Source organism: Ranitomeya imitator, chromosome 5 (genome assembly GCF_032444005.1).
Source record: "Ranitomeya imitator isolate aRanImi1 chromosome 5, aRanImi1.pri, whole genome shotgun sequence".
NCBI lineage: Eukaryota > Metazoa > Chordata > Amphibia > Anura > Dendrobatidae > Ranitomeya > Ranitomeya imitator.
The window spans coordinates 34679248-34813154 of NC_091286.1; the positions used below are offsets into that span (position 1 = coordinate 34679248).

The window sequence follows — 133907 nt, forward strand, 5'->3', positions numbered from 1 at the left end:
CCTCCACAGAGAGAGAGAAATTTAGTCTAAGAAGAGGTTTCACAGGTACCCATTCAGATGAAGACGTTTATTCTCAGCGAGGAAAGTGTCGGACCTGGTATACGAGAGATGCCCTAATGTGGCTACCAGGTACACATGAATTGGCCAATTTATGCGCCAAACGCTCTAATTTTTTCATATTTCTAGTGCAGTAATGCAGTTTGACTTTCATGTTTGCATGTTTTAGCGCTACAGTGTGCTGCCTTATTTATTTGACTACACCAGCAGATGACATGGCTCCCCAAACCATCACTGATTGTGGAAACTTTACACTAGACCTCAAGCAGCTTGGATTGTGGCCTCTCCACTCTTCCTCAAGACTCTGGGACCTTGATTTCCAAATGAAATGCAACATTTACTTTCCTTGTGGAGTGTGTCAATGACTGCCTTCTGGACATCTGTCTAGTCAGCAGTCTTCCCCATGATTGTGGAACCTACTGAAACAGACTAAGAAACCTTTTTAAAAGCTTAGGAAGCCTTTGCAGGTGTTTTTGTTAATTATTTTAATCTACTTTTACTTTTGGGTTTTCATTGGTTGTAAGCCATAATCATCAATATTAACCCCTTCAAGTCGCGGCCCTTTTTAATTTTTGCGTTTTCGTTTTTCACTTCCCTCCTTCCCTGAGCCATAACTTTTTTATTTTTCCGTCAATATGGTCATGTGAGGGCTTATTTTTTGCGGGACAAGTTGTACTTTTGAACGACACCATTGGTTTTACCATGTCTTTTACTAGAAAACGGGAAAAAATTTCCAAGTGCGGTGAAATTGCAAAAAAAGTGCAATCCCACACTTGTTTTTTGTTTGGCTTTTTTGCTAGGTTCACTAAATGCTAAAACTAACCTGCCATTATGATTCTCTAGGTCATTACGAGTTCATAGACACCTAACATGACTAGGTTATTTTTTATCTAAGTGGTGAAAAAAAATTCCAAACTTTGCTAAAAAAAAAAAAAGTGCCATTTTCCGATACCCGTAGCGTCTCCATTTTTCGTGATATGGGGTCGGGTGAGGGCTTATTTTTTTGCGTGCCGAGCTGATGTTTTTAATGATACCATTTTTGCACAGATACGTTCTTTTGATCGCCCGTTATTGCATTTTAATGCAATGTCGCGGCGACCAAAAAAACGTAATTCTGGCGTTTCGGATTTTTTTTCTCGCTACGCCGTTTAGCGATCAGGTTAATGCTTTTTTTTAATTGATAGATCGGGCGATTCTGAACACGGCGATACCAAATATGTGTATGTTTGATTTTCTTTTTTATTGTTTTATTTAGGATGGGGCGAAAGGGGGGTGATTTAAACTTTTATATTTTATATATTTTTTTCTTATTTTTAAAAACATTTTTTTTTTTACTTGTGCCATGCTTCAATAGCCTCCATGGGAGGCTAGAAGCTGGCACCACTTGATTGGCTCTGCTACATAGCAGCGATCATCAGATCGCTGCTATGTAGCTGAAATGCAGGTGTGCTGTGAGCGCCGACCACAGGGGGGCGCTCACAGCAGGCCTGCATCAGTAACCATAGAGGTCTCAAGGACCTCTATGGTTACCTTCCTGATGCATCGCCGACCCCCGATCATGTGACGGGGGTCGGCGATGACGTCATTTCCGGCCGCCCGGCCGGATGCGGTAGTTAAATGCCGCTGTCTGTGTTTGACAGCGGCATTTAACAGGTTAATAGCGGCGGGTGAATAGCGATTTCATCCGCCGCTATTGCGCGCACATGTCAGCTGTACAAAACAGCTGACATGTCGCGACTTTGATGTGGGCTCACTGCCGGAGCCCACATCAAAGGGGGATTCACGGCATGCGCAGTAGATGTACGGCGCATGTCGTGAAGGGGTTAAAATAAATAAACACTTGAAATAGATCACTCTGTTTGTAATGACTCTCTATAATATATCAGTTTCACTTTTTGTATTGAAGAACTGAAATAAATTAATTTTTTGATGATATTCTAATTTTGTGAGAAGCACTTTAATCTCAATGCAACAGTCATCTCAGCCATGGTAACATATTGCTGTTTGGTAACAGGGAACCAGGTATAAAAGGGGAAGAAAACATCACATAATTAAAAAATAAGTATTTACAAAGTGACTCGACATTATAAGAAAAGTTTAATTTCACAATTACGGTATGTTGTTTAAGGACATGTTCACATGTGGCAGATATGCTACAGCTATTCCACTCATATCTGTGGCGAGGTCCACTAGGGCGGAGAAACCTGCCGTAAATTTGCTGTTCACAGACGTAAAGGTGTTTTATTATAAGGATAATGTATAAAAAAGAAGATCCTAAAAAAAAGAATTCTAGGAATTTGATTGGTTGATGCAAACAGTTGAGTATATTAACCAATCAGATAACTCCTTTCATTTTATAAGCTGACACAAAAAACAATTTGGTTACTAAGGACAACGGATCCATGTTAGATCATTACAGTTTTTGACGTTCACTTGGGTTTTCACACGATCCCCGTATAATATGGATCAAAGAGCATCTGCTCTATGGACGAATAATAAATAAAGTCACCATGACTGCTGAATTATGAGCTTGCATAAGTGAACCCTTTTAGTCAGCCATATTCTGTGAAAAAGTTCCAAAAAAAGTACTTTTTTTTGCATCCGATATATTACCTCAGGGGAGCAAAAGGCCTTGTTGCTCATAGCAACCAGGCAGATGTCAGCTGCCATTTTCTCGAAACCCTGATCGGTTACTATGGGCAACGTGGCCATTTGCTCCTCTGAGATTTGATATCTAGGTCAAACGGGTATTACAGTCTAGTCTTGTGACAGGTCACAGCTCCATGTGATGCATAGGAAACCACTAAAAGCACAGGCCGGATAAAAAGCAGCCATTTTACTGGGAAAGCATTGGCAGAGAAATGCTCAAAATGGCCGCCGTGGATAGTAAAAATTGTATCAAATACGCCTCATATTATTCCAAGTTATAGCTCTCTTTTAATATACTTAGACAAAGCCGTCCTCCCGACACTGGTACTGCCATAACAACACTTCACTTGGCAACGCCAGTCATCGATGGTTTAAAAAAATTAAGAAAACAACATGGGTCCATCACGACAAATGATGGCTGTAAACTTGCAAATCGTGTCAGATAAAAATCACAGATCGCCTCCAAAAAAGTCCCGGTATGGGTTTTTTTTTTTTTGCAAAAAGCTGGCAAACTCAATATTAAAAAAAGAAAGTGTAAAAATGCAAATTTCTGAATTAAAAGCATAAATAAAAACTCATAATAAATAGTCAATATTCCTTAGAAAAAAAAGTAAAGGGGTAAAGTGCAAATGGAAGCACCAGGGATTCGTGTGGTCTTGTTAAATCCTAATCTGGTAGCCGACATCATTGAGTGTGCTGAGGTCCGCTGGCGTCTTGTCCATCATGGCCGGCCTGGAAACAAAAATGACAGAAAGAGGTTACTGGGTGGAGCAGGCAACAAAAGAGTACACCCAAAATTACCTTTGGAGCTACTTATGGCCACACTTGCCAACCATCCCAAATTTATGTATTTTTATACATATGATGTCATTTTTGGGGCTCTGTTTATAAGGACAAGGCACAAAGAATGCCACGCTATGTGGCAAATTGGCAACGAAATCCACGTTTACATGTAGATTTTAGCAAAGACTCATCATATATTTCACCTGTGCCATGTTCTGGACCACATATTGATATTTAAGACTAGATTTAGTGGTTGTGCAAAAGGGTTCTTCATTGCTACTACGTCCTCGAGGGAGGGGAGGGCACAGGGTGGTTAAAAAAAATATATATATACCTACCACACAGACGTCATAGCACCTTTTTACTGTTAGTTTCACCTGGCTTCCCCTCCCACATGAGTTTCATATTTCTCTCTTTTGAGATTGTCCCTCCCAGTAATATAGGCTGGATATTCGATCAGAGCCAATTAGCGGCCACTGATTGGCTGCAGCCAAGTGGCGGGAATTCTTGCTAGTTGGTCGGTGATCAAATACTTATTTCATGCAATAACATGCAAATTAAGTATGTAAAAATTATAAAATGTGAATTTCTGTTTTTTTTATTTTTAGATTCTGTTTCTCACAGGTGAAGTGTACCTACGATAAAAATGACAGACCTCTCCATTCTTTGTAGGTGGGAAAACTTGCAAAATTGGCAGCGTATCAAATACTTATTTTCCGAACTCTATATATAGTTGAATGTGAGGCCTCTTTCTATCCCATCTTTGTATTACAAAAATGCTGGCGCGCGTTCACACACCACTATGGGGCGGCCATGCTCACTGGGCCCTGGCAAGATTGTAAGAGGGTATACATCTCCTAGCCAAAATTATCTATTTAGTCATCAAATACTCAAACACTGGAAGTGGAAGTACATTTTTCCCGACTGGATAATTCCACTAAAAGCCCTGGATACATTTGACATTGAAAAAATATTTTTTACATGTGTCGGTGGCTACCTTTAGTTAATAAAATTGCTTTAGGTTTCAATCTGCAATTTTCATTCCATCAGTCATTGTCAGGCCCCCTCGCCCCTCAATCTGCAGTTTACAGTTTGATCCAAGTTTTAGATTTTTCTCTTGTGGGAGTGTCCCTCCAAGTAATGAAGGCTCATACTTCAGCACAACTTCTATCCTGCACTTTTTTCCTCCTTGCCTATCACCTATTGTCTCTGTTCTCAAAAAAACTTTAGATACTTTAACCTCTGTCCACTGATTGCAGATCTGTGTACAACCTATTCCAAATACCTCCTTCTATTTCTAGCACTGAAAAAAGGGAAGGGGGAGGAACTGCTTTTTAGAAAGATGGTTAACTTTGCATTTAGTAAGCATCAACAACAAAAAAAATTCTGTGTGATGGTGTACATAGCCTTTAAGATAGTTACAGATGGGCCATGAGCAGCGGCCTTAAAGAGAAGCTGTTCTTGGTGGGCCCCAAGTTGTGCACTGGGACCCCTAACTTAAAAAAGTAACTAGATAAAAATATGTCTATTTTCAACTGAAATGATTTTGCTACTTAATCTGAGAAAAACAATGTATTGTAGAGGCAGAGACCGTGATTCCAGCAATGTGTCACTTACAGGGCTTCTTGCTATAGTTTTTATAAAATCACTGTTTTATCAGCAGGAGATTATCACTAGAGAACTAGTAAACCCAAAAATAGTCCAACCACGCCCCCACCACTGATTGGCTGCCTTCCACCTATGCACAGTGTACACACAAAGCGGCCAATCAGTTGTGTGGGTGGGGTTATACAGAGCTCAGCATTCAGAGAACCGCAAGATCTGCAGCAGAGAAAACCGTTTTTAATCATTTTAATAAAAAAACGTAGTAAGCAGCCCAGTAAGTGACACATCGCTGGAATCAGGGTCTCTTTCCCTACATCATGATTCTCTCAGATAGAATAGCAAAAAGATTCCCTTTAAAAGTTGCTTATAAGCAGGCATATGACTGCCAACTTTCAAATGGTAGTTTTACCCCCTTTTTTTTAATCGGTTGTTTGTCATTATCAGGGGCGTAGCTACATAGGGTGCAGGCACACTTGGGTCTTGGAGCATAGAAGGGCCTAAAAAAGATCCAATTCTATTAAAGACCGCTGGGGACACTGTTGGAGATTTTGCAAAGGGAACCACAAGATTCAGGTTACACCATTGGTCACAATTTGTATCATTTTCTTTTTGGAAAAATAAATAAAAAAAACAAAAAACAAAAAAACATAATAAAAATATATCAATGATAAAATAAAAAAATAATACTGTTGCTGCAGATTTTTCTGTCCTGACATCATGGGAAGAATCCTGACCTTATAGCAATGTCAGATCAATATCAAGAAGTCAGTCTGACCTGGATTCATTGGCGGGTATTCTCTCACCATGGAATGCTGTGACGCAGCTGGCAGCAAAGTGGCATCTTTCCCTCTTGACCTCCCCTTTATACCAGGACGATGATGTAGTGATTCCGGAGATAGACTCCTATATTATTACTAAATCCCACGCTCTAAATATTTTCTAGGCCAGAGGTGAATGGGGGGGGAAGACTGGCGCTGTGATGCAAGTACTATAATTATCAGCACAGCTCAATGGGGCGGCAGCGTCACCCGTGCCACGGCTGTTAATTCATGGGTAAATATAGGCCTTTGTGTCATGGCCTCCTCCCAGCTGCCACGTTTACTGTAGGTTATGTTTGGATACATGTCACTTATTTCTGTCTTTGGCTCTTGTGTAATCCTTAACAACAGTAGTATTTACAGGGGTGAAAGAATTAGGCTCCGCTCAATGGAGAGGGTTGGCATGCCTTGGCGCATCACGGAGGGGGAGTACGGTTACATGAGGCAGCAGAATCTTTAATTATAAGGTTACGTCTAGCTTAACAGCAGCCAACGTCACTCACCAGCCCGCCACCTGTGCGTCACCACAACACTCACGACCATTAACTCCTCCGCAGCGGAGGTCATATTCTATTTTTTTTTCACTACATCCAAATTTATTTTATAAAGGGTTTTTTTTTCATGATGATAAATAAATAAAATTGCTTTTAAAAACAAGCAACTTTGCAATTTTTCTCTTATTAAAAACCATTCCCATTTTAAAGAACAGAAGGCTTTTTAATCGTATAGTTTACCGCTCCTTGTCTAGGTCGCCGGCCACCTCTGCAGTCTTACCAGTGGTGGCCGGTCTCCCAGGCAGAGCGTGCTTTTAAAGGCTCATACTCACTTGCCTGAAATACGGCCGAGTCTCGCATGGTAACACCCGGCTCTGCCGCCGGCACTTGGGAGCGGAGCGTGCAGCTCCGTGTATTGCTATGCGGCCGCGCGCTCCGCTCTGGAGCCGGGTTTTAACATGCGAGACTCGGCCGTATTTCACGCAAGTGAGTATGAGCCCTAAGCGCCTTATTGTGCAGGTTCAGAGCCCCTGTTCTCCTCCAATGGCAATTGCAAAGCTGTCTCTCCATGCAGAATGGCAGAGGACTCTGTGAAAACTGTCATCATCAGGAGTTTACTGCCCCTCGACAGGCAGGAGGCCGGGGAGAGGTGCGCTCCTGAAAGTAGAAGCTCATCCGTTAACTGTGATGATTACACTCATCAATGACATCTTTGTGCTATATACTTTCCTATTATGTATCCTGTAGATCTCAGCAATGTGTGCTGTTACTTACATTAAATTAGTAGATACGGTATATAGAAACTTTGTCACTAGACAGGTAGAATCGCCTGTCAGATTTCTATGTGAACAGAATGATCGGTAATACGGTGGTTCTGTGTGCAGAGAATACAATCAATTGAAGAACAGCCTCTGTTTTCACTGGAAAATGTGATGCCGAGTACGCTGCATGAGTGATTCAAACACATGATCTGCAAGAATTCTGCTGCCATGTATACAAAATAGCGAATGAAAAATGCTCGTCCTAAAGATAGATATAAAAGAGAAAGAGAGATAAAGAGAGAAATAGAAAAAGGAGAGAAAGAAAAGAAGTAAAGAAAGGAGAGAAAGAAATAAAGAAATGAGAGAAAGAAATAAAAAAGAAGGAAAGAAAGGAGAGAAAGAAAGAAATAAAAAAGAAAGAAAGAGAGAAAGAAAGAAAGTGAGACAGAAAGGAGAGAGAAAGAGAAAGAAAGAAATGAGAAAGAGAAAGAAAGGAGAGAAAGAAAGGAAAGAAAGTAAAAAGAGAAAGAGAGAAAGAAAGGAGAAAGAAAGAGAGAGAAAAAAACAAAGAAAGAAAGGAAAGAGACAAAGAAATAAGAGAGATGAAAAAGGAAAGAAAAAAATGAGAGAAAGAAAGAAAGAAAGAAAGAAAGAAAGAAGAAATGAGAGAAGGAAAGGAGCGAAAGAAAGCTAGAAAGAAAGAAAGGATAGATAGAAAGAAAGATAGAAAGAAAGATAGAAAGAAAGAAAGAAAAAAAGAAAGAACGAAAGAAAGAAAGAAAGAAAGAAAGGAGAGAGAGGGAAAGAAAGAAGAAATGAGAGAAGGAAAGGAGAGAAAGAAAGATAGAAAGAAAGAAAGAAAGAAAGAGAAAGAAAGAAAGGAGAGAAAGAAAGAAAGAAAGAAAGAAAGAAAGAAAGAAAGAGAAAAAGAAAGAAAGAAAGAAAGAAAGAAAGAAAGAAAGAAAGAAAGAAAGAAAGAAAGAAAGAAAGAAAGAAAGAAAGAAAGAAAGAAAGAAAGAAAGAAAGAAAGAAAGGAGAGAGAGGGAAAGAAAGAAGAAATGAGAGAAGGAAAGGAGAGAAAGAAAGATAGAAAGAAAGAAAGGAGAGAAAGAAAGATAGAAAGAAAGAAAGAAGGATCAGTGACAGATACAAGAGAGAAATAGATATACAGATTGTACAATAATCTAGCCGGTGTTCCCCACTAGAAGCTGACTCCATAAAGTCATCGCTCACATGGTGCGGCCTTTATGGATGTGTAGATTGGATAGATTTCTCCAGCTCAGGCTGGAGTCACACTCAGTGTAAGACAATACGGTCCGTATATTACGGCCGTAATACGCTGAAAAGTCACCAAAATAGTGGTCCGTATCTCCTCCGTAGGCAGGGTGTTTCAGCGTTTTTTGCGCATGGCATCCTCCGTATGTAATCCGTATGGCATCCGTACTGCGTGTTTTTCTCGCAGGCTTGCAAAACCGACATACGGCTATACAAGGGATCCATGTGTAAAAAAAAAAACATATATACTGTCTATCTACTATATAAAGCTGAATGTGTGTGTGTGTGTGTGTGTGTGTGTGTGTGTGTGTGTGTGTGTATGTCCGGGAATGGCATCTGCACCGTCGCAGCTACAGCCACAAAATTTTGCACAGTCACACGTCTGGACCCCGAGAGCGTCATAGGCTATGTTGTGAGGCGAAATTTTAACCCCGCGCGTTCCAATTCACCAAATAATTTTGCCCCTATCTACATAATGGGGAAAAAAGTGAAAGAAAAAGTTTTGGAAGCGTCGCAGCTACAGCCACAAAATTTAGCACAGTCACACGTCTGGACCCCGAGAGCGTCATAGGCTATATTGTGAGGCGAAATTTTAACCCCGCGCGTTCCAATTCACCAAACAATTTTGCCCCTATCTACATAATGGGGAAAAAGAGAAAGGAAAAGTGTTGGAAGCGTCGCAGCTACAGCAACAAAATTTTGCACAGTCACACGTCTGGACCCCGAGAGCGTCATAGGCTATGTTGTGAGGTGAAATTTTAACCCCGCGCTTTCCAATTCACCAAACAATTTTGCCCCTATCTACATAATGGGAAAAAATGAAAGGAAAAGTGTAGGAGGCAAATTGACAGCTGCCAGATGTGAACAAGGGGGACTTAAAGAATGAGAGCGATGGCGCCAAAGAGCATATACCGTACAGTTGCTAAAGTGGGGCCTCGACACGGGATACTCACCACACACGGGGATATGAACACACACAAAATGCGCCACACTACCACGTGCTTGAACACATATTACCCTCAGCACACATTTCACCACAAATACACCAACCTCGCCACATAAAAGTCAAAACACAAAAGTCGCCACTCAAAACTCGCCACGCGCAGAACTCGCCACATGCAAAAACTAGGCTCTTGCAAAACTCGCCACAAGTGCAAAATTCTCCTCATGAAAAACTCGCCACACGCAAAACTTGCACACGCGGAAAAATTGCCACATGCACAAAAGTTGCAACACATCCAAAAGTTGCCTCACACAAAACTTGCACATACTCAAAAGGCACCACACATAATACTCGCAACGCGCAAAACTCGCCATGCGCAAAACTTGCTGCACACAACTTGCTACACTAACCTGTCACATGTAACTCGACACACAAAAAGTTGCTACACGCATGTTGCTACACAAAACTCATCTCACAAAAGTCGCTACATGCATGTCGCCACACGCAACTCAACACACACAACTTGACAAACGAAACTCGCCCTAAAACACACACAAGTCTGGTATTATCCTTCAAAAATAAAAATCTGATTAATAAGCAGACAAACTACAACAATTGCACCATACAGGAAATACGGCAGCTGTCAGTCACATGACCTGTCTATTATGTGTATGTGTGAGCTAATATATACTGCCAGGGGGAGGGCTTCCTGTTGGCTGGGGATTTATCAGGCTGCCAATTTAGCTTACAAATACTGAGGTAAAAATACTGAGCAAATAACGTGTGAACGAGGTCTAATACAGGAGGAGATGACACACAGGTATATACTATATACAGGGGAGATGACACACAGATATATACTATATACAGGAGAGATGACACACAGGTATATACTATATACAGGAGGAGATGACATATAGGTACATATATATACAGGAGGAGATGACACTCAGATATATACTATACACAGGAGGAGATGACATACAGGTATATGCTATATATAGAAGATGACATGCAGGTATATACTATATACAGTAGGAGATGACACACAGATATATACTATATACAGGGGAGATGACACACAGGTATATACTATATACAGGAGGAGATGACACACAGATATATACTATATACAGGGGAGATGACACACAGGTATATACTATATACAGGAGGAGATGACATACAGGTATATGCTATATATAGAAGATGACATGCAGGTATATACTATATGCAGGAGGAGATGACACTCAGATATATACTATATACAGGGGAGATGACACACAGGTATATACTATATACAGGAGGAGATGACATACAGGTATATACTATATATAGAAGGAGATGACATTCAGGTATATACTATATATAGGGGAGATGACACACGGCAGGTATATACTATATACAGGGGAGATGACATACAGGTATATACTATATACAGGAGATGACATACAGATGTATACTATATATAAGGGAGATGACAAACATGTATATACTGAGGTGATGAGGTGAAAATGAGAGGTGTGAGGTGAAAATGAAAAGGTGTGAGTGCAAAATGAGAGGAGTGAGGAAAAATAGTGGAGTGATCAGAAAATGACAGATGTGAGGTTGAAATGACAAGTGTTAGGGGAGAATGAGAGGAGTGAGGGAGAAAATGAGAGGTGTGAGGGGGAAAATGAAAGATGTGATTGGGAAAATGAGAGGCGTGATGGGAAAATAAGAGAAGTGAGGTGCTATAACTAACCACAGATATTTACTATGCCCAGGCAACGCCGGGCTCTTCAGCTAGTATATATATATATATATATATATATATATATATATATATATATATATATATATATATATGTCAGGGAGACACATATATGTATATATATTATTACTTCATACAGCGCTAGATAGCTTTAAAGCCGGTAATTCAATTACCGGCTTTTGCTATCTCCTTCCTAAAACCCGACATGATATGAGACCTGGTTTACATACAGTAAACCATCTCATATCACCTTTTTTTTTGCATATTCCACACTACTAATGTTAGTAGTGTGTATATGCAAAATTTGGCCGTTATAGCTATTAAATTAAAGGGTTAAATTGCGGAAAAAATTGGCGTGGGCTCCCGCGCACTTTTCTCCGCCAGAGTAGAAAAGCCAGTGACTGAGGGCAGATATAAATAGCCTGGAGAGGGTACACGGTTATTGCCCCCCCCTGGCTAAAAACATCTGCCCCCTGCCACCCCAGAAAAGGCACATCTGGAAGATGCGCCTATTCTGGCACTTGGCCACTCTCTTCCCATTCCCGTGTAGCGGTGGGATATGGGGTAATGAAGGGTTAATGCCACCTTGCTATTGTAAGGTGACATTAAGCCAAATTAATAATGGAGAGGCGTCAATTATGACACCTATCCATTATTAATCCAATAGTAGTAAAGGGTTAAAAAATACACAAACACATTATTATAAAGTATTTTAATGAAAAATTCACAAAGGTTGTTGTAATATTTTATACTACGCTCAATCCACTCACTGAAGACCCTCGATCTGTAACAAAAAAAAAAAAAAAAAACAACAATATCCATACCATCCGCAGATCTGTAACGTCCCACGATGTAAATCCATCTGAAGGGGTTAAAATATTTTGCAGCAAGGAGCTCTGCTAATGCAGCGCTGCTCCTTGCTGCAAAACCCCGGAGAATGAAGGTAAAGTAGGTCAATCACCTATATTTACCTTCATTTGCGGTGAGGCGCCCTCTGCTGGTTGTTCCTATATCGTGGGAACTTTCCTAGAAAGCGACCAGGCTCGAGTTCATAAGAGGCACCCTCTGCTGGTTGTCCTCATATGAACTCGAGCCTGGGAGCTTTCTAGGAAAGTTCCCACGATCTAGGAACAACCAGCAGAGGGCGCCTCACCGCAAATGAAGGTAAATATAGGTCATTGACCTAATTTACCTTCATTCTCCGGGGTTTTGCAGCCAGGAACAACGCTGCATTAGCAGAGTTCGTGGCTGCAAAATATTTTAACCCCTTCAGATGGATTTACATCGTTGGACGTTACAGATCTGCGGAAGGTATGGATATTGTTGGTTTATTATTTTTTTTTTTGTTACAGATCGAGGGTCTTCAGTGATTGGATTGAGTGTAGAATAAAATATTACAACAACCTTTGTTTTTATTTCATTAAAATAATTTTTACTAACGTGTTTGTTTTTTTTTAACCCTTTACTAGTATTGGATTAATAATGGATAGGTATCATAATTGACGCCTCTCCATTATTAATTTTGCTTAATGTCACCTTACAATAGCAAGGTGGCATTAAGCCTTCATTACCCCATATCCCACCGCTACACGGGAATGGGAAGAGAGTGGCCAAGTTCCAGAATAGGCGCATCTTCCAGATGTGCCTCTTCTGGGGTGGCTGGGGGCAGGTGTTTTTAGCCAGGGGGGGCCAATAACCGTGGACCCTCTCCAGGCTATTAATATCTGCCCTCAGTCACTGGCTTTACCACTCTGGCGGAGAAAATTGCGCGGGAGCCCACGCCAATTTTTTCCGCCATTTAACCCTTTAATTTAATAGCTAGAACGGCCAAATTTTGCACATACACACTACTAACATTAGTAGTGTGGAATATGCAAAAAAATGGTGATAACCATGTCTCATATCATGTCGGGTTTAGGAAGGAGATAGCAAAAGCCGGTAATTGAATTACCGGCTTTAAAGCTATCTAGCGCTGTATGAAGTAATAATATATATACATATATGTGTCTCACTGACATATATATATTATATATATTTATATATACCTATTCTATGTGTACACATTTATTCTACCTATTCTACTGGAAGCTGTCAGTGTGATTTTACTGTTCACCGCACTGAATTGCCGGCTTTTCTCTCTAACACCGCTGCGTATTTTTCGCAAGTCACACTGCTGGTCCGTGTGTGATCCGTATTTTTCTGGCTTCCATACACTTTCATTGGCGTTTTTTTTGCGCAATACGGTGACAAACGCAGCATGCTACGATTTTCTACGGCCGTAGAAAGCCGTATAATACTGATCAGTAAAATACGGCAGATAGGAGCAGGGGCATAGAGAATAATTGTGCCGTTTGTTTGGCGAGTTTTACGGACTTATTTTCTGCGCTCTTACATCCGTAAAACTCGCTAGTGTGACTCCAGCCTCAATGCGAGTTTCTCAGGGTGAGGCCGGAGTCACACTGCTGTATTACATGGCCGAGTGTTATGAGGTAAAACACGGCCCAGCTCTCTGCCAGTGTTATTCTACGGGGAAGCTCAGATCTGTGATTATTATCTCATACCGATTCGGCATGACAGAACAGTCACACCACGCTGCGACTGGCAGACAGACTCCTCTCACACCTATATAAGTCTATGGGTGCGAGTGAAACATCGCACTGCACTCTGATATCACCGGAGTGCAGAACGATTCCCGCCCACACCGGAAGCAGAGGAGATGGAGAAATTAGTTTTTCCACACCTGTGCTCCGATTCCATCATGCGGGAGTATCGGACCACGCTCGCAGCAGAGCGGAGGGTCATGAGCACATCGCACTGAATGCTATACAATAGTGCGACTCTGGCCTTAGGGTTAATCTCATGTTACTTACGATTTATCTCTCCGGCACGCGCGTCTATGGGGGCTGATACGGACTCTTGGAGGAGAAACGGACTTCCCTCGTCTTTCTTTCACAGGAGACTGAGCACTTGAAGACTTCAGGATCTAAGAGAATAAAAAACAGCAAATCAGTGAGGAGAGGAGTTTATTTCCTACACTACATCATATAGCAACTATTCCAAGAAGTTAATTCAAATCAGCGACCCAGTGTTGTGTCACCTTCCATTATTTCTCCCCACAGTTTACATACTCCTCTTTAACACTATTTTATCATTTTTTTATCAATCGCATATAAACCTGCGTGATGCGTCAGCAATGCTTCTGTCCACAGATGAGAGTGATGCACATGCGCCGTGAGATGCACATGCGCCATGAGATGCACATGCGCTGCGAATACATGCTGCATGCATGAGATTGTGCAGGTGATAGGGAAATCTCCTCTTATATGGAATCATGTCTCTGGACCCCCCAAGCGACGGCTGATTTTGTGAAGTGACGCTAAGGCCAGACATTAACCCATTGGGAAATGTAGTATCACATCTACGGACAGCTGAAATCCTCCATAGTGAGAGCCGCTACCGGTCACATCTAAATGCTGCAGTCTCAGCGCTCGATTATTTTTTTTTTTTTACAATAGGATTTAAATTGCAAAGAAAAATTAATCCTGCAGCCGTATCTGGGGAATGCAGTTCTGCCACGGTCAGTAACACACATTACAGGCTTATATACAGATGTAGGCGACCAAGATTAAATTAAATTCATACATTCTATAAAATGGAATAATTGCACTTTTTAAGCACATGATGTTCTTGACTCTAAGAAGCCAAGTCTTCATGAAAGTAAAAGAGGAAAAGAAAAATCTGTTTCCATGGCAACAGATCAAAAGCGTTCTAATCTGAAAGGAATGAAATAAAAGGGCGACTCCACATCAAGCTGCCGCCTCCCGCCAAGATTAAAGAAAGCAGAACGAACTCAAAAAGCTGCCTGTAGTTAATACACGGCAATGGAAAAGTATTCAGAAACTTTATTACCTGTCAAATATTATTAAATAATATGTCCGTAATTCTAATTTATATTCAGGATTAGTAATAATTAATATTACGATTCATTGTCTTATGCTAAAAAAAAAATCACAGGCAACTTTCCCCTTAAAGGGATGATCTAATCTAAAAAAAAAGTGTTCAGTTGTGATCCGCGGGGAAACTTATCAATTCATGTACCATTTTCCTACAGCGCCTCCACAGGAGAAAGTAAATATTACACAGTGAGCTGTCTGGGTAATTCACCAGAGAGAGACGCTCTTCTGTAGTCTGTTCCCAATCTGGCCCAGAGATGAGAAAGGTGCAGTAGGCATAAAAATCGGTTTTCAAAATCAGGCAACCACTTCAAGGGTCTTTTCGCATTGCGTGGGCTCCTGGTTCCCATAGTAAACAGATCCATACAATCCCCATTTACCGGACAAATGCCAAACGAGTGTCCGTTCGGCCTCTGTTCGGTAGTATACAGGAGCTTCTAGCAAAATTAAAATATCATCAAAAAGTTAATTTATTTCAGTTCTTCAATACAAAAAGTGAAACTCATATATTCTATAGAGTCATTACAAACAGAGTGATGTATTTCATGTGGTTATTTCTGTTAATGTTGATGATTATGGCTTACAGCCAATGAAAACTCAAAAGTCATTATCTCAGTAAATTAGAATACTTTATAACATCAGCTTGAAAAATGATTTTAAAATCCGAAATGTTGGCCTACTAAAATGTATGTTCAGTAATTGCACTCAATACTTGGTCGGGGCTGCTTTTGCATCAAGTATTGCATCAATGGGGCGTGGCATGGAGGCGATCAGCCTGTGGCGCTGCTGAGGGGTTATGGAAGCCCAGGTTGCTTTGATAGGAGCCTTCAGCTCATCTGCATTGTTGGGTGTGGTGTCTCTCATCTGTCTCTTGACAATACTCCATAGATTCTCTATGGGGTTAAGGTCAGGCGAGTTTGCTGCCAATCAAGCACAGTGATACTGTTGTATATAAACCAGGTATTGGTACTTTTGGCAGTGTGGACAGGTGCCAAGTCCTGCTGGAGAATGAAATTTTCATCTCCAAAAATCTTGTCGGCAGAGGGAAGCATGAAGTGCTCTACAATGTCCTGGCAGACGGCTGCGCTGACTTTGGTCTTGATAAAACACAGTGGACCTACACCAGCAGATGACATGGCTCCCCAAACCATCACTGATTGCTGAAACTTCACACTATACCTCCAGCAGCTTGGATTGTGGCCTCCACTCTTCCTCCACATTCTGGGACCTTGATTTCCAAATGTAATGCAAAATTTACATTCATCTGAAAACAACACCTTGGACCACTGACAACAGTCCAGTTCTTTTCCTCCTTGGCCCAGGTAAGACGCTTCTGGCGTTGTCTATTGGTCATGAGTGGCTTGTCTCAAGGAATGTGACACTTGTAGCCCATGTCCTGGATACGTCTGTGTGAGGTGGCTCTTGAAGCAATGTCTTCAGCAGCAGTCCACTCCTTGTGAATCTCCCCAAAACTTCTGAATGGCCTTTTCTTAACAATCCTTTCAAGGCTGCGGTTATCCCGGTTGCTTGTGCACCTTTTTCTACCACACTTTTTCCTTCCACTCAACTTTCCATTAATATGCTTGGATACAGCACTGTGTGAACAGCCAGCTTCTTTAGCAATGACCTTTTGTGGCTTACCCTCCTTGTGGAGTGTGTCAATGATGGCCTTCTGGACATCTGTCAAGTCAGCAGTCTTCCCCATGATTGTGGAGCTACTGAAAGAGACTAAGGGACCTTTATAAATGCTTAGGAAGCCTTTGCAGGTGTTTTTTTGTTAATTTTTCTAATTTACCGAGATAATGACTTTTGGGTTTTCATTGGCTGTAAGCCATAATCATAAACATTAACAGAAATAAACAATTGAAATAGATCACTCTGTTTGTAATGACTCTATATATATGAGTTTTACTTTTTGTATTGAAGAACTGAAATAAATTAACTTTTTGATGATATTCTAATTTTGTGAGAAGCACCTGTAACTCAAGTGTTTTTGCTTTTTGGTTACTTTATAGTTGTGCTATTCTATACAGAGGCACACAGGAAAAAAAATATACACCACATGTTATACCATTTATTTGTTTCATTTTTTTTTTAAACAGAAGTCTTCAGGCCTGATTCATTATTTCCAGGGTTTTTTCAATCGTTTTTTTTGTCTAGTGACTCTCATTGGCATTTTTTGCTTCAAATTCTTCAAAAAGTAGTATTTGGTTTATGAATTTTGCTCCAAATCAAAAATACTGTTTATTTTTGTCATGGACAAAAAAAAATGGAATGTTTCAATAAATGGCGCAGATGGGGTAGATGCGATCAGGGCCGCCATCAGGGCATGACAGCCGTGACTGGCGTATGGGGCCCGGTGAGCAGAGGGGGCCCGCATCGGGCCCCGTCTCATCTGGTCACCGGGCCCCCCCTGCAGGCGCTGCGGCACACTATTGACGTGCGGGCCCGCGCCCGAACGTCAATAGTTAACAGCCGCCAGCCAGTCTGAGGCTGGCGGCTGAATAGGGCCGCAGTGCGCACTCGCCGGCGTCGCCGGCGTCTGACGTCATTGTCAGCCGCCGGGCCCGGCGGCGAGTGCGTCTGTGTGGAGCCTGGAGAGGGAGCTTCACCCGGCGCTGGAGCTTGGCCAGGTAAGAAGTTGTGTTTTTTTTTTCTTTGAGAGCTGCTGCGATCCGGGGGGCAGGATGATGGACACACAGGGGCAGAAATGCTGGACACACAGGGGCAGAATGGTGGACACAGTGGGGCAGAATGCTGGACACACAGGGGCAGAAATGCCGGACACAGTGGGGCAGAAATGCCGGACACAGTGGGGCAGAATGGTAGACACAGTGGGGCAGAATGGTGGACACACAGGGGCAGAAATGCTGGACACAGTGGGGCAGAAATGCTGGACACAGTGGGGCAGAAATGCTGGACACAGTGGGGCAGAATGGCGGACACACAGGGGCAGAATGGTGGACACACAGGGGCAGAATGGTGGACACACAGGGGCAGAAATGCCGGACACAGTGGGGCAGAATGGTGGATACAGTGGGGCAGAATGCTGGACACAGTGGGGCAGAAATGCTGGACACAGTGGGGCAGAAATGCTGGACACAGTGGGGCAGAAATGCTGGACACAGTGGGGCAGAATGCTGGACACAGTGACACAGGGGCAGAAATGCCGGACACAGTGGGGCAGAATGGTGAACACAGTGGGGCAGAATGGTGGACACAGTGGGGCAGAAATGTGGACACACAGGGGCAGAAATGCTGGACACAGTGGGGCAGAAATGCTGGACACAGTGGGGCAGAAATGCTGGACACAGTGGGGCAGAAATGCTGGACACAGTGGGGCAGAAATGCTGGACACAGTGGGGCAGAAATGCTGGACACAGTGGGGCAGAAATGCTGGACACAGTGGGGCAGAAATGCTGGACACAGTGGGGCAGAAATGCTGGACACAGTGGGGCAGAAATGCTGGACACAGTGGGGCAGAAATGCTGGACACAGTGGGACAGAATGGTGGACACGCAGGGGCAGAATGGTGGACACACAGGGGCAGAAATGCTGGACACACAGTGGGGCAGAATGCTGGACACAGTGGGGCAGAATGCTGGACACACAGGGGCAGAAATGCTGGACACAGGGGCAGAAATGCTGGACACAGGGGCAGAAATGCTGGACACAGGGGCAGAAATGCTGGACACAGTGGGGCAGAATGCTGGACACAGTGGGGCAGAATGCTGGACACAGTGGGGCAGAATGCTGGACACAGTGGGGCAGAATGCTGGACACAGTGGGGCAGAATGCTGGACACACAGTGGGGCAGAATGTTGGACACAGTGGGGCAGAATGCTGGACACAGTGGGGCAGAATGCTGGACACAGTGGGGCAGAAATGCTGGACACAGTGACAGGGGCAGAATGCTGGACACAGTGACAGGTGCAGAATGCTGGACACAGGGGCAGACTGTGAGACCCAGGGGCAGAATGCGAGACACGGGGCAGAATGGAGATACGGGGCATGATTGGAGACACGGGGCAGGATGAAAGACATGGGGGCATGACTGGAGACAGATGGGGCAGGATTGGAGACAGATGGGGCAGAATGGAGACACAGGGGGCATGATTGGAGACAAGTGTCAGGATTGCAGACATGGGGGCATGGTTGGAGACATAGGGGGCAGAATGGAGACATGGGGCATGATTGGAGACACTGGGGGCAGAATTGGAGACAGATCGTGCAGGATCATGGGGCAGGATGGATATGATGGAGACAGATGGGGCAGGATGGAGAGATCACATGGGGCGATCATATGGGGCAGGATAAGGAGATCATATGGGGCAGAATGGATACTCATGAGGGCAGGATGGGAGAATATCTGGCTGACGCCAGGAATGAGACACACGGGGCCAGGCTGGGTGATATTATTAATACCATAGGGGCTAATTTAGGGATATTATTACTGCAGTGATGTATTTATTTGATTTTTTGAGTATACTGTTTTAAATGGGGGGCGGTCCTGTTACTGTATAGAGTGATACTATGTCGCCTTCTTCATGTGGTGTAATGTAGAAGTTGTGAAAAATTAAGTAATGTGTTCTGCAAGCGGAGCTCGAGATAACTGTGTTATTTCCTGCAGAGAGAAGTCCTGGCTGGATGAAATGATGGCGGTCTGTGCTGGATGAAAGATGAAGGACTTCACCTAGAGACGTCACTGGTGAGTCAGTGTGTTACCTATACACTGACACTATACACTGTATACAGAGCTCCTGTGTATAATTTCACTAGTGATCACTATATTATCTGTACACAGACACTGCATACTAAGTACAGATCTCCTGTGTATAATGGCACTTATGGTGATAGTATGGTGCTTTTTTAAAAATTACTGATCAGAATTGTAGTATTCAGTCACTATGTGGTGGTAATATGTGGTCTGGTCATGGTTTTGTGGTATTTGTTCCTTGTATGTGATATTATTCGATCACTGTGGTGGTAATATGTCATCTGGTCATGGTGTTGTGGTATTTGTTCCTTGTATGTGATATTATTCGATCACTGTGGTGGTAATATGTCATCTGGTCATGGTGTTGTGGTATTTGTTCCTTGTATTTGATATTATTCGATCACTGTGGTGGTAATATGTCATCTGGTCATAGTGTTGTGGTATTTGTTCCTTCTATGTGATATTATTGGGCATTTTAAAAATTGAAAAATAAATAAAAATATACCTAAATTGTATTGCATATTTTAACAAATATTTAATAGGTTACAGCAGAGTAGGGCCCGGCCAAAAGTGTCTACCGTGTTATGGTGGCGGCTTAAAAAATCTTTTGGCCAAAACAAAAGCTGCCGGCTATATGTGTGATCTGGTGATGGGAACTGTTAATGTGTGATTGGTGAGAAGTGGAGTTTTTCCAAGAGAGAGCGGTGGGACTCTGGACAGTTCGAGGGGTGGAGCCTGGAGGCGGGGCTGGGGTGGAGCCTGGGCGGAGTCTCAAGGGGGCCCCGAAAATTTTGCCAGTATTGGGCCCCGAAATTTCTAGTGGCAGCCCTGGATGCGATGTTTTGATTGCATTTTATTGCAATGTTGCTGTGACCAAAAAAAACTAATTCTGGTGTTTTGATTTTTTTTTCTCATTACGCTGTCTTCCGATCAGATAAATTATTTTTATATATTAATAAATCGGGAGTTTTTGAAAGCAGCGATACCAAATATGTATATTTTATTTTTTTATTCTTTTATTTTGAATAGGGCAAAAAGGGGGGTGATTTGAACTTTTATATTATTTTAATTTTTTTATATTTTCACAAACATTTTATTTCTGCTTTTTACTTGCTTCAATAATCTCCTTAGGAGACTTGAAGCTGCGATCATCCGATTGCTTGTGCTACATATAGCGGGGCTGCAGAAATGTGTAGTAAAAATCATCATCTGCTATAAACGTTGTCCACGGGGCGGTGTCCATAGCAAATTAGTAATGACAAGCACGGGGTTCTTCTTCAGACTTTCAGTTGTCATACAAACCCATTGGGGCTCCGCGATCATGTGACAGGGGCGCCGATGGGCGGGACGTATGATGCACTTCCAGTAAACGCAAGTTAAATGCTGATGTCAGAGATTGACAGCGGCATTTAACTAGTTAACAGCCGCGGGTGGATCGCCATTCCAACAACGGCTGTTAGGTGCACATGACAGCTGATTAAATCAGCTCTCGTGCCGGAGCCCGCATCAAAGGGGGAGACGTAACATACGACGTACCTTTACCTCTTGGGTCATTAAATGGTTAAGAAATTAAGTGTTTATCAAAAGAAGAATAAGGAGCAAATGAAAAACAGTAACGACTAGACATAAAAAAGGCGCAAATTCAATAATGAATTGGACCCCAAAGATGTATGACCACAATGAGGTTTTGGTGCGTTTTTGACACTACGTATTTGTGCAAGTCAAATCCACACACGACTGTAATAATGTTAATGTAATACCTCTTTTCTCCTGTGGAGGCACTACAACGAAACCTCACACTTGGAACGTATAGTGATAAGCAGCAGAAAAAACGTAATGGTCTTATTGTCACAGGAATGTTCTTCCTGGCACTTTCCATATACACCTGTTCAGACACAGAAGCATTTTATAGGGATTGTCCAGGAATTGGGGTGTTTCAAGACAACCCCAGGAACCTAATTTGCTTAATGTCTAAACTGATGCCATGACAAGGCGGAAGTGATATCTGGATCCCATTTCAACACTTCATTACCATCTATGATGTATCAGTAGGACACAAGTGTTTAATACGTGAAGGTCCCAACAGGCCTTAAAATGACCATAGATGGTAATTGAGGGCAACAAACCTTCTTGGCGGCCATCAGCCATCTTTAATCACGAGGCTGGTCATTAAGATGTCATAAATGTCTATGGTTAAAGTGTTATTTTAAAAAAGTGGTGAGGTCAGATGTTCCAACCACATTGGACCACAGAGTCACCTCTCAACCCACCTTCATCCTCATGTCCCGGGCATGTTTCTCCAGTTCCTTCTTGATGTCTGCCCGCACCATCTTCCCCATGTTGATGACTAGATACCTCCACTCGATGGGCTGGAACGTGTGGGCATCATGGGGGACGTATAAACCAATTTTGACCTTCTTCACGGTGTGAGAATACTTTTTGTAAGAGTCTTCAAAGTCAAAGATGAGCTCGCTCAGAGTCTTAAAGGTCATAGGTTTATCCATGAGATCCGATCTCCGGCTCATGCCCAGTGTTCCGTAGCGTCCATTATGGTGGATCCCCAGCACTACGTGGTGGAAGAAGTTCCCTGAGAACTGGGTTTTAAAGCTGATGGGGAACCGCTCCACGCTGGTCTGACCGTTTGTAAGATATCTGTAGTACTTAGTTAAGGAATTTATAGCATTAAGAAAATACTTTGGTATCAAGAATTATGAAAGCGGTATCCTGGCACAGTATCCTGTCCTGGCACCATCATTATACTGCACGGTATAGCGGTATCCTGGCACCATCATTATACTGCACGGTATAGCGGTATCCTGGCACCGTCATTATACTGCACGGTATAGCGGTATCCTGGCACAGTCATTATACTGCACGGTATAGCGGTATCCTGGCAGTCATTATACTGCACGGTATAGCGGTATCCTGGCACCATCATTATACTGAACGGTATAGCGGTATCCTGGCACAGTCATTATACTGCACGGTATAGCGGTATCCTGGCACCGTCATTATACTGCACGGTATAGCGGTTTCCTGGCACAGTCATTATACTGCACGGTATAGCGGTATCCTGGCACAGTCATTATACTGCACGGTATAGCGGTATCCTGGCACCGTCATTATACTGCACGGTATAGCGGTATCCTGGCACAGTCATTATACTGCACGGTATAGCGGTATCCTGGCAGTCATTATACTGCACGGTATAGCGGTATCCTGGCACCATCATTATACTGCACAGTATAGCGGTATCCTGGCACAGTCATTATACTGCACAGTATAGCGGTATCATGGCACAGTCATTATCCCTCCTTCACATACAATATTCGGACTAACGAGTTCACATACAATGTGCCTGTCAGGCGCCTGCTGGAAAAATACCTAGAATATCTAATGTTTGCAATTTCAGTGCTCTAAAAGTGATCAGTGACCTTCATAGGGATGTAATAAAAGAGACTACACATAATCAGTTGCAAAAAAAACCATTTACTTAACATAAAACTAATAACTATGAAATACAAACTTTTCAAAACTCCCGCCAAATAGTCCCCAGTTCGACTCTCTCAAAAAAATGTACAAAGAAAATTTTTGAACACAAACTTAATTTTAAGGTACCTTAAGTACTATTAAAAACATATTCAATCAGAAGTAGATGCTGAGGTTTCCCCAGAAAAGTCACATTTGCAGAGAAAATAGCAAGAATTACACACCATTTTTGCATGTGTCAGGCAAATCGCTTTATGACATTTGAGACATTCATAATTTGAAAGCCTTCTGGTTCCGCTCTCCGTTTGGCAGGTGGTGCATCTCCTTCTTTTGTGAGGTGGTGCAGATGGTGACTTTTCACCATCATCTTCTGGGCGGAACCTTTTGAGCTGAACTTGAAGGCGAGAGGGGATACCGATTGTTTTCACGCTTCTCCTGCGTAGCTCTCCAAGTACTAGTTCATGGGCCAATTTTTTCAGATACAATCGTCTACGGAGTGGTTCAAGCTTGTTTTCAAGATAAATTACTTGTGAATTTATACCACCCAAATTCAACATAGCAAAAAATATGACCATTGGCCAGCGTTTGATGTTTCTGCTGACGTTGAAAGTGGAGCACATCTGATCTGCTGTATCCACACCCCCTTTGGTGGCATTGTAAAATGTAATTATCTCCGTTTTTTTTTCTGCCCCAGTCCCAGGATCGATAGCAGCATCATCATGAAGTGTTGATAGAAGAAGTACGATTTTTTTGGCATGTGGTACATAGGAAACTAAAGCCTTTCCATTATGGAATGCAAACATACTGCTGTACTGTTGTCTCTCTTTCACACTTACAAACTGTGGCGGCAATTCCCTTTTGTTTTTTCTTACAGTTCCCACATATGACAGCTTCTGAATTTTCAGATAATCAATCAGATCACAACTTGTAAACCAATTGTCAGCTGTAATATTGCGACCCGATCCAAATAAGGGTTCAGCCAGTCTTTTTACAACATCAATGGGTTTGTTGCTCACACAGTAAGGACCTTCTGGTTGTTTTCCTGCATAAACTTCCAGGTTGTAAGTGTAGGTCTTACTGGCATCAACAAGGGCATACATTTTTATTTCATATTTGTTTGGCTTTGATGGAATATATTGACGAAAGGCACATCTACCACGAAAACCAGGGAGCATTTCGTCAATAGTGAGATTCTCTCCAGGGTAATAACTTTGTTTACAGTTTACAACAAATCTTTGAAATATATCACGAATTGGAGCAAGTCGCTCATGTGTTTTGCGTTCGGTTCGGGTAGTTCTGTCGTCAAACCGAAGGCAACGAATTAAAATCTTGAATCTGTTTATGGACATAACAAGGCTAAATTTTTCAACTCCATCCCCATCTTTACCCCAAAGTTCCTCCAAACTTTGTCTATTTGCCCTATAAGCTCCTGCAAGGTACAGTAATCCAAAAAAAGCACGCAGTTCTATTTCATCTGTGGGTTTGATGGTTCTGTTGCAGATGTACTTGTCCTTTATAATGTCTATATATTGGTTGGTATATGTGACAATAGAGTCCAGAATGTCATCTGTAAATATACTGTTCCAGCATTCAACTGCAGTTTTTGCATTACGTGCAGTTCCTATTACTGCAGGAAGGTGAGTAATAATGTTTAAAGGTTCCCTACGTTTTTTCTGGAATGGCTTCTTGTTCCATTTAGTATTTTTATCTTTTCCAATATAATATGATCCAACTTCTTCATCCTCACCACTGTCACCATCTTGCTCTGTTTCAGAATCCAGGACACATTCTTCCACCTCATCATGAGAATCAATCTCACTTTCCTCTCCTAAATCCTCATTCAGTGTGAGGTCTCTATCATCTAACAGCATGTTTCTTACTTCCTCAACATCAAGTTGTTTGGATAAATTGTACATTTTCCTCTCCATTTCAGCAGATAATCTGAAGCAAGAGAAGGAATATGTTAGGGAACTACTGTATATGCCTGAGCAGCACACTTTCTTTTATAAAATCTCCCTTATTTCTATGAAATATCCTCACATTTTGTGCTATACATTCATAAAACAAGCTAAATAAACTATTGTGATGAATAAAAACATAAAATACCAACCTTACTGAATGTGATGTATTCACATACAATGAGCCTGAGAGATCTGTGCAGCTATATCCTCTCCCCTGAAGCTCTGAAATCCAACTGTGATATCAGGTTTCACAGACCTTCAAGAGACAGGAGACTACCTGGAGGGAGGGGGTTTCCTCACAATCTGGTGAGGAAGGAGAAATGAAAGTAAAAGAGAAGCGCCTGTCAGATCAGTTGTATGTGACGGAGGGTTATACTGCATGGTATAGCGGTATCCTGGCACCATCATTATACTGCACAGTATAGCGGTATCCTGGCACCATCATTATACTGCATGGTATAGCGGAATCCTGGCACAGTCATTATACTGCACGCTATAGCGGTATCCTGGCACCATGATTATACTGCACGGTATAGCGGTATCCTGGCACAGTCATTATACTGCACGGTATAGCGGTATCCTGGCACAGTCATTATACTGCACGGTATAGCGGTATCCTGGCACAGTCATTATACTGCACGGTATAGCGGTATCCTGGCACAGTCATTATACTGCACGGTATAGCGGTATCCTGGCACAGTCATACTGCACAGTATAGCGGTATCCTGGCACAGTCATTATACTGCACGGTATAGCGGTATCCTGGCACCGTCATTATACTGCACCATATAGCGGTATCCTGGCAGTCATTATACTGCATGGTATAGCGGTATCCTGGCACCGTCATTATACTGCACCATATAGCGGTATCCTGGCACAGTCATTATACTGTGAGGTATAGTCATTTTGTAGTGCACTCAGTACAGTAATAACCTGGCACATGCCCTATACTGACCCACCGATGTGCCCCGACACGCCACCTCAATACACAACAAAAGAAATGATCATCAATTCACCAACGCTGAACGAAAAGCTGGATCCGAGAAGCATCGCACGCCCGCGGGCTGAATGTAACATTTCAGGAGAGCGCTGATGTCACTTCCAGTTTTATCACAATGACCTTTACCTTTTATTACCTTATTCAGCTATTACAAGGCGGCACATCAACATACAAAATCAAGAGGAAATCCACTGCGGAAGCTGCCAGAAGGAAAAACAGGTGTAAAACACAAAACAAACAATACAGATATCTTCGTTCACACCTCATAAAGATGCAAGGCTGGCCAAGGATGCATACTATAAAAGGTGACAACTGGCACCCCATATGTCTCTGGTCCATATATGAACAGACTTATTAACATCCAAAAATTTGGAATTGTCAAATATTTTATTTTCATGGCAAGATTTATCACAATTTTATTTTGCCAATTTGTGGTCCTAGGTATGTGGCCATTTATATGTGGCCCAAAAATGTAAAACTTACCTGCCACATTGGGTGACTTTTCATATGTGTACATGACAAATAACACTACTTTTTACTATATGACTTGTATCCTGTATTTTACATCAGTTTCCCCCTCTTCAGGTTCTTTTTCTAATTTTCAGTTGCCTCTGAGCTAGTGTGAGGAGATTAGTTGCTCTGATATCTCTCATGTACTGCACACAGAAAGAGATTACTGCTCTCCTGGGTAGCTGTGAATCCAGCACAGGGATGAGATAAACACTTACTAGAAAGCAGCAGCAAAATCTCCCTTTTACCGTCTCTCAAGATTCCAATAGGCTTCCGTAATCTGATCCCTCAGTGAGCTGGCAGCCAGCATTCTCAATACACAGCAATGTGGATTTTTTTTAGTTGTTTTTTCAGAGTGAATGATGAGTTCAAGAAGTGGGGGGAAGGAAGAAGTGGCTCATAGAAAGAAGCAGATTTATCTGATATTTTACAAAGTTTCTTATATTTGATTTGTACTACTAACTAATGCAAAGTGACATTTTACTTTTTTGATTCTTTAGAAAATTTCTGGTTATGTTCTGATCCAAGTAGTAAGAAATAGATCACATGAACTGTACTAAATATTTAAATATTGGAGAAGAATGGAAATACAGAAAGGCCTATTATAGGGCCATCCTCTTGCAAAAATAATTACCGTACTTTATTAATAATCTCTTGCTCCCTCATATGATAGTTAACTTAATATATTGTCACAAATTGAAGGAAAGAGAACTTAGTGCTATTATTCCATTTTTACAATTTAATAGGTTGTAATACTTGCTTCCACAACTAGAGGGCAGTACAACGTAAGATAAAAAAAAAATGAATCTGTCTTCCTTAAAGGAGAAGTGTCATTTTTTGATAGTTGAATATTTTTTATTCAAACTTATTGCCCTGCAGTCCTCCACTGGAGAAAACCGTCTTGCTTGCCGCTCTTTGCTTTATATACTGTATAAGCTCTATGGCAGCAATTTTTATTATCTTGCTTTCTAGCTGTTGCAAAGTAACAACTTTATTGGAAGATGCAGTTTTGCAACTATAATGAACCGCATAAAGTCAAAAGAGTATACGAATGACAGCAGCCATTATTAATGCTACAAAGCACATGAAGTAAATAAACAAAGTCAACTTTTTATGTCTACTGCTCTTATATGGACAGAACTATGTGACTCCATGGTTTCTGCAGTCCTGCTCCTGTTTACCCCCATCTTCTATTGTCTGTACGTAAAATGTAGAATATTAAGAGGTTGCCCACAGTCTCATTATTTTAACAGACGTGTTGGGGACACAATTTTGTGGCACTTACTAATATATAAGCATCACAGGTTCTCCTTCTCCTTCCTTACAGACTGCACAGTTCTCCTATTCTCATAATAGTCACTGATGTACCTCCAGGTGACCAGATCTGTGATTCAATCTCCCTCCTGCAAATGAAAACCAATCCACATGGGAAAGCTGTTTTTTCCAATTGCTAGGGGCTGATGGAAAGGTCGGGTGACATGCTCCTCCATCAGAAGCCATTATGAGAAAAGGTGAGCTGTGTATATCATGAGCAATGTCGTGGCGATATTTCTGGAGCTGCATTCACGTAACGGCGTTGTTTTTGATGCTGCATTGATGTACTGACTGTGTTTAAGGTGCTGCATTAAAGGGCCACTGTCACCCCCTCCAGCCGTTATAAACTAAAAGAGCCACCTTGTGCAGCAGTAATGCTGCATTCTAACAAGGTGGCTCTTTTAGTTTTGTGTTCATGTATTACTAAAATAAAGCGCTTTGAAACTTTTCAAAAATACCTATCTTTGTCCATGGAGGCGGGTCTGAAGCCTCCTCTGTGAAGCGCCCAACTGCCGTCACTCATCTCTTCTGGGGCGATGGTCGCCGCCCCCTGCACGCTGTTCTTCTTAAATCCGGCGCCTGCGCTGTGCGTGCCTGCCTGGGGCAGGCGCATTGAGAATTGGCCGTCATAGCTCAGATGCCGGGTTCCTGACGGCGCCTGTGCGGGCAGTGCGGCAACCCTGTTGCTGAATCCCCGCCCCGCACTGTGTTATGCATTATGCACAGTGCGGGGCTGGGATTCCTGGGCAGATTCCTGCACAGACCGACGCTGGAAGGCGGGGAACCTGGGGGAGCGTCTGACAAGCGCAGTGCGCATGCCCAGGAATCCCAGCCCCGCACTGTGCATAATGCATAACACAGTGCAGGGCGGGGATTCAGTAACAGGGTGGCCGCACTGCCCACACAGGCGCAGACCGGAACCCGGCATCTGAGCTATGACTGCCAATTCTCAATGCGCCTGCCCCAGGCAGGCACGCACAGCGCAGGTGCCGGATTTAAGAAGAACAGTGCGCAGGGGGCGGCGACCATCGCCCCAGAAGAGATGAGTGACGGCAGTTGGGCGCTTCACAGAGGAGGCTTCAGACCCGCCTCCATGGACAAAGACAGGTATTTTTGAAAAGTTTCAAAGCGCTTTATTTTAGTAATACATGAACACAAAACTAAAAGAGCCACCTTGTTAGAATGCAGCATTACTGCTACACAAGGTGGCTCTTTTAGTTTATAACGGCTGGAGGGGGTGACAGTGGCCCTTTAATGTACTGATGGTATTTCTGGTGCTGCATTCATGTACTGATGGTGTTTCTGGTGCTGCATTCATGTACTGATGGTGTTTCTGGTGCTACATTCATGTACTGATGGTGGTTCTGGTGCTACATTGATGTACTGATGGTGTTTCTGGTGCTGCATTCATGTACTGATGGTTGTTCTGACACAGCATTCGTGTACTGCCGGACTTGAGATGTCATATGACTGGAATACAACCTCTACCTTATGAGTGGCTCATGACATGAAGCCTATGTTTCTATAGTGCTATTATTGATTGCTTAGAGACCAGTTTGATTCCATTCATTCATTTTTATTTCATTTTCATACATTCTCATTTTTTGTTGATTATTTTATTCACAGTATACTATTTTGATATATTTTTTAGTTATATGTCATCCACAATATATTTAACAGAATTCCTTCAATGTTTCCATACAATTTATTCCTTTTGAGCCACAAGTTGTATTCCGCTCACATGACATCTTTAGTCCTTTTTTATGCACTTTTTGGCAGTATTCAACACTGTGCTTAGTCCTGATGAAGAAGTTTGACACTTTGAAACGTGTTGACCAATAAACCGCATTCCTGGATCTCTGACTTCCATCATCATTCGCCGGCTGCGGATATTTAACCCATTTTATTCTAGTTTCTGGTTATTCTTTTATATAAATTTGGTTGGAGAGGGTTAAAGAACTTTTAATATGTAAACTATCCCTTTAGTTCTGAAAACAAGTCTGGTGTGATATGAACAAAACAAATTCTTTTTGGTCACTTTCTCCTCCCCTAAGCAACTTATTAGATAAATCATTGGTTTAATAAAACCTTTAATCTCAACTTCAATGAATATGTTTTATTAGATTAATTAAAACACTATAAATTATGTGACAAAAACAGCTCAAAATCCTTCAAGTGGAAAATTCTATATTCTATTGAGGTTCGCAGAGCAAAAAGCAACACCCTGTGTTTGACAGAGGCACTCACCCATGATGAAGACTGTTTGTCAGCCATCATTGTCTTTCCTTACGGAGTGGTCGCAGCTTTCTGCATGACGTTCGCTCAATAAGGATACAGGATCTCTACGCTGACGACAGAAACATAAACCTAGACATGTTTGCTATGTGGACAGCTATAAGGCCATTCACACCTATCTAAGCGGGAACATGAACAGGTATTTCTGGATCTCTTTACCCACATGTCAAGAAAGAAAACCCTGCGGACCAAACAGTATATGATAGATATTCATACAAAAGGTACCACCTTGTATTCGCTCTAAAACCTTATTCGCGTGCTGGTTTCCAATTTAGAAATACATTGGGAAAAAATGGCAGCACCTACAGGCATAGCTGCCCTCTGAATCATATTGTTGTTTACTCCTAGTGAACACCTAAACTACATATTCTTCCCCAAAAAATCTTTCATACATTCATGGCAAAACTGTTGGCACCCTCCTTAAAATTGATCCAGAAAATTAAGTATTTCTCCTAGAAAATGATTGAAATTACATATATTTTGTTATACACGTGTTTATTTCCTTTGTGTGTTTTGGAACAACACAAAAAAAGACAAAAAAGGCAAATTAGACACAATTTTACACAAAACCCCAAAGTGGGCCGGACAAAATTGTTGACACCCTCAACTTAATATTTGGTTGCACACCTTTTGGAATAAATAACTGCAATCAATCACTTCTTTTAACCACCAACAACTCAACTGGAATTTTGGACAAACTGCTCCAGGTCTCTCATCTGTGAAGGCGCCTTCTCCCAAGAGCAATATTAAGATCCCTTCACAGGTGTGAATGGGATTTAGACAAAGACTCATTGCTGCCACTTAAGAACTCTCCAGCCATTTCTTTCAATCTATTTCTGGGTGCTTCTTGAAGTATGATTGGGGTCATTGTCCCGCTGGAAGACCCAAGAGGCAAACTCTGCCTTCTAACACTAGGTACTACATTATGACCCAAAATCCTTGGGTAATCTTCAGATTTCGGGATGCCTTGCACACAATCAAGGCACCCAGTACCAGAGGCAGCAAAACAACTCCAAAACATCTTTGAAACTCCACTATGCTTGACTGTGGTACTGTGTTCTTTTCTTTGCAGGCCTCATTCCATTTTCGGGCAGCAGTTAAATGATGTGCTTTACCAAAAAGCTCTATCTTGGTCTCATCTCTCCACAAGAAACTTTCCCAGAAGGGTTTTGGCTCACTCAAGTATATTTTGGCAAACTGAAGTCTAGCTTTTTTTAAGTCTTGGTGTGAGCAGTGGGGTCCTCCCGGGCCTCCTGTCATAGTGTTTCATTTTATTCACATGTCGACAGATAGCTTGTGCCGACACTGATGTACCCTGAGCCTGCAGGACAGCTTGAATTTCTTTGGAACTTGATTGGGGCTAATTATCCACCATCCGGATTATAATGCGTTGCAACCTTTCATTAATTTTTCTCTGCCGTCCACATCCAGGGAGATTAGCTACAGAGCCATGGGTTGTAAACTTATTATGTTGCGCACCGTGTACAAAGGAACATCAAGATCCCTGGAAATGGACTTGTGACCTTGAGATTATTGATATTGCTCAACAATTTTGGCTCTCAAGTCCTCAGACCGTTCTCTTCTCCTCTTTCTGTTCTCCATGTTTAGTGTGGCACACACAGACGCACAATGCAAAGACTGAGTCAACTTCTCTCCTTTTTATCTTGGTTTCAGGTGTGATTTCCATATTGCCCATACCTGTTACTCGCCCCAGGTGACTGTGAACGAGCATCACATGGTTGAAACAAAGTTGTTTACCCACAATTTTGGAAAAGTTCAAAGAATTTTGTCCGGCCCATTTTGAGGGCATTGTGTGACATTAGGTCCAATTTGCCCTTTTTTCTGTTATTTTCTTGTATTGTTCCAATATACACAAAGGAAATAAACATGTGTATAACAAAACATGTGTAATTGCAATAATTTTCCGGAAGAAATACTTCATTTTCTGGAACAATTTCAAAAGGTGCCAACACTTTGGCCATAACTGGATAATACACATATTCATACAAAAATAACAAACTGCCCCAGGTAGTCTAGAAGTAGGTTAAGAATATCCAGTTCTTAAGAAGTCTTTCAACCATGAATGTAGAAACTGTGCATGAAATGTGTTATATAAAGAGACAGGCTGAGAAGGCTGACTTTGAGATAAGTTTGTCTCTTCCAGTCTCTGTTTTACATCCTAACGGAAGGGTCCTCTGGGAACACGTCTGGACATTTCCACTATAGTCTGTTGAGATTGTTCCTATTTTCATTATTGATATCTCTATTGTATGTATGAATCCAGTATTGCCTATATTTAAAAGGGCGACGTAGTTATAGGAAGGGGCCAGGATAGGACATTATTACAGGAAGTTGCTCAGAATGGAGGGCATTATTATAGGAAAGAGCCCTGGATGGAGGATATTATTATATGATGGGGAACATTATACCAGGAAGGGGTCCAGGATAGGTGATATTATTACTGGAAGGGGCCAGGATGGGACATTATTACGGGAAGTTGCCCATAATGTAGGACATTATTTTAGAAAGGAACACAAGATGGGGGACATTATTATATGATGGGGAACATTATACCAGGAAGGGGTCCAGGATAGGTGATCTTATTACTGGAAGGGGCCAGGATGGGACATTATTACGGGAAGTTGACCAGAATGTAGGACATTATTATAGGAAAGAGCCCAGGATGGGGAACATTATTATATGATGGGGGACATTATACCAGGAAGGAGTCCAGGATGGGGGACATTATTACTGGAAGGAGCCAGGATGGGACATTATTATGGGAAGTTGCCCATAATGTAGGACATTATTATAGGAAGGAGCCCAGGATGGGGGACATTATTATATGATGGGGAACATTATACCAGGAAGATGTCCAGGATAGGTGACAATATTACTGGAAGGGGCCAGGATGGGACATTATTACGGGAAGTTTCCCAGAATGTAGGACATTATTATGGGAAATAGCAGAGGATGGGGGACATTATTATATGATGGGGAACATTATACCAGGAAGGGGTCCAGGATTGGTGACATTATTACAGGAAATAGCCAGGACATAGGACATTATTACAGGAAGGGGCTAGAATGGAGATTATTACGGGAAAGAGCCAGGACAGGGTACATTACATGGGGGGTGAACACACATGTCTTTATAGGATCTAGAACACAACATGGCCCAAACATTTGACCAACTTGCAGGAGGTGGAGGTCCCGGACCAAAATCTGCGTAGGGGTCCATCGGATTCTAGTTACGCCACTGAATTTTAGATTTACCATTGGATACATCTAACACTACACTCTATGGATCTATTGGATATATTTTACTTAGGACAGATCCTGCATGGATACATGTAACACAGGATAGATGTAGCATTGCACAGACTTAACCAGGGCTCTGGAGTCGGAACTCATTTTGGGTGGAGTCGGAGTCGGTGTCACGGAAATTGAGGAAAGGCAAGTTTAGGACCTGGTATAAGAGAGATGCCCTAATGTGGCTACCAGGTACACATAAAATTGGCCATTTTTATGCGCTAAACGCTCTCATTTTTCATATTTCTAGTGCAGTAATGCAGTTCAATTTTCGTGTTTCATGTTTCCATGTTTTAGCGCTGCAGTGTGCTGCCTTATTTATTTGGAGTCAGAGGTTTGGCTTACCGACTCCACAGCCCTGGATCTAACATTAGGCACATCTAGGAGTGGACAAATTATGCATTGGACACAGCTGGCATTTTATGGACCTTGCACTGGATAAGTTTAACAGAAGACAGAGCTAGAGAACTGAAATGTGCAGATCTGGCAGAGCATATGTAAGATTGGATCTAATGCCTCGACAATCAGATTTTATGTTATGACAATATAATAATAACAGATTAACAGTTGTACATACAAGGAGCACTAGCTGAATATTAGGGGTCTCTGTCTGAGATCTGCGTGCTTTCCATAATACGTCTGTTCTTGGCAATAACATATGATTTTTCTAGAGGCTGAATCTCCATCTGTTAGTCAACACAAAGACTTCACAGTCACCTCCTCCCACATCTTCACAGCCGACTCAGCACCCAAGTCATCTGAAGGGAATAGCAAGCAGCGAAGCAGATGGCTGAAGAGACAAGTCTTCAGCGAAATACCTCAACACGTGGGACGGCGTATTTACACCGCATCTTATATTTCATATGGTTTATATTTGACCATACTGAAAAGTTCTGACATAACGGAGCTCAAAAACACAAATCCTTAGAATATAATATAGTAATCAATATATTATACTAAGGGTATGTTTCCACTGTCCGGAATCCCTGCGCTTTGGACGCAGCAGATACCCCCGCTCCGCCCAAAGCGCCGCCCCTGTTGTAGGTGCAGTGATTCCGGATGTGTTCATTGAACACATGCGGAATCACCGCATCGTATTCATAGACTGGGTTATTTATCTTGTGGAGAACAGAGCGTCTCCACAAGATAAATAGACGTGCTGCAGTCTGGAAAGACGCGCCGCATGTACGGTTACGCAGAGCCACCGGAAGCGGCCGTACGCACATAGTGGAGACGGGATTTCATAAAATCCACTCCACTATGCTGTAACATCTGGATGCTCCGGATTGGACGCTGCGGCTGTACGTAGCGTCCAATCCGCAGCGAATACTGAAGGGTTTCTGACCGTGGAAACATACCCTAACAGATATAAATGTATCTGAACGTTCTAAACACTAAACAAAAGTCATTGTGGGAGACGAAAATTCTTTACAGATTTCTCATAAAAAAAAATATAAATCTCTAGCCTATTTAACTAAAGACACAAAATTTCAGTTTTCTGTACATACAGAATTAATCGTGTCCCAATGCAACCTTTCTACATCTGCACGGATCTGTAGTTATCACCTTCAAAAGATGAACCCCTCAGAGTCCTCTTTTACCCTCTGTTACCACTGGATCCATCTTCCAGAAGTTCTAATACTGTCGGTGGAGCATGTTCAGTTCACCTGATTACCCTTTGTATAAAAAACATTTTACAGCCAGGTTGTAGCACAGCTCAGCTATGCTCAGCTCCGAAGATCTCACTGATTACAGCTACATTTGCCTATAATGGCCCTGTCTAATAAAAAAGAAAAAACAGTTGCACCCCCTGACCCTGTTTAATAAAATATCCCCCATACTCTTTCACAGCATCCACATTGTCCTGACAGCTGCGTTGTAGCACAGCTCAGCTATGCTACACTAAGCTCTGCTATGCAGTGTGTGTACACTCAATTTGGAATTTGTAAATAGTAATGAATATTGGTCGATTAGTGAGTAACAGTCACTACATTCAAAAGTATCAAAAACTGCCCATGTTGAGATCTATCCATCTCCATCAGGAGGCACACAAGAGAGTAGAGAGAGGGACCCGCAGCACTAAGAATAAGCAGGGTGCTTCTGAAAAATGTAGCTTTTGCAGTGTAAGAATAGGACCTTTCAATTAGATGTGAAGCTGGATGCACAGAGGAGCAGAAGGAGATGAAAATAAAAGAAACAAATGTATAATAAAGTTTAAGCTGGGCTTGCACTATACTAAAAATAGTTATGTAGATCCTGTGCTTTGCAGAAAACAATATTGCCATTGTGGGAATATCCCTTTAATTCATAGTCAGTAGCTTCAAAAACAGTGCCATCCACAGTGCTTCCAAAATAGCACCTATAACAAAATACACGGATGAGAGTAATCACATAAGTCACCGTAAAAGCAGAAATAGTCACCCCATAAGATATGAATCACGTTAGCATCCCTCTCCTTATAGCTGAAAGGGGTTTCTCACAAAGTTGATTTTAATCAATAGATCTTGGAATAATAATAACTTTCACAATTGGATGTGATTAAATAAAATGTTAAGGCCCCTTCACATTTAGCGACGCTGCAGCGATACCGACAACGATCCGAATCGCTGCAGCGTCGCTGTTTGGTCGCTGGAGAGCTGTCACACAGACCGCTCTCCAGCGACCAACGATGCCGGTAACCAGGGTAAACATCGGGTAACTAAGCGCAGGGCCGCGCTTAGTAACCCGATGTTTACCCTGGTTACCATGCTAAAAGTAAAAAAAAACAAACACTACATACTTACCTACAGCCGTCTGTCCTCCAGCGCTGCGCTCTGCTTCTCTGCTCTCCTCCTGTACTGTCTGTGAGCCGGAAAGCAGAGCGGTGACGTCACCGCTCTGCTTTCCGGCTCACAGCCAGTACACGAGGAGTGCAGAGCGCAGCGCTGGAGGACAGACAGCGGTAGGTAAGTATGTAGTGTTTGTTTTTTTTTACTTTTAGCATGGTAACCAGGGTAAACATCGGGTTACTAAGCGCGGCCCTGCGCTTAGTTACCCGATGTTTACCCTGGTTACCAGTGAAGACATCGCTGGATCGGTGTCACACACGCCGATCCAGCGATATCTCCAGGGAGTCCAGCGACGAAATAAAGTTCTGGACTTTATTCAGCGACCAACGATCTCCCAGCAGGGGCCTGATCGTTGGTCGCTGTCACACATAACGATTTCATTAACGATATCGTTGCTACGTCACAAATAGCAACGATATCGTTAACAATATCGTTATGTGTGAAGGTACCTTTACTGTGCTGAGATAATCTTATAAATGTGCCCCTGCTGTGTACTGTGTAATGGTCGTGTCTGACCGTACAGGTACATCATCTGATCATACCACAGCTCCTGGGCAGGGGGGAGCAAAAGAGTATACAGACATTACAGCACAGGATCACTGCTGATTTTTTTTTTGTGAGGCAAAACATTTCCCTGCCTGTTTTTTAAGCAATATTTTATCTAAAAGAAAGAATCAGCTGTGATCCCGTGCTGTCCTGTCTGTATACTCTCTTTTGCGTCCTCCCCTACCCAGGAGCTGTGGTATGATCAGACCATGTTCCTGTATGGTCAGACACAGCCATTACACAGTACACAGCAGGGGCACATTTATAGGATTATCTCAGCACAGGAACGTTCTAGCAGCGCGAACATCTCTTCAGGGTTATGTAAGGCTGGTTTCACACTTGCGTTTCAAAACGCAGCGTTTATTTAAAAAACGCATGAGGTGAAAAAACGCATGTAAACGCATGCAAACACTGCGTTTTTTAGACGCATGCGTTTTTGCATGTGGTGAAAAAAAGCGGCGTTTTGACGCGTTTACATGCGTTTTTTCCTGCGTTTGCGTTTTTTAAACGCATGCTTAGAAATGTGTGACAGCTGCCAATCATCAAAATAAAGTAAAAAACCCACTATAAACAGAAATAGCTAGGGTTAGGGTTAGGGTTAGGGGTAGGGATCCTAACCCTAACCCTAAAGGGATCCTAACCCTAACCCTAACGGGATCCTAACCCTAACCCTAAAGGGATCCTAACCCTAACCCTACCCCTAACCCTAAAGGGATCCTAACCCAAACCCTAAAGGGATCCTAACCCTACCCCTAACCCTAAAGGGATCCTAACCCAAACCCTAAAGGGATCCTAACCCTACCCCTAACCCTAAAGGGATTAGGGTTAGGGGTAGGGTTAGGATCTCTTTAGGGTTAGGGTTATGATCCCGTTAGGGTTAGGGTCCCTTTAGGGTTAGGATTAGGGTTAGGATCCCTTTATCACCTTTATGGTGGGGGGTGGCATAACAGTGTGCTTTCTGGGTTTTTTTTTTTTTTAAAACGCATGCGTTTTTAACGCAACCAAACGCATGGGCTTAAAAACGCATGCGTTTACATAGACAGCAATAGGTTTTTTGCCGCAAAAAAAGCCGCTAAAAATTACTACATGTTGCATTTCTGCAACACAACGCATGCATACAAAAGACGCATGTGGCGCCAAAACGCATGCAAAAAAAGCATGCGTTTTTAATGTTAAGTATAGGGGAAAAAATGCGTGCTTTTTTTGCGGAAAAACGCAGCGGCAAAAAACGCAAATGTGAAACCAGCCTTAGTCACATGGATGTAGTACTGGCCGGGCCCGTCTTTCGGGATTGCTCAGACTTGTCCACACACACACACGTGCCGCTCAGATAATAACCCATTAAAAGGGAAGCCCTTCACCAGGACCGGCTGCAATTACACTATGTCACTGCCACGTACAGCACTTCCCCCTGGAAGTTTTCTTAGCGATATAAAACACCACAGCGAGACATCCTTGACGGTAAAAAAAAAGTCTAAAAAGACCCTCTGATGTTGTAATGCTGATCATTTTTTTGTGCTGTTTTTTTGTTGTTTCTTTTTAATTTTTCAGCAATTAAGCTGTTTGACTTTTTTTTGGCATGGGGAGCAAATGCTTTTATTGGGACTATACTAAAATACATACAATATTTTGAATTATTATTATTGCATTTCTTTGTGGGAAGTGTGAAAAAAAAGCAATTCTGTCCTTTGATTTTTTATTTTTTTTTGCTTTACAGGGTCTATCGCATGGGTTAAATAATATATTTTGATAGTTCGGACTATTATGGATTTAACGATATTAAATATGTTTTTTTTCTTTATTTTTATAAAGCAGAAAAAAGGGGGAGAATGATTCAAATTTTAATTTTACTTTATTTTCCCAGTCCCCTTGGGGGGACTTCAACCTGCAATCCTTTGATCACTTTTTTTTCTTTGTACTGTAATAAAGCCCAGGTTGGGGATGAGCTTGAGATGAGTATCAAAGCAGTGACGGAGGGACCTCAGCGGACCCCCAGCTGCCGTTACAGCCCATCGACACCCCACAACCATGACCTAGTGGGCTAACAGCCACCCGCAACAGCGTGCCACTCAGATCACCCGCCTTAAATGCTGATGTCAGAGATTGACATTGGCATTTAAGGAGTTAACAAGAACGATTGGGGCTAGCTCCGGTTGCTGCCATTATAAAGAGGACACTGGCTGTTTAACACAGCTGACATCTATGTGTGGAGCTGACTCAGCTCCTTAGCCCGCTCCATAACATTATGAAATTGTGACAAAAAAATCCATAGTTTCTTTTTTACAAACTTAAAGGGGTATTCTTACTATACAAGAGAGGGGCACTCATTTAATTTGCTGTGATCCATGTGGGAATCTGACTGCAAAGGTTTCACTTTCCCTGCAGCGCCCCCCACAGGGGAAATGAAATGTGAGGGAGCGCCAGGGCCGTAGTCGTGGCGGAGAATATCTGTTCACACGCGCCCTGGCCTCCCGCCACAAGAAAACAATGTCCCCTTTTCAGCTACATCATCTGCACCGTCAGGGTCCCATCTGAGCGGCCAAAGTTCTGCTGCTGGCGTTGTTGCACAAATAGAGACAGAGTCCAAGTTCAACTTAAAACAGATAACTTTACTGTTTTTCTCTCAGCACATCCATGTCTTTTGCAGCATCGACATAGGGTTCCACACAGTTTACATCCTTCGCTTTCCCTGTGCTCTCCCTCATGTCCTTCAGCACGTTCCCGGATCGGACCATCATATCCGGTGTCGCAGCATCATCCTTGTCCAGCTTCACTACTCTTAGACCATCTCCTGTCCGCTTCGCACCAGACAAAAGGGCATCTGCCCACGTAGTAAGCTGCCACATAATAGAGCCACCTGCGTTCCTGTGCTGCTGCAATTCCTGATCTCCTGGCCTTGGATGTCTGGGCTCCTAGCTTCAACCATGACGGGGCCCACAGTGTTGCCCAGGGCTCTAAGGCCCTCCGGGACTGCCTGGGCTCTCTGGCCCTCCTGAGCTGTCTCAGCTCCCTGGCTCCACTCCCTGCAACAAGGAAATGCTCCTATCTTATCCACAGCTGGCCCCTCCTACGTTCACTATTTACACTATCGTGCCCCCATCTAGTGTCATAACTGAGGTACTGCACTTTCCCTAACATCAATGTCCAAATAGCAGCATTAGATACAGAATATTACATATAACCATAAATACACAATTTAACGACATTACAAGGCGGCAATATACATACAATTAACCGGGAGTTGTTTGGGGCACAAGACCACTTTTATGACCCCCTTACAGGAACATTACATGGTGATTATTAACCTCATTGTGCAGTATGTTACTTGCACAGGTCTACAGAGTCCTCCAGAGACGGAAAAAATCATTGCACCCATTTGGCTAATTAAGGAATGGAGTATATAAAAATTGGTTTCTACGCCCGACAGCCCCTTTAGGCTCATCTCTATAAAACCTCAGTTACAATCACACTTCGCAGTAGAATGTCACCGTCCAGTAAGTGACCTGATTGAGATGACATTTCACTAATCTGCTCGTCTCGCATTGATTGCGAACGCTCATTGTCCATCTCCTAGCAGCTAAGCTGCGTACACGTGACGGCGGCGGTGTCCCCGGACTGGATTCCCGGAAGACGACGGGACAAATCAAGGATCTAAAGAAAGTTCTATAGCTCCGTGGAATGTAGTGGAAATAGCAACGAATGAATACAAATGGCTTCCCCCCTCTGTAAAGCTTCTCAGGCTGCACAGGCTAAGGTGACGTCACTTAACTACTTCTCCATATGGCGCAGTAGGTAAAGACTTAAGCTGATCATGGGTACGAGGCTTACCCCCCTATAGGAATGAAAGGCTCCATCCTGAATCTCCAATATTACATAGGGTTATGTAAAATGTTCCATTATATGCTGGAACTAGCAGATTTGCCATGCACATGAGCCCTTAATGAAAAACCATCGTTTTAATTTATTTTTTTTTCATTAAATCAACAGCACATGTGAAAATAAGAAACTTTGTAATTTATCTTATTAGAGAAATCTACTTCTTTCTCCTTCTAGACTGATCATTCATTCTCAATTAACAGGTAAAAATCTGTCTTCAGTGAATACAGCCATTCCCATTACCGAGATAGGACATGACAGTTAGTGCTCATAGAGTTCTATGGAGAACTGTAACTGTTTTTCTCGGGAGAAATGTCTGTCCTCGCCTCTAGCTCCTCCAACTCCATAGAATTTTAAAAGCACCAACTGTCATCTCCTATCTCAGTAATGGACAGATCGGTCTTCACTGAATACAGATTTTACCCATGAATTCAGGATGAAAAATCAGTCTAAGAGGAAAAAGAAGCGGATTTTTTTTGGATAAGATATATTACAAAGTTGCTTATTTTCATGATTTTAAGAAATAAAATACAAGTTCTACGGAATCATTCTGCTCAGTTTCCACAGATCGCACTGCATCAATGTGACAGATTCTGATTTATTACCTATCAAAACCTATAGGTGAATAAAGCGAGATTTTTCTCCTCCGACCCTGCTCCAATGCAGCACTGCAGGGCGGCCATAACATAGAATGTTTCCTGCCCTCGTTCAATAAGTCGCTATTTGCAGTCTCAGCAGATGCGCCCCCTCTTCCCCCACCGGGTTCAGTCCCGGACACGCAATGGTCGTCCTTGTGAATAGGACACGTTCCCTTGTTATGTCGGACTTAGTCGAGTCATCATATTCTTAATACTCGGTAAGATTACCTCCTTACAGGTTAATGGAAGGTGAACGAGACCGTAAACGTCAAAACCAGAACGGCATCGAAAAGGAGCTACACCCAACACATTAGTAACTGCCTGCACAAGTCATCCATCCTTATGTGCATAACAACAGGATAACCCAAATATCTGACATTTCCAGCGGTGAGAATAAAAAAGGTGAATGTGGTCATATACGTATTCATTCTCCACATCAAATCATGTCAAAATTATCCTAATAGCATCATATCTGACATTCATAGCACTCTCACCCACAGTTCTGCACCGCTCTATATCTCCTCCCTCGTCTCTGTCTTCCTCCCTTCCCGTGCCCTCCGTTCCCCTAATGACCTAAGACTAACATCCTCCATTATCCGAACCTCCTGCTCCCATTTCCAAGACTTCTCTCGTGCTGCACCAATGCTCTGGAATGCTCTACCCCAGACAATCAGGTTATAAGCGTCCTCTAAAAAAAAACATCTCTTTAGACTGGCCTATCAGCTCACCAATCTATTCCCTGCTCTCCCTTCCTGACTCTTCCTCACAATCTGATTCCTTTTGTCATCCACATCCTCCATGCACTCAGTAAAACTTCATATTTTGTCATATACAAGTACAGGATAATGACCGGCTCATGCAGCGTTATTTGAAAACCTCTATGGTCCTTATTGTTGCACTCACACAACCGTATTTTACAGGTTTGTGCGCTGTCAGCGAAAAAACGGACCTCCCATGGGGTTTTGTTGTGCAAATTATATCTGGAAACAATCAACAAGCAGGCTAAGTGGTTTTTAATAATTTTGGGATGCTCAACTGGATCACCATCTGATATTTCCTGTGTGGCCAGAAACAAGTTTCAAGGAGTGTATTACCCAGGGATATTTATCACCTATAATGTACAAAGCTGTGATTTCCCTAATGCCTGATGCCGCTCCATTCAAAGCCTGTAGGATGGGAAGAACAAGCTAAATGCTTTCTCCATCACAGATGGTCAATATCATAGAAAGGAAGAAACATTATTCGGCAGTAACGAGCAGTGTAGCTGTGAATCCAGCACAGGGGGTGAACGGAAACACTTATGGTTTTTCTGCTTTCTAATCTCTGTGTGTCACTCTACTTCTTTCCCACTCTGCTCCTCCTATTTCCCCCTCCATAGATTTATATGGGCAGCTGTAATCTGATCCCTCAATTCTCAACAGGCATTTTTACTGCATTTCTGAGTGACATAAATAATTTGCAACAATGCATACTTTTTTGCTAAGACACATAGCCGAATTTTTTAAATTCATATTTACTACTGATTCGTGCAAAAAATTGTAGAAAAGTCAGCAATTCTACAAATGTCTTGTTACATTTCCTACAGGCTGGAATAACAGCATGAGCCTTTAAAAATGTTCCAGTGACCAAGTAAGGAATAGGAGAGATTCCCTCCGCAGATCTCTGCTTGATCCCATGTGCAGACCTGACTCCTGCATATGGCGGTGACCTTAAATGACTGTCGCAGGAGGCTGATCCTTGTTTAATACATTGCTGCAGCGGCTTTACAAAATGCCTCATTACTGAGGGACATCACATCCCGATGCTGGAAAATTCACTGCAGAATATGGGTCTAACAGAGCAAGGAAAGTAGAGGAGAATTTCTGACTGCAACTTCCTTAGATCTAAGCCCAACTGTTCCGAAAAGTATTAAAATACTGAAGATGGGGAAGAAAGTGGAAAAAAAAAACACGTAATAAACATGTAATTAAAAAAAACAACACAATCCTGCCATTATTTCTTGGGTTTCGTTTTTACGACGGTTATTGTGCAGTAAAAATTAAACTAGGCAACATGATTCTCAGGGTCAGCATAATTACGGCAATAGAGGAAGAAGAGGAGGAGGAGGAAGAGGAAGAAGAGCAGGAGGAAGAAGAGGAGGAAGAAGAGCAGGAGGAAGAAGAGGAGGAGGAAGAAGAGGAGGGGGAAGAAGAGGAGGGGGAAGAGGAGGAAAAGGAGGAAGAGGTGAAAAAAGACTAAGAGGAAGAAGAGGAGGAGGAAGAAGAGAAGGAAGACGATGGGGAGGAGGAAGAAGAGCTTGAGGAAGAAGAGGAAGAAGAGGAGGAGAAAAAGGAAAAAGAGAAGGAAAAAGAGAAGGAAAAAGAGGAAGAGGAGGAGAAAAGGAAGAGAAGGAAGAAGAGGAGGGGGAAGAGGAGGAGGAAAAGGAAGAAGAGGGGGAAGAAGACTAAGAGGAAGAAGAGGAGGAGGAAGAAGAGAAGGAAGACGATGAGGAGGAGGAAGAAGAGCTTGAGGAAGAAGAGGAAGAAGAGGAGGAGAAAGAAGAGGAGAAAGAAGAGGAGAAGGAAGAAAAGGATGAGGAGGAAGATGAGGAGGAAGAGGAAGAGGAGGAGAAAAAGGAAGAGGAGGAAGAGGAGGACAAAAAGGAAGAAGAGAAGGAAGAAGAGGAGGAGGAGGAAGGAGAGGAGGAGGAGGAAGAAGAGGGGAAGAGGAAGAAGAGGAAGAAGAGGAGGGGAAGAGGAGGAGAAAAAGGAAGAGGAGGAAGAAGACTAAGAGGAAGAGGAGGAATAGGAAGAAGAGAAGGAGGAAGAAAAGGATGAGGAGATTGAGGAAGACGAGGAGGAGGAAGAGGAAAAAAAGGAAGAGGAAAATTTTAGTGAATTTAAAAAATGTTAAACTTTATTTTTAAAAAAATTGTTTGTGTCACCATATACAGAGACCTATAACTAATTAATTTTTCCATCAATGAAGGTAGGAGGGCTGAAAGCTGTAGGGGGTTAAGGTTTTCCTCCATAAGCAATGTGTCATGAATATCTCATAGTTGGGGTCCAACCCATAAAGAGGTCTAGATATACTGATATATATGTAAAAAATATACTGAAATGAGCGTGTAGCAACACAAAGTGAGTGATGAGACGATATTTTGTAGACTGCTGTATAATAAATATGATCCTTATAATAAGGCGATGAGATGATATTTTGTAGACTGTTGTATAATAGTAAATACGATCCTTATAATAAGGCGATGTGATGATATGGATGAAGGGTCCATGAGGACTGGGCTCCGGCACCAAGGGGAAAATGACAAAACAGAACTTTCATTGTGCAATTAAAAATATGGTGAGAAAAAAAACCAAAAAGATAAAAAAGATTAAGGATTCATAACCTTACGTGTTTCGGGTCCGCAAACCTTATTCATAGCTGTGAATAAGAACTGCTAACATGAAACGCGTTATCTAATAATTTTTCTCTTTTTGCTTTTTGTGCTGGAGCCTAGTCCTCATGGACCCTTCTTCCATTTCTGACCCGGATTCCGGCCTGGTGTGTTCCTACACTACTGCTCCACACCACGACCAAACAAGGTCTACCAGGGTTCCTATGTGAATACGCACTGAATTTTCCGCATTGGAAGCTGATATTTTTCCTTTTCAAATGTAATTATATGTTAATCTAAAATTCTGTTGGTAATTCGATCACAACAATGAAGACAGCAGCAGGAGAAGAGTGTGATGATTTTATGGGAGGCAGTGACCTGTCCACTTATGTAACAAGAGGACTGTACATGGAAGAAATAGTGTGTTGATTTTGTGGGAGACAGTGATCTGCTTAGCTGTGTGATTATGTGAGGACTGGGATGCTCATGACCAGGGCAGTATCGTGAATTAGCAGAGATTAAATACCCTATAGCCAATCAGATTTTAAGAATGATGACAGCAGAAGAAGAGTGTGTTAATCTTTTGGGAGGCAGTGACCTGTCCACTCATGTGATTATCTGAGGTCAGGGCTTTGCGTGTTCCAAAAACAATTCCATGAAGTAGCAGAGGTTAGAACACCCGACTGACCATCAGACTTTTCTAAATGATGGCAGCAGAATAAGGGTGTTGTGACCTTGTGGAAGGCAATGACCTGTCCATTCATGCACCTGACCAAAGCAATATCATGACTTAGCAGAGACTAGAAAATCAATTTCCCTTTTGGATATACGGTAAACACTGCAGAATTCTTGTAATAATGACGTCCGAGACTATAATGAAAGGATACATTCCCAGGATCACGGCTTCTAGACACTTAATAGGTAAGGATTCCCGGGTCATCTCCCGAGCCGTCTCCATTAACCTAGAAGAGAGAGTCAGATAGAGATATACACCATCTTCCTGGCAGAGACGACGAGACAGATGGTATCAACATGTGTGACGAGAGGCGTCCAGCACCCATCCACACTCGGGGATTCCCATTATAAGGGAGTCTTTGTATAACTGGGATCTGTGGGATTAGACTGTCAGCTGCCTGCAAACAAGTCACAAGAATCCTCTGCTGACGGAATCCAGACCTGTTCTCCTCACAGCCTCCATCAGTAGTGAATTAAGGAATTGTCAAGGTATATATATATATATTTATTTACTTTACTCGCTTATATAGCGTCATTAATTACACGGCGTTTTACAAACATCATCATCACCGTCCCCATTGGGACTCACAATCTAGATTCCCTATCAGAATGTCTTTGGCGTGTGGAGGGAAACCAGAAAATAATATAACATATATAATAAATATATACATAAATATATATATATATATATATATATATATATATATATATATATATATATATATATATATATGTATATATATATGTATGTATATATATATATATATATATATACGTACATATAAATATAAACTCGTTACATGTCATTTACTAATTCTCACTGATATTTATAAATACATACTCCTACACATCAGCTAATCACTAGTAATGAGCCTTGGAAGCGTCCGAATCCTCTTTTTCCCATGTCTCAGAGCTCTTTTTATGCAGTTAAATGACCCAAACTGATTGCAGAGTGCTCCCTAAAAAACACACTACTGATCGCTGCCTCCATTCTGCAGAAAGTGACGCTTTAATCAAGTATGCCAATCAGGGTGATCGGTGCACCCTGGGTGTGGCCGAGAAGCTTTCGGCACTTGTTTTGCATGCCCCGCCCTCTTCATGGTGATTGAGCAATGAGGGAGGAGGGACATGCAAAATCAGTGGGCGGAGCGGTGCTGAAAGCTTCTTGGCCACACCTAGGGTGCACTGGAAACACTAATTAACATATTTGATTTGATTTCTGTAGAAAGGAGGCAGCGATTCCCTGGAGGTGTCGTTTTTATGAGGGATCCGTGCCTACAAGACCACGTGCTTAGTTTAGGCTGTCAGCTTGGCCTCACAGACTCCCCATAACCCCAAATCTCAGAGCCACTTGTATCCCATAAAGTGTTTGCCAGGCGGCAATTTCATGGAAAAGGAACTTAGATAATTCTATGAGAAACAGGTGTCACATAGGTGAACAGGACTGGAGCGCTCCGCTAGGAATTGGGAAGGCATTTTGGGAACGCTTCAAGCAGATGTTTGATAATAATAAAACATTTCTTACCCACTGATCGGTCGCGTCTTTCTAATTTCAAAGAACTGCGTTCCGGTGTGGTTGTATCTGAGTTTCTGACATTAAGGAGAAATGGAAGAAATGGTAGAAATACAACTCTGCTAAGACCTACATATCAATCGTAGTCAGGTCTGAAGACCCTATGACAACACTTCCTGTCTCAGCTCTGACCTGGTACAGCCTTGCATAGGGGCACAGAGAGCGCACCCCCTGGAGACATAGCCTGTGCCCTCCTGATTGGATGTATCACAGGTTGAGAGATCGGGGTCTGTGCCCCACAACCATGTATACACGTACGGGACCTCAGACACAGAGGAGTGCAATGGTCGGTTATCTCCGACAGTCCCATAAAAACTACATGGAACAGCGGTACAAATGCTTCATTCAGACAGAGCTCCGAGTCTAAGATATTCCGTGGGGCTGTGCACATGTCCGATTTTTTTTTTTTTTTTGGTCCGCAAAAAAAAAAACAAAAGTGTCCGATTTTGAGCCGTGTGCCGGATCAAAGTCGGCAATGCAAGTCTTTGGGTCCATGAAAAAAATTGGGCCGCAGTTGGATGACATCTGAGTGCAGTCTGATTTTCACAGACTGAGAAAATGGAGAATTTTTTTTATCTCCATGTCCGAGAAAAACTGATGACACTCTGATCAAACTCTGATCAAACTCTGATCAAACTCTGATCAAACTCTGATCAAACTCTGATCAAACTCTGATCAAACTCTGATCAAACTCTGATCAAACTCTGATCAAACTCTGATCAAAGTAATCGGACAATTTCTTTGAGATAAGGAGAAAGTGGTCGTGTGACCCTACCCAAAGAGAGGGTCTCATACGAGGGACTTACCTCTTCAGGGTCCATTTCTGCTAACAAGACTTTTGGGCAAAGCTAAAGAAGAATGTGGCCAATTTCCTTTTTGATAAAACAACCTGTTTTGACATCAGAAATCTTCTCCATCAATTAGAACAATTGTATCAAATGCTTTATATATTTCTAAATCTATTTTTTTCGCTTAGAAACAGCGCCACTGTTGTGCACAGGATGTGCCAAGTATTGCAGCTCCATTATATTCTAGCACATAGGGCTGAACTGCCATACCAAACACTGCCTATGGACAAGTAGTGGGGAAGACAAACCCTTTATTTCATCTCATACAATTTCCTTTTTCTGTCTGTCCGGAAAACTTTTTGAATGGATTTTGTATTAAGGAAACAGCTGGTTTCCAGCAGAGAGAAGAGGCAAGAAAAACAGCTGCAGCCTGGCATCTCTGGCAGATGAAGTGACATGCCAAATCATGATGGAGGGTACTGAGCAGGGCGGCTCCTGGCACCAGAGCAAAACTGTCCCAGTGACAAATGAGGTCGAGTACGCAGCAATATGCCGACTGTCCAACAGAGAGGAGCCGCCGTGTCTTCAGAAGGTGCGAGCAGCCCAGGGCTAAAGAGGGAGATATGTGCTACATCACTCACTGCGGGAAACTAAAGGAGCCCAAAACCTAAAGAGAAAAGTCCAACAGCATTATAAGAAGAGGTGCGGTACTCTATATAGGTATAATGTATGGGGAGAAGAGAGAAAAGGCAGCGATCAAGTCATTTCTATAGCTGAGAGAGAGATAGATTAGATAGATAGATAGATAGATAGATAGATAGATAGATAGATAGATAGATAGATAGATAGATAGATAGATAGATAATAGATAGTGTGATGCAGTGACCTCTGCTGTAGCTAGGGGGCGCTGTATGCCCTCTTCAGGATACGCATGGAGGGGTAACTGGGTTTGTGAAGCAGTGTCCGGCATGACTGTAAATGGCCAGTATGTGTCGCAGAGGGAGATACTCTGCTTTGTAAGCCGATAATGTCCTGGGACCTGTAGTTCCACAAGTATTGTTGTGTAGCTTTAAAGGGAGGCTTACAGGGTTAGTTAGAGAGCTGGGTGGGTCTGACTAACCACACACAACTCCCACCTATGGGAGTGGTTAATAGTATATAATGTGACCAGGGTGTGGTCACATGAGAGAATGTATGGACCTGATTGGTCCGTGTGTAAGGTCCTGGAAGGCTGTGTGTTTGACGGCTCCAAGTGGAGATGGACGCCCTGAACAGCACACAGAGAGGCCGTCTGTGCAGAGTCTGTGAGGGCACTGCGTTGGGGAAGCTATCGTCCGTCTGATGATCTGGACTGTCGGGAGTGCACTGGTCACAAGGACGGTGAACCCAGTTTGGCAGCTTCACCAGGAGAGAGCACTGACAGGAGAGAGCAGTGTGGAGCAGGAGCTCCAGGAAGGTAACCCAGAGTTGGGGAACTGTGTGCACTGACAAGGGTCAGTTAATAAACTGTGTGGTCTCCCACGGTAACAGGACGAAGTGAGGTCCGGCGTGTGTAGAGACTGCAACTCAATGTGAAGTGCTGTGGACTAAGTGGAAGGTCTGTAATGTGTAACATGGCCTACAGTGGTTTATACTGAGTGTATAATCAACCACAGGGACTGTTTAAGTAAGAAAACGTGACTGTGTGCCTTCATCCCGTTGTCAAGCAAGTATTCCCCAACCCGCTAGTGATCGCGGCATCACAATAGATAGATAGACTGATAGATAGCCGATCACTCACTCGCTCCTGTCACCGGCATCTTAAAAACATCTCCAGAATCCGACCTTTTCTCACCTTGGAAACTGCTAAGACTCTTACTGTCGCTCTTATTCATTCCCGTCTGGACTACTGCAACTCTCTTCTGATCGGTCTCCCTCTAACCAAACTTTCTCCTCTCCAATCCATCTTGAATGCGGCAGCCAGGGTCATATTTCTATCCAGCCGCTTCACCGGGTCCAGTATAAACTCATCTCTCTCACCCACAAAGCTCTCCACAGTTCTGCACCACCTTATATCTCCTCTCTCATCTCTGTCTATCGCCCTACACGTGCCCTCCATTCTACAAATGACCTAAGACTAACATCCCCCGTAATCCGAACCTCGCACCTCCATCTCCAAGACTTCTCTCGTGCTGCGCCAGCTCTCTGGAATGCACTTCACCAGACGATCAGACTGATACCTAGCCCCGACCTATTCAAGCGCGCTTTAAAAACCCATCTCTTCAAACAAGCCTACCACATCAACTACTCGGAAAACTAAAGGTACCGTCACACTGGACGATATCGCTAGCGATCCGTGACATTGCAGCGTCCTGGATAGCGATATCGTCCAGTGTGACAGGCAGCAGCGATCAGGCCCCTGCTGTGCTGTCGCTGGTCGGGGCAGAAAGGCCAGAACTTTATTTCGTCGCTGGATCACCCGCTGACATCGCTGAATCGGCGTGTGTGACGCCGATTCAGCGATGTCTTCGCTGGTAACCAGGGTAAACATCGGGTTACTAAGCGCAGGGCCGCGCTTAGTAACCCGATGTTTACCCTGGTTACCATCGTTAAAGTAAAAAAAACAAACACTACATACTTACCTACCGCTGTCTGTCCCTGGCGCTGTGCTTCTCTGCTCTGGCTGTGAGCGTCGGGCAGCCGGAAAGCACAGCGGTGACGTCACCGCTCTGCTTTCCGGCCGCTGTGCCCACAGTCAGTGCAGGAAAGCACAGCGCCGGGGACAGACAGCGGAAGGCAAGTATGTAGTGGTTGTTTTTTTTACCTTAACGATGGTAACCAGGGTAAACATCGGGTTACTAAGCGCGGCCCTGCGCTTAGTTACCCGATGTTTACCCTGGTTACCGGCATCGTTGGTCGCTGGAGAGCGGTCTGTGTGACAGCTCTCCAGCGACCAAACAGCGACGCTGCAGCGATCCGGATCGTTGTCGGTATCGCTGCAGCGTCGCTTAGTGTGACGGTACCTTAACTTTGCCCTGTTCCCTCCCTCCAAATATTACTCTGAATCTGCACCCTACTATTCATCTGTCTCCACACCCTCCATGCACACGATAACTGCACTTGATACTTGACTATTGCTCTTAAACACACGGCTGATGACCGGATCATGCAGCTTTATATGAAAATCCCTATTTATTATAATTGCCAGACCTGAAATAACAAGCACTTTTCACCTATTGTGTCCCCACATTCCCTTGTAGATTGTAAGCTTGCGAGCAGGGACCTCACCCCTAATGTCACTGTTTAAATTGCCTTAACTTGTACTGAATTTATTGTTTGTACATGTCCCCGCTTAATTGTAAAGTGCTGCGGAATATGTTGGCGCTATATAAATAAAAATCATTATTATTATAAGTAATAGATAGATATATAGATAGATAAATAGATAGATAGATAGATACAGTAGATAGATAGATAGATATATAGATAGATAAATAGATGATAGATAGATAGATAGATAGATAGATAGATAGATAGATAGATAGATAGATAGATAAATAGATGATAGATAGATAGATGATAGATAATAGATAGATAGATAGATAGATAGATAGATAGATAGATAGATAGATAGATAGATAGATAGATAGATAGATAGATAGATAGATAGATAGATAGATAGATCCATTCAATGACTGAGGCCCTGTTCACACTGTCAGTATTTGGTCAGTATTTCACATCAGTATTTATAAGACAAAATCAGGAGTGGATGATAAATACAGAAGTGGTGACGTGTCTCTATTACACTTTTCCTCTGATTGTTCCTCTCCTGGTTTTGGCTACAAATACTGAACGTGTGACCGTGGCCAGAGAGAAGAAATCCTAAACATAGTGAGGAAATTATACCCAAAGTACATTGGGGAACCGAATAACCTTTCCATAAAGGCAATCCTTTACATTTTAGTCCGGCAGCTTAGAAATGTAATGGCAACTTGAAAGCTTTCCAGCCACTCGCTAACTTTGCAGCAGCACACTTTACAGCAGCTTGACGGATCCTTCCTCTTAAGGTGGTCTGCACGCACTGAAGCCTTACATCTGCTCCCCGCTATCCAGCGCTTGTGTGCGACTTGTAAATACTTCCCAGCTGTTCATACAAATCACCATGAGAAATGTGTAACTTCACCTTAAAGTGACCCTTCTTCTGGATCCTAAAAAGATCACAAAGGAAATCACTGTTTTCAGTAAGTATCAAGGGTAACCTGAACCGGAAAAGCTAGAAAACTTTATAGAAAACTCTGTATACAGCAACGTGCTAAGTGCTCCTAACCCGCCAAGTCTTCCCTCTGCAGCGCCCACTCTCGCCCGTTTTCTCTGCAGCTGCATCCCCCTCCTCCCTCACCTTCCTGTCTTCTATTTAGTAAATGACGCTAATGCCTCTTCTAATCCACTCCAGTGGTGACGCTGGTGGTCCCTGGTGGCTGTTTTTACAATCCGGGATGCATGCGTGCATAGCCTGGTAATGCCATTGAGCACAGGACATGACCAGTGATCGGCTGCTGCGCTCATCTTTCCTGCAGGGGACCACCAGACATGAGAACTGGAGTGGGATTTAAAGGGAACCTATCACTAAAATTTTTATTAGTAAAGTAGAGGTAGTGCAGAGAGAAACAATTCCAATAATATCTATTTAGTCTTCAGCCGGTGTGACAAAATTCACCTTTTATTTGTTCGCAAATGAGACTAGGGGGGAGTATCAATACAGCCACACTCCATGGCGTTTCTTCACGTCTCCACATTCAATGCTGCCTTCTACTTCACGGTTGACAGTGGAGACAGAATCTCTTTTGAGTAACATCCCTTCTGCTCCCTACCGAAATCTTGAGGATTTGGGCAACACAGTACCTGAGAGCTAGCATTAATCAGCATAAGTCTGGATTCACACACCCGAAATTCATAGTCAAAGACTGTCAAGTTTAGGTCAAGAAACCCGCAACTGGTCAGTGTCGCATAGTCCATGCGGGGAAGTGTGCCAAACACAGATGTGTGAATCCAGACTAATTCTGAATAAGCTCTGGACGTGAATGGAGAAGAGAAGTAATTCTGGAGATCGATTCATCATTTTATGCAGATGTGACGTAGTATTCTGCTCATTTGTCGGTGATTTTATCCATCTCATACAGACAATATGAAAGAAAGGATACTGCAGCGTCTTCATGTATCTCTGCACGGTCTGCAGCCATTCCGGGATGGACATGGAAGTCTTGTAGGTTGGTACGGATGGCACTGAAGGCTGAAATAAAAGATGAGAAAAAGAAATGCGACCAGTGACATTTGTTCACATGTTTACATTTACGGCGGAACTCGCGCCGAGCGCTTTCCCATATGGAGCGTAACGTGTTTGTTACAAGATTGCTATCATAATAGTCGCAGGATTTCCTCCGTCAACAGATAATAGATTGTTCCCTTTAACAGATGTCAGATCAAAGATTTGTTATAATGAGCAATTCATTACAACATGGTTTTGCTGGATACAGAGATGTAGCAGAGCTGAGTTTGTCACGTGTATTGTTCTAGTCCGAAGGACTGAAAGTAGAGGCCAATTAACCCAAAAGATCCCAAGGTCCTCCATAGTTAAAGGAGCACGTCAGTAAGTATGGTAACATTATACCATCTGTTTCAGGTCTTATTGCGGAGCTGCAGCCGGGGCGGAGAGACTCTTTAGGTGTTAAAGATAGAGCAGAGATGCAAAATCAACAATACGGGGGTGAGAACATTTACAATTCTATTTGCATGACTTCCTCATTAAAGTCTGTGACAAAGGACGAATTCAGACATATCACATAGGAAACTGATTGAGAGAGGAGAGCAGCTCCTTGTAATGTCTGATCACTGCAAAGCAAGCAGTAGCATTGCATGTAGGGGGATGGGGGTCCATAAGTACATTTGCCCCCATCACCATAGCCTAGGGGGTGCAAACTTTGGTCCCTCCTCACTGTCATATGAGCAAGCGCTGCTCGTTAGCGTGGAGAAGTGAGTGCCCGCTAAGCGCTACTGATGTAGAGCACTGCAGTTGACGACAAACTTATCTCAAATGCTGTGCATAGGCAGCAACTGAGATGACAAGCTGAGCAGCTAATAAATTGAGAAGGTATTGAATAATTGTTTTTCTGCACTTAACTTGATTTAATATTGTCTTCATTCATTCCTAAGAGCTACTTTTATGTGTTTACACTTTTTCTAACTCTAACCATAGTTATTGCAAGGTTTAAATCTTAGGTTTAGGGTTAGATTTAGGGCTAGGGCTGGAGTAATAAAACAAATTACAGAGTTACATAAAAATGTAATAAAAAGTGAACCGTAGAAAAAAAAATATAATAGCAATGTGTAACTTTGAAACAAGAAGAAGGTCAGCTCATCTGACGGCTAAGGATACAATTTGCACAGAATGCTTGTAGTACTGCAAGTCCCAGGAGGAAATTAACAAAATCCAGCAAAAAAAGTCCTAAAAAGTATGAAGGTTTATTTAAAAAAAAATAGTAATGTTTAAAAATATTTAAAAGCCAAAAATACATCCAAGAAAAAAAGCAGGCGAGTTTCAGACACAGTCCTTAATCATTGCATAAACGCGCGTCTGAAATGCAGCGGATTTTTTTCTATGGTGGTTGGGTGGATTTTTGAGGTTCTTAAATAAACGTTAACATCTTTCAGGACTTTTTTTTTCTGGATTTTTTGCTTCTTCCTGGGAATTAAAGGGGTTTTTCACATGAATAAAGTTAATTTTAATCACTAGATCTTGGAATAATAATAATATAATAATGTTTGCCCCCTCCTGGTTGGTTTCCTGAGTCTCTCCTGACCAAAATGTGACCCAGCAGGGAATACTGAGAGCGTCCGTGGTACTGACAACACACTTCTATGAATCACTGATTATAGACGCTGTTCACATTGTTTTCATTCACTCCTGCAGTTTACGACTGATCCGAGCAATGAGTAATAGAAACATGGCTTCCTGTCTGCTGAGAAATGCCGGCAGCAATGAGAACAGTCGGCTTACAAGAAACGTTTGGTCCCTCTCAGACAACATCCCCTGCTAGGAATGTCTTCATTTTTGGGGGGTTTGGATTGTAATGGCCAAATGACAGCTCTGTTGTACTGCTGGAGACTAGATAGGCAGGGTGATACACAGACAATATGGACGTGCGTGCACAAGTAATTGTTGTGAGACTTCTGGCTTCCATTTTCTGGTCTGGTATGTATACAAAAAAATGTATTAGAATCTGGGAATATCCATAGGATCTACTATATAATTGTCTAAGGGTCACTTCCGTCTGTCCTTCTGTCTGTCTGTCATGGATATTCATTCGCTGATTGGTCTCGCCAGCTGCCTGTCATGGCTGCCGCGACCAATCAGTGACGGGCACAGTCCGGAAGAAAATGGCCGCTCCTTACTCCCCGCAGTCAGTGACTGGCCAATATACAACGTGGCTCTGTGCTGTATACTACGTCACTGGGCAATATACTACGTGGCTGCGCAATATACTACATCACTAGGCAATATACTACGTGGCTGGGCAATATACTACGTCACGGGGCAATATACTACGTAACTGGGCAATATACTACGTAACTGGGCAATATACTACGTCACTGGGCAATATACTACGTGGCTGCGCAATATACTACATCACTAGGCAATATACTACGTGGCTGGGCAATATACTACGTCACGGGGCAATATACTACGTAACTGGGCAATATACTACGTGGCTGCGCAATATACTACGTCACTAGGCAATATACTACGTGGCTGGGCAATATACTACGTGGCTGGGCAATATACTATGGCTGGGCAATATACTACGTCACTGGGCAATATACTACGTAGCTGGGCAATATACTACGTGACTGGGCAATATACTACGTGACTGGGAAATATACTACGTCACTGGACAATATACTACGTGGCTGGGCAATATACTACGTCGCTGGGCAATATACTACGTGGCTGGGCAATATACTACGTGACTGGGCAATATACTACGTGGCTGGGCAATATACTACGTGGCTGGGCAATATACTACGTGACTGGGCAATATACTACGTGACTGGGCAATATACTACGTGACTGGGCAATATACTACGTGACTGGGCAATATACTACGTGGCTGGGCAATATACTACGTGACTGGGCAATATACTACGTCGCTGGGCAATATACTACGTCGCTGGGCAATATACTACGTGGCTGGGCAATATACTACGTGACTGGACAATATACTACGTGACTGGACAATATACTACGTGACTGCAATATACTACGTGACTGGGCAATATACTACGTGGAATGCATATTCTAGAATACCCGATGCGTTAGAATCGGGCCACCATCTAGTATGGCATAAATGTCCAATATGTCAAAAATGGAGAGGTGGCTCTCTCTATCAATTTCATTAGGGGCGCTGAAAACCCCTTTATTTCTCTTCTCAATTCCTAAAGACTACAGTAGAGAGAGCGCTGTATAAACATGGCCACCACTCCAATGCTACATCACTGGGCGCTGCTACATCACTGGGCTCTGCTACATCAACAAGTCTTCTCTGCTACATCACTGGCTCTGCTGCATCACTGTGCTCTGCTACATCCCTGGGCCCTGCTACATCCCTGGGCCCTGCTACATCCCTGGGCCCTGCTACATCCCTGGGCCCTGCTACATCCCTGGGCTCTGCTACATCACTGGGCTCTGCTACATCCCTGGGCCCTGCTACATCCCTGGGCCCTGCTACATCCCTGGGCCCTGCTACATCCCTGGGCCCTGCTACATCACTGGGCCCTGCTACATCCCTGGGCTCTGCTACATCCCTGGGCTCTGCTACATCACTGGGCTCTGCTACATCACTGGGCTCTGCTACATCCCTGGGCTCTGCTACATCCCTGGGCCCTGCTACATCCCTGGGCCCTGCTACATCCCTGGGCCCTGCTACATCCCTGGGCTCTGCTACATCCCTGGGCTCTGCTACATCCCTGGGCCCTGCTACATCCCTGGGCCCTGATACATCACTGGGCCCTGCTACATCACTGGGCTCTGCTACATCAAGCCTTCTCTGCTACATCACTGGGCTCTGCTACATCACTGGGCTCTGCTACATGAACAAGTCTTCTCTGCTGTGAACATATCTTGTTTCTCTTTGCTGAGGCTCCATCGTCCGCGTGGTCTACTACTCTACTTCACCAGTTGCTAACCAGCCATTGCAGCCTCCATTGCTCTCTTCCGTCCATCTCACCGCACCAATGTTACCAGTCAGTGTTGCCCAACAACTACTCGATCGAGGTCTTCGAGAATCCACCTTACTAGGTGAGACATAACAGTAGAACCCTCCACCTACTGGGAGAACAGGGGTCCATTGCCCCCCATTCCTCCAGGTGAAATGGATGGTGTTTGCTACATCCACATGCAGAGTGAATGGAGCAGTGGTCATGCCCGTCACCTAATGGTAGCCATTTCTGGGCACCTTACCTGGAAGAATTGGAGTCAGTAGACCCTTGTTCTAACAATAGGTGGGGGATAGGCACAGGAACACCCTCTGAATATAAGAGATGGTCAATACATACAGATGACTCTGAGAGTTCCCCTTTAAGCATCTGCCTCTATGTAAGAGGGACGGCAGGTGCAGGATTTAGTGTCAGAGTCATTACTATATCTGGGCCTCATGTAGTAACCAGACTGGGATGTTGGGGGTTATTGTGACTCTCAGCAGCAGCTGCTGGTTTCAGCTTAACTTCCCGAAACAGCAGAAAATCACATTACACACAAGAACTGGACATGAGGACGTGAAGACATGAATATTTCACGTGCCTGCTGCTCAGATTCTGCATTACTAGATATAACACGTATATATCATTTACATTATTTACTAACACAGAGGATTATCCAAAAATCATCATAAAATACAAATCTGCCAATTAAGAGTAATAACATTTGCAATAAAAAAAAATATTGTTTGAGTCCCTTTAATCGCCTGCAGATCAGTGGGGATCTTTTGAGCGAATAGGGTGGGTCTCAGGACCCGGATCTTCAGGAAATTGAAGGGACAAAAAATATATAAAATATTATAGAGAAGACATTTCTATGTCCGTATTTGTGCACATAGACACATCGGGTGGAGAACTGATCTCAGTAAATGCAGGAAGATGTGTGAGGGGAGCGGAAGGCAGCATTGTGCTGGGCGATGACTCCATATCCTGACCACAATGGAACACGTCATTTATCCGGGGGTTTCCATGTCCAGGATTCCGCTGACTTTTCCTACTCCTGATATACAGAGCGGAGTCCAGTATCTCAGCTCTGTATATGTGAGGTGTTACAGAACCCCCAGCACCAAGAATATGTTATGCAGCATATATTATACATAATATATACTGCATAAAGTGTAACGGGGTCTACCAAGCTGGGGTACCTCTTTCAGTACCACCCCGTGCTTCAGGAGGTCCACTCTGCTTTTGCTGGATTCTGAATGAAGGACGCTGGCTGGAATTCCTTGGTCACGTGAGAGCATATAAAAGCTGACTGCTACCCCATGTATTTCCAGTCTAAAAGAACACACTTTATTTACAGCACACAGAATATATAACACAGATACACAGGGCAGGCTAATAGAAAAAGCAGGCCAGACATACATTACAATAGCCGCAGGGGGCCGGAGCCTGCTGATATTTACTGTGGGAATTACACAGGTGGGGTAGGACAGAAGGGGGATATCTTGTCCTCTCTGCCCAGGGGCGCAGCCTGTGGACTGATGCATTTCACATGGAACCTATTATACATAATATATACTGCATAACATATTCTTGGTGCTGGGGGTTCTGTAACACGAGGGATATCCATCTGTCCTAATGGGCCCCTCCATATTCCACTATAGGAGCTTTTCTCACCTCCCATTCTACATCCATAGACATTAACATGGAGTCGGCCCCTCTGCAGATCTAACGGCTCTCGCTGTGCTGGGAAGAACTTCTATAAGATTTTGGAGGGGTCTGTGGGAATTTTTGTCACTTCATCCAGAAGAGCATTTGTGAGGTCAGACGCTGACATTGGGCCCACAATCTCTGGTCTAGTTCATCCTTGGGTGGGGTTGAGATCCAGACTCTGGGCGGCCGATCATGTTCTCCCCTCCATGTCTGTATAGAGCTTGTGCACTGGGCACAGTCATGGGGAACAGAGAAGAGTCTTCCCCAAACTGGGGAGGCAGGAGGTTATACACCAGGGGCTGAATGAAAACCAATGAGTACGAGGAATGTCCCAATACGTCTTCATTCATACAGTCTATCATCTACCATCTTATATTTTTTCACAGAATTGTAAAGTGCTGTGGAATATGTTGGTGGTATATAAATAAAAAATATCATATGTGCCCTCAAGTGTGTCCCCATAATGCCTCTATATGAGTGTCAGCTAACGTGCCTCAATGATAATGGTGACAGAGCCTCCATAACAGTGACGCTACAATGTCACCTATAAGGCCTTTTCATTTTTGTGGGCCACACTGCTGTTTTCTCCCTAGGTTTGTGGCAGCCACAGAGTACAGAATAATGCCCCTAAATAAGTGCCAGGCACAGTCCCAACACTACAGGTACCAGCCATAGTGCCTCTTCTCTTACCTGGGCCACTGTGATGAAGGCACAGGCTGGTGGTTTAATGATGGTGGCAGGAACCAGGATGGTAGTGATAGTGAGGGAGCTGTATGATGATGGTAGTGATAGTGTGGGAGCTGTATGAGGATGGTGGTGATAGTGTGGGAGCTGTATGAGGATGGTAGTGATAGTGTGGGAGCTGTATGAGGGTGGTAGTGATAGTGTGGGAGCTGTATGAGGATGGTGGTGATAGTGTGGGAGCTGTATGAGGATGGTAGTGATAGTGTGGGAGCTGTATGAGGGTGGTAGTGATAGTGAGGGAGCTGTATGATGATGGTAGTGATAGAGTGGGAGCTGTATGAGGATGGTAGTGATAGAGTGGGAGCTGTATGAGGATGGTAGTGATAGAGTGGGAGCTGTATGAGGATGGTGGTGATAGTGAGGGAGCTGTATGATGATGGTAGTGATAGTGTGGGAGCTGTATGAGGATGGTGGTGATAGTGTGGGAGCTGTATGAGGATGGTGGTGATAGAGTGGGAGCTGTATGAGGATGGTAGTGATAGTGTGGGAGCTGTATGAGGATGGTGGTGATAGTGTGGGAGCTGTATGAGGATGGCGGTGATAGTGTGGGAGCTGTATGAGGATGGCGGTGATAGAGTGGGAGCTGTATGAGGATGGTGGTGATAGTGTGGGAGCTGTATGAGGATGGTAGTGATAGTGTGGGAGCTGTATGAGGATGGTAGTGATAGTGTGGGAGCTGTATGAGGATGGTGGTGATAGTGTGGGAGCTGTATGAGGAGGGTGATGATAGAGTGGGAGCTGTATGAGGATGGTAGTGATAGTGTGGGAGCTGTATGAGGATGGTAGTGATAGTGTGGGAGCTGTATGAGGATGGTAGTGATAGTGTGGGAGCTGTGTGAGGAGGGTGATGATAGAGTGGGAGCTGTATGAGGATGGTGGTGATAGTGTGGGAGCTGTATGAGGATGGTAGTGATAGTGTGGGAGCTGTATGAGGATGGTAGTGATAGTGTGGGAGCTGTATGAGGATGGTGATGATAGTGTGGGAGCTGTATGAGGATGGTGGTGATAGTGTGGGAGCTGTATGAGGATGGTAGTGATAGTGTGGGAGCTGTATGAGGATGGTAGTGATAGTGTGGGAGCTGTGTGAGGAGGGTGATGATAGAGTGGGAGCTGTATGAGGATGGTGGTGATAGTGTGGGAGCTGTATGAGGATGGTAGTGATAGTGTGGGAGCTGTATGAGGATGGTAGTGATAGTGTGGGAGCTGTATGAGGATGGTGATGATAGTGTGGGAGCTGTATGAGGATGGTGGTGATAGTGTGGGAGCTGTATGAGGATGGTAGTGATAGTGTGGGAGCTGTATGAGGATGGTGGTGATAGTGTGGGAGCTGTATGAGGATGGTGGTGATAGTGTGGGAGCTGTATGAGGATGGTAGTGATAGTGTGGGAGCTGTATGAGGATGGTGGTGATAGTGTGGGAGCTGTATGAGGATGGTGGTGATAGTGTGGGAGCTGTATGAGGATGGTGGTGATAGTGTGGGAGCTGTATGAGGATGGTGGTGATAGTGTGGGAGCTGTATGAGGATGGTAGTGATAGTGTGGGAGCTGTATGAGGATGGTAGTGATAGTGTGGGAGCTGTATGAGGATGGTGGTGATAGTGTGGGAGCTGTATGAGGATGGTGGTGATAGTGTGGGAGCTGTATGAGGATGGTGATGATAGTGTGGGAGCTGTATGAGGATGGTGGTGATAGTGTGGGAGCTGTATGAGGATGGTGATGATAGTGTGGGAGCTGTATGAGGATGGTAGTGATAGAGTGGGAGCTGTATGAGGATGGTGATGATAGTGTGGGAGCTGTATGAGGATGGTAGTGATAGAGTGGGAGCTGTATGAGGATGGTGATGATAGTGTGGGAGCTGTATGAGGATGGTAGTGATAGTGTGGGAGCTGTATGAGGATGGTGATGATAGTGTGGGAGCTGTATGAGGATGGTAGTGATAGTGTGGGAGCTGTATGATGATGGTAGTGATAGTGTGGGAGCTGTATGAGGATGGTGATGATAGTGTGGGAGCTGTATGAGGATGGTGGTGATAGTGTGGGAGCTGTATGAGGATGGTGGTGATAGTGTGGGAGCTGTATGAGGATGGTGATGATAGTGTGGGAGCTGTATGAGGATGGTGGTGATAGTGTGGGAGCTGTATGAGGATGGTAGTGATAGTGTGGGAGCTGTATGAGGATGGTGGTGATAGTGTGGGAGCTGTATGAGGATGGTGGTGATAGTGTGGGAGCTGTATGAGGATGGTAGTGATAGTGTGGGAGCTGTATGAGGATGGTGATGATAGTGTGGGAGCTGTATGAGGATGGTGATGATAGTGTGGGAGCTGTATGAGGATGGTGGTGATAGTGTGGGAGCTGTATGAGGATGGTGGTGATAGTGTGGGAGCTGTATGAGGATGGTAGTGATAGTGTGGGAGCTGTATGAGGATGGTGATGATAGTGTGGGAGCTGTATGAGGATGGTGGTGATAGAGTGGGAGCTGTATGACGATGGTAGTGATAGTGTGGGAGCTGTATGAGGATGGTGATGATAGTGTGGGAGCTGTATGAGGATGGTAGTGATAGTGTGGGAGCTGTATGAGGATGGTAGTGATAGTGTGGGAGCTGTATGAGGATGGTGATGATAGTGTGGGAGCTGTATGAGGATGGTAGTGATAGTGTGGGAGCTGTATGAGGATGGTAGTGATAGAGTGGGAGCTGTATGAGGATGGTAGTGATAGTGTGGGAGCTGTATGAGGATGGTAGTGATAGTGTGGGAGCTGTATGAGGATGGTGATGATAGTGTGGGAGCTGTATGAGGATGGTGGTGATAGTGTGGGAGCTGTATGAGGATGGTGGTGATAGTGTGGGAGCTGTATGAGGATGGTGATGATAGTGTGGGAGCTGTATGAGGATGGTGATGATAGTGTGGGAGCTGTATGAGGATGGTAGTGATAGTGTGGGAGCTGTATGAGGATGGTGGTGATAGTGTGGGAGCTGTATGAGGATGGTAGTGATAGAGTGGGAGCTGTATGAGGATGGTAGTGATAGTGTGGGAGCTGTATGAGGATGGTGATGATAGTGTGGGAGCTGTATGAGGATGGTGATGATAGTGTGGGAGCTGTATGAGGATGGTAATGATAGTGTGGGAGCTGTATGAGGATGGTGATGATAGTGTGGGAGCTGTATGAGGATGGTAGTGATAGTGTGGGAGCTGTATGAGGATGGTGGTGATAGTGTGGGAGCTGTATGAGGATGGTAGTGATAGTGTGGGAGCTGTATGAGGATGGTAGTGATAGTGTGGGAGCTGTATGAGGATGGTAGTGATAGTGTGGGAGCTGTATGAGGATGGTAGTGATAGTGTGGGAGCTGTATGAGGATGGTAGTGATAGAGTGGGAGCTGTATGAGGATGGTGGTGATAGTGTGGGAGCTGTATGAGGATGGTAGTGATAGTGTGGGAGCTGTATGAGGATGGTAGTGATAGTGTGGGAGCTGTATGAGGATGGTAGTGATAGTGTGGGAGCTGTATGAGGATGGTAGTGATAGTGTGGGAGCTGTATGAGGATGGTAGTGATAGAGTGGGAGCTGTATGATGATGGTAGTGATAGTGTGGGAGCTGTATGAGGATGGTGGTGATAGTGTGGGAGCTGTATGAGGATGGTAATGATAGTGTGGGAGCTGTATGAGGATGGTAATGATAGAGTGGGAGCTGTATGAGGATGGTAGTGATAGAGTGGGAGCTGTATGAGGATGGTGGTGATAGAGTGGGAGCTGTATGAGGATGGTGGTGATAGTGTGGGAGCTGTATGAGGATGGTGATGATAGTGTGGGAGCTGTATGAGGATGGTAGTGATAGTGTGGGAGCTGTATGAGGATGGTGGTGATAGTGTGGGAGCTGTATGAGGATGGTGGTGATAGTGTGGGAGCTGTATGAGGATGGTAGTGATAGTGTGGGAGCTGTATGAGGATGGTAGTGATAGTGTGGGAGCTGTATGAGGATGGTAGTGATAGTGTGGGAGCTGTATGAGGATGGTAGTGATAGAGTGGGAGCTGTATGATGATGGTAGTGATAGTGTGGGAGCTGTATGAGGATGGTGGTGATAGTGTGGGAGCTGTATGAGGATGGTAATGATAGTGTGGGAGCTGTATGAGGATGGTAATGATAGAGTGGGAGCTGTATGAGGATGGTAGTGATAGAGTGGGAGCTGTATGAGGATGGTGGTGATAGAGTGGGAGCTGTATGAGGATGGTGGTGATAGTGTGGGAGCTGTATGAGGATGGTGATGATAGTGTGGGAGCTGTATGAGGATGGTAGTGATAGTGTGGGAGCTGTATGAGGATGGTGGTGATAGTGTGGGAGCTGTATGAGGATGGTGGTGATAGTGTGGGAGCTGTATGAGGATGGTAGTGATAGTGTGGGAGCTGTATGAGGATGGTGGTGATAGTGTGGGAGCTGTATGAGGATGGTAATGATAGTGTGGGAGCTGTATGAGGATGGTAATGATAGAGTGGGAGCTGTATGAGGGTGGTAGTGATAGTGTGGGAGCTGTATGAGGATGGTGGTGATAGAGTGGGAGCTGTATGAGGATGGTGGTGATAGAGTGGGAGCTGTATGAGGATGGTGGTGATAGAGTGGGAGCTGTATGAGGATGGTGGTGATAGAGTGGGAGCTGTATGAGGATGGTAGTGATAGTGTGGGAGCTGTATGAGGATGGTGGTGATAGTGTGGGAGCTGTATGAGGATGGTAATGATAGAGTGGGAGCTGTATGAGGATGGTGGTGATAGTGTGGGAGCTGTATGAGGATGGTGGTGATAGAGTGGGAGCTGTATGAGGATGGTGGTGATAGAGTGGGAGCTGTATGAGGATGGTGGTGATAGAGTGGGAGCTGTATGAGGATGGTGGTGATAGAGTGGGAGCTGTATGAGGATGGTAGTGATAGTGTGGGAGCTGTATGAGGATGGTGGTGATAGTGTGGGAGCTGTATGAGGATGGTAATGATAGAGTGGGAGCTGTATGAGGATGGTGGTGATAGTGTGGGAGCTGTATGAGGATGGTGGTGATAGTGTGGGAGCTGTATGAGGATGGTGGTGATAGAGTGGGAGCTGTATGAGGATGGTAGTGATAGTGTGGGAGCTGTATGAGGATGGTGATGATAGTGTGGGAGCTGTATGAGGATGGTGATGATAGAGTGGGAGCTGTATGATGATGGTAGTGATAGTGTGGGAGCTGTATGAGGATGGTGGTGATAGTGTGGGAGCTGTATGAGGATGGTGGTGATAGTGTGGGAGCTGTATGAGGATGGTAGTGATAGTGTGGGAGCTGTATGAGGATGGTGATGATAGTGTGGGAGCTGTATGAGGATGGTGATGATAGAGTGGGAGCTGTATGAGGATGGTGGTGATAGTGTGGGAGCTGTATGATGATGGTAGTGATAGTGTGGGAGCTGTATGAGGATGGTGATGATAGTGTGGGAGCTGTATGAGGATGGTGATGATAGAGTGGGAGCTGTATGAGGATGGTGATGATAGTGTGGGAGCTGTATGAGGATGGTGGTGATAGTGTGGGAGCTGTATGAGGATGGTAGTGATAGAGTGGGAGCTGTATGAGGATGGTGATGATAGTGTGGGAGCTGTATGAGGATGGTGATGATAGAGTGGGAGCTGTATGAGGATGGTAGTGATAGAGTGGGAGCTGTATGATGATGGTAGTGATAGTGTGGGAGCTGTATGAGGATGGTGATGATAGTGTGGGAGCTGTATAAGGATGGTGATGATAGTGTGGGAGCTGTGAGCTGATGCCAGTACTCGGGTGATAATTAATTCCTCCACACCTACAAGTGTTGATCTCACGACCGCAGCTTCTAGGTTAAAGACTTTGTTTATAAATAAAAAAAAACATTGATAATAATGAATTTTCCTATAAAATGAGAATGCGACTTGCTTCTACCAAGGAACTTTGGAGTGCCTCAATTGAAACCAGGGGTAACATTTCTCCTTGCGGAGAGTGACATGTCAGGCCTGACATGTCAAGGTGAGGAGACTTTTAAGCTGCAATGCTCCTCTGGGAAATCTGAATATTGCCTCACGAGTCTCCTCACCATGGCATGTCAGGCTTGTCAAGTTACTCTCTGCCAGGAGAAACATTACTTCTTGGATCCCGGTCAGACGCCTCTCACCAAGCCAAACCAGATCTCACACTTTGCACTGATGAGGAGCAATATCCCCAAACACAATGTCTGCAAATTGAGATTTTGGCTTTTATCGTAAGTGATGTGACAAGGCTCGTTAGAGAGTCGATATTGAGTGTTAGGATCGCTACCTCCTATAGGTGGAACTAGAGTTCTAGTCCTCTTCCTCTCTGAAGAGACAATTTGCACATTTATAAAAAGGCATGGCTACACAAACGCGTCGAGCGCCAGTAATTGTCTATTGGACAGTGGTGGCACTTCTGAGCCCTAGTCTCGAGTGTGGTGGGGGTCCCAGCAGTCAGACCCCTCCTATGAACAGGTGATAACTTGGTAAGTTGAGACATCCCAAATGATTTCATAGAATAACGCTGAATCTCTAAAAATCATTCATCTAAATACGAAGCGACAGATGTACAGAAACATTCGGACAGATTCGCCATTGGAAAACTCTTGGAAGGTTGCGTTATGGCCACTTTGGAAACACACAAATGTCAGTGCACCTCACCTTGGGAAGCAGAGTTGCGTTCCGGATCCTGTCCACCATGTCCTTCCCTTCAGGGTGGACTTTTGCCACGTGAGTCCACATTCGTTCCCAGGTCTGACTGTCAATGGGGAACCCGCTCTTGTTGACGTAGAAGAGCGCGCCCACCTCTTTGTCCTCTTCTTCCGAGTAGCCCCCCGAGCTATTCCCAGAGGCGCTGGCTGGGGCTGGTGTAAGAGAGGAGGCCAGGGGACGGTCATGCAGGCTCCGAGAACGGATGGGCTTACTAGTCTTAGTCCCCACATTCTGGTGATGGCAATGCTTACTGTGAGCCCGGAGGAAGGTGGAACTAGAGCCCGTCATGGTGAGAGAATGCTCCAGTCACCACTGGTGGAAGGATTAAAATGTCCCAGGGAGTATAATGTCCGTTTCTGATCTCAAGAACTTATCCACAACACATTAGGAAGGCACGGAGACAACAGTCACATCCGGGAGACCTACAATACAGTAAAAAAAAAGGGGAAAAAATACATATAATTAATGATTATATATATATATATATATATATATATATATATACACACACACACACACATGTATTACTATATTTATAAATCATATTATATATTGCATTTTTGAAATTACTTTCTAATAGTTTCCTGTATAGTAAATGTACTAAACCCAATAAGACCAATATTACATTTTTCCCAAACTCGTGAATGGTGTATTTCCAAATCTGATGCATTCTCCAAATTTAAAAAAAAAAAATAATTAAAAAATTTAAAATAGTATTCCAAATACTAATAATAAAAAAGCAAAGCGTACCTGTCATTTCAAGTGAATTACAATATTTCTGATTATTATACAACTTGCATTTTTCACCAGTTTTCCACTCTGCAGGCTATATTTCTAATGGTCAGTTGTCTCTCAGCTAGTGGGTGGAGACTAACTGTCATGATGTCTCCCATACAAAGCACAGCACACAGAGAGGGGACTCCTGCTCTCCTAGCTCTAGGTAGAACAAGCAGGGGCAGTATCAAGAAAATTATACAGCAGTACTCAGCAGTGTAGCTGTGAATCCAGCAGTGACGTCAGATAAACTCATACTATAAAGCAGCAGGGCCTGTGCGTTTCTCTCCCCCTCTCTTTCAGTCTTCCTTCTCCTTACTGCATAGACTTTAGAAGGCAGCTTTAATCTGACCCCTCAGTGAGCTGACAGTCTGTGCTGTTTTACCCCAAACAGATTTGAGCTGTTTTTTTTTTTCAGAGTGAATTATGAGATTAGGAGGAGGAGAGAAATAGCTCATGCCTGGCATATTTCTCTGACAAGAGATAGCCTTTAACAGCCAATGATGCTGGGTTTCTATCAAAGGCTTTTTGTGCTTTTTTTTGTTGTCCTGCCTTTGTATCCATTAGATTTTTTGTAGGAAAACGCTCATTATCTGTATCTATCTGACACTCGCTCAGTGACTATGCTGGTCTCAAGAAATATCAGAATTGTCAATAATTCTGAGAAGAATTTTTACATCTATGGAAAATGTAACAAATGCAGATTTGCATTTCCAGAACAGCGCCTCCTCTGTCCATGGCTGTGTCTGGTATTGCAGCTATTTAAATTGGATTAGACAAAGTCTATAACACTGTTTTTAGTTTAAATACAGGGTTTTGGTTTTTTTTATAGTCTTGAACAATCCCTTTAAAAATATAAGTTTGCAGGACATGAAAACCTGTCAGCACATTGTGACAGTGCCCTGCTTTCACCATCGCCCTTCAAATTTAGGAATATTATAAAAATTGGAATAAGACAATTACGATATTTAAGAAAACAACGTTTAAGAAAAAATAAAAATAAATGTGGAATCGCAGGATACACCAAGAAAAGAAATCTCTTCTTGTAGCAAATAAAGCGAACCAAGAAGAAAAGAATTTCAAGGCAATGGCTGTAACTAAATAAGACAGAACACTACAGTATTCCAAAAATAAGACCATTGTTACTGAAATAGGAAGACTGCTATTAACCCCGCGACTCCTGGGGCAGCTATTCATACACAGAAGCGGAAGATCTACGCTGGAAAAATAGTCCTGGCATCTAAATAATAAATGTACCGTACTCACACAAATGCAGTCTAATCCCAGAAAATGCTGAACTTCCATTCATATAAAAGAGCTACTTCCCTAGTTCTATAGAGTGCACAAATAATCCCACCAAATACACTGTGGACAAATAATACACCCATCTATACTGCATGCACATAATAGCACCACGTAAACCATACACACATAATACCATCATATGCACAAATAATGCCGTCATCTACCATATATAGTCCACAAATAATACCACCATCTATACTGCATGCACATAATAGCACCATGTAAACCATGCGCACATAATACCATCATATGCACAAATAATGCCGTCATCTACCATATATAGTCCACAAATAATACACCCATCTATACTGCATGCACATAATAGCACCATGTAAACCATGTGCACATAATATCATCATATGCACAAATAATGCCGTCATCTACTGTATATAGTCCACAAATAATGCCGTCATCTACCGTATATAGTCTACAAATAACACCACCATCTATACTGCATGCACATAATAGCACCATGTAAACCATGCGCACATAATACCATCATATGCACAAATAATGCCGTCATCTACCATATATAGTCCACAAATAATACCACCATCTATACTGCATGCACATAATAGCACCATGTAAACCATGCGCACATAATACCATCATATGCACAAATAATGCCGTCATCTACCATATAGTCCACAAATAATGCCGTCATCTACTCTATATAGTCCACAAATAATACCACCATCTATACTGCATGCACATAATAGCACCATGTAAACCATGCGCACATAATACCATCATATGCACAAATAATGCCGTCATCTACCATACATAGTCCACAAATAATGCCGTCATCTACTGTATATAGTCCACAAATAATACCACCATCTATACTGCATGCACATAATAGCACCATGTAAACCATGCGCACATAATACCATCATATGCACAAATAATGCCGTCATCTACCATATATAGTCCACAAATAATGCCGTCATCTACCGTATATAGTCCACAAATAATGCCGTCATCTACAGTACATACGGTAGTCCACAAATAATACACCCATCTATACTGCATGCATACATACTAGCACCATGTGATATTTCAGTTTTTCTTTTTTATTAAATTTGCAAAAAATTCTACATTTCTGTTTTTTCAGTCAAGAATCGGTGCAGAGTGAACATTAATGAAGAAAAAAATGAACTTTTTTGAATTTACCAAATGGCTGCAATGAAACAAAGAGTGAAAAATGTAAAGGGGTCTGAATACTTTCCGTACCCACTGTATATCATGCACAAATAAGAACACTGTATATACCATGAGTAAATATTATCAATGTATGCAAAAATAACAAAAAAACCAATACCATCATCTAGGGTGTCAAACACAAGGTGCCGGAGGCTGCCCTCAGGCACTGTGGACCCCTTGACGATCACGGCCCAGTCCAGGGGCCACTGATGTCAGCGCATTGTTTCAGCTGAATGTTCGTCCTTCAGTTGAAGACAAGCACTCGGGTCAGCAACAGCAATGCCAGCCACCGACCAATCAGAGCCCAGCAGCCGTTATTGGCGCATGACGTCATTGCCATACGCTGGCACGCTGATGTCATATGCTGGCCTCTGATTGGTCGGTGGCTGACATTTGTATTGCTCTGCAGAGAGCTATAAAACTGTACCATAACCCATACGATGAATGCCGATTATAAAAATAAAATAAACACAGCAAAAATGTTCCAAAAAATGATCAAAAGGTGTACGGAGAAAAAAAGGATATCACTAAAAATTTCACTTTTTTCCTAAAAGAAAGTGCCCCCCCCCCCAATAAAAATTTTTTCTTATGTGCCGCCCATATACCCAGCAGAGATTGCGACCCCTGATCTATACTGTGTACAAATAACACCACCATCTATACAGTCCAAAAATAATACCCCAATCTATACTGCAAGAAAATAATACCACCATATATACCATGAACAAATAATAACACCATATATACCATGAACAAATAACACCACTATATAAACCATGCAAAAATAATACAATCATATGGAGCTCTGGCAAAAATTAAGAGACCACCACATCAGAACCCTGTCATAGCGCCTCTCCTGCAATGTCAACTCCGTCTCCGGAAAATAATCTCTGATAGAATAATGAAGGCTGCAGCTGATCAGCAACCACTGATTGGCTGCAGCAGTCACTGGGAGATTAGTATGTGGTTTTATACTTTACGTAAGGGGGGACTATAGTGAGTAAGAAGGGGTTAATCCAGTAGTGGACAACCCCTTTAAAGCTCAATCTTTCCGTTACATAGTCCCAAATCCCCTGCAATGACACAATTGCTTGATAAAATTCTGACAGTCAAAAGTCACCACTAGGGGGAGCTTAAGAGCCGACTGCATACACTGCATGTTTATTTTACCTGCAGTCATAATAATTTAACCCTTCATCTATGCAGGGGGTTTGGAGCTCAGCATCAAAAACTAGAGCTCCAGCCACAACAAGGATATATCAGGAAATAAGAAAAGCTTTATTTCTGGCCAACACCATGGCCCATAGATCACAGGAATATATTGGTGGTCTCGTCGCTATTAAATGCAGTACGATAAGTGACTACTGGCCCAGAAGACTATAGAAAATCATGCAGAATAGTATTCAAAATAATTACGGTAAGCCAAAAGGCCGCTGACATTTTCCATCTTCGCTCCATGATTTCCGGCAATTGGCTTTATGTTATCACGTCTGATTTCTATTTTAACCTTTACAAGATGGCCTCTGAACAATGAATCACACGGCAAGGAGAGCGAAACGCGTCTCAGTTTTTTCTTTCGCCAAAGTGTATATAGTATGAATAGGATTCAATAAATCTGCTCCGGCAGCTGTGCACGGACCGTGGTGGCTGCAAACCTGAAACGGGACGCGTCTGAAGGAAAACAAACCTACACTACCGTTCAAAAGTTTAGGGTCACTTAGAGATTTCCTTATTATTGAAAGAAAGCACAGGTTTTTTTTCCAATGAAGCTAACATTAAATGATTCAGAAGTACACTCTATACATTGTTAATGTGGTAAATGACTATTGTAGCTGCAAACGTCTGGTTTGTAGCGCAATATCTTCATAGGTGTATAGAGGCCCATTTCCAACAACCATCACTCCAGTGTTCTTATGGTACTTTGTGTTTGCTAACTGTGTAAGAAGGATAATGGATGGTTAGAATACCCTTGAAAACCCTTGTGTAAGAATGTTAGCACAGCTGAAAACAGTTTGGCTGATTAGAGAACCTATAAACCTGACCTTCCTTTGAGCTAGTTGAGAATCTGGAACATTACATTTGTTGGTTCCATTAAACTCTCAAAATGGCCAGAAAAAAATAACTTTCATGTGAAACTCGACAGTCTATTCTTGTTCTTAGAAATGAAGGCTATTACATGCGAGAAATTGCCAAGAAACTGAAGATTTCCTACAATGGTGTGTACTACTCCCTTCAGAGGAGAGCACAAACAGGCTATAACCAGTATAGAACGAGAAGTGGTAGGCCGCGCTGCCCAACTGAGCAACAAGACAAGTACATTAGAGCAAGACAAATACATTAGAGTCTGTAGTCTGAGAAATCGACGCCTCACAGGTCCTCAACTGGCAGCTACATTAAATAGTACACGCAAAGGGGGCGTGTCCTAGCTGGCCATGTGAGTGGAAGCAGGGAAGAGTGCTCCTGCTGCCATAAGGACAAAAATCCTGCTTTAACCCCGATTTTCGGGTAAACTCACCTAAATCCGGCTGGCTGAAGGTCCGGAGAGTGCAGCGGTGCAGAGCAGCAGGTCCGGAGTCGGCAGCGATGACCAGGAGGCGGCAGAAAGACGCTGGCACCAGCGGTGCAGGAGCCAGCCAAGATGGCTCCGATGCTAGGAAGGACGCCGAGAAGGAGAACGCCGCATGTCAGCGGCGCATGGAGGTGGCCGCAAAGCTGCAGCAGTATGCCAGAGTGGAGGCTGCTGAGGAGGCAGAACCAGGATCTGGAGCTGACCAGGAGGAGGAGGAAGCAAGCACAGCCGAGCAGCATGAGGTACAGAGGGGGAAGGAGAGAGGCAGCATGGCTGGGGCTAGTGGGGGACCTGGAGGCATATCACAGGGAGAGGAGCCGACTCTTAGAGATGTTATCACACTGATCTCTTCATGTCAGCAATCCCTGAACTCCTTGGCCCAGCAGATGCAGGAAGTTAAAGGGGACACGGCACAGATTAATGCGGCTCTGCAGAAAATGGACAAACGTATAGGAGTGGTGGAGGAGAGGGTGAGCACGGCAGAAGATCACATAGTTAAGCTACAAAAAGCTGAAAAGAAGTTTGCCCAAGCAATAGCCGGGCTCGCTGCCAAAAATGAGGATCTGGAAAATAGATCCAGAAGAAATAATATACGTATAGTGGGGCTGCCTGAAAAGACTGAGGGGAGAAATCCCACAGAGTTTGTGGAGAACTGGCTGCTGGAGAAGATTGGGAGCACAGTGTTGACAAAAGTCTTTGCTGTTGAACGGGCTCATAGGGTCCCGCCGCAGCCCCCTGCCCCAGGAGCAAATCCCCGTACCATGCTTGCTAAAATACTGAACTACAGGGACAGAGACATTATCCTCAGAAAGGCTAGAGAGATGGAGGATCTGACGGCTGGAGGTCAGAAAATCGCCATTTATCCGGATTATTCCGCTGCAGTTCAGAAGCAGCGGATGAAGTTTACTGGAGTCAAGCGGCGACTGAGGGAGCTGGGAGTGCAGTACTCAGTGATGTTTCCCGCCAAGCTGAGACTGGTGGCTTTTAATAAGACCCACTTTTTCCTGACACCGGAGGACGCTACCCAGTGGCTTGATACTCATGAGAAAAAACTTAAGGGAATGGGCGACTGACATTTCGGCGAGATCCAGTTGGGATTTGTTTTCTCTGTCGATGGAGGAGAGTTCTGCGCTCGTTAGCAATGGTTAAAGAGTTGAGCAACTGTTGGGGGTTTTGCTGGGCCATATTGAAGGAATGGCCGGAGGGGACAGTACCAACTACTAAGTACGGGGGAGGAGGGTTATGCTGGGTACTGTGAACTGGTTTGGTACTTTTTCTATATGTTAATATAAGTTGAAATGTTAAGATACAATAAAGTGAAAGTTGGGGGGGAAATTGTGATTGCTATGGCAGCGGGACGCGAATGGAGAGGGTTAAGTAAGGGAGAGTGTTCGCAGTGGGCAGTGGAGCCCCACTCTTGATGAGAGGAAGAATGCGTTATATTGGGGGGGTTAGGAGGGCAAGTTGGGAGGGGGCAGGGGGGGTGGGAGGGTTGGGGCAGCTCATACTTGGGAAATTGGATACTTTAAGAAATGATGAGCCACATGATGGGAGATTGTATTAAAATATTGAGTTGGAATGTGAGAGGTCTGGCGGATAAAACACGGCGGGCGGCAAGTCTGCAGTATGTCCGAGAACAGAAGGTCTCAATGATATGTTTGTTAGAGACACATTTAGTGCGGGAGAGGGTGAACATATTGAATAGGCGCTGGATACAGAGGGCGTATCATTCTACTTTCTCGACGTATTCTAGGGGTGTGTCTGTGTTAATACCTGCGGGGGTGCAGTATGAGGAGGTAATGGTAAAAGAGGATGTCGATGGTCAGTATGTGGTGGTGAAATGTAAAATGAATGGAGTATTGATGTGTATAGTGGCAATGTATATTCCGCCCCCATACTCAAGCAAGAAGATAAGAGAGGTGCTGGAGAGGGTAGAGCGCTGGGGACCGTTACCATTACTAATTATCGGCGACCTTAATAATATATGTGATGACTTTTGGGATAAGAACAAAAACCCCCAGAATAGGACGGCGGGACATACCACTACGTTTGGGACTTATGTCGGGGAAGTGGGCATGGTTGATTTATGGAGAGTTAGGCATATCGGGGAAAGGGCGTATTCATGCTACTCACCAGCTCATGGTACGCTGTCTAGGATTGATCTGGCACTGGGTAACCGATTACTAGATACGATGGTAAGGGACGTGAGATATTTACCTAGGGCTCTCTCAGACCATAGTCCAGTTGAAGTGGAATTTCGATCAGTGGGGACACGGAACGGGAGCAGAAGGGAGTGGAAAATTCACCCTAATTGGCTACACAGTATAGACTTGGAGAAGATTAAGAAGGAATTGGTGGAATTTTTTGAGATAAATGAGGGTAGCGTAGATGTGCTTACTGTGTGGGAAGCCATGAAAGCGTACTTGAGAGGGCTGTTGTTTAGGGATATTAGCAGGTGTAAGCGGAAATCGAGAGAGGCAGAGAGGCTGGCGATAGATGGGCTGAGGGTGGCTGAAGATGAGATGGTAATAATGGGTACTTTGGAGGCTGGGAGGAGGTTAAAGGCAGCTCAAAGCCAGCTAGAGGCGGTCTTGCTGAGTAAGGCTGAAAGGAAGAGGGAATTCATGAATTTGGCCTATTACCAGGAGGGTGAATCAGTGGGTCATTTGCTGTCGCTGGTGGCATCTGCCCAGAGAAATACTTCCTTTGTTCACTCTTTGGTGACTGGGAATGGTGTTGCTGTTTCTGAGACTTCAGAGATTTTGGAGACTTTTGCAGATTTTTACGCAGACTTATACTCCTCTCGGGTAGATGGGTCAATGGAGGACACGGTGGCGTTCCTTGAGGAGTTGGAGCTCCCGAGGCTGAGTGACACAGCTAGGGAGGATTTGGAGGCTCCCATTACGGAGGAGGAACTGGGACGGGCATTGCAGTCGATGGCTAATGGGAAGGCGCCTGGCGTAGACGGATTTCCTGCCGAAATTTATAAAAGCTTGGGGGAAGTGTTGATCCCTAAATTGAAGGCGGTCTTGGAAGAGGCTACGAATGGTGGAAGGCTACCGGCATCTATGCGGGAGGCCACAATAGTGGTGATTCCAAAGGAGGGGAATGACCCGACACAGCCGGATTCATATCGGCCAATTTCTTTGCTTACTATCGACGTTAAACTCCTGGCTAAGGTGTTGGCGATGAGGTTGACAAGTGTTATTTCTGGCCTGATACACTCAGACCAGTCTGGCTTAATGCCTGATAGGTCAACTGCGATTAATCTACGAAGGCTGTATATGAACTTGCAACTCAAAGCCGATAACTGTGGCCAGAGAGTTATTGCATCTTTAGACGCTCACAAGGCGTTCGATAGTGTGGAGTGGGGGTATCTCTGGCAGGTGTTGCGAAGAATGGGGTTTGGACCGCAGTTCATATCATGGATTCAATTAATGTACTCGATGCCGATGGCCAGGGTTAGGGTAAACGGGGAGTTGTCACGGACCATACAATTGGCTAGAGGGACGAGACAGGGGTGTCCGCTTTCCCCCCTTTTGTTTGCTCTGGCGGTGGAACCACTGGCCGCTACGCTTCGACAGTCTGATGAGATGACGGGGTTTAAATATAGGGTGATTGAAGAAAGGGTGGCGTTGTATGCAGATGATATTTTGTTGTTTCTGGCTGACCCGGTTGCATCCTTGGAGGGAGCCATTGGGATTATTGAACGATTCGGATCAGTGTCGGGACTTAGGATAAATTGGAGTAAGTCTATCTTGTTTAAGGTGGACGATGTGGATGGGGAGCCATTGGAGGACGGGCGACTGGAGGTGACGAGTAAATTTAAGTACCTGGGAATATGGGTATCTATGCCGGTCACTGACTATATACATGAGAATCTGACTCCAATCTTGGGTGCCCTCAAGGCAAAAGCGGATGCATGGCTTAAGCTACATTTGTCTGTGGTAGGCAGGGTGAATCTTATCAAAATGATTCTGATGCCGAAAATACTGTATATTCTTCACAATGCGCCGGTTTGGATACCACGTGGGAAATTTAGACAGATCAACTCTCTGTTTAGGAATCTGATTTGGGGGAGGCAGCATCCGCGTATCAAACTGGAGACACTTCAGCGACCCAAGGATGATGGGGGTCTGGCATTGCCTAACCCTGAGTTGTACTTTCTTGCAGCCCAGAGTCAGCATTTAAGGGGCTGGGCGCATGAGGGGTCATCTGGGGCAGTACAGCGGTTGGTGGAGGTGGTGACAAAAAGGCGGCCAGTGGTGCAATGTTTGGAGGATGGATCCTTGGAGAGTTTGGGGAAGCTATATCCGACTTTGCTGTTGATACGCAAGCTGTGGAGTAGATTGAGGCACATACGTGGGATCACGGACTTGACTAGATACTCGCCGCTATGGCATAATAACAATCTGAAAGAATTTGAGGCATTGGGGGTACTGATAGAGTGGTTGGGCAAAGGGATTCAGTATGTGTATCAAATAATTGAACAAGGTGAACTGAAATCATTTTCCCAATTGCAGGCGGAATTTGGTCTTGGGTCTGCAGGGGAGTATCAATATTTGCGGATGAGGCATGCCTTTGGAGCTCAGAGTAGGAACGGAGGTATTAGGATTCAAAGGGATATAGTACTGGAGTATGTGTGTAATGATGGGACGACTGGAGGAGTCATATCCACTCTGTACAGGGATCTGTTGCACACTTTTCTATTGGGGTTTCCAATAATGGCAAGAGCTAAATGGGAAAGGGATTTGGGCCCAATAGATAACGAGACTTGGGAGTCGGTGTTGGAATGGATCCCAAGACTGTCGCTGAGTGAACCGTATAGACTGTCACAGCTCTATGTGATACACAGAGTTTATAGGTCTCCGATGGTGCTATATACGGCAGGATTGCGTAATGACTCTGAATGTCCGAGGTGTAGGTCTACGGATGCAGACATTTTCCATATGATGTGGACATGTCCGAGGTTGGCTGCCTTCTGGGTGGTAGTTTTGAGTCGTATGGAAGGTGCGTATGGATGCACGGTGCCAAGGGATCCAGTTGTCTGTTTGTTGGGATGCGTGGATGAGATTGGAGTAGATAAACACCTAAAGATAGCTATAGCCAGATTGTTGTATATGGCTAGGAAGGTGATAGCTAGAAACTGGATTAGGGAAGAGCCGCCGTCAAGAGGAGAGTTCCTCCAGTATGTGAAACAGGGCCTGACACTAGAAAAAGGGATTTATAAGAAGAAAGGGAAAACTGAAACGTTCAATAAAATGTGGTCTCCATGGATTGCTATGGGATAGTAATGTGAAGTGTGCCTTATACGAATGGTTGAGGGATTAGATACTCTATTGTTTTAATGATGGTAGTAATTAACAAGATGAGCTGCTTTGTGGGGTGGGGGTGGGGGGCTTTGGGATCAAAGGGGGCTGTTTGAAGGGGGAGGGGGGGGAAATACTCTATATTGAAAATGTAAATGTAACATGTTAATTGCCTTGTTATTCTTAATAAAAATTTATTTGAATTAAAAAAAAAAAAAATAGTACACGCAAAACGCCAGTGTCAACATCTACAGTGAAGAGGCGACTCCGGGAAAAAGATTAATTTGGGCAAAACAACAGAGACATTGGATAGAGGAAGATTGAAAAAAAGTGTTACGGACAGGTGAATCCAAGTTTGAAGTGTTTGGATCACACAGAAGAACATTTGTGAGACGCAGAACAACTGAAAAGATGCTGGAAGAGTGCATGACGCCATCAGTCAAGCATGGTGGAGGTAATGTGATGGTCTGGGGTTGCTTTGGTGCTGGTAAAGTGGAAGATTTGTACAAGAGAATAGGGATTTTGAATAAGGAAGGCTATCACTCCATTTTGCAACTCCATGCCATACCGTGTGGACAGCGCGGGATTGGAGCCAATTTCATCCTACAACAGGACAATGACCCAAAGCACACCTCCGAATTATGCAAGAAGTATTTAGGGAAGAAGCCGGCAGCTGGTATTCTATCTGTAATGGAGCAGCCAGCGCAGTCACCAGATCTCAGCCCCATTGAGATGTTGTGGGGGCAGCTTGACCGTATGGTGCAAAAAGTGCCCATTAAGCCAAACCAACATGTGGGAGGGGCTTCTGGAAGCATGGGGGGAAATTTCTCCAGAATACCTCAGCAAATTAACTGCTAGAATGCCAAAGGTCTGCAGTGCTGGAATTGCTGCCAAGGAGCATTCTGTGACGAAAGCAAAGTTTGAAGGAGAAAATTATTATTTCAAATAAAAAAATTTTTTTCGAACCTTGTCAATGTCTGGACTAGATTTTCAATTCATTTGGCAACTCATATGATTAATAAAAGTATGAGTTTTCATGGAAAACACAAAATTGTCTGGGTGACCCTAAGCTTTGGAACGGTAGTGTCTGTTACCCATGGGAATTAACTATTGGGGTCATTTAAAGGGAGATTCTATCGAAATAATTTATCAGCTACACACATAAAGGTACTGGGGTCCAATCTCTGGGGATCATTATGAGAATGTGGGCACCAGAGTCCCCTGTGTGGATGAAGCAGTTGGACACAAGTGCGAGCATCGCTCCATTCACTTCTATGAGACTGATGGGGAAAGAGAATTGATCAGTGGTTGCACTTATGCACTAACACTCCAACTACACAGGAAACTAAGGGGTCCCAAGAAACTGAGCCCCAACCGATCATTCATTTATCATCTGACCTGTGAACAGTTCTATTTTGTGGATTACCCCTTTAAACGGAACCTGTCACTAGTGTCATGCTGCCCGAAACAGGGGCGGCATCAATCAGAGATTAGTTGTGTGATTGCAGCCAGGAACATTTTAGAGAATACATAGAAATCCCGCCCTGCTGCTAATGACTGACAGGTCTGTCCCTATATACACACCAATGGAAGACAACTGGGAGACATGGGAGAGACCTGTCAATCAACCGGAGCAGGAAGGGGCCGGCCGGTAATCACTGGAGTAGTCAGGTCTCCCTATAGTTCCTGTAAAATGTACGCGGAATTGTTCGGCTCTGAACCAGCTGTCTGGTTCCCTTTAAATATCATTCCCCAGTGTGACATCGTCCTCAGGATCTCTCCGTATGGCTCTGACACACAGGGTGGGGTTCCCAGTAACTGATGGGGATACAAGTCTTGTCTGAATACCTTGTAAGGGTTTGTGCATGCAGCGGCTTTTGTAGGCAGATTCTGCTTGGAATCTGCCTGAAGAAGCTGCAAAAAATGGACACAAAGCAAAGTAATGTCAAAACATGTTCTGTGTTATGTCAGTTCAGGGTTCGGTAACCTTGGAGAGAGGAAAATAAGCGACGTTCATTCTCTGGGCGGATTCCGCTGGAGGCCGCCGGCTCTCTGAGCTACAGTATAGAGCGAAAGCTGCAGCAAAAACCACGACAAAACCTCCGGAAAATGACCGCCGGCGTTTACTGAAGATGTCTCACCTGGGGAAGCTGGGCCACCACACCGGGGAATATAATGCCATGGGCTATATCCTGACACCGGAGAATATAATGCCATGGCACATATCCTGACACCGGGGAATATAATGCCATGGGACATATCCTGACACCGGGGAATATAATGCCATGGGCCATATCCTGACACCGGGGAATATAATGCCATGGCAGGGCCATATCCTGACACCAGAGAATATAATGCCATGGGACATATCCTGACACCGGGGAATATAATGCCATGGGACATATCCTGACACCGGGGAATATAATGCCATGGGACATATCCTGACACCGGGGAATATAATGCCATGGGCCATATCCTGACACCGGGGAATATAATGCCATGGGACATATCCTGACACCGGGGAATATAATGCCATGGGACATATCCTGACACCGGGGAATATAATGCCATGGGCCATATCCTGACACCGGGGAATATAATGCCATGGGCCATATCCTGACACCGGGGAATATAATGCCATGGGCCATATCCTGACACCGGGGAATATAATGCCATGGCACATATCCTGACACCGGGGAATATAATGCCATGGGCCATATCCTGACACCGGGGAATATAATGCCATGGGCCATATCCTGACACCGGGGAATATAATGCCATGGGCCATATCCTGACACCGGAGAATATAATGCCATGGGCCATATCCTGACACCGGAGAATATAATGCCATGGGCCATATCCTGACACCGGAGAATATAATGCCATGGGCCATATCCTGACACCGGAGAATATAATGCCATGGGCCATATCCTGACACCGGAGAATATAATGCCATGGGCCATATCCTGACACCGGGGAATATAATGCCATGGGCCATATCCTGACACCGGGGAATATAATGCCATGGGCCATATCCTGACACCGGGGAATATAATGCCATGGGCCATATCCTGACACCGGGGAATATAATGCCATGGGCCATATCCTGACACCAGGGAATATAATGCCATGGGCCATATCCTGACACCGGGGAATATAATGCCATGGGACATATCCTGACACCGGAGAATATAATGCCATGGGACATATCCTGACACCGGGGAATATAATGCCATGGGACATATCCTGACACCGGAGAATATAATGCCATGGCACATATCCTGACACCGGGGAATATAATGCCATGGCACATATCCTGACACCGGGGAATATAATGCCATGGGCCATATCCTGACACCGGGGAATATAATGCCATGGGCCATATCCTGACACCGGGGAATATAATGCCATGGGCCATATCCTGACACCGGAGAATATAATGCCATGGGCCATATCCTGACACCGGAGAATATAATGCCATGGGCCATATCCTGACACCGGAGAATATAATGCCATGGGCCATATCCTGACACCGGAGAATATAATGCCATGGGCCATATCCTGACACCGGAGAATATAATGCCATGGCACATATCCTGACACCGGGGAATATAATGCCATGGGCCATATCCTGACACCGGGGAATATAATGCCATGGGACATATCCTGACACCGGGGAATATAATGCCATGGGACATATCCTGACACCAGAGAATATAATGCCATGGAACATATCCTGACACCAGAGAATATAATGCCATGGGCCATATCCTGACACCAGAGAATATAATGCCATGGACCATATCCTGACACCAGAGAATATAATGCCATGGGCCATATCCTGACACCGGAGAATATAATGCCATGGGCCATATCCTGACACCGGAGAATATAATGCCATGGGCCATATCCTGACACCGGAGAATATAATGCCATGGGCCATATCCTGACACCAGAGGATATAATGCCATGGGCCATATCCTGACACCGGAGAATATAATGCCATGGGCCATATCCTGACACCAGAGAATATAATGCCATGGGCCATATCCTGACACCGGAGAATATAATGCCATGGGACATATCCTGACACCAGAGAATATAATGCCATGGGCCATATCCTGACACCAGAGAATATAATGCCATGGGCCATATCCTGACACCAGAGAATATAATGCCATGGGCCATATCCTGACACCGGAGAATATAATGCCATGGGACATATCCTGACACCGGAGAATATAATGCCATGGGCCATATCCTGACACCGGGGAATAGAATGCCATGGGCCATATCCTGACACCGGGGAATATAATGCCATGGGCCATATCCTGACACCGGGGAATATAATGCCATGGCACATATCCTGACACCAGAGAATATAATGCCATGGGACATATCCTGACACCAGAGAATATAATGCCATGGGACATATCCTGACACCGGGGAATATAATGCCATGGGACATATCCTGACACCGGGGAATATAATGCCATGGCACATATCCTGACACCGGGGAATATAATGCCATGGGCCATATCCTGACACCGGAGAATATAATGCCATGGGCCATATCCTGACACCGGGGAATATAATGCCATGGGCCATATCCTGACACCGGAGAATATAATGCCATGGGCCATATCCTGACACCGGAGAATATAATGCCATGGGCCATATCCTGACACCGGGGAATATAATGCCATGGGCCATATCCTGACACCGGAGAATATAATGCCATGGGCCATATCCTGACACCAGAGAATATAATGCCATGGGCCATATCCTGACACTGGGGAATATAATGCCATGGGCCATATCCTGACACCGGAGAATATAATGCCATGGGCCATATCCTGACACCGGGGAATATAATGCCATGGGCCATATCCTGACACCGGGGAATATAATGCCATGGGCCATATCCTGACACCAGAGAATATAATGCCATGGGCCATATCCTGACACCAGAGAATATAATGCCATGGGCCATATCCTGACACTGGGGAATATAATGCCATGGGCCATATCCTGACACCGGGGAATATAATGCCATGGACCATATCCTGACACCGGGGAATATAATGCCATGGCACATATCCTGACACCGGGGAATATAATGCCATGGGCCATATCCTGACACCAGAGAATATAATGCCATGGGACATATCCTGACACCAGAGGATATAATGCCATGGGACATATCCTGACACCGGAGAATATAATGCCATGGGACATATCCTGACACCGGAGAATATAATGCCATGGGACATATCCTGACACCAGAGAATATAATGCCATGGGCCATATCTTGACACCGGAGAATATAATGCCATGGGCCATATCCTGACACCGGAGAATATAATGCCATGGGACATATCCTGACACCGGGGAATATAATGCCATGGGACATATTCTGACACCGGGGAATATAATGCCATGGGACATATCCTGACACCGGGGAATATAATGCCATGGGCCATATCCTGACACCGGGGAATATAATGCCATGGGACATATCCTGACACCGGGGAATATAATGCCATGGCACATATCCTGACACCGGGGAATATAATGCCATGGGCCATATCCTGACACCGGGGAATATAATGCCATGGGCCATATCCTGACACCGGGGAATATAATGCCATGGGCCATATCCTGACACCGGAGAATATAATGCCATGGGCCATATCCTGACACCGGAGAATATAATGCCATGGGCCATATCCTGACACCGGAGAATATAATGCCATGGGCCATATCCTGACACCGGAGAATATAATGCCATGGGCCATATCCTGACACCGGAGAATATAATGCCATGGCACATATCCTGACACCGGGGAATATAATGCCATGGGCCATATCCTGACACCGGGGAATATAATGCCATGGGACATATCCTGACACCGGGGAATATAATGCCATGGGACATATCCTGACACCAGAGAATATAATGCCATGGGACATATCCTGACACCGGGGAATATAATGCCATGGGACATATCCTGACACCAGAGAATATAATGCCATGGGACATATCCTGACACCGGGGAATATAATGCCATGGGCCATATCCTGACACCGGGGAATATAATGCCATGGCACATATCCTGACACCGGGGAATATAATGCCATGGGCCATATCCTGACACCGGGGAATATAATGCCATGGGACATATCCTGACACCGGGGAATATAATGCCATGGGACATATCCTGACACCAGAGAATATAATGCCATGGGACATATCCTGACACCAGAGAATATAATGCCATGGGACATATCCTGACACCGGGGAATATAATGCCATGGCACATATCCTGACACCAGAGAATATAATGCCATGGGACATATCCTGACACCGGGGAATATAATGCCATGGCACATATCCTGACACTGGAGAATATAATGCCATGGGCTATATCCTGACACCGGAGAATATAATGCCATGGGCCATATCCTGACACCGGGGAATATAATGCCATGGGCCATATCCTGACACCGGAGAATATAATGCCATGGGCCATATCCTGTGGGGTCTCCAGCGACTAGGATTAGATTTACTTTATGAGATCAATTAGACAGGATGCAAAAGAATCATTGGGGAGGAACATCCTGGGCCACCCACTCCAACCAAAAATGAGGGTCTCTAAATCCAGAAAATCTCAGAACAAATGGGGGCAACTGAAAAAGTATCACTTTCCTGACTGGATTCCAGAAACCAGCAGAATAGTGAGTGCAGCTCTGGAGTATAATACAGGATGTAACTCAGGATCAGTAATGTAATGTATGTACACAGTGATTGCACCAGCAGAATAGTGAGTGCAGCTCTGGGGTATAATACAGGATGTAACTCAGGATCAGTAATGTAATGTATGTACACAGTGACTGCAGCAGTAGAATAGTGAGTGCAGCTCTGGGGTATAATACAGGATGTAACTCAGGATCAGTAATGTAATGTATGTACACAGTGACTGCACCAGCAGAATAGTGAGTGCAGCTCTGGAGTATAATACAGGATATAACTCAGTATCAGTAATGTAATGTATGTACACAGTGACTGCACCAGCAGAATAGTGAGTGCAGCTCTGGGGTATAATACAGGATGTAACTCAGTATCAGTAATGTAATGTATGTACACAGTGACTGCACCAGCAGAATAGTGAGGGCAGCTCTGGGGTATAATACAGGATGTAACTCAGGATCAGTAATGTAATGTATGTACACAGTGATTGCACCAGCAGAATAGTGAGTGCAGCTCTGGGGTATAATACAGGATGTAACTCAGGATCAGTAATGTAATGTATGTACACAGTGACTGCACCAGCAGAATAGTGAGTGCAGCTCTGGGGTATAAACCAGGATGTAACTCAGGATCAGTAATGTAATGTATGTACACAGTGACTGCACCAGCAGAATAGTGAGTGCAGCTCTGGAGTATAATACAGGATATAACTCAGGATCAGTAATGTAATGTATGTACACAGTGACTGCACCAGCAGAATAGTGAGTGCAGCTCTGGGGTATAATACAGGATGTAGCTCTGGATCAGTAATGTAATGTATGTATACAGTGACTGCACCAGCAGAATAGTGAGTGCAGCTCTGGAGTATAATACAGGATGTAACTCAGGATCAGTAATGTAATGTATGTATACAGTGACTGCACCAGCAGAATAGGGAGTGCAGCTCTGGAGTATAATACAGGATGTAACTCAGGATCAGTAATGTAATGTATGCATACAGTGACTGCACCAGCAGAATAGTGAGTGCAGCTCTGGAGTATAATACAGGATGTAACTCAGGATCAGTAATGTAATGTATGTATACAGTGACTGCACCAGCAGAATAGTGAGTGCAGCTCTGGAGTATAATACAGGATGTAACTCAGGATCAGTAATTTAATGTATGTACACAGTGACTGCACCAGCAGAATAGTGAGTGCAGCTCTGGGGTATAATACAGGATGTAGCTCTGGATCAGTAATGTAATGTATGTACACAGTGACTGCACCAGCAGAATAGTGAGTGCAGCTCTGGAGGCAGACATATATAATGTTCAACCTGTGCAGCTGTTCAGGAACATGATAAGTTATTGGAGGGCTAATGATCCAGATACAATTCCCGTACAGGGCCGCACCGCTATCTCCCCTCCCCCCTCTCTCTGATACAGGATGTAAGTCCACATCAGTATACGTAATTAGCCTATTTGCTATAATATAGTAAGGAGAAGCTGAGGGTTTGGGGTTTTCGTCTATAGGCAAAAGACCTGATGGTCTGAGGCCAGAAATGTTCTTTGTGGTTATCTTCTAAATTCTCATCATCAGCAAGTCTAGTGGAGTTTTTTTAAAGGGAATCTGTCACCACTTTTTTGGGCTACCAGGTAAAAATACCATTCAATGTAGTGCCCCCTATGCTTTACACAAGTACTTTTGAAATTCACCGCAAGGAATGCGTAGAAGCAAGCGAGGAGGGGGGAGAGACGGACGCAAAGCCACGCGCATCGGACCGGACCGACCATATTAACATACAGCGCGGGAGGAATAAAAAAGGTATTTATGGATCATACGTGGGGAGTCGGGGGGTATCAGGAGTACTTGGGTAATGCATAGGTGGTATTTTTACCTGGTAGCCCAAAAAAGTGGTGACAGATTCCCATTATCCGGCCTTAGTACGATCCACAATAGCTCACACATATACACGCGCGCGGCATTATACAGCGCTGTCAGCAGTGTCCATATCTGTCATTACTGCAGTTAATGGGATCCACATGTGTCTCAGCAATACAATGAGCTGTAGCCTATAGGACACCACAGAAACCTGATCCGTTCCCGTAGATCCGTAACACAACTCCGCTGCTATTCAGGGATTTCATTATGGCCGGATACAGGATCACAGCTGCAGCGGATTAACCCTCGATGCTGACTGCATGAAAATAAGAACCGGCGATGTGGCACAATCCTGCCCCAACCCAACATGGAGCCCATCCACCGACCAGTCCTTCACCTAGCAATAAAGGGAGACCATGGACCAGCACAGCTGATGCAGAACATCTTGTAACGCAGAATTATCAATAATCCAACCATTATATTAAGAATATATTATATATGCATGTGTGCAGGTCACAAGTCAGGAGCAGCTACATATCTGAAAGGCTGCCCACTTTATATGGCACCGGGATGTACGGATGTCCGTCAGGCTCCAGCGACCCCGTACAGTCATCTGTGGTCTGATAATGACACATGTGGATCCCAGTGATCCCACAAATCCATTTGGAAAATCGGGCAACGTAACATAACAGAAAAAATATTAAATTACAAGAGGGGCGTGTAACGTGTCAGTGCCCCCATATAACATGACAGGTCGTAAAGGGGAGGGGGGCACATTGGAAAGACTAAAATGAAGCCAATTCTTGCCTCCCATTAAAAAAAAGGGAAGAAGCCAACCAGGACTGAACCCTTGATATTAAGGACCCCATAATTTATTCTATATATATATATATAATATATTCTGTACGCTGCAGCCCTATAATGGCACGGCCGGCAGTCTGCACTATACGCTGGATGTGTATATACTGTATATTCTGTACGCTGCAGCCCTATAATGGCACGGCCGGCAGTCTGCACTATACACTGGGTGTGTATATACTGTATATTCTGTACGCTGCAGCCCTATAATGGCACGGCCGGCAGTCTGCACTATACACTGGGTGTGTATATACTGTATATTCTGTACGCTGCAGCCCTATAATGGCACGGCCGGCAGTCTGCACTATACGCTGGATGTGTATATACTGTATATTCTGTACGCTGCAGCCCTATAATGGCACGGCCGGCAGTCTGCACTATACGCTGGATGTGTATATACTGTATATTCTGTACGCTGCAGCCCTATAATGGCACGGCCGGCAGTCTGCACTATATGCTGGATGTGTATATACTGTATATTCTGTACGCTGCAGCCCTATAATGGCACGGCCGGCAGTCTGCACTATACGCTGGATGTGTATATACTGTATATTCTGTACGCTGCAGCCCTATAATGGCACGGCCGGCAGTCTGCACTATACGCTGGATGTGTATATACTGTATATTCTGTACGCTGCAGCCCTATAATGGCACGGCCGGCAGTCTGCACTATACGCTGGATGTGTATATACTGTATATTCTGTACGCTGCAGCCCTATAATGGCACGGCCGGCAGTCTGCACTATATGCTGGATGTGTATATACTGTATATTCTGTACGCTGCAGCCCTATAATGGCACGGCCGGCAGTCTGCACTATACGCTGGATGTGTATATACTGTATATTCTGTACGCTGCAGCCCTATAATGGCACGGCCGGCAGTCTGCACTATACGCTGGATGTGTATATACTGTATATTCTGTACGCTGCAGCCCTATAATGGCACGGCCGGCAGTCTGCACTATATGCTGGATGTGTATATACTGTATATTCTGTACGCTGCAGCCCTATAATGGCACGGCCGGCAGTCTGCACTATACGCTGGATGTGTATATACTGTATATTCTGTACGCTGCAGCCCTATAATGGCACGGCCGGCAGTCTACACTATACGCTGGATGTGTATATACTGTATATTCTGTACGCTGCAGCCCTATAATGGCACGGCCGGCAGTCTGCACTATACGCTGGATGTGTATATACTGTATATTCTGTACGCTGCAGCCCTATAATGGCACGGCCGGCAGTCTACACTATACGCTGGATGTGTATATACTGTATATTCTGTACGCTGCAGCCCTATAATGGCACGGCCGGCAGTCTGCACTATACGCTGGATGTGTATATACTGTATATTCTGTACGCTGCAGCCCTATAATGGCACGGCCGGCAGTCTGCACTATACGCTGGATGTGTATATACTGTATATTCTGTACGCTGCAGCCCTATAATGGCACGGCCGGCAGTCTGCACTATATGCTGGATGTGTATATACTGTATATTCTGTACGCTGCAGCCCTATAATGGCACGGCCGGCAGTCTGCACTATATGCTGGATGTGTATATACTGTATATTCTGTACCCTGCAGCCCTATAATGGCACGGCCGGCAGTCTGCACTATACGCTGGATGTGTATATACTGTATATTCTGTACGCTGCAGCCCTATAATGGCACGGCCGGCAGTCTGCACTATATGCTGGATGTGTATATACTGTATATTCTGTACGCTGCAGCCCTATAATGGCACGGCCGGCAGTCTGCACTATACGCTGGATGTGTATATACTGTATATTCTGTACGCTGCAGCCCTATAATGGCACGGCCGGCAGTCTACACTATACGCTGGATGTGTATATACTGTATATTCTGTACGCTGCAGCCCTATAATGGCACGGCCGGCAGTCTGCACTATACGCTGGATGTGTATATACTGTATATTCTGTACGCTGCAGCCCTATAATGGCACGGCCGGCAGTCTGCATTATACGCTGGGTGTGTATATACTGTATATTCTGTACGCTGCAGCCCTATAATGGCACGGCCGGCAGTCTGCACTATACGCTGGATGTGTATATACTGTATATTCTGTACGCTGCAGCCCTATAATGGCACGGCCGGCAGTCTGCATTATACGCTGGGTGTGTATATACTGTATATTCTGTACGCTGCAGCCCTATAATGGCACGGCCGGCAGTCTGCACTATACGCTGGATGTGTATATACTGTATATTCTGTACGCTGCAGCCCTATAATGGCACGGCCGGCAGTCTGCATTATACGCTGGATGTGTATATACTGTATATTCTGTACGCTGCAGCCCTATAATGGCACGGCCGGCAGTCTGCATTATACGCTGGGTGTGTATATACTGTATATTCTGTACGCTGCAGCCCTATAATGGCACGGCCGGCAGTCTGCACTATACGCTGGATGTGTATATACTGTATATTCTGTACGCTGCAGCCCTATAATGGCACGGCCGGCAGTCTGCATTATACGCTGGATGTGTATATACTGTATATTCTGTACGCTGCAGCCCTATAATGGCACGGCCGGCAGTCTGCACTATACGCTGGATGTGTATATACTGTATATTCTGTACGCTGCAGCCCTATAATGGCACGGCCGGCAGTCTGCACTATACGCTGGATGTGTATATACTGTATATTCTGTACGCTGCAGCCCTATAATGGCACGGCCGGCAGTCTGCACTATACGCTGGATGTGTATATACTGTATATTCTGTACGCTGCAGCCCTATAATGGCACGGCCGGCAGTCTGCATTATACGCTGGATGTGTATATACTGTATATTCTGTACGCTGCAGCCCTATAATGGCACGGCGGGCAGTCTGCACTATACGCTGGATGTGTATATACTGTATATTCTGTACGCTGCAGCCCTATGATGGCACGGCCGGCAGTCTGCATTATACGCTGGATGTGTATATACTGTATATTCTGTACGCTGCAGCCCTATGATGGCACGGCGGGCAGTCTGCACTATACGCTGGATGTGTATATACTGTATATTCTGTACGCTGCAGCCCTATAATGGCACGGCCGGCAGTCTGCATTATACGCTGGATGTGTATATACTGTATATTCTGTACGCTGCAGCCCTATAATGGCACGGCCGGCAGTCTGCACTATACGCTGGATGTGTATATACTGTATATTCTGTACGCTGCAGCCCTATAATGGCACGGCCGGCAGTCTGCACTATACGCTGGATGTGTATATACTGTATATTCTGTACGCTGCAGCCCTATAATGGCACGGCCGGCAGTCTGCACTATACGCTGGATGTGTATATACTGTATATTCTGTACGCTGCAGCCCTATAATGGCACGGCCGGCAGTCTGCACTATACGCTGGATGTGTATATACTGTATATTCTGTACGCTGCAGCCCTATAATGGCACGGCCGGCAGTCTGCACTATACGCTGGATGTGTATATACTGTATATTCTGTACGCTGCAGCCCTATAATGGCACGGCCGGCAGTCTGCACTATACGCTGGATGTGTATATACTGTATATTCTGTACGCTGCAGCCCTATGATGGCACGGCCGGCAGTCTGCATTATACGCTGGGTGTGTATATACTGTATATTCTGTACGCTGCAGCCCTATAATGGCACGGCCGGCAGTCTGCACTATACGCTGGATGTGTATATACTGTATATTCTGTACGCTGCAGCCCTATAATGGCACGGCCGGCAGTCTGCACTATACGCTGGATGTGTATATACTGTATATTCTGTACGCTGCAGCCCTATAATGGCACGGCCGGCAGTCTGCACTATACGCTGAATGTGTATATACTGTATATTCTGTACGCTGCAGCCCTATAATGGCACGGCCGGCAGTCTGCACTATACGCTGGATGTGTATATACTGTATATTCTGTACGCTGCAGCCCTATGATGGCACGGCCGGCAGTCTGCATTATACGCTGGGTGTGTATATACTGTATATTCTGTACGCTGCAGCCCTATAATGGCACGGCCGGCAGTCTACACTATACGCTGGATGTGTATATACTGTATATTCTGTACGCTGCAGCCCTATAATGGCACGGCCGGCAGTCTGCATTATACGCTGGGTGTGTATATACTGTATATTCTGTACGCTGCAGCCCTATGATGGCACGGCCGGCAGTCTGCACTATACGCTGGATGTGTATATACTGTATATTCTGTACGCTGCAGCCCTATAATGGCACGGCCGGCAGTCTGCACTATACGCTGGATGTGTATATACTGTATATTCTGTACGCTGCAGCCCTATAATGGCACGGCCGGCAGTCTGCACTATACGCTGGGTGTGTATATACTGTATATTCTGTACGCTGCAGCCCTATGATGGCACGGCCGGCAGTCTGCACTATACGCTGGATGTGTATATACTGTATATTCTGTACGCTGCAGCCCTATGATGGCACGGCCGGCAGTCTGCACTATACGCTGGATGTGTATATACTGTATATTCTGTACGCTGCAGCCCTATAATGGCACGGCCGGCAGTCTGCACTATACGCTGGATGTGTATATACTGTATATTCTGTACGCTGCAGCCCTATAATGGCACGGCCGGCAGTCTGCACTATACGCTGGATGTGTATATACTGTATATTCTGTACGCTGCAGCCCTATAATGGCACGGCCGGCAGTCTGCATTATACGCTGGATGTGTATATACTGTATATTCTGTACGCTGCAGCCCTATAATGGCACGGCCGGCAGTCTGCACTATATGCTGGATGTGTATATACTGTATATTCTGTACGCTGCAGCCCTATAATGGCACGGCCGGCAGTCTGCATTATACGCTGGATGTGTATATACTGTATATTCTGTACGCTGCAGCCCTATAATGGCACGGCGGGCAGTCTGCACTATACGCTGGATGTGTATATACTGTATATTCTGTACGCTGCAGCCCTATGATGGCACGGCCGGCAGTCTGCATTATACGCTGGATGTGTATATACTGTATATTCTGTACGCTGCAGCCCTATGATGGCACGGCGGGCAGTCTGCACTATATGCTGGATGTGTATATACTGTATATTCTGTACGCTGCAGCCCTATAATGGCACGGCCGGCAGTCTGCACTATACGCTGGATGTGTATATACTGTATATTCTGTACGCTGCAGCCCTATAATGGCACGGCCGGCAGTCTGCACTATACGCTGGATGTGTATATACTGTATATTCTGTACGCTGCAGCCCTATAATGGCACGGCCGGCAGTCTGCACTATACGCTGGATGTGTATATACTGTATATTCTGTACGCTGCAGCCCTATAATGGCACGGCCGGCAGTCTGCACTATACGCTGGATGTGTATATACTGTATATTCTGTACGCTGCAGCCCTATAATGGCACGGCCGGCAGTCTACACTATACGCTGGATGTGTATATACTGTATATTCTGTACGCTGCAGCCCTATAATGGCACGGCCGGCAGTCTGCATTATACGCTGGGTGTGTATATACTGTATATTCTGTACGCTGCAGCCCTATGATGGCACGGCCGGCAGTCTGCACTATACGCTGGATGTGTATATACTGTATATTCTGTACGCTGCAGCCCTATAATGGCACGGCCGGCAGTCTGCACTATACGCTGGATGTGTATATACTGTATATTCTGTACGCTGCAGCCCTATAATGGCACGGCCGGCAGTCTGCACTATACGCTGGGTGTGTATATACTGTATATTCTGTACGCTGCAGCCCTATGATGGCACGGCCGGCAGTCTGCACTATACGCTGGATGTGTATATACTGTATATTCTGTACGCTGCAGCCCTATGATGGCACGGCCGGCAGTCTGCACTATACGCTGGATGTGTATATACTGTATATTCTGTACGCTGCAGCCCTATAATGGCACGGCCGGCAGTCTGCACTATACGCTGGATGTGTATATACTGTATATTCTGTACGCTGCAGCCCTATAATGGCACGGCCGGCAGTCTGCATTATACGCTGGATGTGTATATACTGTATATTCTGTACGCTGCAGCCCTATAATGGCACGGCCGGCAGTCTGCACTATATGCTGGATGTGTATATACTGTATATTCTGTACGCTGCAGCCCTATAATGGCACGGCCGGCAGTCTGCACTATACGCTGGATGTGTATATACTGTATATTCTGTACGCTGCAGCCCTATAATGGCACGGCCGGCAGTCTGCATTATACGCTGGATGTGTATATACTGTATATTCTGTACGCTGCAGCCCTATAATGGCACGGCGGGCAGTCTGCACTATACGCTGGATGTGTATATACTGTATATTCTGTACGCTGCAGCCCTATGATGGCACGGCCGGCAGTCTGCATTATACGCTGGATGTGTATATACTGTATATTCTGTACGCTGCAGCCCTATGATGGCACGGCGGGCAGTCTGCACTATACGCTGGATGTGTATATACTGTATATTCTGTACGCTGCAGCCCTATAATGGCACGGCCGGCAGTCTGCACTATACGCTGGATGTGTATATACTGTATATTCTGTACGCTGCAGCCCTATAATGGCACGGCCGGCAGTCTGCACTATACGCTGGATGTGTATATACTGTATATTCTGTACGCTGCAGCCCTATAATGGCACGGCCGGCAGTCTGCACTATACGCTGGATGTGTATATACTGTATATTCTGTACGCTGCAGCCCTATAATGGCACGGCCGGCAGTCTGCACTATACGCTGGATGTGTATATACTGTATATTCTGTACGCTGCAGCCCTATAATGGCACGGCCGGCAGTCTGCACTATACGCTGGATGTGTATATACTGTATATTCTGTACGCTGCAGCCCTATGATGGCACGGCCGGCAGTCTGCATTATACGCTGGGTGTGTATATACTGTATATTCTGTACGCTGCAGCCCTATAATGGCACGGCCGGCAGTCTACACTATACGCTGGATGTGTATATACTGTATATTCTGTACGCTGCAGCCCTATAATGGCACGGCCGGCAGTCTGCATTATACGCTGGGTGTGTATATACTGTATATTCTGTACGCTGCAGCCCTATGATGGCACGGCCGGCAGTCTGCACTATACGCTGGATGTGTATATACTGTATATTCTGTACGCTGCAGCCCTATAATGGCACGGCCGGCAGTCTGCACTATACGCTGGATGTGTATATACTGTATATTCTGTACGCTGCAGCCCTATAATGGCACGGCCGGCAGTCTGCACTATACGCTGGGTGTGTATATACTGTATATTCTGTACGCTGCAGCCCTATGATGGCACGGCCGGCAGTCTGCACTATACGCTGGATGTGTATATACTGTATATTCTGTACGCTGCAGCCCTATGATGGCACGGCCGGCAGTCTGCACTATACGCTGGATGTGTATATACTGTATATTCTGTACGCTGCAGCCCTATAATGGCACGGCCGGCAGTCTGCACTATACGCTGGATGTGTATATACTGTATATTCTGTACGCTGCAGCCCTATAATGGCACGGCCGGCAGTCTGCACTATACGCTGGATGTGTATATACTGTATATTCTGTATGCTGCAGCCCTATAATGGCACGGCCGGCAGTCTGCATTATACGCTGGATGTGTATATACTGTATATTCTGTACGCTGCAGCCCTATAATGGCACGGCCGGCAGTCTGCACTATATGCTGGATGTGTATATACTGTATATTCTGTACGCTGCAGCCCTATAATGGCACGGCCGGCAGTCTGCATTATACGCTGGATGTGTATATACTGTATATTCTGTACGCTGCAGCCCTATAATGGCACGGCGGGCAGTCTGCACTATACGCTGGATGTGTATATACTGTATATTCTGTACGCTGCAGCCCTATGATGGCACGGCCGGCAGTCTGCATTATACGCTGGATGTGTATATACTGTATATTCTGTACGCTGCAGCCCTATGATGGCACGGCGGGCAGTCTGCACTATACGCTGGATGTGTATATACTGTATATTCTGTACGCTGCAGCCCTATAATGGCACGGCCGGCAGTCTGCACTATACGCTGGATGTGTATATACTGTATATTCTGTACGCTGCAGCCCTATAATGGCACGGCCGGCAGTCTGCACTATACGCTGGATGTGTATATACTGTATATTCTGTACGCTGCAGCCCTATAATGGCACGGCCGGCAGTCTGCACTATACGCTGGATGTGTATATACTGTATATTCTGTACGCTGCAGCCCTATAATGGCACGGCCGGCAGTCTACACTATACGCTGGATGTGTATATACTGTATATTCTGTACGCTGCAGCCCTATAATGGCACGGCCGGCAGTCTGCATTATACGCTGGGTGTGTATATACTGTATATTCTGTACGCTGCAGCCCTATGATGGCACGGCCGGCAGTCTGCACTATACGCTGGATGTGTATATACTGTATATTCTGTACGCTGCAGCCCTATAATGGCACGGCCGGCAGTCTGCACTATACGCTGGATGTGTATATACTGTATATTCTGTACGCTGCAGCCCTATAATGGCACGGCCGGCAGTCTGCACTATACGCTGGGTGTGTATATACTGTATATTCTGTACGCTGCAGCCCTATGATGGCACGGCCGGCAGTCTGCACTATACGCTGGATGTGTATATACTGTATATTCTGTACGCTGCAGCCCTATGATGGCACGGCCGGCAGTCTGCACTATACGCTGGATGTGTATATACTGTATATTCTGTACGCTGCAGCCCTATAATGGCACGGCCGGCAGTCTGCACTATACGCTGGATGTGTATATACTGTATATTCTGTACGCTGCAGCCCTATAATGGCACGGCCGGCAGTCTGCACTATACGCTGGGTGTGTATATACTGTATATTCTGTACGCTGCAGCCCTATAATGGCACGGCCGGCAGTCTGCACTATACGCTGGATGTGTATATACTGTATATTCTGTACGCTGCAGCCCTATGATGGCACTTCGGGGCGACATGTGGGATTCCTCACCCACTTTTATAGAGGCCCGCTCATTGTTCAGCACTGACTTGGCTGGCACATGGCATCCAGGCTTGTTAGAAAATAACATTGGCACTGACAGTCTAAATAAAGGGCAGGGCTGCTTGGCAAAGGACTGGGGGAAACCAGAACTGGGCACAGCACAGCACTTTATTGGGCATGCACCGAAATCAATGGGAATACATAGAGGTGCTGGGTGCAAAATGTACAAATATGGACAATTCCTTTAAGAGTAAAATCTGCATTGGGCGCTGGTATTAGCTGTGGGCTGTGAGCGCTGACAGTGCAGAAGGGCAGAGCGCCAGGAGCGGGACTGCGGCAGCCGCACACCGGCCCGGGAGCACCGCCCTGCAGCAGCCTCTTACCTGTACTCAGCGCCTGTGGCTCCGGTTCCCCCGGGAGCAGCCGCGGCCGCCGAGCCCCATCCTCCTCCTCCCGCAGACTGTCGGCTCTCCAGCAGCGGACGTTACATTGTATCACTGTCACCCGGCAGCAACGTTCTACGGCTCAGTGATTGGCTGCTGCAACAAAGAAGGGCGGGGTGAGAGCGGTACTGATGAGCAGAGGGGCGGGGCTTGGAGAAGACAGTGGAGACCGTCAGCATTTACGGATACGAGCTCCGCCTGGCTGAGAGGCTTCTCCCAGTGAAGACATATATGACAGATGTAGCCACAAATCTCTGGGACTCCATTATCTTATTGTGAGAGCAGGGACTGAGGTTCTGCAAGCAGTACGTGGCTGCAACGTTCAGGATGAGAGGACACCGAGTGGCTGCAGCGGTCAGGATGAGCGCACACTGAGTGGCTGCAGCGTTCAGGATGAGAGTACACTGAGTGTCTGCAGAGGTCAGGATGAGAGGACACCGAGTGGCTGCAGCGGTCAGGATGAGCGCACACTGAGTGGCTGCAGCGTTCAGGATGAGCGTACACTGAGTGGCTGCAGCGTTCAGGATGAGCGTACACTGAGTGGCTGCAGCGGTCAGGATGAGAGGACACCGAGTGGCTGCAGCGGTCAGGATGAGCGCACACTGAGTGTTTGCAGAGGTCAGGATGAGCGTACACTGAGTGTCTGCAGCGTTCAGGATGAGCGTACACTGAGTGTCTGCAGCGTTCAGGATGAGCGTACACTGAGTGTCTGCAGCGGTCAGGATGAGCGCACACTGAGTGTCTGCAGCGGTCAGGATGAGCGTACACTGAGTGTCTGCAGCGGTCAGGATGAGCGTACACTGAGTGTCTGCAGCGGTCAGGATGAGCGCACACTGAGTGTCTGCAGCGGTCAGGATGAGCGTACACTGAGTGTGCAGCATTCAGGATGAGCGCACACTGAGTGGCTGCAGCGTTCAGGATGAGCGTACACTGAGTGTCTGCAGCGGTCAGGATGAGCGCACACTGAGTGTCTGCAGCGGTCAGGATGAGCGTACACTGAGTGTGCAGCATTCAGGATGAGCGTACACTGAGTGTCTGCAGCGTTCAGGATGAGCGTACACTGAGTGTCTGCAGCGTTCAGGATGAGCGTACACTGAGTGTCTGCAGTGGTCAGGATGAGCGCACACTGAGTGTCTGCAGCGGTCAGGATGAGCGTACACTGAGTGTCTGCAGCGGTCAGGATGAGCGTACACTGAGTGTCTGCAGCGGTCAGGATGAGCGCACACTGAGTGTCTGCAGCGGTCAGGATGAGCGCACACTGAGTGTCTGCAGCGGTCAGGATGAGCGTACACTGAGTGTGCAGCATTCAGGATGAGCGCACACTGAGTGGCTGCAGCGTTCAGGATGAGCGTACACTGAGTGGCTGCAGCGTTCAGGATGAGCGTACACTGAGTGTGCAGCGGTCAGGATGAGCGTACACTGAGTGTGCAGCATTCAGGATGAGCGTACACTGAGTGTCTGCAGCGGTCAGGATGAGCGTACACTGAGTGGCTGCAGCGTTCAGGATGAGCGTACACTGAGTGTCTGCAGCGTTCAGGATGAGCGTACACTGAGTGGCTGCAGCGTTCAGGATGAGCGTACACTGAGTGTCTGCAGCGTTCAGGATGAGCGTACACTGGCTGCAGCGGTCAGGATGAGTGTACACTGAGTGTCTGCAGCGTTCAGGATGAGCGCACACTGAGTGGCTGCAGCGGTCAGGATGAGCGTACACTGAGTGTCTGCAGCGTTCAGGATGAGCGTACACTGGCTGCAGCGGTCAGGATGAGTGTACACTGAGTGTCTGCAGCGTTCAGGATGAGCGTACACTGAGTGGCTGCAGCGGTCAGGATGAGCGTACACTGAGTGTCTGCAGCGGTCAGGATGAGCGTACACTGAGTGTCTGCAGCGTTCAGGATGAGCGTACACTGAGTGTCTGCAGCGGTCAGGATGAGCGTACACTGAGTGGCTGCAGCGTTCAGGATAAGTGTACACTGAGTGGCAGCAGCGTTCAGGATGAGCGTACACTGAGTGTCTGCAGCGTTCAGGATGAGCGTACACTGAGTGGCTGCAACGTTCAGGATGAGCGTACACTGAGTGTCTGCAGCGGTCAGGATGAGCGCACACTGAGTGTCTGCAGCGTTCAGGATGAGCGTACACTGAGTGTCTGCAGCGGTCAGGATGAGCGTACACTGAGTATGCAGCGTTCAGGATGAGCGTACACTGAGTGCAGCGTTCAGGATGAGCGTACACTGAGTGTGCAGCGGTCAGGATGAGCGTACACTGAGTGGCTGCAACGTTCAGGATGAGCGTACACTGAGTGTCTGCAGCGGTCAGGATGAGCGTACACTGAGTGGCTGCAGCGTTCAGGACCATCTACCACATAGTTTGGGTGCTGGTGCATCATGTATGGCCTAAATGTTGGAGAAGCTGCTGTATTTCTTCACCTTCTTTAAGGCCGGTTTCACACATCAGTGGCTCCGGTACGTGTGGTGACAGTTTCCTCACGTACCGGAGACACTGACTCACGTAGACACATTAAAATCAATGTGTCTCTGCACATGTCAGCGTGTTTTCACAGACCGTGTGTCCGTTTGCAAAATACGGAGACATGTCAGTGTTCGTGGGAGCGCACGGATTACACGGACCCATTAAAGTCAATGGGTCTGTGTAAACATGTACAGAAACACGGATGCTGTCCGTGTGCCATCCGTGTGCTGTCCGTATGCGTTTTTCCTGTCATAGGGTTAAAATTGTAAAAATTGTTGCAATACACGGACACGGACACACGTACAGCACACGGACAGCACACGGACCCTAAAAACGTACTCACGGATCCCACACGGATGGCCTACGTGAGCACACGGACATGGATAACTCCGGTACCGGAATTATCTGGACGTGTGAGACTGGCCTAATGCTCTTTTTTCTCCAAGGTCACAGACATAGTTGCTGCTAAGGGGCTCAACACCTGAGAGACCCCACATCCCTGCCCCTCACATGACGAGTGCAATATATCTGTATGTGGCGGCATTTTACCTGTCAGCAATAACCTTGTGACCTTTTTCATGGGTTATTCTTGTGCTATGATAATCCCTGTAGTATGACATCGCTGTGTGCATCATCCCTGTACTGTGACACAGCTGTGTGCATCATCCTTGTACTGTGAGGGTAAGTGCACACGGTCAGTATTAGGCAACGATTTGGATGTAGCACATGTCCGCTGCCGGCTTATGAATGCAGGCGATTCATTTATCGTGTCTCCGCCAGATAAATAGACATGCTGCGGTCTGGAGAGATGCGCCTCATGTCCGTCTCCGTTGGTGAGCCGCGGGCATCTGTGGACGCATAGTGGACATGGGGTTTCTTGAAATCCCATCCACTATGCTGTAACATGTGGATGCTACAGGCTGGACGCTGTGGATGTACACAGCGTCCAACCCGCGGTGTTTACTGACCGTGGGAACATTCCCTGACACTGCTGTGTGCATTACTTGTGCACTCTTACATCACTGTGTGCATCATCCCCGTCCATTATGGAGATTAAATTAATCATTCACATGTTCTGAGCTGGTTGCTGGTGGTCACAGTGGAGCGGAGTCCCATGATTATTTCTTACACCTTTACTTCAGACTTTTATAAAAATGCAAGAGACTGAAAAGAAAACCAGACGTTTAGATAAGTGCGGACAACATTTTCAGGGATTTTCCACCATCCACCGTCGATTTAGGAGATGCAGAGATCATGTGACAAAACCTAGTTTACTCATCAAATTGCTCTATGACTACGTCACGACTACTGGATGTGAAGTCACTTCTGCTTTTTTTTATACATGTCTGAAACTTAAAAGTTGGACTCCAGGCCATTCCTCTGAATAAAGGGGCTGCAGCATTACTTAAAGAGAATCAGTCAGTAGATTTATGCTATGTAATCTGATAGCAGCATGATGTAGGGACAGAGATCCTGATTCCAGTGATGTGTCACTTAGTTTACTGGGTGCAGTAGTTGTGATAGAATCACTTTTTTTCTCTGCTACAGATCTAGCAGAGCTCGGAATGCTGAGCTGTGTATAACCCCGCCCACACCACTGATTGGCAGCTTTCTGTGTACATTGTATATTGACGAAAAGCTGCCAATCAGGGGTGGGGGTGTGGCTGGACCAGAAGGCGCAAGACACCTAGTCCTGTAGTGATAATCTCCTGCTGATAAAACACTGATTTTATTGAAGCAACAGCACACAACCCAGTAAGTGACACATCGCTGGAATCAGGGTCTCAGTCCCTACATTATGTTGCTCTCAGATTACATAGCAAAAACATGCTGAAAGATTCTCTTTAAAGGGATATTTTCGCCAGTTTACTGCTCTCTAAGATGGGAATGATCTTTTAGGAACAGTCTGCCATAACATTATGGGATCAGAATACCATTTTAGTAAAAAAAAATAAAAAAAAGTTGCATCCTCAGAAAATTCCTTAAATATTACAGAACAGTATGACTGCCCCCTACAGGTAGGAATCAATACAAAACACATAGTAAGAATCATCACTACTAAGGGTAGGTGCCCACGATCAGGAATGGCTGCGCTGCGTCCAAACCGCTGCGTTGTACAGTACAAGCACAATGGATGCAATTTATATATATGTTCCGGGGCGCAGAGATCTGCAGCATCAATCCGTACCAGTGATCGTGGCTGCATGAGAATCTTTTTGGACTTTATTTTTTTTTTAGCTGAACAGATATTGAAAAACAATTGGTGGAAAAAAAAAGTGCATGAAACTTCTTCAAAGCTGATGGAATCAGCTCCAAACTAGCTTGTCACGTAAGAAGACTGTTTTATCTGCTGCAGATCGCCCAGTGTTATGAATACTGAGCTCTGTATAACCCCGCCCACATCTCTGATTGGCAGCTTTCTGCTCAATCACACAGAAAACTGCCAATCAGTGGTGTGGGTGGAGTTGGAATCCCTGGCAGCAGGCCAAGTGGCGATAATCTCCTGCTGATAAAACAGTGATTATATCAAAACTGCACCAAGCAGCCCAGCAAGTGACACATCACTGGATTCGGGGTCTTTGTCTCTACATTATGCTGCTCTCAGATCAGGTAGCGAAAACCTGGTGACAAAAATTAAGAACTGAGCCAGTCTTATTATTCAAACCTTAGAAAAGTGTAGATCACATTCTTTTCGGGTGACACTGGATCTACAGGTGGGCGCCACGCTGAACTGTGTCGGCGTCAACATGAGGTTAATTTATTTGGATCCTCAGCCCTATAGGACACAGCCTACAACATGCCACCGTCCCGGCACAGGTGGTGCAATGCCCACTGTGCTGTCATGTGCCAGGTTGTTTTGTGTGCGGGGAAGATGAGTCGGTCAGTAAGATGAGCGTTATTTTTTTGTGGGAGGTTTATTTCATTATTTTAGAGGACACAATTACTCTCTAAAGTGGGCGCTCAGAGGGCATTGTTTAAGAGGGTACTGAGTGCATTGGGGGGTGCCATGTTTGTCTTGCCCTAGGAGCTGGCAGTCCATGATATGAGCGTGAACTTATTTTCCGCTGGTTAGAAATTCCATCTCCGGTCTATGAAAGGCCAAAAGGATCAGAGTGTTGGGGAAAAGCTTGTGACTTGGTGGTCATCAACAAAGAACAGTCCAGAAGAATCTTACCAACTCCCTACAATGTCATAAAGTCAGAACAATAGTGATTGTCCAACATCTGTGCGAATGCGGCACAAAACCAATTATATCCATCAGAAAGAAAAAAAGTCATAGAAAAGGCGATTACAGGACCCCCACTGCTGGAATAGGAGGAGTCGTTAGAAAAATATATTTCCTTTTTTTTTTCTTGTTTATTTATTTTCTTAATATCACGATCTGCATGTTCCACACTGATATATACAGTGGGGCAAAAAAGTATTTAGTCAGTCAGCAATAATGCAAGTTCCACCACTTAAAAAGATGAGAGGCGTCTGTAATTTACATCATAGGTAGACCTCAACTATGGGAGACAAACTGAGAAAAAAAAATCCAGAAAATCACATTGTCTGTTTTTTTTAACATTTTATTTGCATATTATGGTGGAAAATAAGTATTTGGTCAGAAACAAAATTTCATCTCAATACTTTGTAATATATCCTTTGTTGGCAATGACAGAGGTCAAACGTTTTCTGTAAGTCTTCACAAGGTTGCCACACACTGTTGTTGGTATGTTGGCCCATTCCTCCATGCAGATCTCCTCTAGAGCAGTGATGTTTTTGGTTTTTCGATTGGCAACACAGACTTTCAACTCCCTCCAAAGGTTTTCTATAGGGTTGAGATCTGGAGACTGGCTAGGCCACTCCAGGACCTTGAAATGCTTCTTACGAAGCCACTCCTTCGTTGCCCTGGCGGTGTGCTTTGGATCATTGTCATGTTGAAAGACCCAGCCACGTTTCATCTTCAATGCCCTTGCTGATGGAAGGAGGTTTGCACTCAAAATCTCACGATACATGGCCCCATTCATTCTTTCATGTACCCGGATCAGTCGTCCTGGCCCCTTTGCAGAGAAACAGCCCCAAAGCATGATGTTTCCACCACCATGCTTTACAGTAGGTATGGTGTTTAATGGATGCAACTCAGTATTCTTTTTCCTCCAAACACGACAAGTTGTGTTTCTACCAAACAGTTCCAGTTTGGTTTCATCAGACCATAGGACATTCTCTCAAAACTCCTCTGGATCATCCAAATGCTCTCTAGCAAACTTCAGACGGGCCCGGACATGTACTGGCTTAAGCAGTGGGACACGTCTGGCACTGCAGGATCTGAGTCCATGGTGGCGTAGTGTGTTGCTTATGGTAGGCCTTGTTACATTGGTCCCAGCTCTCTGCAGTTCATTCACTAGATCCCCCCGCATGGTTCTGGGATTTTTGCTCACCGTTCTTGTGATCATTCTGACCCCACGGGGTGGGATTTTGCGTGGAGCCCCAGATCGAGGGAGATTATCAGTGGTCTTGTATGTCTTCCATTTTCTAATTATTGCTCCCACTGTTGATTTCTTCACTCCAAGCTGGTTGGCTATTGCAGATTCAGTCTTCCCAGCCTGGTGCAGGGCTACAATTTTGTTTCTGGTGTCCTTTGACAGCTCTTTGGTCTTCACCATAGTGGAGTTTGGAGTCAGACTGTTTGAGGGTGTGCACAGGTGTCTTTTTATACTGATAACAAGTTTAAACAGGTGCCATTACTACAGGTAATGAGTGGAGGAAAGAGGAGACTCTTAAAGAAGAAGTTACAGGTCTGTGAGAGCCAGAAATCTTGATTGTTTGTTTCTGACCAAATACTTATTTTCCACCATAATATGCAAATAAAATGTTAAAAAAACAGACAATGTGATTTTCTGGATTTTTTTCCTCAGTTTGTCTCCCATAGTTGAGGTCTACCTATGATGTAAATTACAGACGCCTCTCATCTTTTTAAGTGGTGGAACTTGCACTATTGCTGACTGACTAAATACTTTTTTGCCCCACTGTATATATATATATATATATATAATACTTGGGTAGGACTGCAGAGAATATTCACCGTACCCCCGGCGTCTCGCCTGACTCCTCAGATGCAGGAATCCCACTGATGTTACAGTGTGATGTTGTGACATTACTATAGCAACCACTTAAATAGGGAAATTACTACTTCCACATTTGGACACAGTGTCATGAAAGGTTTATTTTCAGTAGATCTTGTCAGGTAGTGTTTGAAAATAAAAGTAATTTTGCAATTTACAGCTCATTAAAATTTTTAGTCGTTCTCGAGATATCAACATTTTTTATTTTCTTTTGCTTTCAGCTCGTTGCCTTAGAGACCGACCACCACTGCTGGACACCAGAACATGTACAATGGTTTTAGGCCGGTTTCACATGTCAGTGGCTCCAGTACGTGAAGTGACAGTTTCCTCACGTACCGGAGCCACTGACACACGTAGACACATAAAAATCAATGCATCTGTGCAGATGTCATTGATTTTTTGCGGACCGTGTCTCCGTGTGCCAAACACGGAGACATGTCAGTGTTCGTGGGAGCGCAAGTATTACACGGACCGATTAAAGTCCATGTGCCGTGCAGGAGACAGCGCTACAGTAAGCGCTGTCCCCCCACTGGTGCTGAAGCCACGATTCGTATCTTCCCTGCAACAGCGTTTGCTGCAGAGAAGATATGAATAATACTGTTTAAAATAAAGATCTATCTGTGCCGCACGTGTGCCACACTGATGCGCCACAGAAACGTAGGGGCACACGGACACAGATAATTCCAGTACCGATTTTTTACGGTACCGGAATTATCTGGACGTGTGAAACCGGCCTTAGGCTGTGTGCACACGCTGCGGATTTTGTTGCGGATCCGCAGCGGATTTGACCGCTGCGGATCTGCAGCAGTTTTCCCAAAGTTTACAGTACCATGTAAACCTATGGGAAAAAAAACCCGCTGTGCACATGCTGCGGAAAAAGCCGCGCGGAAACGCTGCGGATTATTTTCTGCAGCATGTCAATTGTTTGTGCGGATTCCGCAGCGGGTTTCAACCAGCACCAATAGGAAAGTGCTGGTGAAAAACCGCAGAAGAATCCGCAGAAGAAACCGCAAGAAAATCCGCAGTGAAAACCGCAGTGGTTTTGCACTGCGGATTTTCCAAATCCGCTGCGGAAAAATCCGCAGGAAAATCCGCAGCGTGGGCACATACTCTTAAGCTCTTTTCTGCTGCGCTTGTAAACTATATTTTGAAGCTGGCCAGGATCACTGAAGCGCTGTCGCCTCCTAATCTAAACAAGGTTTAGAGAAGCCCTAAGAAACTAAACAGCTGGGGTGGTCGGTCTCTAAGGCAACAAAAGAAAAATGTTAATATTTCAAAAATGGCTGCAAAGTTTAATAAACAGTAAATTGCAAAAGTGCTTGTTTTTATATGATTTACCAGAAAATATTGATCTATGAAGATGGGGATAACTCTTCAAGCAATGTAGAGCAGTATGTACTGTGGAAGGTCTGCGCACTTAGCTGCTCCTTGAGGTAGTCACGGGTACTGCAGCTCAGCTCTTATTCACTTCAGTAGGTTCTGAGCTGCATTACCTGGGAATGGCCACTAGACGGTGCTATTATGGCTCTGTATACTGCTTACATCCTGCTGCAGCTGATAAAAACTAATGGTGGGGGTGCCGGATGTTGGATCTCCATCTCTGGACCACCCCTTTAAGGTAATTTCTCCTCCATGTTGCAAAAATCAATAGTTCTACAAACCACTCGGCATCTCTGAATTAACCTCTTAATTCCCAGTTGATATTTTGTTTTGGGGCGTTAGCTTCTTCTTCAAGTGTCGGGGCCCTAAGCAAGCGGGGGACTCTCTCGCCGTAGGGACACTGGCGCGCTATGGGGCCCCCGTGCTCTAAAGTGTTTGCTATACTTACCTCTCCTCATTTCCCACAAGTTGCAGGTCCTGTCTCTCTTCCTCGTCTTGTGACTCAGTGACGCTTCAGGGCAGAGGGCGCGATGACGTCACTACAGCACGACCCTCTGTATGGGGTCTATTCTGTATGGTGCAATATATGGGGCCCATTATACTGTATGAAGCATTATATGGGGCCTATTATTCTGTATGGAGCATTACATGGGAGCTATTGTGCATGGATCATTACATGGGGTCCATTATTCTGTATGGAGCAATATATTGGGCCTGTTATTCTGTATGGAGCATTATATGGGGCTCATTATACTGTATAGAGCAATTAATGGTGCTCATTATACTGTACGAAGCAATATACGGGGCTTATTATACTGTATAGAGCACTATATGGGGCTCATTATACTGTACGGAGCAATATATGGGGCTCATTATACAGTATGGAGCAATATACTGTATATAGGGAGTTGTGGGCCCATAATACTATGTATAGGGGAGCTGTGGGCCCATCATTCTGTATATAGGGGAGCTGTGGGCTCATAATACTGTATATAGGGGAGCTGTGGACCCATCATACTATATATAGAGGAGCTGTGGGCCCATCATACTGTGTATAGAGGAGCTGTGGGCCCATCATACTATGTATAGGGGAGCTGTGGGCCCATCATACTATATATAGAGGAGCTGTGGGCCCATCATACTGTGTATAGGGGAGCTGTGGGCCCATCATACTATGTATAGGGGAGCTGTGGGCCCATCATACTATGTATAGGGGAGCTGTGGGCCCATCATACTATATATAGAGGAGCTGTGGGCCCATCATACTATATATAGAGGAGCTGTGGGCCCATCATACTGTATATAGAGGAGCTGTGGGCCCATCATACTATATATAGAGGAGCTGTGGGCCCATCATACTATATATAGAGGAGCTGTGGGCCCATCATACTATATATAGAGGAGCTGTGGGCCCATCATACTGTGTATAGGGGAGCTGTGGGCTCATCATACTGTGTATAGGGGAGCTGTGGGCCCATCATACTGTGTATAGGGGAGCTGTGGGCACATCATACTGTGTATAGGGGAGCTGTGGGCCCATCATACTATGTATAGGGGAGCTGTGGGCCCATCATACTATATATAGAGGAGCTGTGGGCCCATCATACTGTGTATAGGGGAGCTGTGGGCCCATCATACTATGTATAGGGGAGCTGTGGGCCCATCATACTATGTATGGGGAGCTGTGGGCCCATCATACTATATATAGAGGAGCTGTGGGCCCATCATACTATATATAGAGGAGCTGTGGGCCCATCATACTGTATCTAGAGGAGCTGTGGGCCCATCATACTATATATAGAGGAGCTGTGGGCCCATCATACTATATATAGAGGAGCTGTGGGCCCATCATACTGTGTATAGGGGAGCTGTGGGCCCATCATACTGTGTATAGGGGAGCTGTGGGCCCATCATACTGTGTATAGGGGAGCTATGGGCACATCATACTGTGTATAGGGGAGCTATGGGCCCATCATACTGTATATAGGGGAGCTGTGGGCCCATCATACTGTGTATAGGGGAGCTATGGGCCCATCATACTGTATATAGGGGAGCTGTGGGCCCATCATACTATATATAGAGGAGCTGTGGGCCCATCATACTGTATATAGGGGAGCTGTGGGCCCATCATACTATATATATAGAGGAGCTGTGGGCCCATCATACTATATATAGAGGAGCTGTGGGCCCATCATACTATATATAGAGGAGCTGTGGGCCCATCATACTATATATAGAGGAGCTGTGGGCCCATCATACTATATATAGAGGAGCTGTGGGCCCATCATACTGTGTATAGAGGAGTTGTGGGCCCATCATACTATATATATAGAGGAGCTGTGGGCCCATCATACTATATATATAGAGGAGCTGTGGGCCCATCATACTATATATAGAGGAGCTGTGGGCCCATCATACTATATATAGAGGAGCTGTGGGCCCATCATACTGTGTATGGGGGAGCTGTGGGCCCATCATACTATATATAGAGGAGCTGTGGGCCCATCATACTGTGTATAGGGGAGCTGTGGGCCCATCATACTGTGTATAGGGGAGCTGTGGGCCCATCATACTGTGTATAGGGGAGCTATGGGCCCATCATACTGTGTATAGGGGAGCTATGGGCACATCAAAATGTAAATAGGGGCAGTAATAGGGGCACATACACCAGCAGTCGCTCAGTATTGGGGTATCAGAAGGATGAGGAGTTTTTGTAGGTTGGGAATAGATGGGGACGGTGCTGGAAATGTGAGAAGTGAAATGTGTCTTTGTTTTATTCTCTGCAGCCGAGTCCTGTGTGGAAGAAGTTGTCACGTCGGTCTGGGCCAGATGGAAAAGACGGGAAAAGTGAATGACTCCACCAGAAAGACCGTCAGCGGTAAGTCACCATCTATAACTGTACTGGGATCACTTGTATATTCTGCAGGACTGGGATCTATCACTGTATGGTCACTATATGGGCAGCACGGTGGCGCAGTGGTTAGCATTGCAGTGTTGCAGCGCTGGGGTCCTGGGTTCTAATCCCACCCAGGAAGGACAACATCTGCAAAGAGTTTGTATGTTCTCTCTGTGTTTGCGTAGGTTTCCTCTGGGTACTCTGGTTCCCAAAGACATACTGATAGGGATTCTAGATTGTGAGCCCCAATGGGGACAGTGATGATAATGTGTGCAAAACTGTAAAGTGCTGTGGAATATGTTAGCGCTATATAAAAATAAAGATTATTATTACTATATGGCCGTAATATCAGTGTTGGTCATTGTGTAGAGATTTATTTTCAGTAACAGCGCAGTCGTCTTCTGAGGTTTCTCTAAAGCCATTATTGGGGTGCGTTACCATAGTTGTAAACCTGGTTCCCTAGATAGGTGACCGCACTGAAGTTTTATCCCTCCCACTCTGCTGAACCCCAAGGCATGCCTCTGTATGAGGGTTTGTTTGTTTTTTCTTTTTTACTATAATGTCAGAGATAAAGTAAAAAAAAATAAAATGGGATGACATAGCAAAAAAAAAAAGTAAATCCGTCAAGGTTTTTATTCACACCACTTTGGTGTACATATGATGTTTTGATCACTTTTCATTACATTTTTGAGGTGTGTAATAAAACAATTGCAATTCTGGCATTTTTTTTCTGCGCGGGTTTAATTACTTTTACATTTTGATCAATCAGTGTCTTAAGTACGGCCATGTTGATTTTTGTATTTATTTATTTTTAGAAAAAGTAGGTTGATTGTGTTTATTTTTTTTTTTACATTTTTTAGATTATTGATTGTTTTTTTTATTTTACCTATTTTTTTAGGGGGGATCTTGAACCTGCAATCCTTTGATTGCTTGTTTTATGTACCTCACTACTACTATATTGCAGTGTACAGTGTAAACGACTGTCTGCTATGAAGCTCAGCTTGTGGCTGAATTTCACAAGAGCATCAATATGACAGGCAAGGGGGCTTTCAGCCATGATATCCCACCGCTGCCCCACAATCTCGTCACGGTGGGGTCAACAGGACGGTGATCGCTCCTTTTAAATGCCGCTGTCAGTAATTGTCAGCTGGTATTTTCTCCCACTCTTCTTCAGGCTGATGGATGTTTGCAGGGTTCTTATTCCCAATGGCAGATTTCAGATCGCCCCAAAGATTTTCAATGGGATTGAGGTGAGGACTCTTTGCTGGACATTTTAAATCAGTCCATTTTTTTCTTTTTTAACCATTCCTGTGTACTTTTGGATGTGTGCTTTGGGTCATTGTCTTCCTGGAGGATCCATGATCTTCAACTCAAACCAAGTTTTCTTACACTTTGTAGGACATTTCACTCTAAAAAATCTCTTGATAATTCTCAGATTTCACGATTCCTGTGATACAATCAAGGCCTCCAGTACCAGATGCAGCAAAACAGCCCCACAGCATTATGGATCCTCCACCATGCTTAACTGTTGGTAGTGTGTTCTTTTCCTTATAATCTTCATTGCGCCATCTGTAAATAAACTGTTGATTTGCATTGCCAAAAAGATCTATTTTTGTTTCATCTGTCCACAGAATATCTTCCCAGAAGGATTGTGGTTTGTCAAAGTACTCTTTGGCAAAGATCAGTAGTTCCTTTTTATATCTTTTCTTCAGTGATGCTTCACCCATAAAGCTCTGCTTGGTTTAGTGTGCGGCGTATGATACTTGCTGAAACTTGTTAATAACATTGCACACTGTTGAAACTATGGTACCAAGGTCCTTGAAGATGGAAGGTCCTTATACCCTTTGTGGTTGCTAATAATAGTCATGATTCATTGGCTAATTCATGTCACATGGGCACCGACAATTAATCATAGGTGATTCACATTTGTGATTTACCGCAGGGGAGTCACAATGCGTTTCCATACTAATTTAATGTAACGTGTGCCAATACCAGTGTCACAGCAAGATTTAGGTTTTTCTATATTCCCCTCCCTTTGTTTTTTTTTGTTTAAAATTATTGTTTATCATTTGCTCTTTTGTATTTATCACTAGTGTTCTTTACAAAAAGTTTCACTTAATTCTTTTTTTTTTTTTTTCAGGAGAAATTCCACTTTATGTTCTTAAACTTCATGGCTGCCAATAACGATGAGCAGGACTGTAAATCAGCTGAGAGGAGCTCAGAAAAAGAAAAAAAATCTCGTTAAACGCTAATATCAGTGCTTCATAGCGGGCTAACTGACAGATCCACAGTTAACTCATTGTGCAGCCAGCAGTAGAAAGTGCCACATAAAAAACAAAATATTTCATCAAGCCCAATTGCAAAATGATATTTAGCCCCAGTTATATACATTTTAAGTTAAAAAAAAAGTGCTCAAAAATGGTCAACCCCTTTAAGTGCAGTGAAGTTAAAAAAAAGTCTTCAAAAGTGGACAAACCCTTTACGTGCAATGAAGTTAAAAAAAAGTCTTCAAAACTGGACAACCCCTTGTAGTTATTTTGAGCACACAGATCAAGTAACTTAAAAAAATTAAAATTTAAAGGGGCAATATTCCCAATTCACATCATTGCCAGCAAAGCCGAATAGAGCAAATACATAAATTAAGTGGGGGCGGGTGATCCAGCCCAATGTATGGGAAAAATAACTTGCAAGAGGAGGACAAGACAAGACTCCGCCATCACCCAGGCTTGCACTAGATTCCAGCAAACGAAATCCTGACGCTCCAGCTGTAATTACTCATATTGTACACAAGGGGGCAGAAGATCATCACTTTACTGTAGATCATAATTTACAGGATATTTGATCTAATTTTGGGGACTTTTCTATGAACATTAAATGTTGAGCTGATTTATTTTGTGAGTGCATATTCATATTCTGTCACCAAGCCGCTCACGTGCAGATGAGATCAATTAGATTATTAGAACATGGATGCACATGATTGTGTAGTATATGGAGGCTAGAGCCACGCTGCTTCAGGAGCGTTATGAAAGGATGTACCGAACGGTGTATAAAGAGGTCAGATATGGCTGCACATAACCTGGTAATTGGGGGACAAGGCCACCCAATATGAATCATGGTACCTTCAGCTTTCTCACACCTCCAACATCTGTCCGAGGCTTCACGGGGTATGCAATGGATGCAGTCAGGAGTCCTATCCCCCTTTCATTTACAATAAGCTCTGGAGGCAGATTCTCAGGGAGATCTATGGCCGGCCCATAGATCTTAACAGCTCAATACAAGTGTATGGCGCGAGGTCGCACCCACTGCCCCTTATGAATCCTCGCGTGCGCTGGGGGGATTCATACAGAGTGACTGCAGACTTATCGGTTTGGACCGGACAACTCCTTTAATGCTCAGATAACTGTTCCAAACTAAGACCGAAGTTGGACCTTTCCCATCTCTAGTCGTTCTCCCCATCCTTCCTCCCTGATGTACGGCCCTTCCTTCCTATTACTTCTTCCCTTACCTTCCTCCTATCTTGTGTTGTCTTACCTGCTTTCTGGGATTGTCTCCCAGTCTGAACTTGGTTTCTAACAAACACTTATAATGATGAGTAATTTTATGTTCTATTCAGTACACGTGTGATAGTAATCCAGCTTGTGCTTCATGTTTTCTATTTCTTTTTCACCATTTTGGAATATTATGCTAAATGTTGTTTGTTATACTTAATATTCAATAAAACCTTAATGAAAGGAGGCATTACCAGTGTGAGACATGTAGATCAGGAGAGCCGACTGTCGGTCGTTACATGTCTCACACTGGTAATGATGTGGATTTCTCGGGAATAAAACATCAGATCGCAGATATCAAGGTATCATTTTATTCAGCTTCCTATGTACGGCTTAGGAGGGCTGATCCCACTGACAGATGCCCTTTAAGAGTAGGGATAATGCTAAAATGGTCAAATATTCAGTGTTGGCTGCTGTATATAAAACTGGTCAACAGATCTTTAGACGAAGAAGAAAATCAACTACTTCTTAAAAGTACAGTAATTTCATTTCTGACGTTAAAAAGGACTTACTGTATTATAAAGAGCTATTATTATCATTAAAAAGTATCACCTCTAGAGGATAAGTGATACATTGTGGATCTGTGAGGGTCCCATCAATAAGACCCCCTATTAATCCTGAGATCAGGCCCTGGTGGATTTATATCCCTGACCTGGTACCATTTATTCCTTCTCTATGGGACTGCGGGAGACATCAGAGCTAAACTCTTTCCACCAGTCCCATAGAGAATGAATAGAGCGGAGGAGCACACCAGTAGCCACAGCTCCATGCCAGCAGGACCCTCCCGGGGATTAGGGGGCTTCCCAGCAGTTGAACCACTAGTGATTTGGTAATTATACATATTTAAGTACTATCATCCAGTAGAAACAACAAGCCGAGTGCTAAAGTCTGCAGATATGACCTTTTATATAATAAATGATGTCGCAATCTGGACGGGACTTATTAAAGGCTCAGAAGAAAGCGATCCTTGTGATAAGTTTTGGCAATCTTGCAAAATCCATTGGGTCACAAGATGTTCTTGCAACACACACATAAGGACACGAAAGACGAAAGAGATTATGCACGACACCGGCTGCTGAGATTGGGGCTGGAATGTGTTGTTCACCTTTTACTGTTCTTATGTTGTTTTACGCATTGTATGTTGCGCCATATTGTATTCCGCGCCCCTTTAAGAGGTGGGAAAAATGCAGGACAGCCTCGGTGGGGAGCAGACAGGACGCAGTCTCCGTGATAAGTGATACTGTACTTGTGACAGCCAGCACCGTGGGTGCAACGGAGGAATCTCATCCTGAGCTCCTGTCTGCAGCTGCCTCCAGCAGACAGGAGCCTGTGATGAGAGCTCGCCTGCACTCCGGCTGTGTGCACTCCACTGGGCACACACTTTTCAGAACTCCCCTCAGCTGCTTTAATGATCATAGACCACGTGAAAGTTATACATTTAGGGAAATAAAGAGGCTGTAAAAGCCAAACATGGGAACATTTTAATACAACCGGATGCAAAAATGAATTTTAGCTACTTATGCATTTAGGTCAAAAATTGTTCTCAATGGCGGACAAGAAGTTTCATTTCTTTGGGTTCAAAGGTGGAATGTAAAGTTTCTATGCCCCGATATAAAATCTGCGCCTCCAACCATCGCTGTTGGGGCAAACTCTGGGACAGTGACCTCTGGGTTGTTATAGTTATGCCCCTGCCTGGAATTTGGACATAAAAAGAAGAAAAAAAAAACATTTTGATGGAATTACTTCTTAATCTTCATGTTTTGACAAAACTATACTGAGAAGTGGAGGAGAAGCGATCCGCGGCTGTCTGTATGACATGACATGGGGTGATACGGCCTTATCTCCGCAGAGCCGCCTCGCTCCTCCATCACTGTCCTCCCCCTCGCTGACCTTCCTCGTGTTATGTCTGAGGGTCGATATCGATGACGTCTCCCCCCGTCTCTTCTAGGTCAATATTCCCATATTCATATTACGGAGACGTCTGCATTCTAGGATTTTTCGTTGTCACATGATTTTGCATTTAGTGTCGTTAAGTAGATGCCTAACAATCAGGCAATCCCCGCATGTGTTGCATCTGTCGAAAAGCCGCAAGACATGCAGCCGCGGGGACTCGGACATATTTTTCGGGCACGCTGAAGACACTCGGTTAGCACCCGAGCATGCTCAGTTAACACCTTATGCAGCACGTTCGCTCATCACTAATACTTACCAGCTTCTGCAATGTCTGCGTTGCGGTTATGTGACGTTGTTACATGACTGCTGCAGCCAATCAGACACCGTCAATCCACTGCAGCGCTCGCAGTTCTGTCAGATGGAAGTATGAAGATTGCAGTCCGCCATCGGCCGCAGCAATCACGTGATAGAACCATATGGGAATTGCAGCGCTGATCGCACACACACTCGATTGCACGTCTACAGCGCTGCAGCCCATCACTGAGCTCAGCGGCTCTGCCAGGGTATATTAGTTTATATGCTATGATGTTGGGGATTTTCAGCGCTCGACAACTCCTTCTAGCCATACACCCTTATCGAGTGAGGCACAAACAACGTAATAAACACATAATCTGTACAATCTGTAGGTGTGAGGAGACTTATAGGCCATAAGTTAAATAGGAAAATTGTCTTTTTCATGAGGAAAGAACTAGTACTCTAGTGCTACCTACAGGAAATAGCAATCCTAAGTAAGACATCCGTATTACTCGCGCAAGGATCGCCTCGCAGTTGTCTGACTGGTTCTCCTGACCTGAACGTGATAACATGTACTTCTATGAAGCCAGGAGAGCCGACGGCCGGTGTGAGGATTGCGATGTGATCCTCGTGCGAGTAATACGGTGCCGTAAAAGTCATTATCGACCCTTTAATGAGCCTTGCCATATAACTTAGCCTCGTTAAAGGGTTGGTGGTGACTTTTACGATTGCTACTTCCAACAGGTGGCGCTATAGTTCCTCTCTGAAGAGACAATTTGCGTATCCTATGCAGCGTGACACAGGTGACAATCTGACACTCACCCTCCAGGATGTATATATGAAGCACGTCATGATACTGTGAGTTCTTCCCATTGTTCTGCACTTTGACTTCATTGCTAATACTCTGATACACGCTGGACTTATTTCGTTACTTCTGCCCTTTGTCCTACATCTCAGTGATGTCACCTCGCCCTTTGTGTGACTTATCGTTATCTTATTTGTGATGAAGTGCCTAAACAGATCATTTTATAAGGGGTTTATTATGGAGTATGATCGCGGCTGCAGAGGTTGAAACCAGGCCCGTGCAGGTGAGGTGCCCGCCGATGCCAGCTCAAACTTCAACTGGATGTGCATCCACCGAAGCACATTCAGATGAAGTGTATTGCGGCCGAGTTTGTGCATTGCCAAGCAATCTGCTTCCCCCCTCTGCAAATCTCTTCACTGGCTCCCATTCCCTCAGCGTATCCAGTTCAAATTGCTAATACTGACCTACAAAGCCATCCACAACCTGTCTCCTCCATATATCTCTGAACTAATCTCTCGATATCTTCCCTCACGTGACCTCCGGTCCTCCCAAGACCTCCTTCTCTCCTCCACACTTATTCGCTCCTCATCCAATCGCCTCCAAGACTTCTCCCGAATATCCCCCATCCTCTGGAACTCTCTGCCCCAACACGTCCGACTATCAACCAGTCGGATCCTTCAGACGGAACCTGAAAACTCATCTCTTCAGGAAAGCCTACAGCCTGCACTGACACCGCTGCTGCCTCATCACCAACGAAGCTACCGCCTCACCAACACCGGAGCTACCGCCTCACCAACACCGGAGCTACCGCCTCACCAACACCGGAGCTCCTGCAACCCTCAACCTACTGTCTCCTTCCCCATAATCCTGTAGAATGTAAGCCCGCAATGGCAGGGTCCTCACCCCTCTGTATCAGTCCGTCATTGTTAGTTTGTTTACTGTATGTGATATTTGTAACTTGTATGTAACCCCTTCTCATGTACAGCACCATGGAATCAATGGTGCTATATAAATAAATAATAATAATAATAATACATGCTGCTGGCCAATCGGAGGCCAGCACCTGAGACCGGCGTGCATGTGACTGGAGGGGCGCATGGCAGTGATGTCATGCCCTAATGTTCCTTGCATGCTGAAGTCAGCTGCTGGCTTCAGAAGAGGACCCCGCTTGACGGGGGAGCAAAGGAAAGATGAGTGGACTCTTTTTTTTTTCTTCTATGCATTAATGAACAGTGGAAGAATGGGGAACATATACCAGGATGGGGCCCAGGATAAGGGACATATATACACTGCTCAAAAAAATAAAGGGAACACTAAAATACCACATCCTAGATATCTCTGAATGAAATATTCCAGTTGCAAATTTTTATCCATTGCATAGTGGAATGTGTTCAGAACAATAAAACATAACAATTATCAATGTAAATCAAAATGAATATCCCATGGAGGTCTGGATTTGGAACGATGATGCTCAAAATCAAAGTGGAAAATCAAATAACAGTCTGATCCAACTTCAGTGGAAATGCCTCATGACAAGGAAATGATGCTCAGTATTGTGTGTGGCCTCCACGTGCCTGTATGTCCTCCCTACAATGCCTGGGCATGCTCCTGATGAGGCGGAGTATGGTCGCCTGAGGGATCTCCTCCCAGACCTGGACTAAAGCATCCGCCAACTCCTGGACAGTCTGTGGTGCAACGTGACGTTGGTGGATGGAGCGAGACAGCCACGCCTCAGCAGAAGCATGCCCAGGCATTGTAGGGAGGTCATACAGGCATGTGGAGGCCACACACAATACTGAGCATCATTTCCTTGTCCTGAAGTTGGACCAGCCTGTAATTTGATTTTCCACTTTGATTTTTGAGTATCGTTCTAAATCCAGGTCTCCATTGATTAATAAATTTGATTTCCATTGATGATTTTTGTGCAATTTTGTTGTCAGCACATTCAACTTTGTACAGAACAAAGTATTCAATGAGAATATTTCATTCATTCAGATCTAGGATGTGTTATTTGAGTGTTCCCCTTAATTTTGAGATAGATATATATATATATATATCTATCTATCTATCAGGATGGGACCCAGGATAAAGGATATATATATATACCAGGAAGGAGCTCAAGACGGGGACAGGCATAGTCCGGCCGCGAATTGGCCCCTCCCTACTCCCCTCCAGTCAGCGGCCACATGGGGTTTTAGCAGTCCGTTAAACGGACTGCGTTACACGGCGGCATAGCAAGGTGTAACGCAGTCCATTAACGCTGCCATTAACCCTGTGTGACCAATTTTTTACTATTGATGCTGCTTATGCAGCATCAATAGTAAAAACATATGATGTTAAAAATAATTTAAAAAAATCATTATATTCTCACCTTCTGGCATCCGCGCCAGCCTTTCCCGCTCCTCGCGACGCTCCGGTCCCAAGAATGCATTGCAGCAATGAACGGAGATGACATAGCGGTCTTGCGAGACTGCTACATCATCACGTGTTATTGCTGCAAAGCATCGCCAGGAGCATCGGGAAACGCCTGGGCTGGATCCGGGGGCCGACGGAAGGTGAGTATATAACTATTTCTTATTTTAATTGTTTTTTTAACAGGGATATGGTGCCCACATTGCTATATACTACGTGGGCTGTTATATACTGTGTGGGCTGTACTATATAGTACGCGGTTGTCCAATATACTATGTGGGCTGTCTTATATACTACGTGGCTGTGCTAAATACTAAATGGGCTGTGCTTTATATTACGTGGCTGTGCAATATACTATGTGACTGTGCAATATACGTGGAAATCTTCATAAATAAACTACATACATATTCTAGAATATCCAATGGGTTAGAATCGGGCCACCATCTAGTTAATACATAATGGGGGAGAGGGGACAACTCGTACGTCCTGATATTTCTGTACTTCTTCATGCATTTGATACGGAGTCTCTCCATCGACATATTCGGTCTTCTGAACTTTTTGTAGAATACTTTCTTCTGATAATCAAATTAGAATGTTACAATTCACGATTTTGACCAGATTGGACTGATAAGTAATTCAGTAAGAGGAATGTACTAATTTGCAATCACAAGTGAGACATTTTAAATGTTACCACAACTGGATTGCCCCGATTAGTACTTTGGGAAAAGTTTAGGATGAATGGAATTATCCCTTTAAAAGGAAAATTAGTAACTTTTGAAAAAAAACTTATTAAAAGGAACATTAAAACACGAATAATGCACCAAAATTAAAAATATATATATGCCAGCTCTTACCCCCTTAATACTCTCATTTTTATATCAAATGAGAAATCTTCTGTGTGCGTCGGGAGCTCATCCGTGTCCTCCTCACTGTCCTGGGTGTGGCTGTAAGATAACTAGCTGCAGCAGGAGCCTCCCCCTTCTGCTTTGTCGCGTTACTCGGTCCACCGTGACGTTTTGCATGCATTTCGCACAATGATGTGTGGGCCTACCAATCAGAAACGGCACTGGGGGATGCAGCATGTAGGGGGTAACTAGCAGGGCTCTGTTAGCCAGTGGCTACTGGACCGGGGTCTTGACTATGTTTTTGCTCAACTTTAGCGATTACATTTCTTGTTTAATGTATACATTCATGTTTAGGGTTTTGTGTCTCTATAAGGCCGTCATATTCTATGGAAAAATAAAACAAGTTACAATGAGCAAAATTTTAAATTTTTGGCAAAACGATGGAAACCGTAACAAAATTGACGGACCGAATTGTAAAGTCTTTGGGCAAAGATGATGTCCGTCTTATGGTGCATCGGACACGGAGTCGCAGTTTATAGTGAAGAGGATCCATGACGTAAATGACATAATTTGTAAAGCACTGCGGAATATGTTGGCGCTATATAAATAAAAATTATTATTTATTATAGATGAGAAGGATCAGTAGAGGCAAATGGATATGGATTTATCCGCGCCTGGTCTCGGATAGTTTCCATCTACAGACAGGACCGCCGCATTCCAGATCATCTGTTTTCATAGGAAGGAATGTTCTGAAATACACGGTTCAGGAATACAAGACCGGAACATGTCAACGGAATAAAGAACATTCCTGTTTCATCAAGTCGAGCCCACGGATCAGTCAGTGGGGCGTTCACGGAGCGGTGCGCCCATAGGGCAATGTACCACTGTAAGAATAGGAGATAAAAAAAACAGGATAATTTAATATCAGAAGAGATTAAATCTCAGTCTCCGCGCAGCGGTCGACGAAGACCCTTCACTCGAATCGTCCTCTTCTGTTCAACCATTTATACCCATCTCCTGACATCAAACAATGCAGCAACCATTATCGCTTCCTAAAAGATCTTTTTTCCTCCTGGAAACACACAAATAAATTCATGTCCCGGTGGTGTTACCATTGCACTTATTCGGTCGTGTCCCTCCCCAATCTGACAGTCACTGGGGTCTCCCTGCACATTCCGAGGCGAGGGATCATTATGCCATCAATGTCACTGGTACGGCTTGTTGAAAATCTGTTATCTAATTTTCCTTACCTTGACAAGCCAGAGATGGTAGGTCACTCTCCATAAGGAGAAACGTTGCCCCTTAGACCCCAGTCCAGAGCCTCTCATCTAGCCAAATTAGTTCTCACGCTTCGCACTGACGAGGGCCAACAGCCCGAAACACCGTGTCTGCGAATTGAGATACTGATTTGGCTTTAATCCTAAGTCATATTCCACGACTCGTTAAAGGGTTGATTGTGACTTGTAGGATCGCTGCTTCCAACAGGTGGCGCTATAGAGTTTAAGTCCTCTTTCTCAGAAGAGGCAATTTGCATATCTAATTTTCCCAAATCTTTTTGCAAAAAAAAAAAAAAAAAAAAAAATGTCTAATAGCAAATCCAAAAGAAGTGAACTGGAAAATAAGTTGGTATATAAGCAGTGTGTAGGAGCACGTTATCAACGGCCACTAAACAGACAAAACCTAAGATAGAAAAAAAACCGGTTTTTACGTACCGGTAATAGGATTTTACAGAGTCCACGACAGCACCCATACGAGAGAGGGGATCCGCCCACCATCTGGACAGGAACCTACAGGATTTAAAGGGGCGGTCCCCCTCACCACTCCAGTTTGTGTTTCAGAGTATAAGGGACACCGCCATTGAGTTAGTACACAATCATAAATACTTAAACATTACTAAATACCATCACCTTCTAGAGAGTGACAATTAAAAGCACACCTTCCAATAGAGTGCAGGAAACCAGTGATTAACTACGGGGGGGAATGTGCGGGTGCTGTCGTGGACTCTGTAAAATCCTATTACCGGTACGTAAAAACCGGTTTTCCTATCGCCACGACAGCACCCATACGAGAGACTTTAAAAGACCAAACACCTGGGAGGGACTACAGCACTAAGTACTGAACGGCCAAAGTCTAAATTGGCCTTACATGATAGATCAAGACGGTAATGATTATAAAAGGTGGAAGGAGATGACCATGTTGCCGCCTTACATATCACGTCTATGGAGACGTCCGTTCTCTCCGCCCAGGATGAGGCCATGGCTCGGGTGGAGTGGGCCTTGATGCCTTCTGGTGGAATTTGACCTTTGGCAGTATAGGCAAGGCATATCGCATCTCTGATCCATCTGGCAATAGAGCCCTTTGTTACACTCGCCCCCTTCCTTGGATTCTGAAAGGAAACAAACAGAGCCCTACTCTGCCTCCAAGGTTCTGTTTTGTGCAGGTATTGTAATACTGCTCTTCTAACGTCTAGCATGTGACATTTCTGCTCCTCTGCTGAAACTGGATTATCACAAAATGATGGTAAATATATTTCTTGACTTCTATGGAATTTAGAAGCTACCTTTGGCAGATATGCTGGATCCGGTTTTAAAACTAACCTATCCTGAAAGACCATTAGATAAGGAGGGTCTACCGACAACGCTTGCATATCACTCACTCTTCTAGCAGAAGTCAAGGCCACTAGCAGAGCCGTCTTTAAAGTTAAATTTTTAATGGAGACAGAATCTAATGGCTCAAAGGGGGGTTCTGTTAAAGCATCCAAAACCAAATTTAGATCCCATGGCGGTAATCTAACAATATGTACAGGGTTACTACGTTCCATAGCTCTCATGAATCTAGATACCCATCTATTTCCTGCCACATTGCTATTGTATAATGCCCCCAGGGCAGATACCTGAACTCTAAGGGTATTTACCGCCAAACCCAATTCTCGGCCTTTCTGCAAGAATTCCAGAATAGCCGGAATTGGAATTTTATCCGTAAAGGGCTGTTGATAAAAGGCAAGGAATTTTTTCCAGATTTTACAGTAAATTTTAGTAGTGACTTCTTTCCGGCTACTTAAAAGGGTAGATATTAAAGCGTCAGAAAAACCCCTCCTTTTTAATAATTCCCTCTCAAATTCCATGCCGTCAAATGCAGAGATTCCACATTCGGATAACGAAATGGACCCTGAGAAAGGAGTTCCGGACTCACCGGCAACACCCAGGGGTCGGTCACGGACATTGCCCTGAGTAAGGAGAACCATGCCCTTCTGGGCCAGAAGGGGGCAATTAGGATTACTCTCGCCCCCTCCTTCCTGATCTTCCTGAGAACTAGAGGGATCAGACATAGTGGGGGAAATGCGTAGGCTAGAGGGAAATCCCAATGAATCTGAAGGGAGTCTACTACAGAAGGTTTGTCCGCTACCCGAAGGGATGCAAACTTCTTGGTTTGTCTGTTTTCCCTCGTAGCAAACAGATCTATAACAGGTAACCCCCAGAGACCCACTATCTGTTTGAAAACTAGCCGATTTAGGACCCACTCTCCCTGACGCAGAGAATGACGGCTGAGGTAATCTGCCTCTATGTTGTGTTCTCCTCGTATGTGAACCGCTGAAAGAGAATGAAAATGAGCTTCGGCTATGCTGAATATGTCTGCGGTGGTGATCATCAGAGACTTTGACCTCGTTCCTCCCTGATGGTTGAGATATGCGACCACTGTCGTGTTGTCCGACTGAACTCTTACATGCGAGCCCCGCAGGAACGGTAGCCATCTGAGCAGGGTATTTTTTACTGCCATAAGCTCCTTCCAATTTGAGGATCTTTGGGCCTCTAAGCGAGACCATTGTCCTTGAGCCCAAACCTCTCCTATGTGAGCTCCCCATCCTATTGGACTGGCATCGGTTGTGACCGTGTTGTCTGGAACTATTTCCCAATGTACCCCTTTTGCCAGATGTTCCATATTTAGCCACCATTCTAGACTTTTTAGAGTGGTGGTAGATAGCTTGAGTCTTCCGCTTAAGTGACCTTGAAGACTCCTCTCTGTATCCAGGACCTGGGCTTGCAATATCCGAGTGTGGAATTGAGCCCACTGAACAGCCGGTATGCATGATGTTAACGATCCCAATAGGGACATTGCGTCTCTTAAGGTCAGATCCGGTTTCTTTATCACAGCCCTGACTTTGTGTATAATCTTCTGCTTCTTTTCCTCTGGAAGAAAACACAGCTGATGTTCTGAATTTAGCAAAATACCCAGGAAAATCTGATTTGTTGATGGGTTTAGTTTTGACTTCTCTAAGTTGACCAGCCAACCTAGGTCCTGTAGGGAAGATATTATACAGTTTAGGCGATCTTTACACTGAACAAACGAATTACCCACTACTAGGAAGTCATCCAAGTAGGGTATAACTAATGTATCCTGTTCTCTGATATGAGCCATTACTTCCGCAATGACTTTAGTAAACACTCTTGGCGCCATAGATAATCCAAATGGCATTGCCGTAAACTGAAAGTGCCTGACCTGATTGTTTAAGCACACCGCCATTCTGAGGAACCGTTGGTGATCTTCGTGAATGGGCAGATGGTAGTACGCATCTTTTAGATCCAGGACTGTCATATAACACCTGGGAAAAAGAAGTTTAGTCGCTGATTTAATTGATTCCATCTTAAAAGCATGGTATTGTAGGAATTTGTTCAGTTTCCGTAAATTTATGATGGTTCGAAAGGAACCATCAGGTTTGGAGATTAAAAATAAAGGGGAATAGAATCCTTCCCCCTCCTGCTCTTTTGGAACCTCTACAATAACTTCTTTCTGTCTCAGTGTCTGAATCTCTTTTTCCAGGGCCTTCTGTTGGTCTAAGGAACCAGGGGCAGTCAATATATAATAATTTGAAGGTTTTTCCCGGAACTCTAATCTCAATCCTGACCTAATTATACCCAGGATCCAATTACTGGAAGTTATCCTGGCCCACTGAGTATAGAAATGTTTGTCTGCCCCCTACAGGAAGATTTGAATTAACGATAGTTTCGCCTACGTCTTGAGGAAGATGATGTATTGAAGTCTGAACTTCTCTTCTTCGGCTCTGGCGCCTCCCAATTTCGGGCTGAGTAGGGTCTCCGGTACGGGAAGCGTCTCTTGAAGGTATTCCTAAAGGTGGGATTGAACACTTTAGGAAAACCTCTATTCCTATCCTCAGCCTTAGCTAGGATGTCATCTAGCACCGGGCCAAATAAGTACTCACCCCTGCATGGAATGGTACATAGTTTAGCTCTAGCCTGTGCGTCTCCTTTCCAGGTTTTAAGCCATAAAGCCCGCCGGGCAGCATTTGAAAGTCCTGCTGATCTGGCCGCCAGTTTCAAGGAATCCACCGAGGCATCCGCCAAATACGCCACACCATCCCGAATCTGGGACAGTGAATCCAGCAACTTATCACGAGGTATTTTAGTTTTAAGCTGCTCCTCCAGCTGGGCTACCCAGACCATAACTGATCTGGCTGTGCAGGTACCTGCGATTGCTGGTTTAAAAGCACCTGACGATGCTTCCCAAACTTTTTTAAGAAACATGTCTGCTTTCCTATCCGAAGGGTCTTTCAGAAGACCTACATCCTCCAGTGGTAAGGTGCCTGATTTAGATGTGGAGGCCACAGCCGCATCCACTTTAGGTATTTTCACCCACTCTGCTAGGACTTTATCATCAAAAGGGTACCTTCTCTTTGCTGATGATGGTAGGAAACCCTTATCCTGTTTGTCCCACTCACGCTTAATAAGGTCCTTCACAGTATCTACCACAGGAAACGATTTACGGCTTCTCTGGCACAACCCTGCAAACATTAAGTCCTGGGTTGACCTTGGCTCCTTGTTCTCTACAACCCCCATGGTTGTGCGAACTGCCTTAACCAGTACGTCCATTCCATCTACTGAAAAACAAGGTCTCCCTTCTTCGTCCGAAGAGGACGGTGATGATGAACGTGAGCATTCACCTTCCTGCAACAACGGACTGGATCCTGGTGATACTTCCCTGGATCTCTCATGCCGACTGCTTCTAAGGGAACAATCAATTTCCTCCCTTATAACTGCTCTGAGATCTGATGCACGAAGGGGAGCCTCTTCTTCTAAGGTCTGGCAAATACAAGTTTGGCAGAGCCTTTTCTGATAACTATCAGGCAAGGGAACTGTACATAGGGCACATTGCCTGTGCTTAGATTTGGCTGATTTCTTTGCCTAAAACAAAGCACAATGACAGACAGACTATATCAGCTACCAGGTGATTTTCGTCATGACACTCACCAAGGCTGAACTGCGCAGTACCGGTCTCTGAGGGGAATCCGTATGTGACGTTGAGGCACCCGCATGCTGCTGCCCCCGTACCACACTGCTGCTGCTTTTGGAGCGGCTGCTGTCGCTCTTCTTGCGCTGGTCAGGCACCTCCACCTGAAGGTGCTCTGTGTCCGCAACCGAGGACATTTCTTTGCCGCACGTTGCTCTGCAGCCTCTGCCGCTTAATACCAGCAGCCGCGCCTCCTCCCCCAGCCTCCCTCGGAAGTCCTACCTTCCACTTCCGGGTCATCGGTATGAAGGGACGCTGAGCCAGCCGCGCTCACGCGACCCAGGGCGGCACTGCCCGACCCCTGGGATCGCATCCGTACGGCCAGACGAGGAGGGGTCTGAAAAAGAACACCCCCGACGCTGCTTCCAGAGTCCCCGATTCTGCCGTTCTCAAGGATACCGCGCAGAGGCCTGGTGGACCTGGGTAAGACACATCCTGCAGGGTCCTACCATCCGGACAGGAACCCAAACTGGAGTGGTGAGGGGGACCGCCCCTTTAAATCCTGTAGGTTCCTGTCCAGATGGTGGGCGGATCCCCTCTCTCGTATGGGTGCTGTCGTGGCGATAGGAAAATTAACATATACCCTCTGATGCAAGTCTAAAGCAATAATAATCTATATTTTTATATAGCGCTAACATATTCCGCAGCGCTTTACATTTTGCACACATTATCATCACTGTCCCCGCTGGGGCTCACAATCTAGATTCCATATAAGCATGTCTTTGGAGTGTGGGAGGAAACCGGAGTACCCGGAGGAAACCCACGGAAACATGGAGAGAACATACAAACTCTTTGCAGATGTCCTGGGTGGGATTAGAACCCAGGACTCCAGGGCTGCAAGGCTGCAGTGCTAACCACTGCGCCACCGTGCTGCCATGGGGCACTTCATAAACACTTTGATTTTAAAAAAAAAAAAAAAAAAAAAAAAACACCAGTGCCAAGGTGTACCCAATCCAAACATTACTAACCTCTAGTATCAAAACCTTATCATGTGTCAAAAATGACATCAATGTGAATAAGGGTCGAGCAGGACGGCGACCCAACTGTGGACACCCAGCAAATGGGAAGCTGTATAAACGTAATGCCCTGGTGGGATAGCCTTTACCATTTTTTGACACATGGTAAAAGCTTTAATACGAGAAGTTAGGACCATTCCGATTTGGTTACACCTCGTCGCTGGTGAGATGGCTTTTACGCTGTTTGTTTGATTTAAAAAAAAAATAATAATAATTGTGTTTACCATGTTATTTATGGGCATTTTTGCTTTTTTACTTACAGCAGGGTATATGTTCATTTTGTTTCCATCTTAAATATTTCTTATGCGGCAAATCCTATTTGTTAAAATGTACAACATCCCCCCTCCCCCCCAATCCCTCCCAGGAACACCCCTTTTGATCCAAGGGTCAACCAGGATAGTTTCAACCATACAAAGTTTGTGGAGTGAGAATGTCTTGTGTGAAATTCGAGGTTCCATAAATGTGACGTTTCGACCAGCTGTAGGTCTTCTTTCAAGCATGATCTACGGCTTATCGAAACGTCGCATTTATGGCAGAATAAATGGAACTTTGAATTTTTTTTTTTCTTTAACCTGTATTGGACAGTTTTCTTTTCTATTGATTTTTCTCCACCCAAGCGGCCTCCTTGGAACTTCTTAGGCGGTGCGTCCTTTTGTGCCCATGTGCCCTTTATAATTGCCCAATATTGGAGTGCTGCGAGCCACCTTTATTGTTATATCTTCTGTAAAGTGTCAAAGTCTACGTGTGTCCTAGAATATACAGAAAACTGATACAAGATGTCAAAGTCCCTTGCATTTATGATAAAAGTTATTAAAAAAAAGGAACCCGTCATCAGCGCCTTATCAGATTCCCAATACGATGAGTTAATATTAACCCTTAAGGCAGATTTATTATTGCATTTGACCTGTTTGAGTTCTTAGCATTTTACACTTTTTTTGTGCCTTATTCATTTTTTCATTTGCACTTTTTTGATTTAAGATTTAATAAAACAGGAAATAAAAATACATGAGGACGGGATTCTTGAAACAAACTTTTTTTTTAAAATTTTATTTAAAAAGCAGAAAAGTGAAGAACCATAAAAGACAAAAAGGAGGTTCATGCCTGAAACATAAAAGAGTGCCAGTTTAACCTTTGAAATAATAATGTCACACACGAGTAAGACATATTCATTACTACATAAGTTGTGAAATGATTGATTCTTCGATACAAAAATATCCACAAAAAAATGGATTTCACATAAAAACAAGTAGATAGAAAAACAAAAGCGTAAAACACTGACCTAAAATACATTCAAATGAACAATAAAAGGGATATGCCATTCATTTATGATCGGTGAGGGTCCTTCTTCTGGGACCACCACCAATCAAGGAAATAAAAGGACGCAGAAATGTATCCCAATCATTGCTTTCCAATTTTTAATTGTGCACTCAGACTCAAATAAGCCGAAACATAAAATGATTGGACAGCAAAGACACTGATCATAACCAGGTACTCATTGCCACAATCATTAATAAAAATCACAAGTTTGATGCTTATCCATGAAGTCCATCAAGCTCTCAGTTTTCCCGAGTAAAGACATAGAATAATACTTCGGAGCATATGCTGCGGAATGTTGCCTCTCTGGTTGCCTAGAAACCACTTCCTGTCTGGGTGACCACTAGTTCCATACAGGTCACTAGGTGAACTGAAGTAGTCACAGGAATGTTTTTTTTTTTTTGTGCTGTATGCTCCAGGATAAATGGAAAAACAATTTAGGAATTGCAGACATACGGTAAACGAAATTATGTGCTTTATAAATTAATATTGTATAAGTCTGCTGCAGCACAAATATTACACAATAGACTAACACATGATTGGCGACGGTATAAAAATGCATGAGTTTCATTTGGTCTGCTTTTAAAAAAAACAAAAATTAAAGCATCTTTAAAAAATAAATAAAATCGATAAATCTAATTACCGTATAATGACAAAACATGGATGTAGATGGGATGCGCCATTTAAAAGTTCCCAGCTTTAGACAATTCCCATTTGTTAGTAGGGAACCTTGATAAACCGGCTGATCCCCAACGATCATCTGCGCTTGGTGTGGGGAAACCTGGCTGTAGTAGTTCCCTGCAGCGCCACCACAGGAGCATTAAAGCATTACACAATGTAGGTCCTCCAGAGAAAGATGCCGTTTCTGATGCTTTTCCAGCAGCCCCTCTATTAAATTAGCTCATACTAATAGGGTTTATGAAAGTGCAATTTCCAGCTCAGAAAATCTTTTATAAAAGGGGTCCTAGGGGCAGGCATCCATAGAAGTAGTGAATTCTACCAAGGTGACATGTCAGAATACATGATAGCTTTACTTTGTGTCCATGGCAGAGGTTCCAGAAGTGGCGATGAGTGAATGTGCTGGGATAAGGTGTTATCTGAGCATGCTCGGGTGCTAACAGAGTCTTCGGCGTGCTTGAAAAATGTGTTTGAGCCTCTGCGGCTACATGTCTCGCGGCTGTTCGATAGCCACAACACATGCAGGTGCGGGGACTCGAACATATTTTTCAAGCACTCTGAAGACACTCGGTTAGCACCCGAGCATGCTCAGATAACACCTTATCCCAGCATGTTCACTCATCGCTATTCAGGAGGCATCTCCCTTACTTTCCAGTGCAGTATGGTTCACCTTATCTATATACATTAGTATTCACTGACCTGCTGTATTCAGCTACTGTCGGCCTTTGAGCCATCCGTTACCTTGTGTGACCTCTTGGTACGAGAGCGGGGAAGAGCGCAGCTTATCAGCAATACCTGATTTACAATAACACTTTGGGGTCACTGACTGCAGAGCCTTTCACGGGGGTTACAGGTTACAATGAAAGAAATAACCAAAACACCATTAAAAAAAAAAAGTATATAAATATGTGTAATACACACACAACTACTACAGTTCTGCACCTATTCTCACCTTTGCTTAGAAATTCTACAAATACATCCCGTGACTCTTCTCAAATAATGAAAAAGACCTTTAGGCGCTGAGAGATTTAACCCCTTAAGGTACACAGATTTCTTTTTTAGTTTGTTTTTCCAGCATCTGACAGTCACAGCTTCTTATTTTTTGTTTGGTTGACGTATGTTTACGAGGCCTCGCTTAACATAGTAACATAGTAACATAGTTAGTAAGGCCGAAAAAAGACATTTGTCCATCCAGTTCAGCCTATATTCCATCATAATAAATCCCCAGATCTACGTCCTTCTACAGAACCTAATTGTATGATACAATATTGTTCTGCTCCAGGAAGACATCCAGGCCTCTCTTGAACCCCTCGACTGAGTTCGCCATCACCACCTCCTCAGGCAAGCAATTCCAGATTCTCACTGCCCTAACAGTAAAGAATCCTCTTCTATGTTGGTGGAAAAACCTTCTCTCCTCCAGACGCAAAGAATGCCCCCTTGTGCCCGTCACCTTCCTTGGTATAAACAGATCCTCAGCGAGATATTTGTATTGTCCCCTTATATACTTATACATGGTTATTAGATCGCCCCTCAGTCGTCTTTTTTCTAGACTAAATAATCCTAATTTCGCTAATCTATCTGGGTATTGTAGTTCTCCCATCCCCTTTATTAATTTTGTTGCCCTCCTTTGTACTCTCTCTAGTTCCGTTATATCCTTCCTGAGCACCGGTGCCCAAAACTGGACACAGTACTCCATGTGCGGTCTAACTAGGGATTTGTACAGAGGCAGTATAATGCTCTCATGTGTATCCAGACCTCTTTTAATGCACCCCATGATCCTGTTTGCCTTGGCAGCTGCTGCCTGGCACTGGCTGCTCCAGGTAAGTTTATCATTAACTAGGATCCCCAAGTCCTTCTCCCTGTCAGATTTACCCAGTGGTTTCCCGTTCAGTGTGTAATGGTGATATTGATTCCCTCTTCCCATGTGTATAACCTTACATTTATCATTGTTAAACCTCATCTGCCACCTTTCAGCCCAAGTTTCCAACTTATCCAGATCCATCTGTAGCAGAATACTATCTTCTCTTGTATTAACTGCTTTACATAGTTTTGTATCATCTGCAAATATCGATATTTTACTGTGTAAACCTTCTACCAGATCATTAATGAATATGTTGAAGAGAACAGGTCCCAATACTGACCCCTGCGGTACCCCACTGGTCACAGCGACCCAGTTAGAGACTATACCATTTATAACCACCCTCTGCTTTCTATCACTAAGCCAGTTACTAACCCATTTACACACATTTTCCCCCAGACCAAGCATTCTCATTTTGTGTACCAACCTCTTGTGCGGCACGGTATCAAACGCTTTGGAAAAATCGAGATATACCACGTCCAATGACTCACCGTGGTCCAGTCTATAGCTTACCTCTTCATAAAAACTGATTAGATTGGTTTGACAGGAGCGATTTCTCATAAACCCATGCTGATATGGAGTTAAACAGTTATTCTCATTGAGATAATCCAGAATAACATCCCTCAGAAACCCTTCAAATATTTTACCAACAATAGAGGTTAGACTTACTGGCCTATAATTTCCAGGTTCACTTTTAGAGCCCTTTTTGAATATTGGCACCACATTTGCTATGCGCCAGTCCTGCGGAACAGACCCTGTCGCTATAGAGTCCCTAAAAATAAGAAATAATGGTTTATCTATTACATTACTTAGTTCTCTTAGTACTCGTGGGTGTATGACATCCGGACCCGGAGATTTATCTATTTTAATCTTATTTAGCCGGTTTCGCACCTCTTCTTGGGTTAGATTGGTGACCCTTAATATAGGGTTTTCATTGTTTCTTGGGATTTCAGCTAGCATTTCATTTTCCACCGTGAATACCGTGGAGAAGAAGGTGTTTAATATGTTAGCTTTTTCCTCGTCCTCTACAACCATTCTTTCCTCACTATTTTTTAAGGGGCCTACATTTTCAGTTTTTATTCTTTTACTATTGATATAGTTGAAGAACAGTTTGGGATTAGTTTTACTCTCCTTAGCAATGTGCTTCTCTGTTTCCTTTTTGGCAGCTTTAATTAGTTTTTTTAGATAAAGTATTTTTCTCCCTATAGTTTTTTAGAGCTTCAATGGTGCCATCCTGCTTTAGTAGTGCAAATGCTTTCTTTTTACTGTTAATTGCCTGTCTTACTTCTTTGTTTAGCCACATTGGGTTTTTCCTATTTCTAGTCCTTTTATTCCCACAAGGTATAAACCGCTTACACTGCCTATTTAGGATGTTCTTAAACATTTCCCATTTATTATCTGTATTCTCATTTCTGAGGATATTGTCCCAGTCTACCAGATTAAGGGCATCTCTAAGCTGGTCAAACTTTGCCTTCCTAAAGTTCAGTGTTTTTGTGACTCCCTGACAAGTCCCCCTAGTGAAAGACAGGTGAAACTGCACAATATTGTGGTCGCTATTTCCTAAATGCCCAACCACCTGCAGATTTGTTATTCTGTCAGGTCTATTAGATAGTATTAGGTCTAAAAGTGCTGCTCCTCTGGTTGGATTCTGCACCAATTGTGAAAGATAATTTTTCTTGGTTATTAGCAGAAACCTGTTGCCTTTATGGGTTTCACAGGTTTCTGTTTCCCAGTTAATATCCGGGTAGTTAAAGTCCCCCATAACCAGGACCTCATTATGGGTTGCAGCTTCATCTATCTGCTTTAGAAGTAGACTTTCCATGCTCTCTGTTATATTTGGGGGTTTGTAACAGACCCCAATGAGAATTTTGTTACCATTTTTCCCTCCATGAATTTCAACCCATATGGACTCGACATCCTCATTTCCTTCGCTAATATCCTCCCTTAAAGTGGACTTTAGACAAGACTTTACATAGAGACAAACCCCTCCTCCTCTCCGATCCTTTCTAAACAGACTGTAACCCTGTAAGTTAACTGCCCAGTCATAGCTTTCATCTAACCATGTCTGGGTTATTCCCACTATGTCAAAGTTACCTGTAGATATTTCTGCTTCTAGTTCTTCCATCTTGTTTGTCAGGCTTCTGGCGTTTGCGAGCATGCAGTTTAGAGGATTTTGTTTTGTTCCAATCTCCTCACTGTGGATTGTTTTAGAAATGTTCTTACCTCCCTTCTGAGTATGTTTTCCTGGGTCGTCTTTGTTCGAGTCTAATGTTTTTCTTCCCGTCTCCTCTTCTTCTAGTTTAACGCCCTCCTGATGAGTGTAGCGAGTCTTCTGGCGAATGTGTTTTTCCCAGGTTTGTTGAGGTGTAGTCCGTCTCTGGCGAGGAGTCCATCATACCAGTAATTCACACCGTGGTCCAGGAATCCAAATCCTTGTTGTCTGCACCATAGTCTTAGCCAGTTGTTTGCATCAAGGATCCTGTTCCATCTCCTGGTGCCATGCCCGTCTACTGGAAGGATAGAAGAAAAAACTACCTGTGCATCCAGTTCCTTTACTTTCTTCCCCAACTCTTCAAAGTCCTTGCAGATTGTCGGTAGGTCCTTCCTTGCCGTGTCATTGGTGCCAACATGTATCAGAAGAAATGGGTGGACGTCCTTGGAGCTGAAGAGCTTTGGTATCCTATCGGTCACATCCTTGATCATCGCACCTGGAAGGCAGCATACTTCTCTTGCAGTTATGTCCGGTCTGCAGATGGCTGCTTCGGTGCCTCTCAGTAGTGAGTCTCCCACCACCACCACACTTCGTTGCTTCTTGGCTGTACTTTTTGCTGTCACTTGTTGCTGTGTGCCCTTTTCTTTTTTGCTTGCTGGTATTGCTTCATTCTTAGGTGTGCCATCTTCATCCTCTACAAAGATTTGATATCGGTTCTTCAGTTGTGTGGTTGGTGATTTCTCCATGGTCTTCTTGCTTCTTTTGGTCACATGCTTCCACTCATCTGCTTTTGGAGGTTCTCTGACACTTTTTGCACCTTCTGTGACCAGTAGAGATGCTTCTGTTCTGTCTAGAAAGTCTTCATTCTCTTTGATGAGTTTCAAAGTTGCTATTCTTTCTTCCAGACCCCGCACCTTTTCTTCTAAAAGGGCCACTAGTCTACACTTCTGACAGGTGAAATTGGATTCTTCTTCTGGTCGATCTGTGAACATGTAGCACATGCTGCAGCTCACCATGTAGGTTGTCACATCTGCTATGTTGCTCCTAGATCCTGCTGACTTGCTGTGTGTTTTCCTTCTTGTGTAATCTACTCAGCCAAGCTCTCTTGCAATAATGTCCTACAGGCAAAAATTTGCGCGCCGTAAGGCGCGCGGTTTGGTGATGCTTTCGAAGCAGCTGGTCCCGGCTGTACCCAACGATCTTCTAGCTTAGGGAGACTTCGCTTCTCCCAGAAGGCACCTGGAATATGCAAATTAGCCTCCTGAAGCTTGAATCCCTGGTTTGGTGATGCTTTCGAAGCAGCTGGTCCCGGCTGTACCCAACGATCTTCTAGCTTAGGGAGACTTCGCTTCTCCCAGAAGGCACCTGGAATATGCAAATTAGCCTCCTGAAGCTTGAATCCCTGGTTTGGGATTCAACCAAACCATGGGACAAAAGATAAATTGATAAATTGATAAAAGATAACATGGGACAAAAGATACATTTTCAGGTAACATTTAGGTTTTAAATTTACAGTAATTTTTTGGGGGTGGGATTTTTAGGCCGGTGATCTGTGCTTAGATTGGACCCCCATCACAGGGTTTATGCCAGAGTCAGGCGGTCAGGCTGGTATTCTAATCCCACCAAGGACCATCATTCCCTATTAAAACCCCTCCAGACACGGTAATGATAATTATCACCCTCCATGGGAGGACGCAATCCATAAATTATGCACAAGAAGCTTAAAAACAGGATTTTTGGTTGCTTGCCGTAAAATCTGTTTCTCGGAGCCTTCATTGGGGGACACAGGAACCATGGGTGTATGCTGCTGCCACTAGGAGGCTGACACTATGCAAATAAAAAAGTTAGCTCCTCCTCTGCAGTGTACACCCTACCGACAGGAAGTAGGATATTCAGTTAGTGAGAAAGCAGTAGGAGAAGCAATCGTGTAAAAGCGAAAGAATAATAATATAATAATAATAAACTTTATCTATATAGCGCCAACAAACTCCACGGCGCTTCACAGATCAACAGTTTCAAACACTCAAAGAGTGTTCAAAGAACTCAAACGTATACAGTAAACAGAGCTGTTCAACTTGGGAGGGTGCTGTGTCCCCCAATGAAGGCTCCGAGAAACAGATTTTACGGTAAGCAACCAAAAATCCTGTTTTCTCTATCGCCTTTCATTGGGGGACACAGGAACCATGGGACGTCCCAAAGCAGTCCCTGGGGTGGGAACAGCAGAAAAACTCCATTCAGGTCGGAGGAATCACCACTGCCGCCTGCAAGATCCTTCCGCCTAGGCTGGCAACTGCCGAAGCGTAGGTATGGAGCTTATAACCCCTTGGCAAAGGAGTGACCGGAACACTAGGCTTCCACCTAGCAAAG

The 133907-nt window shown here is 44.5% G+C and overlaps 1 protein-coding gene across 1 annotated transcript; it reads right to left on the reverse strand.

Annotated features, from left to right (window-relative positions):
• Positions 1-2002: 2002 nt before the first annotated feature.
• VASH2 (vasohibin 2) lies at positions 2003-96590 on the reverse strand. The gene is made up of 8 exons (XM_069768515.1): positions 96456-96590; positions 66397-66869; positions 53221-53309; positions 47205-47261; positions 45832-45906; positions 22076-22457; positions 14006-14118; positions 2003-3438 (listed from the first exon to the last, which is right to left on the reverse strand). The coding sequence occupies exons 2-8, from the start codon at positions 66733-66735 to the stop codon at positions 3366-3368; spliced, it is 1128 nt and encodes a 375-aa protein (XP_069624616.1). The 5' UTR covers positions 66736-66869; positions 96456-96590; the 3' UTR covers positions 2003-3365.
• Between the last annotated feature and the right edge of the window lie 37317 nt (positions 96591-133907).

Excerpts from the sequence above, each read along its gene's own strand:
- VASH2 (XM_069768515.1), bottom strand. The coding sequence starts at position 66,735 with ATGACGGGCTCTAGTTCCACCTTCCTCCGGGCTCACAGTAAGCATTGC. Across the intron at positions 53,310-66,396 it reads ACGCAACTCTGCTTCCCAAG|CCTTCAGTGCCATCCGTACC; the intron begins GTGAGGTGCACT and ends CTTTTATTTCAG. Across the intron at positions 45,907-47,204 it reads AAGACGCGACCGATCAGTGG|GTTAATGGAGACGGCTCGGG; the intron begins GTAAGAAATGTT and ends TCTCTCTTCTAG.